The sequence below is a fragment of the Coffea arabica genome, chromosome 8c (assembly GCF_036785885.1).
Source record: "Coffea arabica cultivar ET-39 chromosome 8c, Coffea Arabica ET-39 HiFi, whole genome shotgun sequence".
Classification (NCBI taxonomy): domain Eukaryota; kingdom Viridiplantae; phylum Streptophyta; class Magnoliopsida; order Gentianales; family Rubiaceae; genus Coffea; species Coffea arabica.
The window spans coordinates 40,447,122-40,567,660 of record NC_092325.1 but is presented as its reverse complement, the minus strand read 5'-3'; the positions used below and the strand labels follow the sequence as shown (position 1 = coordinate 40,567,660).

Below are 120,539 nucleotides of genomic sequence, written 5' to 3'. Positions count from 1 at the left end.
CTGTAGCGATTTGATGTATGTGAAGGAAAAAGATAATAGGGAAATGTGATTACAGAAAACGACGTAATTTTTTGACGAAAAACAGCAATCCAAACAAAGTCTAGAGGTCGCCTATTGCAGCAATCTCCGAGTATCAAGGGCCTCACAAATTTGAGGTCAAACCAATTTGTCACAATAAATAAGTGGCATGATATAAATGAAATGAATCTAGACACAATGTAAATAAATAGGTTGTAATGTAATATATATATATATATATATATATATATATATATATAATGACTATTCTACCTCAACTAATTTGAGCTCAAACATGTGATCCAATCTCTGAAGAGCACTTGGCCTTTTCTCCTAATTCGAGATGATTGATGCATCACACGTTATGTATAATTCGAGATTCAGCACATTAGTAGCGAAACTTGAATGCATAAAAGTGACGTAATCTTATTAATTAAGTCAATTTGTGTTGGCATAGTGCTCTTTCTCTGCCCAACAATTTATTTGCCCTAGTAGGATAAACATAAACTCTCAAGGCCCTATTAACATGCTATAAAAGGTTCAAGGCATTCGTACCAAAATAAAAAAGGGTACAAAGCACGCCTTCATGAGCCATTGTGTACTACATTCCTACATCATAGGAAGACGTGACTTATAAAGCAGTCTTAGATCCACGTTTTGAAATGCTCCTAAGTTAGAACAACGGGTTTTCTTGAATCCTAAACATCGCGTAAACGTAACACGCCAAAATCAATGCAAATTCCTAATTTCTCAGCTTTATTAAAACTTTCTCTGCGTATCAAACTGCTGAAGCAAATTCATGGCTCAATTCTAGTGAATGGTCTTGATCATCTTGAACCCATATTAATTCGGCAAATAATCGTTTCTTCAGGCAGTTTTCATCAAACCCATGTTACCCAATACGTTAAAACAATCCTAAATCATACCCAACATCGAGATGTTTCCCCATTGGGTTATGCTATTAGGTTTCTATGTCAGCATGGCCAGTTCCAGGACGCTGTCATTTTCTACGTGCAGCTTCAGAGGTCTGGGGTGTTTCCCAACACATATGCTTTATCATCTATACCAAAGGCCTATGGTAAAATCAATTGTAAAAATGGGGGGATTTCAGTTCATTGTCAAGTTCATAAGTATGGCTTTGCCAGTATTGTTTATGTACAAACAGCCCTTTTGGATTTTTACTCGAAAATGGGTGATATTAAGACAGCCCATAAGGTGTTTGACGAAATGAGTGATAGAAATATTGTTTCATGGAATGCTATAATATCTGGTTATGTGAAATTCGGAGAGTTAGAAATGGCTCAATCTGTGTTTGATAGAATGCCTGAGAGAGATATAGTATCGTGGAATGCAATTTTGTTGGGATATGCCAAGGCAGGGAAAATGGATCAGGCGTATGTTTTGTTTAAAGAGATGCCAGAGAGGGGCGCTTCATCTTGGAATGTGATGATTCGTGGGTACATAGATCGCGGGAACATAGAATTAGCACGTGGGTTCTTTGACGCAATGCCGAAAAGAAACAGCATTTCATATATCACTATGATATCTGCATATTCAAAATGTGGGGATGTTGAGTCTGCTGAAAAGATCTTTTATGAGGAGGAAAAGAAAGACCAGCTGTTGTATAATGCCATGGTAGCTTGTTATGCACAGAATGGCCGACCGAAAGAGGCTCTTCATCTATTTGATGAGATGCTTCAACCAATTCTGAATATTCAGCCTGATAAAATGACGTTGGCTAGTGCTATATCTGCTTGTTCTCAACTGGGAGATTCAAATATGGGGAGTCGAATTGAGTCATACATGGGTGAATTTGGAATCAGAATGGACAATTATCTCTCCACGGCCTTAATTGACATGCATGCAAAATGCGGAAGTATTGACAAAGCTATTGAGTTATTTCACAGGTTAGAAAAGAAGGACATAGTTGCTTACAGCGCAATAATTTTGGGTTGTGGAATTAATGGTAGGGGACAAGATGCGATTAAGTTATTTGAGGAGATGATAGGTTCTAACATCTCTCCTAACTCAGCTACAATCACGGGAATATTGTCTGCATACAATCATGCTGGTTTGGTCGAAGAAGGCTACGATTGCTTTGAGTTGATGCAGAAATATGGAATTATACCATGTGTTGACCATTATGCTATCATGGTTGATCTTTTAGGTAAGGCAGGTCGGCTGGAAGAAGCATATGAGTTGATAAAGAAAATGCCAATGCAGCCTCATTCCGGGGTTTGGGGAGCATTGCTTCTAGCATGTAGCGTGCACAACAATGTTGAACTTGGTGAGATTGCAGCTGCTAAGTGTTTCAAGTTGGAGCCTAATAGCACTGGATATTGTTCTCTTCTTTCTAAAATTTATGTGTCTTCTGGGAAGTGGGATGAAGCCAAGCGATTGAGAGAAGCCATTGAGGAAAGAGGTTTCAATAAGGTTCCTGGCTGTAGTTGGATCAAACCAGCTGAAGCCTAGGGGTCGGGAAGTTCTTAGTTAAGCCTGAATTTAATTTCTTGCAACTACTGAATCAACTTGCTGCAATTTGGCCCCCTGGCGACAGAGCTCAAATGTTGCATGACCTGTGTGGTTGCTGCTGCCCATGCCCTTGGGGAAATTCCTGGTGAACAAATATTTTGCTGATCTTATGGTTCTTCTGGCAATTGGTATGCATTTTCTAAGCTGATTTTATGGAGGTGCTCTCGATGAACTTATGTCTTGCTTCATGTAACAATTAACAACATATTGGCGCGGACAATATTGGCAAAAAAAAAAAAGATAATAAATAAATAAAACAAAATAAAAGTGAATGACCCCTTCATCTTATCTTGAACAATGGGCACAGACGCACAGTGCCATTGCCAGTGGCCAAAACCCTTCAGTAGCAGCTGAAACAACCTGTATCAGTTGAGTAATTTTGACTGATCTACAATCATTGCTGCAAGTCATCATATTGAAGATGCATTTGGTTGTTTGAAGTGGTGGGTTTAACTATTTAGACTGTTCCCAGAGATGGTCCATAGAGTTGCTGGATTCACTTTAACTTTTTTGTTTTGCAGTTGGAGGGTCATCGAACCTGAAGCTACTTAAGAATATAAAGATTTTCACCAGAGAAGCTGCAGCATCAAGTCTCATTATTGGCCCTTAAGCTTTGTGGTTTGATCAATACTTAGCTGATTAACAAGTGTGACTCTTTTAATCAGCACGAACCAGGAGAAATCAGATGCACTGAAGTTTCTATTCATGCATCATGTCTTGGAATATCAGGCGTTGACGATAAAAGTGAAAAATAGCAAATAACCTTGAGGCGTCCTTGGTTTTCCTGGAGAAATGACTTAGAAGTTAGGTCTTTGAGCCAAAGGAGATACCCTCTCCATGTATTCAACAAGTTTTGCTGTATTTAGACTATGGATCTCTGTAATCCAAGTAACCATTTCTATTTTGTCTTAGAAAACATATTGTAGTCTGCCGTAGAACGGAGATTGTAACAGAAGAAATTGTAGGCTCTTAAAGATGTGATAAAAATAAATTACGGGCAAGAACAGAGCAAGCAACACCGGCAAACGAGTTGACTTAGTTTGGCATTCATCTGCAGACCAAATACTACTATCAAACTGGCATGCCCAAGCCCATTTATCAGTGAGCTGCAGAGAAGTGAAAAGCTGCAGTAGAAGAGAACTTTACATGAGAAGAAAAGCTGCAGTTTTTACACGTCTTACATCACATGTATCTGACTGGAAAACAAAAATGTACATCAATGTTGCCGATGCAACTGGACAACCAATGGTGATGAATACAAAAAAGCATACGTATGGTATTCATGCTCTAGCATCGACCTGTACATCTGAAGGGGGTCGCCCCGCATAAGGGTTCGCCGTTCATGCAAATCATTAGAGGCTAGTTTCCATATCAAAGCACAAAGAATGAATTTGCATGGCGTGACCCAATCATGTCACCATTCTTCCATTGCATTCCCTATAACTGAACATCGTAGAAGAGGCAATACGGTCTATATCTCAGTAACCAAAGTACTTTGGTGCTAGAAAGAATAGAGGCTGCAACGTGCTTGGAGCAAATTTTCGAGCAAAAAGATAACAAATTGAAGTAGGCTGGTCGTTATATGGGCAGGTATGATTTTCAAGAATTCCCCTAATGAATGGTTCTGTAATATCTGCACTTCCAAAAGTAGCAGGATGAGCCCCTCCACGTGACCAGTCCACCCAAGTGATGCTTCTGTTTGCCAATTGGTTAGGAGCTTGAATTGTCAGCATGGTTGGGAAATAATGCTCATCCACATAGCATGGTGATCTACAAAACTCAGCAAACTTTGGGTAGAATTTTGTATCTGCAACTATGATAAGAGCAAGCTTTCTGTTGATTTGAAACCACTGTGCTCCTTTACGCCACTGGCTAATCTGAACCTCTGGTGCCATGTTCTCATTATAACGACCTCTACCAAATGGACCAGGATCATCAAATGCCCCAACAAAGCTATATTTTGACTTTGTTATGTAATGGTAGATGATACTGAAATTGTAGAGTGGAATGCAAGACTCGGATAGCAGAACAAACCACTCGTTGTTGAGATCAAGCAATGCATTAGCAAGAAGTCTTCTCTCAGCATCACAAATACTCATCCTCCCCCATTCTGCAACCTGAGCAGGACAGAAATATGACAGACTCAGCACCTCAGTGGAAAATAGAAAAAGGCTCATCCATATTCGTGCTGTACAAAGCTCATTTTGCCAAAACAAATCTATGACAAGGAGCTCAATCACAAGAAATGCCAATTAAACGCTAAGATAAATTAAGGCTGCATATTGCTAGAATAAATTAATCAAGAACCACAAGTTTAATATGCAATATTTCTTTTTTGTGCAAGACCAACCTATTATAGCCCAACTTTTAGCTGAATAAAACATGTAAATCAACACTTCTTAGAAAATTCTGGTAGCATTTGAAAGAAAATGTTTGAAGTTGAAAAGTAAATACAAAACCATACATATTGGTTGATATTGCCTATAGTCTACAGCTGTCACTAATAACCTGATACCATTTTGCTTCAGAAATCAAATGAATAAATGAAAACCAACCAGGAAAGTGACTAAAATCCCTTTCAAAGACTAATAAATGCACAGCATATTAAACTCTCAAAGTAAAAGCACAAGATAAAGTAACTCTATGCCTCCAATTTTCTAGAGCTGAGGGTTTACTATCTGCATTTTTATTTTACTAAATCACGATATTTCATGGAGGCTTTCACTAGGATTTATTTTTAATATACTTGACCTAAAAATAATCATATGTGCAAATAAAAATGAAAGAAATTAAAACGCCTGATTCATGTGCTACTTAATGATTAAAATAGCATCACATGCAACTAAGCAAGTACAACTCAAGTTTGAAAATCAACTAAGTACACAGAACTTGGAAGTACAAATAGAAAGCACCTCTGCAAATTGAAAAAACAATCTCAAAGACTCATTGAGTCAAACCAGACTCATGTTTCAAGCATCATCATTATACATGAAATAGCAATTTAGTTAGCAAACTTGAACATCAAGCTATATATAAAGTTAAACAACAAAAACAACTGTTAAAACAAAAAAAAAAATCTCTAAGCTCAGCTCATTGAAAAAGTAGCTTTTAAGCTGCAATATATGGCCTTCTCCTGACTCCCAGCACAGGGCCCTATACATATAATCTCTTTCAGCTTCAATTATTTCATTCTGGTAATCAAACTCAATGCACTAAGACAAAAGAGTAACTGAATGATAACCAGGAAGCAAACTCATACGAATAAAGTTTGTTAAAAGAGAGGAACCATCAGAATGTGAACAGCCACTTTATAGCTTAAAAATTTCCAATATGCAGAAAAGCTTATATATTTCCCAGAAAATTAGTGAAGTGCTAACTAGACATTCTAATAAACAAGATGATGACATCATCCTCTGCAAGCTCGAAGAACTTCCCTAGTGAGATCAGTCCCGTCTCTTTCAATTAGTGCTCACAATCACTGTTGACGAGCTAGACTCTTAAGATCCCAAAAGCAAAACCATTTCAAATGTATCCTTAACAAAATTAACAAGACTAACACAAGCAGATCCAATAAGCTTCCTGTTGATAACTTCAACGAAAACCTTCTTTTTACCACCAATAATTGAACTTAAAACTGTTTATGCAAGATCTTGCTCACACTACTTGAATAACAAAGTTAAACTTGCATATCTTCCTTAAAATAACAACATACAGAAAACTATGTTTCAATATGCAGATCGGACCCTCTATTTGACATAGCGAGCAATAAATATAAAGATGTCACTTGTCTACATCCTATCCATGCTTTCTGTTAGCGCAAACGCTTTCTGTCTCGTCCAGCACTCAAGGTTCCAGCCTTTGCACTTAGACACTGTAGTTGTTCACATGCATGTAAAGAATAATACTCAGTCAAGGTTATAATCATACAGAATAGCTGGCTTCCACATTTGCTTTTTGAGTACTGCATGGAAATATGCTTCATCTGCGCATGAGTATAAAGTTACAAAAGCCAAAAACTTCCTAGAAAAGGAAGCTTACAATGTTCAAAGGGGATATTTTCTTAGTTCCAATGAACTTGCTACACTATATGATGGGATTTACAAAGAGCAGCCAGCTGCACCTTCATGTACGTGCTATACAGACAGCTAAACACCTTTATAGGAGTTACATTCAATAATGCCATAGGGCAACAGAGACAACATGCTTGGCAGAGACAACATGCTTGGCTGGTTAAACTAGACATTGTATTTGTATTAATGGTTCTTTTACTAGTTGACAGGAATGGTTTCATAAAGCAAAAGCACAAAAGCCAAGGGGAAGGGATAATTCCAGAATCTTAAAAGCTTCCTTGCATAACATCAAATTTCATATCTTGCCTTGCCAGGCCTTCCAAGAAATAAACACAAATGACAACCACTCGATAAAATACTCAAGTCAGTGCATTTAAGAGGTTATAGAAAAATTGAAGCAAAATACAAAGCACAGGGTTTGCAAGACAATCAAATTGCGCAGTTTCAAATTTAAGCTACTTAAAATGCCCAAGGGACATATACTTGGAGAAATTGAGATCGACATGTCATGTTGTATAAACACATAACTTTAGGGTTCTGCACGAACCATACATTTGGTGAAGGCAAATATTGAACTATCCAAGCATTCAAACTAATGGAAGTGAAAAGTAAACTATCAAATCCATCCATCACTGAATTGTAAAATGAGGACAACAACTTTTCAATGTTGAATTTAACATCTTAAGATAAGTAAAAGCTATTGTACACAACAAACAGTTTCAGAACTCTGACCATGACCTACAGGTAAGAAGATTTCAAAGCATTGCTAAAGGACTAAATATTATTCACATGGAAGGAAAAAAGAAAGAACTACATTGTTTAATTTCCAGCAAGGAGAAAAGAATGCACAATTTATGCCCAAGCTATCTGCATATGAAGGATGAAAGCTACGATAAGTTTGGACTAAATTACTCTCCAAAAACTTGAGCTGTTTTGGGCACCAAAGACCATCAATCATATGTATAAAAAACAACTTATAAAGATTCTTAACTACGTATAGCAACTACCTGGAAATGATTCAATGGTGACAACTGACAAAAGCATACCTGACTTGGAACTTGCCTCCCGTAAAAAACAGATGTGGGTGGGAAATCTGCTTGATATGATGGCAACGAGTGAATATATATCGAATACAACCCAGAATGTCCCTTAAAAAACCTCTCCCAAAGAGGAGCTAAAGGCAATGGCCCCTTAGTCAAAAACATGAAAGCAATCTTCGGAACCCTATTGAACGGATACTTCTTGATTTGAGGCACCAATGATGCCCTCCAAAACAACTCTTCATCACTCATTGAGTGAAGCAATTTTGAGGGAGGCTTTATCCAACGTTCTAAACTAATTGGTTCCTTCTCAAAACAAGGTTGAAAACTGGGCTTTGCTGCAGCAAGCACATTATCAGCGCCATAATGCCTAATCATATAAACACTAACCACAGAAAAGATAAAGCACAACCCCAAAAACACCACAAGTAACTGAAGCATTCTATGAGGTAAAGCCCTATTTTGACCTGTCCTATTTACAACTGCAAAATCTTTACCATTCTCCATTGATACAACTGTTGATTGCATCTTGACACAAGTATAACAAAATTCACCTAATAGTTTCCTAAGATATCGAATCAAAAATCCACATACAACCGTTATCTCCCTTCAAACATCTGAAACCTTCAATTAAAAAATTACTCCTTTTGTCACACGGCCTAGAATCAGAGACTCGGATTGCATCCCATATGACATATAATCAACTAATTTTAAACTTCGCCTTCCTGTGATCGCTTAAGTTACCGTAATCCTAAATACAACCAAGACTGAAGCTTTTGGGTAGTTTGAATACAGGAGTAGAAAAAAGGGGAAAAGGCAGATAGCAGAGCAAAGCACCGTAAACCAACCAAAAGAACATTCAAGAAACTGACAAAAATGAAAAATTTCACCAATTGGAGAGAATTCACCAAGTGGGCAGGAGGTTAAAATGAAAAAAACAAATTTATTTGATACAGTATCACATGGTTTCGTGAACATAATGGATATTCCATGAGTAATTACGAGATTAAAAGTACTGCTCTGTAGCTGTCTTACTGTAGCAGTTAGCCAAAAAAATGGGCCAGACGCATACCATATGGGGAAAAAGGAGGAGGACGATAAAATTTGTTGTTTGGGGAATGCTTTAATTTGTTGTCACGGGCTTTAATGCTCCAGATATTGGTGATGGGAGAGTTAGGACTTAAGATAAGCAAAGGACACTGAGAAAAGTGGCCAAGGAAAGTAAATATGTTTGGCAAGGAACAATGGCTACACTTGGAATGCCTAGGACCTAAGGTGGTGGGGATGACAGGGAGATGGAATAAGAATGGCATGATCAAAATCCAAGAAAGAAGGGAAGAGATCTAGAAAGAATGGGGAATGTGAAACTTTTGATTTTAAAAGAATGTCTTTGGTTTCTAAACACATGTCTAGGACAGACAGCTTTGGGAGGTTTATTGGTTAGGTGAAAGACTGAAACGCTTAACAACCTATGTTATGTTATGGGCAGTTTCATTTTGAATTTAGCAAAATAAAGCAAAATAAAATGCAATAAAGAAACCTATGTTATGGGCAGTTTCATTTTATACCTGTTATTGTTCTCTTCCATTAGTTTTTATTTTTTAGTTTGTACCATTTTTGCTTTGTTGGGGGAATCCGGGAATACAAGTAAAAAGTAAGTAGGTTGATTTTTTTTTTTTAAACTGATGCAGACAATTCAACTTGGTTTTTTTTTTCTGATAGTCAAGAGAAATTTAAATAAATAAGATACAGAGAAAGGGTAAAAAATGCTCCCAGAAACATTGTTGCAAATAGAAAGAAAGATCAAAAAATAGAAAAAATATAAATTGAATATGGTATTGGACATAGGAGAAGTTTATTATACACTAGTGTGAATACCCGTGCTACGCACGGTGCTTACATTATTAAAAAAAAATTACAATCTATGGAAGAATTTAAAAATAATAAAATATTATTTTACTATAAAATAATATTATAAAATATTATTTTTTAATTAATGAATGGTAATATGTGTATTTAATAGTAAGATTTGAGAAAATCTATCCTTAATTTGGTAATGTTTCTGATAGTAGTTGATAATATTTTATGTTTGAGACATTATTTAGTGGGTGAACTCGATGTGAAATGTGAAGCATGATTTCGACCATATGAGTTTTGAGTCACTATATTTTTTATGATATGTAATTAAACATTTAGAATAGTAAAATATATTTTTTATTATGTTAATTATTGCCTCAAACAAATTGTCAATTTTGGTAGTAAAAATGACAATATATTTATGTTAACCTTTGATATTAGATAAGATTGTAGTGATCCTATTCATTAGGATTGACCACTGCATATGCAATAATAGCTTTTAGTACTATTTGTTAACATGTAACATATTAACAAAGCCATTGGGGAGCTTGCGGTGGCATTTATTAAAGTGCTTATAAACAATTGGTACTATTTCCACATTCTTATAAACAATGAAAACAACAATAATATTATAATATTCGAAATGTTATTAATACTTAGAAGTACAATAATAATCCCAATAATATTCCCAAATTTTAAAGAATACATAAGACCTAAATTTCTAACTTGATTCTTACAAACAATGAAAACAACAATAATAATATAATATTGAGAATATTATTAATAATTGAAATAACAATGGAAACACCAATATTTAAAGAATAAGTACTGTAACGTCTAACTTGATTCTTATAAACAATGGAAACAGCAATAATATTATAATATTGAAAATATTATTAATAATTGCAATTATAATGAAAATGGCAATATATAAAGAATAGATAATACCGGCTTGATTCTTATAAACAATGAAAACAATAATAATATTATAATATTAGAAATATTATTAATAATTGTAAGTATAATGAAAATACCAATATTTAAAGAATAAATAGTGGCGAAACTTCTAACTTGATTCTTATAAACAATGGAACCCATCTAATTCTGGATTGTGCCCATGCATAGCACAATCAAGATGTGACATGAATTTTAATTTTTTTTAGAACCTCATTCCTAGGATCCATCGACTACAACACACACACAAGCTGTTGAGACAATTTTGCGACTAAATATATAACTAAGGTTCTAGTATGTTGGGGGATTCATTTTATTTGACGCTTAAGAAATATAGGATTTTTTCCAGAGTTCGAAATTTTTAATATATATATATATATGTAAGATTTTATCCGGAGAGAGTTTGGGCACGACATGATTTTATCCCGATTTGAATAGCCCAAGGACATGTAATGCAGTAAGACACAAAATCTGCCAAAAAAAAAAACCCAAAACACAAAAAACAAACCTACCCGCTAGTAGTAATCTCTTAATGTCAACCTTCTAAACATCTTATTTCAAAGTAATGAAGAAACTCCACAGATCACAACTCATAATTAATAGTAGTATTATTTTTCGTGATCAAAATTGATGGTACTACAATATGTTACCATATTAAGAGTTTGGGGTAAAGACTACATAAGTCACATCATGAGCACAACTCATGATATGATCAGGTTTTCAATATTAAAAGAATATCAATATTAAAAGAATAAATAGTACCGAAACTTCTAATTTGATTGGCGCGGCGTTTGAGTCGATGTAGTCGAGATTTTATCCATCGTAGTTGATGTGAGATTTCTCTTTCGTCGGCGCAAAATTGTTGGAACTGTTCCAATTCTTGTGCGGGACCGTGGTGGCGTCCTTTTCGTTTCATTAGCAAATGTTTCCTCCGTTGCAATCTTGCGAGTTTGAAATTCAGGTGTTGATGACATGCCTGTAAACGGCCATGTTCTATTGTGAAGCTAATTAGAGAGGTTCGAGAAGGAAGTTGATTGAAAGGGTTTTAATTGAAATGGAAATGTGGGTGTGGAGTGAAATTGTAAGAGTAATTCCCAAAAGTAGTAATTCCCAAAAGTAGTACCAAGTATATTCCGTGGCAGTTGGGAAGAGATCAAGTGCAATCCTCAATTCCGTTGGATCAGGGGCCAAGTACCAACTATATTGTAAGTGGGAAGAGTTTTAATGTAAGTGGAAGTTATTTTTTTGTTTGAGGGAACGTGGGAGTGTTAGAGTTTTAATGTAAGTGGAAGTTACATTTTTGTGTTAGAGTTTTAATGTAAGTGGAAGTTACATTTTTGTTTGAGAGAACGTGGGAATTTTAGTTGGAATTAACTTCTTATTTGAGGGAAACGTGGGGATGTAATGGGCCCATGATATTTTTTACGAAATAAGATAAATGTAAAATGCTAGGAAAATAGAGTTGAGAGTGGGAAGGGTTGTGGAGGCTTGTTCCTGAAAATCCCTTCTCAAATTTATATAGATATAGATTATATAGATGGATGGCTCGCAGAAACAGACTATCTTTTTTTTTCTTTTGAAAAAAGAAGCAGACTATCTAATGGTAGACATCACGCATTAAAGCAAATGTACCAGCACTCTATTTGTAGGGGCCAATTTCATTCTTTTTGGAAAACAAAAATAAAGAAGGAAATATTTCATAGACTGATTGTGCTCTATTTCATGTCCAATTTTTATCGAGTTTCTTTAGCACATTATTTATAGGAAAAGTAGAAAGAAAACAAGGAAAATTTTGAGGATCATCTTGACTATGTTTTGTTTTTGAAGTAGTCTCGACAATTCATACAATTTCTTCCCTTTTTTCTTTTGTTCGTTGATTTGTTTTGTTAAATGACCCTTAACCAGGCAAACAGAAGCCGGCACTAGCAATTAATTTGTTTTGTTCTCTCATCCAAAACGACAAGGATATGACTCTTAATAATGTCAAAAAAATCGATAAAAAGAACAAAATTTGAATCCGAGTTCTCTCATTCTAATACGCTATGTTATACGAATTTTAATACTAATGATACAACTCATACATGTTATACAAGTTTTAAAATTAATAATACAACTTATACGTACTAATTATGCAAGATTAGGTCTAACTTTAACCCCTCAGTAAACAAAAACGAAAAATAGATACAGGCATTAGCAAAATTTGTGATCTAGGCTTGGAATTTTTTGTATCCTCGCGTACTGTTATCACCATCTGAATAAGACATCTCGTTTGTGATTATAAATGAAGCCATCCAATAAAAATGAAAAAAGAAAATGGAGAAGAATGGGATTGCTACATGCCATGTGCTAGTTGCTAAGTGGGTGCCCACCACTATTAGTATAGCTAAACCAACCGTGATTCTAAGAGATGAGATCACGTGTGACAGAATGACCATCCTCTACCCTCCCACGCTTCCGACAGAATGCATGTTAACTAGAAAAACAAAGGCAGGGAATCCAGAATCTGGATGAAGAATTATTAGAAATGCACCTCAAAATTGGAAATGCATTTGCATATATCCCACGTCAAATGCACCTGAATTACAACCCTCTCACCAAACCCCAGGCCTACGTGAACAAGACAAATTACCATAATTTCTTTAAGCCCACCCCGCACTGACCAATTTCCAAGTCTTATGTTTAAGCAGCACCCACTTATGATAATAAGATTCTACCGGCAGGTGAAGACTAGCACCAACTGGTGCGTGGCACAAACCGGTAGAGATGCCATAGTATTAGCATTGCAACCGAAATATGGCCAGTCAATGATGCACATCCTCCCTTCCTGTTTAGCCACTTCTCTGTCCCAAAAGGATGCCAGATGATAATAATTCAAACCGATGGCTGAACAAGGTGTATAAAAAAACTCAATGAACTTCTCATCAAATTTCAGCATCCATCCATGATCAGAACGACACATTATAGGAAAAAGCAATGTCGGAAGTGAAGAAATACTGGAAATATGTTCCATGAGAAGTTTTCTTTAAGTCTGTCAACACTCTTAACAGTGGCAACCAACATAGTCCAGTAGCATATCTCGAACATAGCGTACATTACTATGCAGCTCATTCCAAACATCACAAGCTGCAGTTGATATTCTTCCATTTTGAACAGAAATTGCAAGAAACTGTTAGTCTGTACCACTTATATTTACGCTGCTGGATGCACAAATGGGCACTACTTAAGAACATCGAAACTGGCACGGAGGTTGGAAATCATGACTGGACACTCTCCCTTCTCATCATACTCAACAAATTCCCCTCCAGATAAATCAACACCATCAAATTTTGTTCCTTCAATCTACACCAAGGAAAAGAACAAAAAGACTTTAAATTCATGAATTCTGAAGCTGAGATGACAAGAAATAACATGAGACAGCTTTCAAACTTTTTTTGACAATTCCATTAATTTGGGCATGCAATTGCTGACATTGAAAAAGAGAACACAAATTCCAAAACATCAGGATTTCACAGCCAAATACTATTTCATAATGGATACACATCCAATGTCATAAGCCCACATCACGAAATAAGTTAGCAACTTGATAAATGTAATAACATTTAGATGCATTCAATGCCTTATTTCACATAAACCACTCAAAAAAGAGATGGGAAATTACAAGCACAACCCACAAGAACTATTATTCTCCAAAATAGAGGAATATAATATAAACCTCCTTCCCCCTTTCATAATCTCCCCAATCCCAAAACTTTGGCCCTAATCTACCATTTTAAGTTCAAATCAATCTCATGCAGGCAAGTGATATGAGCAAATCTGTTGATCAAACAATTTTAGGAGGGGGAAAGAATAACCAGAACAACAGAAGCTTTCCATACAGAATGAATTTGTATCAAGTACCCCATAACAATATCGACCAACCAAAATTCCTTTCTTGTTAATAAACAATTATGTATGTCTGCAAAAGTAACATACAGTTACTTATCTTGGATGTATATTGAAATGAAAGCAAATTGAAAAACTCAATGTAAAAATTGTGGTTTGGAATTCAGAAGTCAATCTATAGCTATGCCAGAAGAGAACATATCAGAAGTTTCCCATCCCAAAAATATGCATTAACCATGGGCAAACACTAAAGCTGCTGAAGAAGGTTTCAGCTGCAAAGGCGCCAACATTTAACAGAGACAAATTTTTTAAAAAAAAAAAAAAAAAAAAATGCATGTCCCTGTTCAATATAGTTTCAAAAAATTGAGCTGAATACTGGTCCAGCTCTTATAGTTCAGAAATTCACTTCCTAAAAGCAACTCCTGACCTTCCACTTTCCATTCTCAGATGGCGAATGAACCTTCTAAGAGACCGAGATTTCAGCAATTTAACATTACCTAATCAAGTCAACGACATCACAAATGTACCGGTACAGATATAAGAAACAACATTCAAGAGTGAATTTGTCATCTATGATGACAGCATCAAACAATCTAGGCATTGAAGTCATTATTCAAGATATAATGCAAAAAACGTGTAACCTCGAGATGTTTTCTTTTTTGTTTTCTCTTGCTCTTGTTCTCAGGTAGACGTATTCCAAGTGCAGTCAGACTGTGATAAAATATACTTCTCACATCTTTAACAGCTAATGAAACGGCACTACAATAGATGACCTAAAACATAGTAGACTTTGCCAGGAAGCTTACATGATATGACTTGCAACTTGGAAGAAGGAAATTCAGTAGTGTAAAATGCAGAGAAGAGTGACCCAAAGTAGAGGTAAAAGAAATACTTAGTTGTTAAAATGTTCTAGTAAGAAATGGATCAACAGCAGCTAAAATTACACAACGTTACAACCTCATATCACTCAAGCTACAAAGAATGCAAAAACTGTAGAAGCATTTACTTACAGATTCAACCTGCCATCCACTACCAAAAGAAAAGTCCAGAGGCTCAACACCCCTGCAGTCAAACACCATCAGGGGAGTAAAATGGCCAAATTGACTTTGTATCTGCGTCAGTGGACGCCCTCGGCCAGTGATCATGGTCACAGTTCCTTCCCTTGAACAGAACTTGCACTGGAAGCATGAAAGAAGAACACATTAATGGAGTACAGATTTGACAATCCAATACAACAGAAACTATTCAGCTATACAAATTAATTTACAAGAGCAGTAAGATCAAAGATCCAACACATCCATGCATCAAGAAGTAAACAGCACTCCAACTTTAATTGGCACCTTAAAACTAGCATTAGCTGGTGCATAGCCCAAAGGGGAAAAGAAACTTTCTATAAAACTTCGTTTCAGTCAAAATTCTAGATTTTTCACAATAAGTATTTTTTAACCACAAGATCTTCATAGCAAGAAATCATATCATTGTCTTTTTTTTTTTTTTTGGGAATCTGAACATTCAAGAATTGAGAACAGATCAGATCAGGAGCAGATCACCTTCTTAACAAGATTAGTACTGCCCTTGCCATGAGGAACTACATCAGTCAGGCAAAGACAAACCTCTTTTGGGGTCACTTCACCACAGTTCCCACATTTCAGCTGAAAATCAAAAACAAAAAGGAATTGAAAAGCATGTATTTGGAACATATATTGTATAAAAATTTGAGTAGGTCAACACTTCAAACTAGACATTAACAGACAACAACAATAACAAAAAGGAGGAAGAAGAGGAACATTATAACACTTGAAAAGGTAAGAGATCAAGAAAATATATTGGTATCCATTAGCATAACAATTACATCAGAAAGCAGATTAAAGGCTGAAAGTTACTAGTTAAAATTCACAATGAGCATGTTCTGTTGAACAGTCAAAACAGTAAGATTTTGGACACCAATTCCTCCATAGCACAACAATGCAGAGCAGAATAAACTAAAGGGAGGGGCAGTGAGGATGATACATTATAACCCCATGATGTCCAAGATGTTGCACAATCTTTTGCTAAGAGCCAACAACCTCAAGAGAATGTAGTGTAGAAAAGGATATGAATCATCTTTCCTCATGGAATAATTCACATTGAAAGATTCAAGAAAATAGGATTTTCTGGAAAAAAATCACTAGAGATTGATGTAAGTTCAATAACTCCAGATGAGGCCTAATCACCAAATCTTTTGAGGAATCAGCATCAACACATCTCATGGTGCATACATAAAGGAGTACAAAGTTTTCCAAGGACCAAAGCATGATAAACATAATCAACAAGTTTTACAAAATCACGCAGATGGGATCAATGTAAAAGAATAGTTCACTAACTATAGCTATATGCCAAATCACACTACTCTCTATAAAACCATATTGTAGCAGACCCGCATTTTATCAGACAAAGAGTTGAAAATCAAAAATTGACAGAAACATTAAATAAGAAGAAGAAAAAATGAAAAAAAAAAAACGGAAAAGGACTGACATAACGAGGCTCTGGTGTCATTCAATTGCTTGCGTGGTGGTTGTGCACACAACACGAACATATATCCACAGAGGCATGGAGATTCAGAATGAAATGATCATAACGCAGATTTAAGCCAAAATGAAAAGGTAGTTACAGACAAGTACCAGTTACGCAAAATAAACCAAAGGCAGCAATAATTTACCTATTATCCAACATATCCGTAATTCAACATAGCGTAAATCCTAATTGAATTAATGATACTACTTCGTCACCCAAATTAACAAGGACGAAACAATAAGCTCAAATTACACAATCGAAAAAGAAAAAATGAACTAAAACGCATTCAGCTGTATGCATTAGTTATAGAAACTTCTAGAATTAAACAGAGAGCAAAATCTACGATACTATTAAAAGAAATCTAGAGATTTACACAAGAAGAGAGGGAGAGAAAGAGAGAGAGAGAATAAAGTAGTCGCATTCAGCTCGCTTAGTAATCGCGGATAAAAAAACACAGAAACTTGCAGGAGAACGATATAAATAATGAAATGACGGCAATAAATTGCTGAGAAAAAAAGGAGGAGAAAAGAACAAGAAAAACACGAATAAATTCATCGAAAGAAGCTAAAAATGAAAATTAAAACCCTAGATTATAGGCGAAAACGAAAAACGTGGAGAGAAATGGTTGAAGACCTTCAAGTAGTAGTTGAAGCTAGGGTCGTCACAGCCGCCTTGAGGCTGAAGATCAGTGAGGTTCTCCAGCTCCGCGGTGATCATCAGCGAGTAGTTCACCATTCTCTCTCCCTCTATGCGCCTAGAATCCAAGCTTCTCTTCAATCTCTTCTTCCTCTTTCGTTTGCTCCTCTATTGTTCAGCGATTTGTTTGCTGTGCATTTCTGTTATCGTGTATTATACACGCAGGGGTTATATATGTAGGGGTTAAAGGAATACTGGCCTAATCCAAGCACCGTGATTAATTGGTACTTAAACTCGTTTTTAACTGTGATTAACTGATACTTAAACGAGTTTTTATTGAATTAGGGACATCAACATTTCTGAGTATTCACTAGCGCTTAAGATGAGCTCTATTAGCTTGAACTCTTGAAGTATTGTACTAGTATAAATTTTAGATTTTAGGTTTCCATGTTGAGTTGGAAATATTTTAAACCAATTGAATATACTCTTTATGATTTGATTCAATCAATTAACAAATCATTCTTGAGAGTTTAGTTTTGAGCCAATTTCTCGTTCACCTTGTTTGTCATTTTTGGCTCCATTTATAGATAGGGTTAGAAGATGAATCAAACTATTCAAAATTCGAATTAAGTTTAACTCCATAAGTCAAATTTAATTGGTTAATTAATCAAATCAAACATGAGCAACATTTTGTGTTCGTTGAACTTTTTTTTTTATTAGCAGGAGGTTTTGAATTCAAGATTTCTAATTTACAAATCTTTCTATCTTTACCATCCAATCCAACAATCTCTTCCTATTTTCCCTTGCCCCTCAGCTTTTAAATTGGACTTAAACTTTTTCCATTAGCATAAAATTGAAGTTTATAAGTAAAAATTCAACCTACTCGAATCTGACTCGGGTTCAATTCGATAAAAAGCTCGTTTGGGGCCAAAATCGAACTTATTTGAAAAAAAAAAAAAAATTTACAGCCTTCGGTCCTATCTTTGACAATATCTTCCATTTTTTTTATTTTAATTTTTTACTTTGGTCCAATAAATCTGATCTTTTATTAACTCCATTTTAGACATTTCCGGGTTAAAGTCTTCTTGTTCCATTTTTATTGTTCCCCCTCAAGGATAATCCTTTGGTCATTGTGACTTCAATTGGATAAGATCCACAAGCAAGAACTTGTACCAGTTTGTGTTTGTTTATCATAATAGAAAGTTGACAAGACTTATAAATGGCCCATATTTTTCTCAATTTACCATTGTACTGGCTACCTAAACGTCCTGCACCTCCTCCCTAATCTTCTATTATCAGTTAATTGAGCTAATAAATTGGGCCCTGCTTTCTGTTGCCTGATACTGAGGCCTGGCCTCCTGGATTAGTGCAAAACAGCTTAAAACCCAAAGATGGCTGTAATCTCTAAGATGCACTGTATTCACCTTCAAATCCAAGTTCGTGTACGAATTACAAATCTATTAAACAGGATTCAATGACCCAAATTGAGGATTTAATAGAATTCCCAATCCTCTCAATCCATGTTCATCTACTAATACACTGGTCTCAATTTGTCATCAAGCTATTCAGTTTGTTCTCAAGATCTCCTTCATTAATTGTCACTCCAAACAACATTTTGAGCAGATATAACCCACCCAACTCAGCAGTCATGACCCCTTCAACCACTTTCCGGGCCAGAATTAATGATACCAAAGCAGAGGGAATGTATTAAATGTCAATGTTGCTTTGTGAAATTTTCTCCACCAAGGCAGATTATGCATCACGAAATCCAATTCTGAGGAGTCAAATTAATTGCCATGATTCTTGAGAGGGCAGGCCATTAAGGATGGTGATTAAGAACTATAAATAAGTGGGATCTTGTAATTTTAACTCTACAGTAAGAACATTTGTATTCTTAATTCTTACCGATTATGACTGCTAGAATTCAATCATTTCTCAGGAGTCAGGACTCATCAAGCCTCGGCCAGGGTCCTATAAATTATTGAGACTGAGCCAACTTCCTTCTGAAAATCTGGAGCTCTTCCCTTTTGCCCTTTCTTCCAATAATCATGGAGATCAAACTGATGACCATTTTGTTAATAGAAGTGACTGTAGCAATAATAAGCCATGAAGCTTTGGCAAATGGCCTCCTTTCCAGGCCGAACTCCCAGGAAGCTGCAAGCAGTAATAATCACCGCAACACCAATGCAGTTAAAAGCATTCGGGTAAATTCTTCATGTCCTCTTCTGATTCACCATTTTGGCCCTGTCATTTGACTATTTATGCGAAAAAGTTCAGTACTTGTCTGAGAAAAGGCTTCATCAATTCAATTCTAAACTACATGCTAATGCCAATCAATATTATAACGCATTCTTTTACTCTGGGAATCCCGGAAAAAGTAAAACGCCCAAGCTCCATTGTCTAGGAATGAATAAATGAATGCCTGCTACCCCAAGGTGCAACTCAAATAAATTTCTGCCATGGATTGCATTTACACTTGTCTTCACTTTTTCTTCTGTTATTTTCCAGAGTGAAGATGGTGATATTATTGATTGCATCGACATCCATAAGCAGCCAGCTTTTAACCATCCTGCTCTAAAAAATCACAAGATCCAGGTTTGTGCTCTTAATTTCTTTGGTTCAAGAAAAAATCCTGATTGGAGAATGAATATCATCCTGCTCTAAAATTTGACAAGATCCAGGTTTGGGTACTCAGTTTATTGGTTCTGAAAATTATATTTATGGTACGATTTTTTTTCATCCAGATGAAGCCAAGTTATGTTCCAACAAAGGACATAACTTCCTATAAAGCAAATACAGCTAAAACACCTAAACAAAGAAAAGGAGAGGTTCCCATTGCTTTGGCAACACAACTGTGGCACAGAAGTGGAAGCTGTCCTGAGGGGACGGTTCCGATTAGGAGAATGCAGAAGAAGAGCCCATATGAAGCAAGGAAGCCTAGCTTCTTCCAGCATAGCAAAAAATTCAACATCAGCACGCCAAGTAAACTTCTCCTGGCGAACCACTCGGTATATATTCGATGATTAATAGCTTGTGGGAAATATAAAGATTAATACTCAAGTGCAAAGATATTTATCAAATTCATATTCTTTCAACTAACTGCTAACTATATTATGGACAAATAGATGCCTCTACTAATATAAACAGCAGTTTTAATCAAGAATTCCCTAATTATTTTACCTTGTGAAAAAGTTGACAGTGTTGCATTCTGAGGGATTTGCATATCTAGGGGCCAAGGGAGATATTTATGTCTGGAATCCTCGAGTTGAATTGGATGATGAGTTCAGTACTTCTCAAGTTGCTCTCAAAAGTGGCTCACACAACAATTTTGAAGCAGTTGAAGCAGGATGGGCGGTCAGTATCGATTAAAACAATCAGCAGTTCCACATTTCGTCAAGATTTTGTGTGATTACCATTCTTTACGTGGGTTGGTTAATTTTCTACAAAAAGAAACAATGAGAAAATTGATTTGAGTTGCTGACCCACACACTTTAGCAGTATGTTGGCATTTCAGGTATTAAATTCATTCTTTTACTTGGTTCACTTTACTTTACTAACAAATAGAAGAAAATATTGCAGGTTAATCCAGGGCTCTATAAGGACAGGCAGACAAGATTTTTTGTCTATTGGACAGTGAGTTTTTTTTTAATTCTTGTTTTTGACAGTGGATTTTTTATCTTGAAATATATTTACCAATACCAATTTCATGTGCATATTTTCCACGGAACAGAATGATTCTTCAAGAGAAACTGGATGCTTTGATCAATTTTGTCCTGGTTTCGTACAAGTCAACAAGGAGATAGCACTTGGTGCTGCACTCCTTCCCAACTCGACCCGTGGTCAACTGGCAGTCCCCATCATTGTCTACATTTTCAAGGTGAAGAAATTGAGCATCTGTTGATTGTTTTCAATACTACACTAGATCCTACTGCAAGATGTACATACATTACCAATGATGCATTTATATACAATATCACAAAATGTCAATCTCTGCTAATGTTTTTTGCCGTGTTCCAGGATCTAAAATCAAACAACTGGTGGATAAATTATGGAGAGAAAACTAATGTAGGATATTGGCCTGCTGAACTCTTTACTTCGTTAAATCATTATGCTGAAACTGTTCAATGGGGTGGTGAAGTATATAGCGCCAATCTTGAGACGCTTGGGACTCGTCCACACACCGCAACACAAATGGGAAGTGGGGAATATGGTTACCCACACTACGACGTGGGAGTAATAAAGAGAATTCGGGTTCTTGAAAATTCCCTGGCGCTGCAGTACCCACAATTCACAGCATCCTTCTCGGATGAGTATGATTGTTATAGTTACCAGCTTTTTAAGGGGCGCCTGGATCCTGAGTTCTATTATGGAGGACCTGGAAGAAATTGGAAGTGCCCTTAGACGCATCAGAAATACATGTCTTCATGAACATGTTGCAGAGTAATTGAATTTATTGTGCAAGAGAACAAATTTTAGTATACCTATATAAACATATTTTAAAAGAAAATCAAATGACCAGTTCTCATGCTAAGGAAAACTGTTGCTGATAACGATTCGAGAAACGATCCACTACTATATTTCAACAATCCTTCAGAACTCGAACTGAAAGTCTCAGCTAGCTAGGCTCACATAAAGCTAGGAAGCAACCCTGCTACCTTTCTGCATCAGCAACTAAAAAATATTTCGAAAACAAATTCTTTTGTTGTGCTCTCTCTTTCGATGAACATGGGGATCAAAGCTCTATCTTTCCTGCTACTGGAAATTTCTCTGGCCATTATGGCTCATGGAGTTCAAGATAGTCATTACCTTTCTAGCCAGAAACCCCTGGAGGTTGCTAGCGATCGTAATCTCAAAGTTAATGGTGTAGTGAAAAGTATTGAGGTATTTCTTCATCCTATTTGTTCTAATTTACCTACTTAAAATCTTGACCCAATCATTTATACAAGTAAAACAAATTTTACCTTGAACCATCTTCATAATCCACATTAATAACACCCATCGATTGTTTCTTCATAATCGTGACCATAGTGAATTACATTTCTTGTATTTGGAAGCCAGGGCATTCCGCCTGCCAAAGATAGAAATTTAGACAACCGAGGCATTCCGCCTGCCTTTTGAATTGACCCCACTTAGGAAGGAAATAAGAACAAATGGTTGTTTCAAAAGATAGGATGACCTTGCCCACTCCCGGCTTTCACTGAACCTATCCTATCAATAGATAGATTCAGGTGCATGTGGAATCCCCGCAGGGGATCATTCTCATCCCCTGCGGCTCTGACCCTCAGAAAAAAGATCAGGCCGAGAAATGTGTTATCGAGTTTACTCAAAAGAAAGCGTGGAGCGAGGCCTTTCTAAGGTGGGGGTGGGACGGTTAGCTTTCAACTCAATTCTGTTGCAGCGGGCTTGCAGAGAGAACAAAAAATGTATGGCATTCAATATCCCTTCCGGCCTTTGAAGTCAAATTCCCAGTGGTTTTTGGTCATATTCCATCGGTGGTAGAGCTGCGAGACCCATGAGGATTTAATGTGAGGGAAAAAGAAATGAAGCCCAAGCTAAAATGTCTAAGAAGAGAAAAATGAATGTCCGGTAGATTTTCCATGCCAAATTGTTTTTTGTTAAATTTGTGGCCATCCCAAAATGAAGTTGAAAGAAAAAATACTGTGGATTATACTGATTTATTCACATACAACGCCACTTTCATCTTTTCTGTTTCAGAGTGAATATGGCGATATAATTGATTGCATCGGCATCTACAAGAAGCCAGCTTTCAATCATCCTGCTCTGAAGAATCACAAGATCCAGGTTTGTCTAGTATATCTTGTTTGTTCTAGGAAGTCTCGATTTATGAAACTTGTGAAGAACTAATTATGCCATTTCTCCTATTCAGATGAAACCTAGCTTTGCACCAACAAAGGCCATAACCCCAGTAGCAAATACAACTAAAACGCCTGAACAAGGAAAAAGAGACATTTCCATGGCTGAGACAACACAACTGTAGCAGAGAAGTGGAAGTTGTCCCAAGGGGACGGTTCCCATTCGGTGGATGCCAATATACAGTGCATATGAAGCCTCGGTTCTTCAATCAGAGTGAGCAGTGCACCAATGACACAGCAATCAAACTTCTTGAGAAGAACTGCCCGGTAACTCAAGTTTTAACTCTAGTAATAGCTAGTGAGAAATGCACCAAGAATGTGTATATGAATAAAATGAATTCGTTTTAACTTCATATAGTATACTACACATAACAATTGATCAGCATCTGTCTAATGATTTATTTTAATTGAATTGTCAAATCAGTTGGCAGTGGTGCATATGCATATCAAGGAGCGTACACATATGAGGATCCATAGAGCTAGAGAAGGTCCAATAACATCCTACTTATATAATTAATTAATGTGATGATCCATTTTAAGTTATTAAATCTGAATGGATGGATAGTGGTAGATTCTTAGAGTAAATTACTAATGACCCTTATAATTTTGTATATCATCACACTTCATTTTTAACTTAAATATTCACATAACCTTCCTTATAATTGTATGTAAATTGAAAAATGGGCGAAAATCACACTTCTTTTTTAATTTGCATGTACACATGACCTTGCTTATGATCTTATGTAAATTGAAAAAATGGGCTAAAAGCACATCAATTTACGGTGATTGATCTAGACAAAGCTATGAATATGCACATGGTAAAATTATAACATCCATAACCCTTTTATGATTTTGCATAATCCACTATAATTTTGTACATATCACATAATCCTCCTATAGTTTTATGCAAAATATTTAGGTTCTCATTCTGTTTAGTAGTTAAGTAAGGATAATATTGGCATTTTAAGTCACCACATTATGTAGGTTACCTTTTGTTAAATATCTACTTTACATAAAATCACAGGGAATTATGTTGATATTTGAAACGTTAGGGGTTCATGTGGTAATGTATGAAATCAGGGGTCATTAGTAATTTACCCTAGATGCTTGTTTTTGTTAAGCAAGGGAATGCAACTTCAATTACTATTGCTATAGAAACTAGAAACTTATTTTATGAACCGTCAACGTAGAATTATGCTATGTGAAATTGTTAATTTACTTTCATCCAACAATCAGTTGCTAGTAAAAGTTCAAATGGAACTATTTATATGGTCACGTTCCAAGTTCATTGGGTAACCGGAAAATCTGTGTGTTCGTAGTTGAATGGAAGCAAGCATGTAGGAGAAAAAGTTTCCAAAACCAAAATACCTAATGTTTCTAAGACATACAATGGAATAACATCCATTGTTGCATGTGTTCAAAAAAAAGAAAAAGAATATCCATTTGTTAAATTGCTTCTAAACTATTGAATTCTTAAAAAGCTCAGGTGCTAAACCTAGCAAAAAAAAAAAAAATTGGATCAATGAATTGGATGCACTACTTAATACTATTTTAAGTTCTTCTCCCCATGCTACCTTTATGAAAATCCCAGAAGTTTATAACCTCGAAAATGACCTTAGAGTTTGGAACACTCTTATAATTTAGGTAAAGACAACGGTTAAAGATGGTAACATAGGTCAGGACAATCAAAAGGAACAATCTTACCTGTTAATGATCTCTTATCTCTCTTTAACTAATGTTGTCTAATCTGTTCATGCATGTTTTTCCCCCGGTTGATAAGTTTCTAATCAACTACAAATCTCAGTCTTGAATTTGTTGTCTAGTAATTTCGACAGAGGATGGTAACTACCAAAGTTCCATCAGACTGCCTTCAAGAACCTGATTTTAAGCAGCTAGTAGCTTGGTACTTTTAACATATTCATCTTGGTTTAACTTTTATTTTGTTTTCTGTCAATAGATATGCATATACACTCTTCTGTAATGCAGGGGGCTTTGGTTACAATACTAGGAATTCAAAAATTTAGTGAAGAATTTATAAGCGTGCTTGAAAGTGAAAATTAAAAGAGAGGAGTATTAGTTACCCTATTCATTTACAGTGCCAAAAGTTGCAAATTGAAATCTTAATTTCCAGCAGGCCTTTTAGCAAGCTGTTATGGAGAATAATGCGCAAAGTAAAATGAAAACCAAATGATCAAGAAGGTAAGTCATGCATTCATCAATGTCATGGCTCCTTTTAAGTACCATGAATCACATTTGTCAACTTCTCGAATAGATCTGAGAAATTTGTGAGAATTCTAATTCAGGTGAAGATAAATATTAAGGAAGAAAATCTTCCTTCATTTTCTGAAAATCTGAAACTCCTTTAGCTTTCTGTTCACTGGCAATGGGGATCAAGTTGATGTCTATCCTAATGCTGCAAGTCACTTTGGTAGCAATAAGCAGAGGGGTCCCAAGGAATGGCTCCAGCTCGAAACAGAATTTTGGTCCCAAGTTTGCAGTGAAAAGCATTCAGGTAAAGCTTCATATGGTCTTGGCTTTTTCTTCTTTACTAAAAAATTTTTAATTAATGAAAAGAAGCGATTTCTTGCAAATGTTTCACAAGAGTTCTACATGATAAAGAATACAGAATTGCTCAATTCAGTACTCTTCATTCATTATTTTCCAGAGTGAAGATGGGGATGTAATTGATTGCATTGGCATTCACAACCAACCTGCTTTTAATCATCCTGCGTTGAGAAATCACAAAATCCAGGTCCGTTATCGCATGTCAAATTAATTAGTCTCGACATTGTGATTCATGAGTCTTCCGAAACTCTTTTTCACACATTAATTCTGATCAATCTAGAGCAATTTCCACTTCCAGATGAGACCAACCTATGATCCAATAATGGTGACAAAAAATGAAAAAGATACCCGGGAAGCATCTGATCATAAAGGAAACAAAGACTTGTATATTACCACTACAGCACAGATATGGCATAAAAGTGGAAGCTGCCCCGAAGGGACAATTCCCATCAGGAGGGTGCTGAGGAAAAACAAAAGCAAAGGAACTACAGTTGATGATCATGCAAGAAAAAAACCGACTATCTCCCCTTACCAGTTTAACGACAACAAAAATATGAACCTTCTACAAGCGAACCACTCGGTATGCTGGCTATTTATCTGATAACAAGGGCATAATGCATACTTATATGAGCTAAATTTGCTGCATGTTGATTAAAATTTAAATGTAAATGGCTTCAGTACTGAATCAAACAATCATTATGCATGAATGACAATCTGATTTTTTGACATCAAAATAGTTGGCAATACTTCACACTGAGGGATATGCATATTTTGGAGCCAAAGGAGATATTAAGGTCTGTTATCCTTCTGTGGAACTGGATGACGAGTACACTACTTCTCAGGTTGCTCTCAAAAGCGGCCCTTACAACCAGTATGAAGCCTTGGAATCAGGATGGGCGGTCAGTATCAACAAACAAAATGTCTTGTCTCCATGCAGCTTTTATCCTTTCAAGATTTTGTCAAATTCCTGTCTTAATTCCATTTCTCAAATCCGAGAGGATTACGTATCTTTGATGAGTTAAAATCTACAATATTGCAGGTGAATCCAAGTGTTTACGGGGACAGACAAACAAGATTTTTTACATATTGGACGGTGGGCTTTCCTACTTTTGTTAAAAAAAAAAAAAAAAAAAAAAAACCTTGGAGTTCCAAAAGTTTAATGGAGAAAGAAAGCAATTGGTTTCCTTTTGTAAAATTTTTTTTGTTGATACATATACTTGATGTGTAACAAGAAAGCTTTCTGCTTTTTGTCATCACTGTGTTAGATTGATGCTTCAGTAGAAACTGGTTGCTTTGATGCTACTTGCCCTGGTTTTGTACAAATTAGCAAGGATATAGCACTTGGTGCTGCAATATATCCCATATCAAAGCCTAATGAACTTCCATATCAAATAACTATCTTCATCTTTAAGGTAAATGTTGGCCCCTTCTTCGTTCTAATTCTACCTTAATTTCCATATTGCTCAGCTTTTAGAATCTTCCAATCACTTCTTTCCTATTTTCTTTCTTTTTTCCCCTTTTCGAGGACCCATTTACTGGCAACTGGTGGGTTAATTATGGAGACAAGGTTTACATAGGATATTGGCCTGGTGAACTCTTTGACAGGTTATCTTTCAGTGCTGAAACTGTTCAATGGGGCGGCGAAGTTTACAGTGCCAGAGTTGGAACTTCTCCTCACACTGCAACACAAATGGGCAACGGGGAATATGCTGACAGGCATGCAGGAACCATAAGAAGGATGCGCGTTGTTCAGAATTCTCAAGTTATAAAATTCCCAGACTGGGTTAATTCTTATACCGATGAGTATAATTGTTATGATGCACGCTATAGATGGGAATTTTTGCCAGAACCTGAGTTTTATTATGGAGGGCCTGGTAGAAGTTACATGTGCCCTTAGACAGACTAGAGCAAATTCACTGACAGGTTATAAGAATGATTGTTTTCTAGTGAGCAAATATTGGCAATGAAGGTCTTCTGTTTATCAGTTCAGGCATTATCCGGATCCAGCATTATAAGTTTAGCGTCATTTGAGGTGAAATAGATGGAATATTTTGTGACAGAGATTGCAGGAAAAGACTGCATTGATAACTTCTGATGCCATATCTCAACAAGTATATAGGGCACAACGGCTGGATAATTTACACAGTAAAAGTGTATTTTCCCAGATAAGAATTATAATTATTACAAAAGTCCTGGGGCTAAAATGCTTTACGAATTTGATCTCATCTCCATTAAGAAATTGCAAGCTAGGTGTCAAAATGAGTTCTCATCTAATGATGTTGAGTAGTCTTGCCTGATTTCGTTCAGTTTTCTTGATATCCTATCCTGAATACTGGAGAATTAGGATTTTTCTATTAACTATAATCTGGATTCATTAGTCTTTATGCACAATTCCACAGACCTAGTTGATGAACTATTTTGAGGTGAATCTTGCGTAACATATGCTTAAATTCCATGTTGAAACCTTATTTTAAGTATTTAGATTCTAGCGGAGAGGCTTAAGTATACTGGCCGAAATAAAAAGGGTAAATTACATTAAACTCCCCTCTAGTTTTTGTAAAAGTCAAAGACCTCCCCTCTTAATTTTATAATAATACGAACCTCCCTTCTTCTTCTTTTTTCCGAACATTATAATTGTAAAAATTGATGACACCTAATTGTTTTTATAGTTATAAATGTTGGCCATCCATCATCTTTATCCTTTGTCACTCGATGAAGTGCTTGTATTTTCATAAGCAAATTCAGAATTCCATTTTTTTTTTTTGGGTTTTGACTTTGCCATAAATAAGTAAATGTCTTGGTTCCATTATATAATATTGATATATATATATATATATATATGAGTTTGTATTTTCCAAGTATTAAGATACTTGATGATGTACAATTTAAGACACCCCTATTTTATTGTACTTACAAAAATAAAGATATGTACATATCTCTTTATTTTGATAGGTCAATATAAAAAAAAAATCTAGAAGAAAATTACAAATATATGAGGTCTTATAATTTCCTTTTTTTCCCCCTTATTTGTATAGAGCATAAAATGCTGCTAGGAAAGCACTAATTCTTTTACATCCACCAGTATACATAACCAACCTTGAAGTGTTGGAATTGGAACTTGGATTTAGACAGCAACAGCTTTTTATCTCTCTCTCCAAGTTAACATATTCAGCTGAGCATATGATTACTAATTCTCCAGAAAAATAGTGGTTTATTTCGTGTAAAGTGCTCTATATTTCAGCTGCTGGTTTAACCAGTAACATGTTCCTATATATGCCAGTAAACTATCTACATTTACCAACAATCTAGCAACAGAATTGAAAGTACATTTCCTACATTGAGACTGAATATTAAAACTTAATATTGAGTGAATGAATAAGTTTTAGCACTTCAATATAATCTCAAAGTCTGATAAAGCAGACAACGGTTAATGATAGTAATTGAGATACAGACAACTAAAACAACAATCCTACCTGTTAATAATCAGTGTGGCCCCATATCTGAAATAATAGCAAAATCTGCTCTTTCTCCGTTTAATGTTGTCTTATCTCTTCATGCCTGTTTTTTCCCAGGGCGATATCAACGATAAATCTCAGTCTTGATTTTGTAGTCTGGTATTTTAGACAAAGGAAAGTAAATGCCAAAGTTTCATCAGACTGCCCTCAAGAACCTGATTTCTGTTGGGAAAATACCCGGTTTCCCCAACAAGTGGTATCAGAGTCGAAGGTTCGTCCTTTGGCTTGTTTGTAATTTGTTATATTGAATACTATCATTTGAGTCTGTAATGGCATCTGACAATTCCACGTCAAGAATTATATCTGGGGCATCGGCTTTCTCGTCCACATGGTCGAGGATTCCAATGTCAAATTTGAAGGTGGCGGTGGACACATTTGACGGTACTGGCCATTTCGGCATGTGGCAAGGCGAAGTCATGGACTCCATTTTCCAACAGGGTCTTGACATTGCCATTGAAGAAAAGAAACCAGATGACATAGAAGAGAAGGAGTGGAGTACCATAAATCGGTTGACATGCGGAACTATTCGATCATGTTTGTCCAAAGAGCAAAAATATGCTTTCAAGAATGAGACTTCTGCATGGAAATTGTGGAAGGCATTGGAGGGGAAATTTCTGAAGAAGAGTGGTCAGAATAAACTCCTAATGAAGAAAAGATTGTTCCGTTTCGATTACCAACCAGGTACTACTATGAATGAACACATCACTATGTTTAATCAATTAGTAGCAGACCTGTTTAATTTAGATGTAAATTTTGAAGATGAAGATTTGGCTTTGATGTTGTTATCATCCCTTCCTGATGAATTTGAACATTTGGAAACTACGTTACTTCATGGGAAGGAAAATGTGTCTTTAGATGCTGTATGTTCTGCTTTGTATAGTCGTGAATTGAGAAAGTAGGATAAAATGAAAAAGAAAGTAGCTACAGCAGATGAAGCGTTAGTGGCAAGAGGTCGCCAACAAAGCCAATCAAAGGGGAGAAGAGGAAGGTCCAAATCGAAAAGCAGAGTTGCCAAAGATGAGTGTGCTTTCTGTCGTGAGAAAGGGCATTGGAAGAAAGACTGTCCAAAGTTGAAGAAAAAAGGGAAAGCTCCGCAAGACGTAAATATTGCAGAATGCAAAAGTGATGCGGAATCAGATTTCTCTTTGGTTGTATCACCTTTAACATCCCATCCAGATGAATGGATTCTGGATTCAGCTTGTACCTACCATATGTCTCCCATGCGGGAGTGGTTCTTTGAATTTGAAGAACTTGATGGTGGAGTTGTGTACATGAGAAATGACAATCCATGTAAAACAATTGGGATAGGTACAACGTTTGTACTATTCAGTTGATGGCAAGCGATTGTAAAACATGATGGCAAGCGATTGACGAGATGTTGAGCGTATGTCACAGCCTCAGCCCAAAACTTTCTGCCTAACCCAGCATTAGACAGCATGCAACGTACTTTCTCCACTAGTGTCTTGTTCATACGTACTGACACCCCATTCTGCTGCGGTGTTTTTCTAACTGTGAAGTGTCGAACTATGCCACATTCTTGGCATATCTTCTGGAAGGGGTCACTCTTGTATTCTCCACCGTTGTCTGTTCGGAGAATCTTGATCTTTCTTCCCGTCTGGTATTCAACTTGAGCTTTCCATTTAAGGAAAATCTCTAGCACCTCATCCTTGCTCTTCATAGTAAACACCCAAACTCTTCTGGAAAAATCATCAATAAAAGTGACAAAGTAATACCTGCCACCAAGGGATGGAGTCTTGGCAGGTCCCCACATATCTGAGTGCACATAATCCAAAATACCTTTGGTATTATGGATACCAGTGCCAAATTTCACTTTTCTTTGTTTTCCCAGAACACAATGCTCACAAAATTCTAATTTGCAAACTTTCGTACCTTTCAATAATCCTTGTTTGGCAAGATTTTGCAAGGATTTTTCACCAGCATGTCCCAATCGCATGTGCCACAACTTTGTTGCCTCTGCATCTTTCTTGCTACTGGAAGATGTTGCTGCTACTACCGTCCCAACAACTGTACTACCTTGGTAGTAATACAGATTATTCTTCCTCACACCTTTCAACATCATAAGTGCTCCCGAAGTTACTTTAAGAATTCCATCTCGCATCTTCACTTCCAGGCCTTTTGACTCCAAGAGTCCCAAGGAGATGAGATTTCTCTTCAAATTCGGTACGTACCGAACATCCTTCAGGATTCTGGTGGATCCATCATGATTACGCAGCTTGATTGATCCTATCCCAATTGTTTTACATGGATTGTCATTTCTCATGTACACAACTCCACCATCAAGTTCTTCAAATTCAAAGAACCACTCCCGCATGGGAGACATATGGTAGGTACAAGCTGAATCCAGAATCCATTCATCTGGATGGGATGTTAAAGGTGATACAGCCAAAGAGAAATCTGATTCCGCATCACTTTTGCATTCTGCAATATTTACGTCTTGCGGAGCTTTCCCTTTTTTCTTCAACTTTGGACAGTCTTTCTTCCAATGCCCTTTCTCACGACAGAAAGCACACTCATCTTTGGCAACTCTGCTTTTCGATTTGGACCTTCCTTTTCTCCCCTTTGATTGGCTTTGTTGGCGACCTCTTGCCACTAACGCTTCATCTGCTGTAGCTACTTTCTTTTTCATTTTATCCTACTTTCTCAATTCACGACTATACAAAGCAGAACATACAGCATCTAAAGACACATTTTCCTTCCCATGAAGTAACGTAGTTTCCAAATGTTCAAATTCATCAGGAAGGGATGATAACAACATCAAAGCCAAATCTTCATCTTCAAAATTTACATCTAAATTAAACAGGTCTGCTACTAATTGATTAAACATAGTGATGCGTTCATTCATAGTAGTACCTGGTTGGTAATCGAAACGGAACAATCTTTTCTTCATTAGGAGTTTATTCTGACCACTCTTCTTCAAAAATTTCCCCTCCAATGCCTTCCACAATTTCCATGCAGAAGTCTCATTCTTGAAAGCATATTTTTGCTCTTTGGACAAACATGATTTAATAGTTCCGCATGTCAACCGATTTATGGTACTCCATTCCTTCTCTTCTATGTCATCTGGTTTCTTTTCTTCAATGTCAATGTCAAGACCCTGTTGGAAAAGGGAGTCCATGACTTCGCCTTGCCACATGCCGAAATGGCCAGTACCGTCAAATGTGTCCACCGCCACCTTCAAACTTGACATTGGAATCCTCGACCATGTGGACGAGGAAACCGATGCCCCAGATATAATTCTTGACGTGGAATTGTCAGATGCCATTACAGACTCAAATGATAGTATTCAATATAACAAATTACAAACAAGCCAAAGGACGAACCTTCGGCTCTGATACCACTTGTTGGGGAAACCGGGTATTTTTCCACTTAAAATTACAACTACTGATTAAACCGATTCAGTAATTCCCAGGAAAGATCGTCAAAACAATTTCCTTAGACAGAATTACCATTCCAAGTAAATTCCCAGGAAAGGCTGGAGGGGTCACTAGCGGTCCCACTTAAAACCCAGTCTCCTAGACAGAACTTACGTGCACGGTGTATTATCACAACTATACCCGTGTATACATAAATAATACGTACACACGAATAAGAAAATACACCCAAGAGAATCGTATAATACACTATAAATAAACCCGGCAAATATAGACAAATATATTGAATACTATATTACAATAGAAAAGAAACTAATAAATGTGGAACAAATAAAAGAGATAAGGAAAGAACGCACCCGAGAAATTGATAACGGAGTTCGGCCAATTTTTGCCTACTCTCCGAGCACCACTCAAGCAGCCTGCTTTTATAATTTAGGAGAGAAGAAAGAATACAAAGAATTACAAAATCCTTATGGGTAATTCTTTGTTGTTCTTGGTACATTTCAATTGGAAAGACTTGAGAGCTATTTATAGCTCTCAAGCTAAGTTTCTTCCAATAACCCAACCGATGTGGGATTAAATTGTGCCAAAGAGAAGTCAACAATGTTGGCTTCCAAAATTCAAGAATTGAGGCTGCCAACATTTGTTGAAATTCAACAATTTCAGCAGCCAAGGTTTTCAATAGTCCTATTAATTAAGGGTACCAAGAATTAAACTTGACATCTCAATTGCCAGTTGGCCTTTTTGCAAGCTATTATGGAGAACATGTGAAAATGTAAATGAAATCCAAATGATCGAGAAGGTAAGTCATGTATTCGTGAATGTAAGAAATCCTATTAAATGCCATGAACCACATTTGTCTGCTTCTCCAATAGATTTGATGAATTTCTTAGTTAGAATTCTGATTCAGGTCAAGACAGAATCAAGGAGACAGTACTCTACCTTCAATTCCCGAAAATCCAAGTTCCTTTCTCTTTCGGTTCACAGTAGTAATGGGGATCAAATGGATGTTTGTCCTAATGCTGCAAATCACTTTGGCCGTAATAGGCAGGGGAGTTTTAGAGAAGAGCTCCAGCTCAAAGCAGAACTTTGGTCCTGAGTTTGCAGTAAAATGCATTCAGGCAAGGCTCCATATTCCACAGTCATTTTCATTCAAAATTTTTTCTTTTCCTAGTTAAGGCTTTAATTTCAGGACAGAAGCGATTCTTTGCAGTAGTTCCAGAAAATTCCTAATTGATAAAAATTGAAACTCAACCAAAATCAGTCTTTATTATTTTTCAGAGTGAAGATGGGGATGTAATCGACTGCATTGACATCTACAAGCAACCTGCTTTCAAGCATCCAGCCCTGAGAAATCACAAAATCCAGGTCTCTTTTTCTTGTGTGAGATAACTCGACAATGAGATTTTCTTACAAACCTATTTACACATAACATTGATTAATCCAGTGCATTTTCCACTTCCAGATGACACCAGCTTATGATCCAACAATGGTGACAAAAAATGAAAATGAAACTTTGGAACCATTTAGAAATGGAAGAGAAAAAGACTTACACGTTGATGCCACGCCACAGCTCTGGCAGAGAAGTGGAAACTGTCCTGAAGGGACTATTCCCATCAGGAGGATGCCAAATAATAGCGAAAGCAAAGAAACTTCAGTTGATGATCATCTAAGAAAGAAACCAAGAATCATCCCTGATCCGTTCATGGAGAGCAAGAATACATACCTTCTAGAAATAAATCGCTCAGTATGGACGCCATGAATCTGATAAATGAGTTAACAGTATCTATTTATGTCTTCAATTTGTTGCCTAAGGCATAAATGACTTGCTAATTGACAAAACCATGAATGGCAATCTAACTTTGTGACATCAATGTAGTTGGCAATATTGCACGCCGAGGGATTTGCATATTATGGAGGCAAAGGAGATATTAAGGTCTGGAATCCTTCTGTTGAACTAGATGATGAGTACACTACTTCTCAGGTTGCTCTCAAAAGTGGCCCTCGAAAGCAGTATGAAGCCATTGAATCAGGGTGGGCGGTCAGTTTATGCTTCTATCATCTTTTCCAGATTTTGTGAAGTTCTTCTTTTGTGTATGGTTTAATTTGAGAATATAATGTGTCTCAATCAAGTAAACATAATGTTGCAGGTGAATCCAAGTGTCTACGGGGACAGACAAACTAGACTCTTTACATATTGGACGGCAAGTTATTGTACTTTTGATTCACCAACTATAGGATGAGAACTGTAGAGCATTAACCATATCCGCCCTGTTATGTCACGTTGCTAATCAGATCATAGTTGCTATACTACGAGCACTTCTAATCTAAGATGGGATAATTGGCTTAAGTTTTGTAGAACTTTTTCTCCATAGATCGGTGATTTCTATCAGCTGAAGTCTCTATTTCTAATCGTCTGCTAGGTTGATGGTTCTGTCAAAACTGGTTGCTTTGACGCTACTTGCCCTGGTATTGTACAAGTCAGCAAGGATATAGCACTTGGTGCTGCTATATATCCCATATCAAATCCTACTGGACTTCCATCTCAGATAACTATTTTTATCTTTAAGGTGAAAATCTGACCCTCTTTTCATCTACTTTTATCTTAATTTTCACAAAGCTTAGTTTTCATGATCTTCTTGTCTTTTCTTCTCTTAATTCAGGATCCAAATACCGGCAACTGGTGGGTAAATTATGGAGAGAAAGTCAATATAGGATATTGGCCTAAGGAACTCTTTAATTTCTTATCTTACCATGCTGTAACTGTTCAATGGGGTGGTGAAGTTTACAGCACCAGAGTTGGAACTCATCCTCATACTGCAACGCAAATGGGCAGCGGACAATACTCCGACTGGGTATCCGGCAACTCGGGCTACATAAAGAGGATGCGTGTTATTGAAAGTTTTGGAGCTCTAAGATTCCCTGATTGGGTCAATTCTTATGCTGATGAGTTCGATTGTTATGACACATTTTATATCAGTGAATCTATGGCAGATCCTGAGTTTTATTATGGAGGGCCTGGTAGAAATTACCGGTGCCCTTAAACATTTTAGAAGTTTTCATTGAAGGTTTGTAAAAAATGAAGCTTCTTTTAGTCATTGTACCTCAACCAGAACTCAAGGCAATGAAGTTGTTGAATTTAATCATTTCAGGCAAAAGTCGGATCTGCATCATTAAGCACATCCTGGAAGTATGTCATACAATTTTTTTGCCTTCAGATACAAACTCTTGAACAATTAATCGCTGCCAAAATCCATTCTTTTTCATGGGATTTTGGTTTAGCAGGTCTGGAATTTCATAGCTCTTAATCAGCAGGACACCAAAATATGTCTACATGCCAGTCGTTCGAATATTTAAAGAAAAGAGAGTGATTTTCTCTGTATTCTTGATTCTGTTGAACAGAAAAGAACCCAGCTTTTTTCCAGGCAGAGAAAAAAAAAAGAAGGTACTAATGTGGAGCATCAGAAAGCAATTGCGCTAAAATGCTACATGGTGTGATGAATTAAACAAAACAGGGGAAATGCAGAAATTTTATTCCCAATGTGCAACAAACCGATATAAAAGGCAAAAGTAGCTAAGCATTGACAAATAACAACCCTTTTCAGTTCCAGACCTGCCCAACCAGCATCTCAGGGATCTTGAATCTGAGGTATAAAGGTATGAAGTTTCAGCAACCATAGTGACTGCTAGAATTTTACAAAAGGCATAGTGCATTTACACACTGTTTTACGTAAAAGAGAGAAGAAGTTCAGGAATGATATCCAACACAAGTTTCTGAAGAAGGGCTGCTTTTGGTACTGATCTGCTGCTCTTCAATCTTCAAAGCTGAAATTTGTTAACAACAACAAATCTGGCACAAGAAGAGGACTATTATTAAGAAATTTGATATATATTGCAGTAAGAGAGTACAGTAATAGCATTTGATGCCATCTACCAACAAATGACTAGGACTTGACCACCAGAGTGAACTTTAGGAAATCCGGTCTCATTGACTAGCACAGCAAAAAAAATCTCTTTTCCCAGTTAATAAGTACAAGAATCTGAGAAAAGTAAGCACAATGCTTTTCAAATTTGTATCTCATCCAAGAGATTCCAGACTCTGTCTTTTTGACTTCTCAAGTAGGAATTCCTATATATCCTAGTCTGAGGAAATGGGCACCAGGAGAGAAAAAAAAATGGGACTTTACAAATTCCACTGTTACCTGGAGTCAGTAGTCATCAAGCACAAACCTATATTCAAGCCTTCAAGGATCAAAAGTAAAGGACTTAATTTCGGGATCATAACTGTATCAAGTTAATGCACCCACCTCTATCTCTGCACAATTATTAACTTACCAATCTTCATATTCTTTGAACTAGTAGCTGTTCTACAATATCATGCAATGGCCATATAGACCTGGAGCTCAAACTAATGTCTATAATCAGAAATAGAGCATCAACTTTTTCATTGCATCCTACCCTTACCTTCTTCTCCGTCAAAAACTATGCGCTGCTAAATTAGTAACTGATTTATTACTCCATAGTCCATATACTATGATCAATCTTCTGTTAAATGTCAAGTTTCTTTTATGCCATATTTGTGTAGTACTCGAAAGCTAATAAAGAAAATAAACCAACGCATCGATGCCATCAAGATCCAAGTCTCTGTTTTAAACTCTCAAGGAACCGGAGAAAAAGGATTGGCTTGAGAAATCATTCAGAAATTTACTCATAAATTCGTGATGTTTTTTGACTAACCATTCACAAAAGTCCAAACAATCAAAATATAATTAGTTTGTTATTTTCAGTGAGTTACTTTATGAATCTCGTAATAGTCATCTATGATAACATGCATGATTTCAAGAAGCAATAGAACTAACATTTCTTGGATGTTATAGTTCCAACAAGCTATATTGTCTGATTTTCTATCAAAACTTTTAAATTGGTACCTGAATTTTGATCAATCAAAAATGTCCATGCTAATTTGCATAAAAAATAAGTCTCCATCATCTCCTGGGTCTCCCAGATTGAAGAATTCAGTATCAGATAGAACCAGATGATGTGAATAATCTGCTTGATCAAGCTCTTGGTGTAAAGGCTCCACACCAATAAAATTCACTACAGAAAGCTCATCTCCCACTTCTATGTTGTGCATATAATCACCCTCCGAGTGTTCTGGGTAGACCCCATTAAGATCGTCATCACTGTTTTTTGTAACCTCTGCTAGTTGGCTTTCATCCTTCTGTTGATCAAGCTGTAGAGATTCTTCACGGTTTCGTTCGCTTAGACAATGACAGATAGTGAGTTGATTAATGCTAGGCTGCAGAACATTTTCTTGAAATTCTTGTTCAGGTTGCCGATCATCTTGAGGCTGTCCAAGTTCTTGCCTCAGACCACCTGCTGCGGCTGGTTTTTCACATTGTGCAGCTTCAGGAGGATTTTGTGGTGATGTAGTTTCATTTCCAGCAACATATAAAAGTGCCAGACAATTGATGCCAAGCTGCAGAACAGTTTCTTGAAATTCTTGTTCAGGTTGCCGATCATCTTGATGCTGTCCAAGTTCTTGCCTCAGACCTTCTGCTGCTTCACATTCATGGTGATATTCTTGTGTACTATGAGCCTCTTGTGCAGCTTCAGGAGGATTTTGTGGTGATTTAGTTTCATTTCCAGCAACATATGAAAGTCCCAGACAATTGATGCCACGCTGCAGAACAGTTTCTTGAAATTCTTGTTCAAGAGTGGAGAAGCCAGACTCACCAAAGAAGATAGCAAGATTAAAATCTTCAAATAAAAAATCCTTAACCTCCTCCATTTTCAACTGCACCAAAAACTTCAAGACTACTGAAGTTATGATTTTGTTGATCTTGCTTTCTTGAATTTCTTGCGGTTTATTCACAGTTGATCAATATCTACAGCTATTGTGCTTGTGTTTGGATGATAATGGGCGCAATGAACATTAGCTTGATGAGGTTCTAGTGATTGCATGTAATCCCTGATACTATCATCCTTATAGGCTTTGGCATGTATACTTTTGCAAATGAAGTGAATGGTAAATTGAATCAAGCAGTTAAATTTCGACTTTGGCTTCTGAATGTACCATTTAATTTCGTTAGTTTGATAAATAAGGCAAAAATAAATATTCCATGATAAAATTGTGGTGTGGTAAATTCCCAAACCTTTTTTTTTTTTTTTGAAAAAAAAATGTTGTCTGCGAACATGACTAATTCTTTTTTAATTTTGGACTAATTCTGATAAATAAGAAAGACAAGAATGAATGCCCAAGATTAACATTGTGGCATAGTAAATTATCATATCAAAACACAATAGAACAATAATCATCTGTGACCAAGATAAATGTCTTTAATTTCTCGTTCACCATGATTGGTTCAATTTTTAACTGGATAGTATACCCACTACAAAACAAATTCTCTATAAATACTACTACCCAGAATCCTATTAGGACTGAAACTCAATGCAGATATCAATAAAACACAAGAAAATTTTGATTGCTTGATCAACTCTACAGAAAACAGCCAACATATTCAACTCAAGATAAAAACCGCCAGAATTTCCGCAGTCCTGATCTCTTTTGATCTAATTGTTAGCCCAGCAAGCTAAAACATGGAGAACCCCGTTCCATCATCAATCAAACTTCAGAAACTTTCAAAAGTTGCTGGACATGCAATAATATCTCCGGAAAACCCTCTTGAAGCTGCACAAGAGAACCATACTACCAAACAATATCATCATGCACTTGACCAACCGGCTGCAGCAGATACTCTAAAGCAAGAATATGGAGATCATCATCAAGATGAACGAAAACCTTTGAAGCCTGTTAGCCATGATCTTCCCTGTTATTTACTTATTCAGAGGGAACAAGAATATCAGGAATCAGTCATTGGAGTTACAAGTGAATTACAGCCCGAACCACAGAAAGATGATGGCCAAACAGACCTTGTGATTAAAATCAGTGAAGAAGACCTTCATAGTCCAGCAGCATCATTGACCGGTGGTTTTATGTATATTGACAATGACGTAGAAGACCCTTTTGTGGTGAACTCCATTGGTGTGGAACCATTGCACCAAAATCTTGAAGATTTAAATCATCATCACGTTAACGTTAACGGGGTTCAATCCGATACTGCATTCTACAACTTGGGAAAACCAGGAGATGATGCAGACTTATTACTGTTGTTTGGCCGCTTATCCTTGTCGTGATTCAGGTATCAAGTTGGATTATTAATTATTAACAGCATTTCAAGTGCTTTTATGATTTATCTATCTTCTCGTTTGAAAATAAAGCTTCAAGAAATGCCAGAGTCATTCTTTCCTGGAATCTAAATAGTGCAAGCATGAACTTAATCCTTGAAAAGAACGAAACTTTTGTTGATCATATGAAATTTTGTAAGATTGAGCAAAAAAACAGCATGACTTCCTGTTAAAATTGCTGGAAAATGGATACTCATCTGGGTAAATAAAGTCAAGATAGTACTCCTCTGTTGTCTTGATCCCTTTAAAAAATGAAGGCTTAAATCTGGATATCTTCACTGTGTTGGCTTACATCTCTCAATTAGTTAGTAAAAGATTACTTAAAGTTGTCATGTAAGAACATGTAAGATTTAACAGAAATTTAAAACAGAGTGTACAATAGATAAATAAGTAAGAATAAAACATAAAAAGAAGTTCCTTAGCAGGGGACATTTATTCAGTTATCGTGGATATGGAGAAGACTGCAGAGGGCTCTATTACGCATTCTTCTATGGAATACTACTTATCTGGAAAAGATGAGATGCATAAGGAAGATATCTTTTCTGTGCAAGTGAGAAAAATTATTGAAAGTTCTTCTCAGCCCCTCTATATTTGGATAAGTAATAGTTGATTTAATCATCAAAAGAAGTTTTGAGTCCTTTCCCTCAGTATCTGTCAGTTTCTTAAGCATGAAATGTTCTTTCTTTTGCCAGATTTGGTTTTACCAACAAATTTCTGCTTGATTTGAAGATTGAAGACGAGGAGATCAGTGCCAACACATGGTCCTTCGGGAGACAAATTCAGGACATGATTTCACAACTTCGATTCTGCCTTACGTGAAAAAAATTCCTGCAAATGCACCAGCATTTTGCACAAGTTTTAGCAGCAACAATGATTTCTGATTTTTGCTATCTTTCATTTTACTTTTTCTTCAAACTCTCTTGCCTTTACCTTTACCTCACTCTTTCCCGAAATTTGTAGTTGGTGCCTTCTTTGATTTCTGTTACTGGTAAGGAGCTGACTTCTTTCCATTTATTCTTGTTATGGATTAACTTGGTGCTTATTTTGATCTGGGCGGTATGTTATGATGCCATGTAATTAATAAGCCCAGAAAGGCAAAAACGAAATTTCTTGTAAGCAATTGCAGCTGAACAAAACTAAAGGCAACAAAGACGGTCATCCATCTTCTCAGTTCAGTGAACTAAGATGGAAAACATGAAACATTAGGACCGATTGAATCATTAAGACATTGAACTCCAGCAACTTTTAAGCAAAATATATCAGACATGTTAACCCCGTCTGACATTATCATGCTCCACTTTGAATCGAGAAAAGACTTATCAAAACAAATCAGCCTTCCAAAAATATGAACAAGAGGAAAAGAAATTCAGAACTTGAATAGTGCCTCTATCAGAATTATTCTATGATTTCTGGTCCAAGCTGAGAAACCTGTGAAAAGAAAAAATGGTGAGAAATTAGGAAGGGCAGCTCACAGATCTGTCTAATAACTAAAGAACAAGAAATAATAAGAGCACAAATCTAGCCATGGTTTAATGTCAACAAAAAGTTCATCACTCACACCCACTATGGAGACTGGCTTCCAGACGAATTAAATCACTGTAGCATGACACTGCCCCTGAGGATGGAAACTGTATGGTAAGCACAAAGGTAATGACATAAAGTAACACAAAATAGTAAACAGAATTCCCATACTTACATTTATAACTATCAATGCTATTATGGTGGACTCTCACATATAGTTTGACGCGCAATGGAATCCTGGAAGCCAGGCCAGCCCTGATCTTATACTTCTCTGCCAAATGAGAAACAGCATGGTGATAGAATAAACGGTCCATTGGTGCATTTGAGGGTGTAGAGTCCCTGCCCAATGGCCAAGCACTTTCTCGTGTACCTGTTGGAACTTAAAGGAATTAAGCATGTTATGAAGAAGGAAAACTAGAAACAAGAAAGGTGATGGATCTGGATGAGGGATATCTTTACCTTCTCCTGATAGTGAAGGACTGTTTGCTCGGACAGCAAGTGGGATAACTGGGGGATGATCTCTGGGCAGATAGTAAGGTACAAGTAATCCTTCACATTTATCTTCATGAGCATAATTCTTCAAAATTTGGTGGAACTTCTTGAGTTCTCTTGTTCTGAAGTTGTATGAAAAGATATTCTTTTTCACCCTGAGAAGCACAAAATCAGCCTTTTGACCGAATGCTAAAACTCTTCCATCAAAAAGAGATCCGGGCAATTGTCCAACAATCCAATAGTTATGAATCCAGAAACGGCTTTGATAATCCTTAAGTATCCAAATTGAGAAACAAGAATCCCCCGTCACTCGAGTGTATACCAGCCGGCCTTCACATTCCCCTAGGAACCTACAAGTGCAGACACACGATCGAGGGCCTGCAGCATTATTCTCAGCATTATTCTCTGGACTTCTCTTGGTGCAATTGCACAACCCAAGGTCATCCAGATGCATTGAATCGCCTGGAACTTTGACAAACGACAGGTCAAAGCACTCGTTCTCTATGTTATATGCGATCACCCCAGAAGGCTGCAACAGCCAATGCAGATTCCCATTGAGGTAAACTGAAGGCCCCAACAATGCATATTTCTTGTGGACATCATTGAGCAATGGATCAACTTCTTCGTGAAATTTCCTCTTCCAATAGGGGCTGAGAGAGTTGAATTTCCACACCATCAATGTCCTGCCCTCCCCTTCAGGGGCAACGACATCTGTTACTTGAACAATGGTGTAATAGGGACTTGGACGAGCATTGGGTTCAAAAGCAAAACCATAGACTAAGAACCTTTTCTGCTCCAATCTTTGAGACAACTCTTGAACGCAACCGGAGGTGGATGTTTGCCAGTTACAGAATCTCCATTGATAGGATTCTTGACAATGAAGACGGAGTCCCTCGCGCGATCAAGAAAGCATGATGTATAAAGCAGGAGCAAGCCATTGGATGAGCTCAAGACTGCCAAGGAGCTCGAACTCTGGCTTGAGATTGCACGATAATTGGTCTTGTTGGCAAGGAAGTAGGAAGCATAATATGGTGGGGGTGCTTGTTGGGAAGAAGAACAAGGAACAGAGAAGAATTCAACAAGATCATAGCCTTTATTGTGATAAAATCCCACAAGGGAGTGATCAGCACCATTATTACTGTTCTTATTGCTAGAGGTCTTCTCGTCCATGTCCATCATGTCCATGATATCATCCCCTGTCTTCTGATCAATTTCAGAATTTGTTTCCTGTGCAACCAAGAACGTACATCCGAGTAATCTCCTGAAGTATATTATATAATAGCAATGTCAGTTCAAGTCAAAATCGACCACCTTATACTATTCCTGTTGGAATGGCATATCCGTTCGGGGTTTGGACTACAACAATATGTGTGAGGATAATTTGGTCATTGTACTACAGCGGGGAAGTTGAAAAGTTTAAGGAGCCGACTGATTGGATCGAATGATGAAGGGAAAAAGTGAGAACAATGCATTCTTGAAGGGGTTATTTTATAACTGACACTAGACAAATGTCAAGGTCCCTTGTACGTAGTTTTTTTCTCCTTATAAGACTATAAGTAAACCACAATAGTGGAAATAATACTATCAACAAACAATTAATCTATAAACGATAAAAATTATTAGGAAAAATGACTAATTTCGTCTCTAAACTTTTTTTCGATGCCGATTTAATTCTTAACTTTTATTTCTGACCAATTTGATATTTGAACGTAGTTTGTAGTTCCAATCAAGAACCTTCACAGTTGCACAACTATTTAAAACCAATCTAAGGGTGTGTTTGATAAAATTGAAATTTAAAATCTGAAATATGAAGTCTAAAACCATTAATTTATTGAATTGTTAAGTATTAAATCAAATATATTTGAGTATATATCACATTCAGTAATTAATTTTTGGAAGCAAGTTTTGTCTAAAAAATTCAGTGTCACGTAATTAATTCAGATGTTCAATTTTTAGTTATCAAAAGCGTTTGGACATATTAAGATCTGAATCTATTAAATTTAAGTGCTAAATTGAATTATTAAACAGGGTTTGACTCTTAATTGACCAACTAAACCGAGGTATTATGGGAATTTCACTCAACCTGATAAAACTTTTTTAAATTTTAATCTTGTGAATTTTTTACACGATTTACTTGATTTATTACAGCCCTATGAATGATGTTCCCAAAATACCCCTTTTAGTTGGTCAATTAGGATTCAGATTGATTTTAAATGGTGGTGCTGATCAGAAGTCCTTAATTGAATTCGCAAAATAAATTCACATATCAAATTGGTTAGGAATAAAATTTAGAAACTAAATCAATACTAGTGAAAAAGTTTAGGAACGAAATTGGTCATTTTCCCAAATTATTACTATTACAACTCGATAACATTACAATTAAACTCAGAAAAAAGTAGGGAGAAAACTAACTATAGTGAGACTTGAACACACTTTACATCTAATCAGTAAAAGAAAATGTTAAACTTTAAGAAGTGATGTAATGTTTTTAGTTACAAAGTAGGAAAATGTCTCTGAAAATACTTTTCTAGTTAAGAAAATATTAAAAAAAAAAAAAACACTCTCGATGTTGCTTGCATTTCTATTTGAAGTGTCACAGAAAAACGTAGTGCTTAGAATGCGAAAAAAATTATAATGCCGAACACAAGAATTTTGATCTTGATTGGTTATAATATTGTGGTGGCTCCTTTATTATCTTGAACCACTTAGTATTTTGCAAGAAGGAGAATTGATGTGAACAATGCAATTGCCTTCTCCAGTAGCTATCTTGAAAAGTACCGCAATCAACTTTAACAAATAGTTTGTACTGATTTTGGGCAACTTCTTCTTTTCTCTCTTAACAACATAGTTGGAATTAGGGCTACATGTCAGGCACAGGGACTTAATTGTAATTGGATAGAAAGTTTGGAGGGCATTAGTGTAATTTCTCATATGGAGCCAAATTTGTTAAAAGTTAGTTATAACTGATTTTACTGAAAGAATAGTTAGCCGCACGGAAATTCTTGCCAATAAGATTCTGTCTGATCATTGAAGCTGTATAAATCTAGGCAATGTAATAGATTTGGGCACAAGAAGATTAATCACATTTATTTCCCCATAGATTCTCTGTCACTCTCTTCTAATTTCTCTCTCTTCCTTCTCCCTCTCTTTCCCTCCCATTTCTCTTCTTCTACATTCGAACCTTTCCACGCCTGCTGGTCTCAATCCTTCTACTATCACATTGCCAAGGGCCTGACAAATTGGTATCAGAGCTGACCGATCCTTGGCCAGCTACTGAAATCCAAATGGCAGAAAGCACTCGATTCAAGGTTTTGGAGGATCATCTCAAGAAGCAAGAATTGAAGCTGCAGGAAGTCATGGAGGACGTCAGAAATATACTGCAGCATGTAAAAGAAGAGATGACAAGTAGAGATCAACGTATAGATTCGATTGTGATTGGAATGAAACAGAAATTCGAAGCACTCAGTTCGATGATGAAGACGTTGTTGATGAAGGAGAAGAGTACAGGTGATGAGGCTAAGATGGGGAGAGATCGAACACCATTGCTGCCAACACCACCTAGTCACCAGAGGTTGGATTTAGGAGCAGGAACTGAGGCGAAGGACTGTGACTTCTTAGGTAAGATCTCTGGCCATTCCCTTCCTAAACTTGAATTGCACCAGTTCGGGGGAGAGAATCCACGTGAGTGGATCAGGAAATGCAACAAATACTCCATGTTGCATAGCATCCAGGAGGACCATAAGCTACTGGTGGTAGAAATATTTTTGGAAGAGAAGGCTGATATGTGATTTCAAGGGGTCAAATTGGAGAAACCACGTCTAACATGGAGAGAATTTGAGAAATTGCTTTGCCAGAGGTTCAAGGGGACCTGTTGTAAGGACATTGTAGAGGAATTCAACAAATTATAGCAAACCAACACAGTCGAGGCCTATCAGGAGAAGTTTGAGGAATTGAAGACATTGATGTTGATTCAAAATCCCAGCCTGAGTGAAGAATATTTCATTTCCAGCTTTACGAGTGGCCTCAAGGAGGAAATTAAGCCTATGGTACGAATGCTCAGGCCAAACACCCTTTCAGGAGTCATAAAGATAGTTCATTTGCAGGAACAGGCTATTAAGCTGCAAGGAAGGACAGTAAAGGAAGGTAACAAAGTGGTGGCTGAACCAAGGTTTGGAATGTATAGACATCCTACAGCTATGAACAAGGGAGTCAACACCTACAAATTGCCTTAAAACAACACACCAAAACCCGAAACTAAGAAGCCTAAGTTTAAGAGGCTATCCCTCCAGGAAGTGCAGTATAAGAGGAATAATGGCTTGTGTTTTAAATGTGGGGAAAAGTTCGGGGTTGGACACCAGTGTAGAATGAAACACTTAAACTTCATGTTATACGAAGAGGAGGAGGATACAAAATTCCAAGATGCAGTGGGGGAGCAGGATGAATTAACTGGCAATCCAGGGGAATCAGTAGAGGTATCCCTCAATGCACTCTTAGATTCCCTCAGGAGGAACACAATCCTGTTGCAAGGACAACTAGCAGGGGAAAATGTAAAAATTCTGGTGGACACAGGGAGTGATAGTTATATCCATCACAGACTTGTGTCTGCACTAAGAATTCCATTTGAGCATGTGAAGCCATTCATAGTCACCATGGGTGATGGGAGTTTGGTGATCAGTAGAGCTCAATGTTCACAAGTCCTTTGGAATGTTCAGAATTACAAGTTCAGTTTTGACCTCAGAATTATGGAATTAAGGGACTGGGATCTCATTATAGGAGTGGACTGGATATGTAACTATAGCCCTATCACTTTTGATTTCCACCAACTTAAAATACCCGTGTTCCACCAAGAGGAGGTTGTCACCTTACATGGAGCAGTGAATGATGCGACAATGGAGCTGGTTAGGAGGAAGGAGCTCAGAGGCTTCTTGCAAGCCAAAAGGAGGTGTTGTGCTACTTCAACACAGCTTGGCAAGGTGACTACAGAGGCAGTACCAGAGACAATTGCAGCACTGTTGGATCAATTTCCAGAGGTCTTCCAAGAGCCTACTCAACTACCACCAAATAGGAGCCTGGATCATCAGAAGCACAGGCGTTCAAAATGAAACCATACAGATACCCTCACTCACAGAAAACAAAAATAGAGAGGCAAATAGCTGAAATGCTGAGTTCTGAAATCATTAAGCAGAGCAACAGCCCTTATGCCGCCCCAGTATTGCTAGTCAAGAAGAAGGATAATACTTGGCGTTTCTGTGTAGACTATAGACACCTAAATGACCTGACCATCAAGGACAGATACCCTATACCTAACATTGAGGAACTCCTAGATGAATTGCATGGAGCCAGATTTTTTTCAAAAATTGATCTGAGGTCTGGATACCATCAGATCAAGGTGAAATTAGAGGACACACACAAGACTGCTTTTCAGACTCACCAAGGCCATTATGAGTTCTTGGTAATGCCATTCGAATTAACGAATGCCCCTGCAATATTCAAAGCCTTGATGAACCAGGTGTTTGAGCCTTTTCTGAGGAAGTTTGTTTTGGTGTTCTTTGATGACATACTGATCTACAGCACTAGTTTTGAACTCCATCATCAACACTTACAGCAGGTGCTGGAAGTGCTCCAAAATCACCAACTGCATGCCAAGTTTTCTAAGTGTTCTTTTGCTCAGTAGGAGGTGGAATATCTAGGACATGTAGTTTCCAACAAGGGGGTACGGATGGACATGAATAATGTGGAATGCATCCTGTCCTGGCCATCTCCTAAGACTGTGAAAGAGCTTAGAGACTTCTTGGGGCTTACAGGGTATTACAGACGTTTCATTAAAGGGTATGGAGCAATTAATAAACCACTGACCAATTTACTTAAGAAAGATGCCTATAATTGGAATGTAAAGGCACATGAGGGCTTTGATCTGCTCAAAACAGCCATCAGTAGTGCACTAGTGCTGAGACTTCCTAACTTTAACATTCCTTTTGTAGTGAAAACCGATGCCTGTGGACAAGGTATGGGGGCTGTACTTTTGCAGGAAGGACATCCTATAGCATTTGTCAGTAAAGCATTCTCCCTCAAGAACATGGGATTGTCTGTGTATGAGAAGGAATTAATGGTCTTGGTCTTTGCAGTCACTAAGTGGAAGCATTACTTGATTGGCAACCACTTCATTATCCAGACAGATTACAAGTCACTGAAATTTTTATTAAAGCAAAGATTAACCACTACAGCACAATACAAATGGCTAACCAAGATGTTGGGATTGGATTATGAAATCCAGTATAAAAAAGGTTCGGAGAACACAGTTGCTGATGTGTTGTCTAGGAGAGCTGCTCCTGAGCAACAATATCTCCTGGCATTAACCACAGTTCAACCTGTATGAATGCAAGAATTACAGGACAGTTACTTTGGGGATCAACATAGCCAGGACCTATTGAGTCAACTGATACTTGACCCTGAACCACAGGATTTTGACTTCAGGCTCAACCAAGGGGTACTCAGGTATAAAGGGAGACTGTACGTGGGGAAAAGTCAGGAGATTAGACAGAAGATCATCAAAACCATGCATGAGTTTCCTATTGGGGGCCATTCTGGCCAAAGGACTTGTGCTCAGAGGGTGCAAAGCTTGTTCTATTGGCCAGGCATGGAGACAGATATTATTCAGTTTGTGCAAGGATGTGAGGTTTGTCACAGGAACAAAACCTCTCCCTATACCAACTCAAGCTTGGTCTCACATCACCATGGATTTCATAGAGAAACTACCTTGTTCTAGGGGGTTTGATACAATTCTGGTGATCATAGACAGATTCACTAAATTTGGTCATTTTGTGGCTCTCTCACACCTATTTTTAGCAGCACAGGTAGCTCAGCTCTTCTTGGACCACATCTACAGGTTGCATGGTATGCCTGAATCTATCATAACAGACAGAAACAGAATTTTTACTAGCAAGTTCTGGCAAGAATTGTTCAGGTTGGCTAGAACTAAGCTGCATTATAGTTCTTCCTACCACCCTAAAACTGATGGCTAGAGTGAGAGGCTTAACAAATGCTTAGAGACTTATCTCTGATGCATGATAGGTGAGGCTCCAACTCCGTGGAGTCAGTGGTTAAGCTTAGCAGAACTATGGTACAACACCTCTTATCATACTAGCCTAGGAGCTACTTCCTTCGAGACTCTCTATAGCTATAAACCACTGTCCTTACCTATAGGACCTTAACAGGACACTGTGACACCAGCAGCCAGCACTATGCTACAAACCAGAGCTCAAATGCTGCAAAGAATCAAGGAGCATCTGTACCAAGTACAGAATAGGATGAAGGTATTTGCTGATAAACACAGGACAGAGAGACAATTTGAAGTGGGGGATTGGGTTTTCCTTAAGTTGCAGTCATACCGCCAACAATCTATAGCAATCAGAAAGTGTTTGAAATTGGCTGCCAAATTTTATGGGCTTTTTCAAATCATAGGGAAGGTTGGTGATGTGGCTTACAAACTCCAGCTGCCTGCAGGAGCCAAGATTCACCCAGTATTTTATGTTTCACTCCTTAAGCCAAAACTGGGGCCACATCAACCTACTAATCCTATACTTCCAGAGCTTGGCCACCAAGATCAGTGCCTTTTGCAGCCGGCTGCCATTTTACAAAGAAGGGTCATCCTGCGTAATACTGCTCCTGTCATACAATACCTTATCAAGTGGCATCAATTGGGCGAAAAGGAGGCATCGTGGGAGGAATAATCATTTATTAATAGCCAATTTCTGGACTTCCAGCCTTGAGGACAACGCTGCTTTCAGAGAGGAAGTATTGTCAGGCACAGGGACTTAATTGCAATTGGATCGAAAGTTTGGAGGGCATTAGTGTAATTTCTCATATGGAGCCAAATTTGTTAAAAGTTAGTTATAACTGATTTTGCTGAAAGAATAGTTAGCTACACAGAAATTCTTGCCAATAAGATTCTGTCTGATCATTGAAGGTGTATAAATCCAGGCAATGTAATAGATTTGGACACAAGAAGATTAATCACATTTATTTCTCCCCAGATTCTCTGTCTCTCGCTTCCAATTTCTCTCTCTTCCTTCTCCCCCTCTTTCCCTCCCATTTCTCTTCTTCTACATTCAAACCTTTCCACGCCTGCTGGTCTCAATCCTTTTACTATCACATTGACAAGGGCCTGACACTATAAACGAATCGAGTCGAGTCGAACTCGACTTTTACTTAATTTTAGTAAACTCAAACTCGACCTCGAGCTCAACGAGCCGACAATTTAAAACTCGAGATCGATTTGATTCGAGTGAGCTCGAGCTCCAAAAAAATAAAAAATAATAATTATTTTTTAAAAAAAATAAATAAAATAATATTTTTTCTTAATAAATAATAAAATATTAAGAATATATATGTAATTTTACTATTAAAATAAATATATATACTTAAAATAAAAAAAAAACATATATGTATAGTTAAAATAAAAAAATAAAATATATATATATTCGAGCGAGCTTAATATCTTGAGCTCGAGTTCAAACTCGATTTCAACTCGAGCCAGCTCGAGTTCGAGTCGAGTTTGACTCAATCCGCTCGTGAGCCGCGGTTCGTTTGCAGCCCTAGTTGGAATCCTCGCAATTTTCGCTTTAAGTCGGTCAATATAGCAAAAAATCATGGTTAAGTACTTCTATTCTTCATTACTCTTCCTCATGTCCATTGTTATTTTGGATTGAAAAAGTTACCACCTTTATCATTACTAATTTAGGATCAGTGCTTCTATATAAAGAAGATTGTATTGAATTGTTAAGTATTAAATCAAATATATTTGAGTGTATATCACATTCAATAATAAGTAAATAACTTATCACTTATTTTTTAGAACAAATTTTGTTTAAAAAATTCAGTGCCACTTAATTAATTTAAATATTCAATTTTTAGTTATCAAACGCATTTGGTATATTAAGATCTAAATCTATTAAATTTAAGTACTAAATTGAATTATCAAACAAGGTTTGACTCTTAATTGACCAACTAAATTGGGGGTATTATGGGAATATCACTCACGACACTGTAATAAAATAAGTAATCGTGTAAAAAATACCTGATAAAACTTTTTAAAGTTTACTATTGTGAATATTTTACACGATTTATTTGATTTATTACAGCTCCGTGAATGATGTTCTCAAAATATCCCTGTTTAGTTGGTCAATTAGGAATCAGATTGATTTTAAATGGTGGTGCTGATCAAAAGTCCTTAATTGAAATCGCAAAATAAATTCACATATCAAACTGGTTGGGAGTAAAAGTTAGAAACTAAATCAATACTAGTGAAAAAGTTTAGGAATGAAATTGGTCATTTTTCCAAATTATTATTATTACAACTCAATAACATTACAATAATACTCAGAAAAAAGTAGGGAGAAAACTAACTATAGTGAGACTTGAACACACTTTACATCTAATCAGTAAAAGAAAATGTTAAACTTTAAGAAGTGATGTAATGTTTTTAGTTACAAAGTAGGAAAATGTCTCTGAAAATACTTTTCTAGTTACGAAAATTTTTTTAAAAAAAAAAACTCTTGATGCTGCCTGCATTTCTATTTGAAGTGTCGCAGAAAAATGTAGTACTTAGAATGCGAAAAAAATCATAATGACGAACACAAGAATTTTGGTCTTGATTGGTTATAATATTGTGATGGCTCTTTTATTATCTTGAACCACTTAGTATTTTGCAAGAAGGAGAATTGATTTGAACAATGCAATTGCCTTCTTCAATAGCTATCTTGAAAAGTACACAATCAACTTTAACAAATAGTTTGTACTGATATTGGGCAACTTCTTCTTTCCTCTCTTAACAAAATAGTTGGAATCCTCGCAATTTTCCCTTTAAGTCGGTCAAAATAGCGAGAAATCATGGTTAAGTACTTCTATTCTTCATTACTCTTCCTCATGTCCATTGTTATTTTGGATTGAAAAAGTTACCGCCTTTGTCATTACTGATTTAGGATCAGTGCTTTTATACAAAGAAGATTGTACCCAATCATGCATAATTAGAAAGTCAGTCTGATTTTTTTCTTCGTTTCACTCCCCTTCCATCCTCCCCAAATTGTACTATGGGGAGAATGACAAGTATTGCACACAGGCGCGTGCGACCGTGCCTATTCGCATACACGCCCGTACCTGTCTATGCACTCGCCCGTGCCCATCCGCGCACAAGATTGCACGTGACCGTGCCCAGCTGGCCACGTTCCGCAGCACCATACATAGTAGTCCTGGCAAGAAAGTTTGGACCGTTAGTAGATCCATACCTCAATCCCCCAACTAAGTGCCAAACCTTGGTGGCTTGACCAAAGCATGGTGGTTATGCCACAAGTTGTTATAATTGTATAGTACATGCTAGAAACTTGTGGAACCTTCTAGGCTATTCAAGAGTCTCGTAGATTAGTTTAGGACTTCATGGAAAAGTAGGAACTTGTGTAGAAGTTTCTAGGGTCCAAGTGTACACATCAACTTGTGTAGAAATTTCTAGAGAATGTTTAGGTGTACACTTTGTAGAATATTCTAGAATTGTGTGTTAGCTTCTTGGCCTGCCTATAAAAAGGTCAAGCCCTTTCCATTTATAGTAACCTTAGCAACCTTATACAAGAAGCTTTGTGTAATATAAGTGTAGACACCAAAATTTTGTCAGTTTTAATATTTTCTTGAATTTTTTCTATCTATTGAGTTATTTATTTTCTTGCATTCTAATGTGCAAAATTTTCTTATATTTGCAGGTTTGTTTAGCAAAATAAATAAATAAATAAAAATTTTAGTTTTTGTAAAAAAAAAAAAAGAAAATGATGGCATCACCACTTTTTGACTTAGAAAAGCTCTCAACGGACAAAAAAAGACAGAAGAAGAAAAATTGCATAAGAGGGCTCAGAACTCTCCTCTCGGCCTCGGCAAATTCATTCTCGAAGCTCTCCCTCTCTCAATTTGGGCAGAAGGAAGAAAACAGAGAAGAAAAATCTCCCCTGTTCTATCAGCTATATTCTAATTTTTTTTACTCAATTCATACAACACACTCACACACAACTTCAAACATCAGAAGGGAGCAGCCACCGGTTGACAATTAGAATTCAGAACTTCATCAAATTCTTAGACAAAGGGATTAATTTTCTCATTGAGGTATCTTCCTTCATTTTCATTTCCTTTCCTACTTTTTTTTATATTATAAACATGTTTAGTTATTAATTTGTGTTTTTCTCTTGCTATTTATTATTATTATTATCATTATTATTATTGTCATTTTTTTATTTTTAGGACTGTTTTGATTTAATTTTTATCATATTTGTTGTTGCTTTTATTGACTTCAGTTCATAGTTATGTTGTAAAAATCTCACGGAGTGTTGTGGTATAAATTTTGTGATTTTTGGTAAAGATTTGAGTGTTTTTTTAAATAAAAAATAAAAATAAAAATTGGACTGACTTTTGCTATTTTGGACACCTTCGAATTTTTTTTTGGTACAAAATAATTCCGTAAATGGAATCTACGCGAAAAATGGAGTGAGAAGGTGTATTTTGACAATTTTTGGCGACCGAAAAATTTGTCGGTACGCCGCCAGCAGCTGCCATGGTCGCCAGCTGAAGCTTCTTCAGCTGGCCGAAGAAGAAGAGAAAGAAACGGCTGGGAAGTGAAGGAAGAAGAAAGAAAAGAAAAAAAGGAAAGAAAAGAAAGAAAAAGGATAGGTTAGGCTAATTTTATTTGTTTTGTGGGCTTGTTTCTTATTTTCAGTTAGGCTAGAAGGTCAGACCCATGTTTTATATTGGTTGGATTTGAGTGATAAAAGACGGGCTGGCCTGTGTGTTTTGACTTGGACTTTTGGCTAGTCTTACGTAGTATCTTGGCCAAGCGCCTGTTGGATTAGGAAGACCAGAAATGAATTTGCTCTTTCGTTCCTGTACTTTTATTTTATTGTATTGTGACCCTAAATACTTTAAGTTTCTTTCAATTAGGTCCTTAATTAATTGTAAATAGGTCCCTAGACTTTATTTTCCTTTAATTTGGACCACGAATTTTTGTAGTAATTATAATTTAACCCTAAAACTTTATTAATCTTTGCAATTAGGTCCCTGATAGATTTGATTTCTTAAATAGAAGTTGCTTTTCTTCTTAGATTATTAATTATATTCCATTTGAATGATTCAATTGATTGATTTCATATTTATTTTCATTTTTTATGATTTATTTGTTAATTAAATTGGTGTCTTGATGATTCTGTTAATTTTGGAGTTAAATAAGGCAAATCCCATTCCCCAGTAACTACTACGTCAAGGGAGGTATCTTCTTGTGTCATTTTAAATTCTTCTATATACTCCTATGTGATTTTATGTGTGTAATTGCATGTGTTTTGAATGTTTTTATTTTATTTTATTTTATTTTATTTAGTTATTCATTTTATTTGTTTTTTTAATTTCATATATTTACTTTAATTTAATATTTGATTATGTGAGAGGCATTTAAATGTCAAATTGTAATAGTTAGGTTATTATTTTTTTTCGCCCTTTTAGATTGTAGTTAGGACCCTCAAATGTAATAGTTAAGTCTCCATTTGCTTTTATTTGTTTGTGTACTTGCATGCTTATGTGATTACGTGTTTACTCGCTCTTTTAGGATATTTGCATCTAGATATTATGCTCACGTGTTATGTGCTACGTGCTCTTATATGTTTATTTGTTTTAATTTATGTATTATTTATTTTACTATGTATTATTAATGCATGGCGTCACCACACTAGTCCAACGCTAGTTGTGGCTTCTTCCTCCGTATGCTTGCTAGTCCAAAACTAGTAAGGTTCTTTAGAAATGGATAAGTCCAACACTAGACCCTTATATTGTTCATGTATTAGATTCATTTGTGTGATATTCATTACATTTTCATGCATATTTTTATTCTAGAATCTTTTCTCATTTGCATGATATTTTCTATTATATTATCCTCTATCCCCTACCCTCTACATGTGTTAATCATATCATTTAGAATTGTATTTTATTTAAAAAATTGTGAAATAAGTTAGTTCATTTGCTTGTTCATATTAGGAGAATTATTCTTTGAACATGGATATGGGCGATTATAACTCTTTAATTTAAATACCCCATTAATCTTTGTATAAGAAAATTATATCACGAGTTTTCGCCTCCTGTACCCATTATGTTGCATTCCCTATTCTTTGATCACTTATATCTATGTATATAATTTAATTTTCTTTTCTTTTTCATTAAATTTCATCATTCGCATATTTGTGACCCCTTCAAGAAATTATTTTGGCTTTCGCAATTAATGCGATTGGTATCAATTAAACCCTTGAATGGACATTTTGTCCCTCTCGATATTTTTATTTGCATCCATGTAAGAAACATCCAAATGTGATAAATTTAAGGGTTAGATTAAGAAAATTTTAACTAAACCACGCAACTAGTTTAGACTAGGTTGAAAGGGTGTCTTAGGTTTGAGATAATCGAACATTTGCCTTCCCTTTCTACAACCGTGACTCCCGAACTCATTTTCTCTGTTTTCAAAGATTTGGAGTTGTCGAAAAGGGTTTTATTTTATTTTATTTACAAATATTTTGGGGTGACTTGGTACACCAAAACTCAATACTAAGTGGCGACTCTTATTTTTTCTTAAAAACCCTTTTTAGACTAAATTTTGGACCCAAACTGTCACATTCTTTAAAGTCCCATTTTAGGTCCTTTTTCACTTATTTTTAAATAAAATCACATTTTTTATAAACATCATCTTATTTTCCCATCGCGAAAAAATGGGGCGCGACAATAAGTTTTCCTTTGCCATACATACTTCTATCTTTGCCTACTACTATTGCGCTTCCGTATTATCTTCGTGCATTTTGTGTTAAGGCTGAACTAGCCAACTGTTCATAACTTAAGTCTTGAACATATGCTAATGTCGCATGGGATATTGGTTTGTAGGAAAACAAACAACTTGTGACAAGTGGTACATAATCAAGTTACATACATATATATACATATATATACATATATATATGTATATATGTATGTATGTCTCTTTCATTTCAGATTTCTTATTCTTGACATTGCATTTTCAAGAAATGCATTAGCACCTAAAAACTCTAACACATCCCATCAAGAAGTGTATTAACACCTAAAGATTTGAACAGCATTTTAACAAGTGTAACGTTCTTGTAACTCCTGAAGATCATTGGTAATACAGCAAAATAGAAATGGAGAATCAAGAAGATCATCGAAAGGGCGTTGTTAACAACATTCTAGGTTAGAACCCAAGTATAAAAGATGCCCTTGATCCACCAAATCAGCCTCATCAACCCTACATCACCCCAACAAGAAGATAATGAACAACCTGATAAAGTAGGGATAGATAGCTTTATTGATGACTCTCTGCTTGATAGCCCAACGTCAGAGGTTCTTTCTGGTTATAATATCAACCTGCAAATGAATCTGCGAATGAAACTGCACCCCAACAAGAAGAAAAATTGAATTTGAAGCAGATTGGGATGGCTTTGCTGACAACATTTTGTTTGAGAACCCTACTTTGGCGGATGTTAGTGGTCGAGTAAATCAACCTAATCAACCTGCAACACCCTAACAAGATGATAATCAAGTACCACAAGCAGTATCAAATGGCTTTACTAATGAGTTTCTACTTGCCAACCCAACTTTGGAGGTCCCTGTTGGTTTACAAGATCACCCAGAAGAACCTGCACCAGAACAAGAAGAATCCCATGAAGTCCAAGGAGTATGGGACGGCTTTGTTTATTGTTTGGAAATCCAACTTTGGAAGATGTCTTTGGCCCAGTAGACCAACCTAATCAATTTGCACTGCTACAACAGGACAACATTAATCAAGAAACAGAATGAGGATTGAACGGCTTTACTGCTACATTTCTACTTGACAGCTTCAGAGGTCCCCCTTGGTCTACAAAATCACCCTGAAGAACCTGCAACCCAAGAAGAAGAACATAATGAAGTTGAGGTAGTCTCGGATGGCTTTGTTAACGGCATCTGGTTTGAGGATCCAAGTTTGGAGAATGTTACTGGTCCAATAGTTCAACCTAATCACCCTGCAATACAATACAATATTATGATGTATTTCTATACTAAAAATTTAAATATGTACAATGATTGGACTGAACTGTAGAAAACACAATTGTACTCGGTCCGTGTCCTAAAACACTAACCAATATAATGGACTAAACGGATATGGGGCAGGAACGATCAACAGAGAAACCATCCGGACCAGTTTTGTGCATTTTGCATAAGATGTAACTCACTTTGCACAACGTGTAACTATGAAACAAAATTTTGTGGGTCCCACACATAGTGTGAAAATTATATATAAGATGAAATCTGGACTTTACATTTTTTTTAACCAAATCTTAGTCGTCAACCTTTGCGTGATGGTTGCTTCCTTGCCCCAAATCCAGACTAAACCATAACAAAGCAAGTGATGAACTTGGACCAGCAAAGTGGTACGCACCTACACAAAAGGTCCTGGCCAAGTATTGATTTTATTTCATGGCCTATATGTATTATATGCTTTCCTTGATAAAAGATAAGTACAACAAAGAAATTGTGGATCCAATAGTAACATTCAATATTTGATGAAGTAACACTAGTCGTTAAAGTTACATGTATGTTACTGTATTCTTCAGAATAAAGGGAGTGTAACTTCATAAGACCAAAACTCATGCTTAGAGAGAAAAAAGTGTATGCCACTAGGGTGGTTCTTCGACCCAATTACATATCAAGTAACATTAACAGCTGTGCTTCTATATCCCAAGATAAACCGAAAGTACTTGTATTACTATTGACTTCCTAATCCAAAATCTTTTCTTCAATGGATCTTGACTTACTAAGAGTCTACAAGAAAAAAACTAAATGGTAACTATTACTATTTCCACCTAACCATACTTGAATTATTACATTTTACATTAAAAAAGATTCTACAATTAGTACATTTTACTTATGGATTAATTTTATATACAATGTCAGTGTACATACTATCACAGTTAAATAGATGACACACGTATAAAATATAAAAGGGAAAAATCCATTTTTCATCCTCAAACTTTGTGACTAAGACACATTTGCTCCCCAAACTTTTTGACAAGACACATTGAGTACATGTATTAACTATTTTTTCTCACATTTAGTCAAAAAACGGGAAAATTTTCAATTTGGACGGTGAAACCCACGTGGCTATTAACTTATGCATCGGGAATCAATGCAAGTCAGACTAAAGTCCACACATTCTCTCTCTAATGCAAGTCGACACAAAATGTTGACTAAAAGTACACTCTCTGTCCTAAGAGTAGAGCTCCTTTTCTTCTCCAAGTTTATCCCGCTCCCTTTCTTTTTCAAGTTTCCCCCTTTCCCACTTTCCCATTCCGTCCTGAGAGTGGAGCTTTCGGAACCCAAGTGGAGCTTTCCAGTTCGATGATTGAAGACCACCAAACGTGGAGAACATGTCTGTTCGGAAGAAAGAACTCAACGATCGTACACCCCCAAATTACGGTAAAATTTCTAGGCTATTTAGATAAAGAATTAAATGTAAAAGTTTTTAACTTTTGTGAGTATAATATGTAGATGTGGTCCCTGATGTTTGCATTGTGGGTATATTCTGGTTACTTTGGGTTATGTTGGGTTGAAGATTAATTATTTTTAATCTGATTGTCGGAGCTGACAAAGGCATGTGGTCCTTATTTCTGATTATGATATTAAGATGGGCCTATAAAATGTAGTCTTTATCTGTGATTATGACATTTATGCATTATTGAGTGCTTCGTTGTTAATGTTAATGTATACCCTGTTGAGTATTGTATGATTGATATGTGCATTTTTTTATCAGAGCAATGCAGTATGCTTATAACTCTAAGGTGTCACCATGGAGGGTTAATTTCCTACACTCCTCATCCACGTTATGAGGGTGGAGATGCATGTGTCATTGACTATGTTGAAAGCATAGGTTTAAGTGTCTTTGAAGTAGATAGATTGACTGAAAGTGCTGGTTTGTACGGACACAAAGTGTATTATGGTTAGGAAAACAGTAATTTTATAAGGATAGAAACAAGTAGGCAATTGCATGGATATATTAAGAGAAATAGTGGTTTAAATAGGGAAATTATTTTGTATGTTGAGATCTCATTCCATGAAATCTTTGTTCAACAGTTAGGCTATGATCCTTATCAACTTGGTGAGAATGAAGGGGCTGATGGTAATGACAATTTGAATACACCTAATGCTGATCGTAGATGGGGAGAGAGTGAGAATGAGGCTAATAGGAACAATAATAATGATTCTAATTCAGGGAATGAATTCTTTTTCTCAGCAGTGGACTCTGATTATAACATGACTGATAGTGATGATAATGAGTTGCATGACAATATAGACAAAAATGCTGAATGGTTAAGTGTAGAGCACCATGAGAATTTTCCAAAAAATAAGCCAATTGAAATTGAAAGGGATGACAATTTTGTGATGCTAGAGGACAATGATGTTGCCCCATCTTCTGAATCTGATTTTGAAACTGTGAATGAACATGATGATGATGAAACCAGCAGTGAATGTAGAGTCTTTAACCCTAAAGATATTGACAATCCAAAATTAAAATTAAAAATGATGTTTAGTATATAAAGAAGTGCAAGTTGGCAATCACAAATTATAGTGTAAGACAGGGCAGACCATGTAAATTTGTGAAGCAGGATAAAATAAGATTGAAGGCTAAGTGTAGAAGTGAAGGGTGTGACTGGCTTATTTATGCTGCAAAATTGAGTAGGGAAGGTAGTGTGCAAATCAAGACATTTGAGAACACCCACAAATGTGGTTTCACCTATGACAATCCACTTGTAAATTCTGGATGGGTTGGCAGAAAGTATACGGAGGAGTTTAGGACTAATCCTAAGGTAAATATGGAGCACTTTAGAAAGACTGTAATGAAGGATAATAAGTGCTCTTTCTCCAAAAAACAAACATACAGGGCCAGGAGAAAGGCTATGAAGATTATTCATGGCAGTGAAACTGACCAATATAGTAAGCTAGGAGCATACATTCATAAATTTCAGAAATCTAACCCTGGAATCTCCATTATATTGAAAATTGTGGATGAATCTACAAGTACAGCAACACAGTAACAAAGGTTCCAAAGGTTGTACATGTGTTTTAATAGAGTGAAGCAAGGTTTCTTAGTTGGATGTAGGCCTTTGATTGGAGTAGATGGTACATTCTTGAAAAGGTCAATTGGGGGAGTTCTATTGATAGCTGTTGGATTAGATGCTAATAATAGCATTTATCCACTTGCATATGCTGTAACAGGGGGAGAAAATAAGGACTCTTGGGCATGGTTCTTCAAATTACTCAAAGAAGACTTGAAAATTGAAAGGGATTATGAGTGGACTATCATGAGTGACAAGCAAAAAAGCCTGATTCAGGCATGTGACAATGTTTTTCCAAATGCAGCTCATAGATTTTGTGTGAAACACATGCATGGCAACTTTTCATCTGCTGGATTCAAAGGAGAAGCTCTGAGAAAAGCCTTATGCGTTGCTGCAAAGGCAACTAGTCCAGCAGAATTTGCCAGCAAAATGGAAGAAATAGCAGCAATTGACAAACATGCAGCCAAGTGGTTTGATGATAAACCTCCATCTCAATGGAGCAGAGCCTACTTTAGTACTTATCCAAAGTGTGATATCTTGTTGAATAATGTGTGCGAGTGTTTCAATAGCAAAATATTAGATGCAAGGGAGAAATCAATCATTGAAATGCTGGAATTGTTAAGATTGTATATGATGCAAAGAATGCAGCAAAATAGGGACTTGGCAGTGAATAAGTGGAAAGACTATATGCACTGTCCTAGGATTGTTGAGAGAATAGAAAAAAGGATGGAAAAGGCCACTCAGAGTTTTCCTTTCAAATCCAATGATGATTTGTATGAGGTTTCCTGTCCATATGGTGATCATTATGTAGTAAACATCAAAGACCATACATGTTCATGTAGGAGATGGGAGCTGACAGGAATTCTTTGTCCCCATGCTATTTCTGCACTATGGATAGCAAAAAAAGATCCAATGTTGTATGTATCCAGTTGGTATACAGTGGAAAAATACTTGTTATGCTATGAAGGCTGTGTGTGTCCAATGAGTAGGGAAAGAAATTGGAAGAACACTGGTCTTAAAGGTCCAAAACCACCTTTGTATGGTAAACTAGCTAGAAGACCAAAGAAACAAAGGAGGCGAAGTATGGATGAAGTAGAACAAGCAAAGGAAAAACAGAAAAAGAAAATGAGCAAAGTTAGTGCAGTGATAAGATGCAAATATTGTCTGCAAAGAGGTCACAATATGAGATCTTGCAAGCTTAGAAAGGATGAACATACTGAAGCTGTCCATACAGGCTCCCAAGTTCCTCAGAATACCACTGCAAATGTTGAAGACATCTCTGTAGACTGCAATGATACTGAAGCTGAAACTGAAGAGCTAGTTACATGTACTCCCTCAAATTTTTGACAAGAATTCAGTTGATAAGGCAGCTCCAGTGCCTGTAAGTATTGTATGGTCTCACTTTTTCTTAATTTCAAACTTTCTTTAACTTACTGTACGTTATAATGTTGTTGCTTTTGCAGAAAAGAAAGAAACAGAAAAAGGGGATGCAGCTAGACCAACAGAAATAGTTGTTGATGTTGGTGTCAAAGAGCCTGTCCTATCTTCACTTAATTTGTATGAAGTGTTTGGTTTAAAAAGGTCTCAAGTGAAGTACAGCCAACCATTACACCCAAGAAATGACAAGGATAAAGTGTCTCTCAGGATTAGGACTAGACATATGGACGTGGCTGCTACCAAACAAAGTGTTGCTGCTTCGTCTAGGCTGAAGGGAAAAAAGAAATTGCCATAGTCTTATTATGCGGCTACCAAACAAAGTGTGCTGATGCTTTTTTATGTAATAGTCTTAGTCTTTGTCTTAGTCTTTTGCTAATGTTTTTGAACAAGATGCTTTCATTATGGTGCTGATCACCTTTTTGAGAAAATTTATGTTCCTTGAACAAGTTCTCCATTTTGGTATTATTTTAAGTTCTTACTTAATGGAAGTGATGCCAATTTGTCTCAACTTGATAATGTTCATTTACACTCCATTATATCTTCATTCATAGAGCTGAACTTCCTAGGGGATTAGAGGATGATCTCTAAATGATAAGTTCTGAGGTCTGCAGTTTTTTTTTTTACAATGAGCTCTTCACAGGGTAATTTTACATCTTTTTGTTTATTGATCTCATGTAGCTCTCCTTATGGTAGTTCTTGTGATCACTATATTTATTGTTTCTAAAGGTTAATGTTTGTGGACTGATATCCCTCAAAAATTAAGTTTCAAGTTGATTATGAGCCAAAGTTTTGGAATGAACAAGTAAAAAAAAAAAAGAAAACAAAATCTCATTCTTTTCCTACACCATTAAGTAGAAAAAGCACTGAGGAGATAACACAATCTTCATATCACACAATCTCGTATATGAAGATGCACAACAACCATTTCACGCAATTAATAATAGGAAAAGCATGAAATAAAGAATATATACTAAACATATGGGATTGCAGATTTTATTACAACTTCAGTCAAAGTTCTGCCCCATGAAAGCATGCTATTTCTACGTTTACAAAGCATGCCCCATGAAACATATGATAGTGCAGATTTTAGGAAAAGCATGCCCCATGAAAGCATTTTATTTCTACATTTACAAATTCAGTCAAAGTTCTGCCCCATGAAAGGAACGAACCACAGTCATCACCCCCAGATTCGGTAACTCATTCCAAGCTTAGTACCAATTTTCCTTCTCTTGCATGCCCCCTATTTTTCCCAGCAACAGAGATCATAAGTAGCATGGCCAATATCAAGATAATACAAATCATAATTTTTTCCCTTCTTCGGCCTTTTTCAATTGTTTCCTCCATCTTATTTATCCTTCTCAGCAAACCTGGTATTATGCTCCTTCCTCTTGCACAGATTGGTTCATCAAGTCATTCAAAATATTTGCACCTTTCTGACCTCTGCAAATACAGCATATTGTTACAGTAAGGGCATTTCTACACTTTCAACAGAGCAAAGAAACACACGCACACAGGATAAGGACATTTCTAGACTTTACTTACAAAAAATTAGACTACGCTTACCGGCCATCTTGGACAACCGTAGAATCTTCTTCCAGGATTATCATCCCGCCAAGAAGTTGTCAATTTGGGTTTTAATCCACACCACACACACGGGTACTGCTACTTGACGAAATCGACGATTCTGAGCTTCGTGACCTTATTTTGCTGACAAGTACGAATTGAAGATGAAAAGGAGTTGCTTGATATGGTGGATCACTCCATTAATTCTATTGGATTAGAAAAGTTTCGTTGAATCACTCCCCTACCTCTGCTAATCTCACGCAACTTTTCACTCCACTAGCTCGGTAGGAAAGGGATAAACTTGGAGAAGAAAAGGAGCTCCACTCTTAGGATAGAGAGTGTACTTTTAGTCAACATTTTGTGTCGACTTGCATTAGAGAGAGAATGTGTGGACTTTAGTCTAACTTGCATTGATTTCCGATGCATAAGTTAACGGCCACGTGGGTTTCACCGTCCAAATTGAAAATTTTCCCGTTTTTTGACTAAATGTGGCAAAAAATAGTTAATACATGTACTCAATGTGTCTTGTCAAAAAGTTTGGGAACCAAATGTGTCTTAGTCACAAAGTTTGAGGATAAAAAATGGATTTTTTCCAATATAAAATTCAAATTCAAATTTTACTCACGTATCATCCATCCAATCATGATAGTGCATACGTTGACAGTGTATATAAGGTTTACTCTTTACCTATATATCAATACATAAATAATGTAAAAGAGAAAAAACATGTATATTGCTATCATACTTCTCCATGAATGTTTCTAATGGGCACTCAGTAACACACACTTAAAATTTACTTAACCTATAATTAGGTATGTCAATGGGTAGGATTTGGTTTGGATCTCTTTAATCCAGATCCACGCCAATTTAATTTATTCAGATTCAGACCCAAATTCAAATCCTTTTGTATCTGAAAAAGTAAGTTCATGCTCAGACCCTTATGGATTTGGGTATCCAATGGACATCCATGGGTATTTTCTGAACATACTAAAGTAAAAATATATTGAAAATATATACTAAAGTAAAAATCGGTATCCAATGACTTTTATTTCATTCATTATTTTAGTGCTGAATTGCGAGACATCTACTAACATTAAGGTTTAAATAAGAAAAAAAGGTACAAAATTACATTTTTTTAATAAAACTAAATATTTATATATGTTATGGTTGTTTGCTTTTTTAAAAACTAATCTTAGTTATCATTGTAATTGGTACAAACTTTTTCAAGAAAAGGAGAAAAGGTAAAGGCAAACAAATAAAATATTAGATATGGATGAAGTTGAATATTTGAAAATATATAGAAGTAGTCAATAATAATTCTTTCTTTGAGTTCACAATATTGCATTCAACTTGCTGAATATTAATTTTATTATTTGAAAACAAAAATTGGATGGTATTTATATTACTAAGAATCGATGGCAAATAAATAATAGAATAAGAAGATTTATGAACACTTACTCATTTTTTCTTTGATTCAATCCAATCATCAGAAGTCACTAATGTTTCAACCCCATCTAGAAACAATTTAGCACGAGTCTCATCAATCGCCCAACCACGAACACTAAATGTAGATTCTGATGCCATAAAATCTTATTGTATTATATCCAATAGCCATAAAATATAAGATTATTTTAAAATTTTACTAATATATATTATTTAATTAAATATATATGTGTTTGGGTAAGGTTTTGTATGGATCTGAATTTAGATATGGATTTTAAAAAATTAGACTCTACACATACTCACGACTCTCTCATAGGGTCTGGGTTTGGGTAGAGTCTGAATTTGAGAAATTAAATCTAAACATAACCCAAATATATTGGGTCTAGTTAGATTTGGGTAAAACCCGACCCATTGACATGTCTACTTATAATGTACATATACATACTCACAATTATTGTCCTCCCTTATATTTATATACTTTCCCTAATTAAACTTAACTACCCTTCGATCGTTGTATTTATTTATTTTCCTTAATTGATCTTATATTTTTAGAAAAAATATAATGCATGAAATATAGTTTAATAAGTGGCAAATGAACATTTGTTAGAGCCCTTTCTTCAATTAGATAACTTAACTACCCTTCGATCGTTGTATTTATTTATTTTCCTTAATTGATCTAATAGTTTTAGAAAAAATATAATGCATGAAATATAGGACCTGTTTGGAACCTGAGTTTTTTAGGAGTTTGTCTAAAATTTTACCGTAGTGCACTGTAGAAGTTTTTGAAAAAATTTTGTAAAAGTTTTTGTAAGGTGAATTTTTTTTCCTTTTTTTTTTCTTTCTTTCTCTTTCTTTTTCTTTTTTTTTTCTTTCTTTCTTTTTTTCTTTCTCTTTCTTTTTCTTTTCTTTCCTCTCTTTCTTCTTCTTCTTCTTCCTTCACGCTCCCACCACCCCTCCCCTTCCTCTTCTCCTCTCCTCTACATTTTCCCCGCCAGCCCCCTTCCCCCTCCCCCTCCACTCTGCACGCCACCCCCTCCCACCGCCAGCCCTTCCCCCTCTGCCCCTTCCCCCTCCCCTCTGCACGCCACCCCCTCCCTCGCCTGCCCTTCCCTTTCCCCCGCTGCTGCGCCACCCCTCCCTTTCCCCTTTTCCTCTCCTCTGCATTTTCCCCGCCAGCCCCCTTCCCCCTCCCCCTCCACTCTGCATGCCACCCCCTCCCCCCTCCAGCCCTTCCCCCTCCCCTCTGCACGCCACCCCCTCTGCCCCGCCACCCCCCTCCCGTTTCCCCTTCCCCTGTTCCTCTTCCCGTTTCCCGTTTCCCCTTCCCCCTCCCCTCTGCACGCCACCCCCTCTGCCCCGCCACCCCCCTCCCGTTTCCCCTTCCCCTGTTCCTCTTCCCGTTTCCCGTTTCCCGTTTCCCGCCAGCCCCCTTCCCTATTCCCCTGTTCCCCCGTCACCGAGGAAAGTAACTGCTGCTGCTGCATAGGTTGGGGGAATTTGGCCAGGGAGGGGAGGGAAGGAGAGAGGGAGGGAGAAAGGAAGGGAAAAAATTTTGGGAACGCCGGCGCCGGAAACGGCAGCGGAGGTGGTGGCCGGCGATGAAGGTACGGTGGATGGGGTGGGGGAAAAAGAAGAAGAAAGATAGAAGTTTTTTGAGTATTAGATATTTGAAGTGTGTAGGTTAAAAAATTTGATAAGTTTTTTTGAGTTCCTGTAACTAAAGTTATTAAAAAACTTGTAGCTAAAAAACTTGGGCAAAAAACTCACTTCCAAACAGGCCCATAGTTTAATAAGTGGCAAATGAACATTTGTTAGAGCCCTTTCTTCAATTAGATATGCTTCTATCTTCCAAGTAAATTTAAAAAAAAAATACTCGAATCACTAGTACTTATTAGTTAATCCAAAATCTCTTCTTCCATGAATCTTGATTTACTACGAGACAAAAACTAAATCATAACTATTACCGTTGCCAAGTTAATCATATTCGAAGTAGTACAAACCACTAACTCATGGGCTAGCAGGTAAGGGAAGGGAATTAAGGCCCTTCCCCGCTACTTGGTCAGGGGATCGATCCCTTGGCCAAGCAATTGGGCTGGCAGGGAATTGGGGAGAGGGAGAAGGATTAAAAAAAAAAAATACTCGCATAGATATGCTTCTATCCATATAGCTTAACGAATGCGCTAACACTTGTTAGGAGATTGTTAGAGTCTTTTCTCCAATTAGATATGCTTCTATCTACCAAGTAAATTTAAACCAAAAAAAAATACTCGAGTCACTAGTACTTAATACAAAATCTCTTCGTCCATGAATTTTGATTTACTACAAGACAAAAACTAAATTGTAACTATTACTGTTGCCAAGCTAATCATAATTGAATTAGGACAAATCACTAGCTTTTGGGCTCGTGGCGAGGAGAGCAATTGGCGTGAGAGGAAATTGCGAAAGGGGCGGGGAATAAAGAAAAAAAATACTTGAATTAGTAAATCTTACATGAAAGGTGATCTTCCTAAATTGTGGCGAGGAGAGCAATTGGGGTGAGAGGGAAATGCGAAAGGGGCGGGGGATAAAGAAAAAAATTCTTGAATTAGTAAATCTTACATGAACGGTGATCTTCCTAAATGGTTTCCTAAAATATGCATTCATCTGTTGAACTGTATGTACAATTTTCTCCCGGTAATTAGCTCTAAAAACCTTCCACTAAAGCTTCCTGGTTACTTTTGCGAGTACTTTTAAAATATTTCCTCCTTCAAAAAGTGACTATATTACTTGTAATACAATCTTATTACGTGTCATAATGGGGCCTAAAAGCCCCTGACAATTCTTAAAAAAAAAAAAAGATCAATGGTCAGTGTGCATTTTATTTTTTTTTAAGGACAATGTGCATTAAAATACAAAGAAATCCAACCAATGTCCAGCCATTAATATATACTGATGCTCTATCTATATATCTTTAGGAGCTTCTAGGCCCTTTGCTAGTTGTTCTATCCGAAGATTGGGTCCACATAAGCATTGCACTTTTTTGGCACCCCCATTCACTTTTTCCCATCTCAATCCCAAGTGCCCAACTATAGCCTAACAGCAGAGGCGATACCTGTTTGTATTAGACCCCTTGATCTTTTTCATTCGTTTTTTTTCCCCTCCTTTTATTTCAGGAATCCCTAAAAATCAATCCCCTTTTTTTCCATTTCTCGAATCTCTTTCCTTCTCACCTTTAATTTTTTTTTTCTCAGTTGATTCCTTAAAGAGTATTCTTCTTCCACAATTGAAAGTTTAGCTCAGGTTCTTTATGGCTTTCTGCGTTCGTCAGAAATGGCTTGATTTTTAGGAAAGATTCAATTTTGGAGTCTGTGGTTGGGGAACTGTGGTATTTTACATGTGGGTTTTGCTTTATATTATTTAATTTTTGGGCGTGAAGGAAGATTTTCTCAGGTGGGTTTGTTCTGGGCTTTCTGACGAGTAGTTGGATGATCAAGTTAAAGTACCGATTTTGATGCCTTAGCCACTTAATTGGAGAATTTTTTGCAGGTGGGTTTTGGTTCTTGAGCTCAATTTGTGGAGGAATTTTTTGCTGAAACGGTGATTTGTTATATCTGGGATTGAGACTTTTGTGCTCTTTCTGGACGTTTTTTTTCCATTGGATTCAAGCTAATTTGAAGGAGAGAGAGAGAGTGGTGGATGGTGGACGTAGAAAGTAAAGATGAAAAGAGGGAAAGATGATGAAAGGGCTATGGGGCCTATGTTTCCAAGGCTTCATGTTAATGATACAGAGAAGGGGGGGCCAAGAGCTCCTCCAAGGAACAAGATGGCCTTATATGAACAGCTCAGTATTCCGTCCCAGAGATTTAAACATGGGGTGGTGCCTATTAACTCCAACAGCAGTGCCAATGGGATCCCTCCTGTTTCTTCAAGCCAGGTAAGATGCAGCTGAAGTTTGCTAATGCCCCTGTTCATTTTGTCGTGGAACTTGTTCCCTTCTTTTGGTTGACGTTGAATTTGGCAATAGCTACATTAATTGACAAAGGAGCCATCGTTTACAGTTTATTCTCTTGTTTTGGTTTGTTTCATTTGTAGTTCCTTTGATAGTAAGTCTTGAAGATCAACCAAAATAAGTAATTAAATGAAGCTTAGCTTATGGTCGAATTGATGGGAAGAGGAGAAGATGGCGTTGGGGGAAAGTAAGGATGGAGACACCTTGTTATCTTGTTCGATTCTAATGTAAGGAACCCAAAAAAAAAAAAACTGTAAAGAAAGTATCCACTTAAAAATTATGGTCTTTAGATCATTAAATTTATTGAGCCCAAAATCTAAATTCGTCCTCTCAATTGGAAAGTAGAGAGTTCAACTTTAGGTAATTAAGCTAACCTTTTAGTTTCTGTCGATGCCACCCAACGGTATGTGACTTTTTTTTATTTGATTTTGATGGTGATTTTTGAACATGTTTTGTTTGGATCATAAAAATTCTAGATCTAAAGCTTCACAAAACAGACCATATTCTTTTAAGGGGTTCATTCAAATAATGTTTTTGGGTAACTATGATGGCCAAACATACTTCCCCAGAGATGAATTAGCATAGGGATGCGAAGGATGCAGGATAGTTTTCAGGACAAAGAATCAGATCTATGGTTACCCTATTAATGCTTTACGATTGGAGTCTAAAGAAAACTTCACTCAACTAGGCAAGAGCATTAGTCTTAGAAAGGTTAATCAAAATGGAAGATTTGTTTCCAGTGTTCATTAAGCTGCTTTTATAGCTGCAGAAAGAACCCTTTAGAAGTATATATATATTGCATATAAAGAGATAGAGATTTCACTTATGAAAAAAGAGATGAAAGTTTTGCTGATGAAAATAGTTTCATCCATAAGCTTGCCCACCCTGAGGAGCTGATGTATAGATGTTTATTTCTGAAGGTTATTTGTGCTAAGTATGCTGGACTGGGTTCTTCCGATCATTAATTTGTTTCCCTAGATAACCTGTCCAGATAAAGGGACTTGGTATTGACCTCCTGCATGGCGCTGGTGGCAGGGATTTTGCGTTTTGTTGGGACAATCCAACTACATATTATGATTTTCCTGGCTAAACTAAGTAATTTTTCTCTTCTTAGGTCTGATAAGATAGCAGTTAATGATAAAACTCTTTTACACAAAACCTGTAAAATTACAACTTATGATGCATTTGAGATACTTGGTAAACTCTTTCACTTCATATATTATACCTAAGTTTTTTTTTTTTTGGGGCACTCAGCAGGAATCGCTAAATTTTTTAAGTTATTCAACTTGCTATATAGACACATGTTGAAGGGAAAGAAAGATGTCCACAAGTCTTCCAAATGACACTAACCTGTAATGGAATTGCTTGCCTTTTAGGGTAACGGACAGCAAAGGGGTGCATTTTGCTCACATCAGCTGCCTCTTCCAGGACAAGCCACTGAGAAGTCAGCTAGCAATTACTTTGATTCAAGTGCTCCATTGATGCCAGTCGAGCAGAAAAAGAAGCTAGAGGAAGATGATTTTCGGGTTCCCATCTTCATGCAGTCCAACATGGGCCAAGACCGTGGTAAAACTTATAGTAACATGGATAGAGGAAACTCCTCCAGTCCTGCTTATACTGAGCATTCTACGAAAAATGTGCCTGTCACTGACAATGAGCCAAGGCAGACCGTAGATATTGGGCCCAGTGTAGGGCAAGAAAGCAGAAGTCAAAATGAGGAGAACATAAGAGAATCTATGGGTGGTGGGGAGCAGTCAATTAGATCTGTCTCCATCTCATCATCCTTAAATAAGGCTGAAGTTGGTTTGAGGCAAGCCGAGACATACTTGCGTCCAGAGTCCAGAAATAACAGTGTGGACAAGTGCAGTAGGTTTTCAAATGCTGACCATAATTTATTGCCAGATCATAGGGCCGAGACACATTCCAAAAGCAGGATACCTGGTAATAATGTCTTCGATGAGCCTACAATGGGCATAAGCAATCCAAATTCTTCAGCGTCTAGGTTTGATTTTCAAGCAGAAGAGGGGAGAATTTTTGACGATACAGAGTCTTGTGAAGACAAGACTTGTCGGTCATTGCCAACAGGAATTGCAGATAGGGATGACGATGCCTCTGAGACATCTATGGTGGACTCCATATCCGGGTTGGAAATATCCCCTGATGATGTTGTAGGAATAATAGGCCAGAAGCACTTTTGGAAAGCTCGTAGAGCTATTGTCAAGTAAGTTATATTACTCTGGACCTGCATGATATTTTGTGACTTCTGAGATCCTTAAATTTTTGTTCCTCTTTAATGATTTGGATCCTGGAATTCTTGGATGCTTTTCATGTATTGGGATTTTATCATTATATTTTTAGAACTTGCTACTTGTGTAACTTTATGGAGACAAAGCAAAGTTAATTTTAGGAGTGAACATTTTATGGCATTTGGGCAGATATGTTGTTAGTAATATTACTGCTTGGTGGAGGTTAGATTTCATGCTATGAGTTTGGGCTTCTCTCAAGATTTTGTTCGTGTAGCACACCATATAAGCATATGAGGTGGGGACCATATCTTGGCTCAACTGCCCTTTTTAGATTTGGCCTTATCGGTAAGGAACATTGTCCATTTTTGTGCAAGGTGAGCTGAGTTGCTGGATGGTTCTTAAATTAGTGAGTTTCACTTTTTCAATTGGGACATTTCTGTGTCACTTTTTGAAGTTTTGATATGCGTGGCTTTCAAGCCAATGAGATTTGCTAAGGTCAATGGTGCTGTCTGTGGTGGTTTGGACTTCCTTTTAAATTAATAGCTGGGGGGACTTGCTTTTTAGAGATGTTATTAGTCATCTTAGAACTGCCTTGAAATTTGTGATATCATAAGAGACAGAATTTAAATTGTCACTATTGCTGTCTTAGATTAATAATTAACAATTTCGGCAAGTTCTCTCATACCAAAAACGTTGGCGTCAATAGAAGTATGTTGTGTTAACGATCGCCTGTTTTTAGCTTGATGATGATTACCTTGTGTTGATGGGTAGAACATATGTTTCAACCATTTCAAGAAACCATCATATTCATGCATTCCATTTTTGGTCCATTGTGCGCAACAATTAATGGATGCCTTCTTGGTTTCTATATGTATTGGCCTGTTCCTAAATTTATTCCAAAATTTGGTTGGTTCTATCATCACATTTATGACCCGTCATGGTTTTATTAGTTCTGTAATAATTTACCCACAAAATTTTCATAAACTTAATCCATTTACTCATTGTGACAATGCCCTTCTTATCATTGTAGTCAGCAGAGAGTATTTGCAGTTCAAGTGTTCGAATTGCATAGATTGATAAAGGTACAGTTACGGAGTTTCCAACTTCCATCTTAATCTCTGGTGCTTGTTTAATGTGTTACATTGATTCAATTCTTCAATAACCATGGAGCTTGATTTGACTTTTGTAATAGGTTCAAAGAATGATTGCTGGATCACCGCATCTTTTGCTCGAGGACAGTGCATACTTGGGCAAACCAATTAAAGGCTCTGCTCCTAAGAAACTCCCAATAGATTACATTGTTAAAGCAATCCCAAATGTTTCCAAGCAGAAAAATGATTCTGAGAAGCCAAATCATAAGATTGAGTGCTCAGCTGAAAATACAGTTGGCAAGGCATCTCTTTCTTCTGTGCAGAATGGTAGTCACCTGCCAAGCCATAGACCATTCTCAGCAAATTCCCCCGCAACAGGTGACTATAGCTCGGGTTCTTGGTGTTTCCAACAACCCCAGGGACATCAGTGGTTGATACCCGTGATGTCTCCTTCGGAAGGACTTGTTTACAAGCCTTACCCCGGGCCAGGATATATGGCCCCTGCTTGCGGGGGTTGTGGGCCCCCAGGGTCAAGCCCAATGATGGGTAACTTCTTAAATCCAGCATATGGAATTCCAGCTTCTCATCACTATCAGGCGATGGGTGGTGTTCCTCCATTTGCTGCCCCCGCTGGGCCCCAGGGATATTTCCCTCCATATGGTATGGCAGTTCTGAATCAGGGTATCACAGGTTCAGCTGGTGAGCAAATGAATCACCTTGCTGTGCCTGGTCCCTATGGTCAATCACCACGATTGGGGCCCAATTACGACATTCAACGTCAGAACTCAGGTAATGTGCCAAACCAGAAAAGTGGAGCAATTCCAGATGCTGTGCCGCAGTTACATGCATCCAGAGAGAGTGAATTACAAATTAGTACCGCGAGTAGTCCAAGTGAGAGAGTGCAGGGAAGTGGGAGAGGGAATGCTGCAGAAAGAGGCGATGTTCTTCCCCTTTTCCCCACGACTCCAGTTGTTGAGGCCCCTTCCGGTCATGTTCAGCAGCCTCAAGAGGTTTCTTCCTCGGCTCGAGTGATCAAAGTCGTTCCCCATAATGGCAGATTGGCAACTGAATCTGTTGCTCGCATATTCCAGTCCATACAGGAAGAGAGGAAACAATATGATTCAGCTTAGCTGTACTTTACCACTGTTCAGGAGTTCTTTGGTTACTTTGTAGTAATACTTTTTGCATGTAATGTTTGTTAACTGATTTTCTTTTTCTTTTTTTTTATATTTTCTTTCTTTTGGAGTACAGGTGCTCCTGTAGATATATACGAGTGTTGTATCTGAAGGCTGCATCAGATCAATATTGATTTATTGTGCGCTGTAGCAGTTGTTTTCTTTTACTCTTTGTAGGCTTTCCTAAATGTATAAATATTTTCACATGTCTAATCCCTTTTCTCTTTTGTGTCAGTTCGTCTAGATTTTTGTTCATTTTCTTTTTACCCCCTGTTTTCTTGGCCTTCTAGATGATGGAACACTTATTTGTGATTGTGAGCCATGACCCTCAGATGTGAGCTGTAGTTGGTGAGCATCCTCTTCATAAAGCTGCTATGGCACTAAGCTAGCAGGTGAAGCAATTTGAAGCATCAAAGCATCCTACGCATTCCAGCTCGATTACCTTGCTTTAACAAGTTTTGGTTTTCCCGGTGCGTGGGATGTCAAACTTTGCTTCCGATCACTTGTTTGTTATAATACGTGTGGTTTCTTCAAAATTATGCGGCTGCGTCGTCGGATATGATAGTGACTCAGTTCTCGTCTATTCTTTGGGTCTTTTTTTTAGATTAAATTAGAGTTTGAGTAAGAATGGTGAAGATAAGAATGACGAGTGATCAAAAAAAAAAAAAAGATGTCACCATGTTCAATAATTAATACCATGTGCCAAGCGCCAACATGACAACCCTGAACCTTGGAGCCACAAAAAACATGGGAAAGCAAGCAAGGCGAGGAGTGACGTGGGATACTTTGCAACCAAAAAGAGGGAAAAAAAAAAAAAAGTGACTTAAGATAGTAGGCCTTCGTTGGATTGGTTGACTTTACACAAGCTAGAAACAAAGACTTCTTCTGGCTTGCTCCCTTTTGATTAAGGAAAGTCAAATTATGGCTTCCACATATATATATATATATATATATATAGATTCTCGTGATGTTCTAGAATTGCTTCTCCCCATTGGTTATTTCTTCTTCAAAGCACCAAAAAATATGTGGCTAATTGACATATGCTATTGAGCCCGTTTTAATTACTACATTCTTAAGAATTTCTGATAATTTTTTTAAAAAAATTAACAACTCACCATATTTTGAAATGTAATGTATGCGAGATTAAGAAAAAAAATGTTGAAAAAAATATTTTTAAAAAAATCTAAAAACTTTTTCTTGAAAATAAACAGTTAAAAAAAATTATTTGTCAGACTTATGGAACCCATATCATACATATTTACCCACCTTTTATTCTTTTTACCATCATTTAATAAATGCTTTACAGGAACAATAATATGACATAATGCAATAGTTTAGGGGAGCAACGGGGTATATTTACCATTTACAGTCCTCCCCAATAATTTACAGTCTGTTTCGCTATAAAATATAAAATACAGTAGTGTCTACGATTTTAAAACGCAGAGAATATATATAATACGAGTAAATAAGACGAAGTGACGATCAGAGAGCAAAATTTCAGGCTTCGAGTTGTCCTATGATTGCATGGCCTCCCCTCATGAAATCCATGTTGCCCTCCCTCATGATCCCGGTAATTTCAATCCACCTTTCATTTCTCTCGCTGTCCCATTTGATATCTGAGTGTGTTGCTTTCATTTGATTGGGATTTTACATATATGGTACAATAATAGTGTTCGACCTTTTCTGATGCTTTTTCTTTTTTTTTTTGCTGTGAATTGTGGAAATTATCCTGTATGATGTGATAAAGCGAATTGATATAGGAATTCTTGAAATTCTGAAGAAAAAAAAAAGAAGCTTATTTATTTCCTTACGCAAAATGGACTCTGCATTTTTTGGACGTGAATCTCTAACTTTTTGCTAGCAAGGTTTACTTGTTTCCAGTTGTTGGCATGGTTGTGTTGGCCTTTGGGTTTTTTCTGTCTTTCTCGTCTATCGACCACCTAAAATCTCTCTAATGGACTATGTGTAGCTAGAATGGAATAACACGTGTTTGTTGGAAATTTGAGCTAATTCAACCATCTTGTGAACCCTGATTTGATGGCGTTTTTGCTCAACTTTGTAGGAGGCAAATCCTTAGAAAGTGATGGTCACTTTTCAGTGCCTATTCATGTCGTAACCCAAGTATCTCAACTTCCTATCGAGTTTCTGGAGCCTTCTCCTGAGAGACAGCTGGTTATTGGTTTTGACTGTGAGGGTGTTGATCTTTGTCGCCATGGGACTCTTTGTATAATGCAGGTACTTAGATGTCAATCATTTCAGAATAATTTTGGATCCTGATTTGCAATGTGTTTTTTCTTTTTTCCCCCATCAGGTTTCTCTTTTAAAACTGTTTTTCCAAGGAGAAAATTTTGGTTTGTGTATGCTGAGAAATGTATTTAAAGAAGATTTGATCATTATTAAGGCTTTTGAAATCTGCTTTATGTATTTGAGCTTAATTTTCCTTTTTGATATTATCACCCAAAAACTTGACACCTTGGCTTGTTCAAATTATGAACTATTATTTGTTGCACTCTTGTTGACGGAATATTTTTTTGGTTTGAGTGGAAAGATTTTTCCAAGAAAGTATTTTAAAGCTACAGTATTTAGACAACTTCGCAAAAAGGTAGTTCAAAAAATGTCAGAAATGTTTGGTTATGCATCAGACATACAGTGTTAAAGTAAATCAGTTGTCTGTGACATTGTCAGTGATAAATTAACTGAATCTCATATTCACAAGTTCATTTCCATTGCAAAAATTGGAGAATATGGGACACGTATACTGTGTGATTATGATTTCTCTTTGTACTGCTTTTCTTTTTGTTTGTTCAAAATTTTCAAAATAATGGTTTATCTCTTCTACAAAGTGTTTAACCATTCTTCTCGGGGGTCATTTAACTTCGCTGTTTACTTAACGAGGTTGATTTCTTTTTCTTTTTTTTTCCTTGCAATAGGTTCACCTTCATTTGTTGTCGCTAAAGGTTCTTCTCTAAGTGCGCATATGGAAGACAGTCTGGTTTATAACAGATGGCCCTTCTATCATTCATGCAGTTTATTCTTTTATCGCTGTGATAGTGTCTGTTATAGTGAAGGACTTAACTGTGGGGCCACGTCCCCCCCCCCCCAAAAAAAACAAAAAAAAAGTTCTAGAAATTCATGTTTTATTCCCTTTTGAGAATTTTGAAAATTTCCTCTATATACATTTAGCTATTTGCCCCTGCCAACAGTTTGCAAAAATTTTTATTTTCACTCAAAGTTTACATGTGTATGCATTTCGCCCCTTCAAATTAAATCTCCTGGTTCCAGTCACTGGTTATGCTGTTGTGTCAGTGATATAAATTTCATAAGTACTGCTTGATCTATGGTCTGTTTTGGAAGTATACATTTATGTTTTTTAGTCAAGCTTCATCAAGGATAGTATGCTGCACAGTTATTTAATCGATGAGTGAAAAATGTTCTCTATCAATGAAGGAATTTATCTTTTGCAGCTTGCCTTTCCAAGTGCAATATATTTGGTTGATGCAATTGAGGGAGGAGAGGCTCTTGTGAAAGCCTGTAAGCCTGCACTTGAGTCTAATTACATCACTAAAGTTATTCACGATTGCAAACGAGATAGCGAGGTCTCTTAATGATTTCTTTTCTTTCTGGAACTCCATATGCTTTACTTGGCATGCACTATTTTATGGTCTCTTGAATCTTAATTTTCAGGCATTGTACTTTCAGTTTGGCATCAAGTTGCACAATGTTGTGGATACTCAGGTACATATCCTTCTAGAATTTGTGTAGGCCTTTTTTTTGTCCAATTCCTTTAACCATATTTACCACTTAACTGGAGAAGGAGACTTTCCTTAATTTAGTACTTATCTCCTGTGCTATTTATCCTTAGTGAGATAATCTGAAAAAGGATTCATTGGACTAGAATTTTTTTTATATAGTTTTCCTGGCAACTAGTACATCCTTTATCAGTTGAATCTATCTCTGCAAGTTAATGGAAAATGGAAGGGAAGGTTTTGATAAATGTTTTCCAGATAGTGAAGCAGGGAATGTGTAGGGCAAGCAACGCAAGAATTTGAGTCATTGCTGATGGTGTAGGTTTTTGGAATTTATAGCTTTACTTCTTAAAGTGTTTCTGATCCTAGGATTCTGGTGGCTTGGTTCTACATATGCTAGGATGGAGAAATAGTCAACAGTTCTACTTGTATGAGATGCTGCTTTCAGTGGTATCTGCACATCTGTTTGCATGTACTGTATGCGTGTGAGAGTATTGTGATTTGAAAGTGGGATTCAGCAGTTCATGCCTCGTGAAGTTTGTTAAAGGTTTCAAGTCTTTTTTTCCCTGCCTTTTGTCTTTGGAGCAGGTGATTTTAGCTCTACTTTTGTAGTATACCCTTTATATTTGGGATTACCAGGCAAAGACCTAATGTCCAGCACAAAATGGAAATAGGCAAGCATAGTACTTCTCTTCTGTAGTTAATATTTAATAAAAAAACTTATCATTGCATTCTATTTTAATAGCAGATTGCTTACTCTTTGATCAAGGAGCAAGAAGGACAGATACGGGCACCTGATGATTACATATCCTTTGTTAGCCTCCTTGCAGACCCATGTTATTGTGGTACTTTGGCTATCTCTGTTTATATGCTTTGGTTTGTATTGTTTGTGTACAAATTCCTTCTATTTATGGAATGTTCTTACGCCATATTGTTAAAAGCCTCTTGTGATTCATTTTCTTTAGAAACTTGCAGTGTCCAGCTATGCTGTTGTATGTATTTTTCTTCTTTTTCAGTCTTTTAAGGCTGTATAAACATGTCAATTTGTTTCTACTTTTTACTTGGTTCCTTGGGGTGAGCCAATTGACTGGGAAGCTACTAATTAGATAATGCGTGTGCATGCTTTTCCAGGAAGTATGTATGCCACTGATTCATGTCCAGATGCCCCACCAAGTTCATTTCATGTTGTATGCTAATAAAATTGGGATCCGGGACCTCAAATGATTTTGAAGTTGTAAAATCATGAAATTATCAAATATGCTGCAGAAGCAGTTGTGTATTTTGGTAATGTTCTAATGGGTTAAGGCTTTTTTTTTATGAAGTACTTGTGAGACCTCTGGTGGATATGCACTTTCACTATAGATTTGCTGGAACTAGCACAAGTACGAGCTTCTGTATTTGACATTATACCCTATTTTCATTTAGGGATATCGTATGCTGAGAAGGAAGAAGTCCGAGTCCTTCTGAGGCAGGTTGGTTTTCGTTGTGCTTGTGCTTGAACTGTTTGTAGAATAATATTACTCCCTTTAAGGTGTGCCTTGAATGATATTGCAGAGCTTAATATCTAGGGTAGCCGAGTTGAACTTAGTTATCACAAAACCATCCACTCATTGCACTTTGTTGTTCTGTACATTGAACTTTTGTCACCTCAGAAACCTTTGTTAGTATGGTGATATAGTTTGGAAAGTCTCTGTCCTATTTTCTTCTTTGGCTTAATTTATTTGTGTGCTTGGTAGGGTGTGGGGAAGGACAGGAAAGGCTGTTGTAATGGAGTCACTTATCATGTGGGAATCACTGTATTTTGAAATTAAACATTTCATTGACATGTTGTTCTAAGAAAGGGTAGGTTATTTTAGTAATTAGCTGGATATTACTACCTTGAATCTAATTTGAACCTTGGTTAGTATGCTATCTCATGTTAGAGCAGAGTAGGTATTCAATCCACAATTTGCAAATGTCTTGTATGGTTCATCAAAGTTGCTACTGCAGGGAGAAAATTTAGCTTGCTATTTTCAAATAATCTGAACGGCTAGATGTAATTGCTCTTTTCGAATGTGTTAATGAAGTCTCTGGTTTCCTTGGACCGTATTTCCATGGTTTGCACCCGTAAACTTGTTACAGTCTTGACCCTGCTTGTGTTGATCATGTCCGTTTACCCTTTCAGGACCCTAACTTCTGGACTTATAGGCCACTATCTGAAATGATGGTTCGTGCAGCTGCAGATGATGTCCGTTTTCTTCTGTTTATCTATTATAAGATGCTGGAGAAACTGAGTGAGCAATCTTTGTGGTATCTTGCTGTCCGTGGTGCACTGTATTGTCGATGTTTCTGCGTTAATGATAATCAGTATGCAGATTGGCCATCTCTTCCTCCAGTTCCAGGTTTTTCCTTTTATCTTGTCCCAAATGAAGACAGTTATATCTATTATGCTGGGTACACATGCATGAGTACGTAGACAGACATTCTTATGGTTGTTGATTGAAGTTTTAGAAATGAAGTATCTATGATGAGTATCCATTTATGCTTCTAGAGAACTGTTAGCTATAAATGAGCATAAAATTCTTGATGTAACCCATTTGATACAGCAGTCATCATGCTGATGTCCTAAACAGGTTGGCATCTGACCTTGTAGTAACTCCATGATTGTAGATCAGATGCTTGGTGACCCAAATGCCCCGGAGGAAGAAATACTGTCAGTTCTTGATGTTCCCCCTGGGAAAATGGGACGCATCATTGGAAAAAGAGGAGCTACTATCTTGTCGATAAAGGAGTCATGCAAGTATGTGTCCTTTTCACCGTGTTATCTTTTTGTCTGATTGCTAAAAGTCATCTTTTCCTTTAGTTCTATTTGATTGAAGCGCTAGATGTGACAAAATTAATGCTTTAGTAATACTCCAATACACTTTGTTCTATGCAATTTGAATGTAATGAACCATCTCACTTTATCATTTGAGTAACTAAGCAAGAGGGATTGAAAAGAGCATATAGGGAAAGACAGATCATAAGGGGAAATATTCTGTTTGCTGGATACTTAGGCATGTAGTTTGGTTCTAATTGAGCATCATGCATTTGGGATGATTTCCAACTGTATCTACATTCACATGATTGTATGTACATGCATCTTTTAACTTTGTATCGGACTCAGTGTACATGCATGCTTTATTATTTTTTCTTCCCTTCTTGATTTATGGCATACTTTACATTGGCTACATCCAATTGCAGTGCTGAAATATTCATGGGAGGCGCAAAGGGACCACCTGACAAGGTTTGTCTCCCTATTTCATTTGCGGATTGTTTTCTAGAATCGACTTCCTTGCACAAACATTCTTAATATGACACCTTTAGCAGGTTATTCTCTATGAGGGAGAAAAATGTTAAAAAGAAAAAAAGGGGCCGTTCCTTGGATGTTTCAAAATGCATCTGGATTTATATTGTAGTGAATAATTCATGTTTGTCTGTTGTTGGCATTAAAGATCACCTTTCAACAAGATTATTGTTTGTAACCATTGTTTGCGCCCTGAATCGTCAGATTTGATTACATCAGTTTGGTCCACTACACAATGTTGAAGAATGCGGAGGCTCATGAAAAATTTTCCTACCCCCATTTGGCAAATACCACATACAATTCTGGCTCCCGGGCCTCTCTAATGGAGTGGTATCACCTTTCATTTATTTAACCAATTTAAGGAATGAAAATGGATTGAAGAATGTTATGTGGCTTTGAACTCTAATCACACAATGAACTTTATATAGGTAAACACACAAGTAAGGTCGAAGTCATTTCTGTATCTAAGACACTGTGTCGACTCTGCAACAGAGGAAATGTTTGGGATGGATAGCTGGATTAGGGATTCTCATGTAAGAGAAGGAAAAGTAGTTGTCACATTGAACTGTGAGATTAATACTTGTTAAATGGAGAAAACATCTTGCATTGAATTAAGGGTCCCAAACATGAACGGATGAAGAAGAAAGACGATTTGTTTTTTGATTCACTCATTGATATGTTGTGGCTTGAATGCAGGTTTTCATCATTGGACCCATAAAGCAGGTGAGGAAAGCTGAAGCGATGTTGAGAGGAAGAATGCTGGACATTTTCTAAAACTTTGATACGCTTGGATGCTTTAAACTTTGTCTTTACAACTTAGTACAATCCCTTGCAAAATGAATCTGGCATGATCTCTACCTTCCATGCTTCTACTTCCCATCTTACATATTAATAATCCTATACTGTCAGTACTTTTTTTAATCTTTCTGTTCCTGAAAGTAAGAAAGTTGTTCAGTGATGCTTGATCAGATGCCTGTGAAACAAGGAAAACCCTACTTTACTACGATGATACGTGACACACTTTTGACTGCTGGCCCTGTAAAGGGGTAATAATAAAAAGATGCAATGAGCTGTTCAAAACAGTAAAAAAGCAAACCCAATTATCTACTTTAGTAGGTGCCATCTGATAGGATTGCCATGAAGGTGTGTCACGGCAATGAGAGACAGAAAAGCGATTTTGGGCAAAAGCCTAGAAGTAGAACCTCTTAGTCAGTATGGTGAGCTTGCGTTCCCCGGTAAAAGCAAACCGGTGAGCTTGTGTCGAGTGCATCATGGTGGACTCTATCGTGCGTGCTGTCTTTTAAACACCAGTAAATGCCAGGTAACTTTGTTTATCCTCCTTGATCGCTCCTCTGATATTGTAAACCTCCAGGCATGCTCGAAATTTGCAGCCAGGAGAAAATGTTGAGGTCTTGCATCCAATCTCGATTATTTACCGAGGAGTTTCACAGAGTCACTAGAAACCATGATTGAAGGGGAAAAGAGGGGGTAAATAGTTGTTATTCAGTATTCATCAAAACTGCATTGATTGCAAGCAAAAAGGATCAAAGGGATTCCTCGATTAAACTGGTAGTCAAGGCCTCAGAATGTTCCATACAACTCTACAGACAATGACGGAAGACACTTGAACAGAACCATAATCCGCAGAAGATGAATACCGTACGTTCATATACTGGCGCTAAAAATTGTATAATATAATAGCACCATCAAATTCATACTTCTGTTTTTAAAAAAAAAAAAAAAAAATTCACAAAAGAATAAGCTCATGTTGGATCTTTTTGCAAATCAGAAAACGGAAATCACTTTTTGAACCCGCCAAATTGATATTGTTGGCTGCTCAAGCTGGAGAAAAAATCGTCTCCTTCAGATGATGCCGAAGGGAAACCAGATTTACCAAGGCCTGATCCCGTACCCATGGCTCTTCCCATGTAGAACGAAGGGGGAGGACCCTTCTCCTTTTCTTCTGATCCATCAGTTAAACCAACAATCCCAACGTCTGCTAGGTTGACCTTCTTGGCTGCAATTATGTCAAATGCAGAACTTCATAAGATGCAAAGGCAGGCCAAAATTACCATAAAACACAACCCCTTCTCAACCAAAGTCCCCCTATTTTATTTCATTTTCCTCCAAAATTACATCATTCAGTCGCGTCATATTGAACAAGCAAGAGAGGAGGTTTTAAGTATCACTGTCCCTGTAACGAGAAACCATAAAACTAGATGGACACTCAAACCTCAACTAGACTCTGGAAAATACTGTCTGCATTTTTAACAAAAAGAGCTATGGACCTTAGCTACCAATCATCTCAACCATACAAGTTCAGCAATATGGATCCTCCTTTTCAGTTCTTACCTTTCTAATTTTATAAACATCTGTCTTAGTGTTATGTTACATGGACTTGAGCTTAGAAATAGGTGCAGGTCGGTCTCCAGATGCTAAGGTCGTTATTATTTAAATACATAAAGGAACACTGCAAAAGTTCATATACAGGTACTTAGGCTGTGGTGCATAGCATATTTTTATTAGACTTCTAAACTCACATTTTATGGAAATTTTATACTGAAAATCTCAACTGGCTTTTCAGCACAAATAATAACAACAATAATAATAAGAGGAAAAATCACTTGGTTTTTGGTTCCAAAACTGGTTAAAAATTTATGAGGAAACACACAACAAACTTTGCAAATATATTAAAATGTCAACGATTAATTCTTAGTGTTAAATTATGAAATATTCACACTTCAATCAGCACAATCCCAGAGCCCCACTTTAAAGTCAAAGATCTGACACACTTCCCATAGTAGCAGTCATGTCGTATCATGTTAACATGGGTTGGTCAAATGCAGAATCTGATTAAGTTGATCTTACCTTTTCGAAGGGGGCGTTCTGATATTTGTTTGTGAAAATACCAAAACCATCATAATGATTTTATCACCATTTATTTTCTGCAAACGCCCAGCATATAGTCTTTTCCTATTTTCACTAGCTTTACACATTTAATTTCGAATCTTACAGAGGACACAGTTGCATGCTTATGTTATCAAGCTAATTTATAAGGGAACATTACTCAGTTTGCACTTTCAACTCAGTACTGCAAATACTGTTTATGCATACAACTAGAAACATTTTTGCATGTATATGCTACCACAGCATTTTCATCATGGCTTTTAATTCACCCAAAAAAAAAACTCATTAAGGTTAGTTAGAAGAAATACTAGTACACAATATTCAGAACTTACGTGCAGCTATATTGAGATCAATTATACCACGACTCAGAGAATCTGCCCATATTCCAGATTTAACTTGAAATCCATCCTTCTTCGGTGGTGGCTTGCTATCGACAGAAGATCCATTCAAGTTGCTTTGACTGCCAGGCTTATCTAAAGGAGTACCATTTAAGCTGCTAGGGCTGCTATCATTAGCAGGATTTTGGGCAAATGCACCGAAAGGATCAGAAGCATCAAAATTGTTCAGAGGAACTGCAGCAAATGGGTCAACTGCACTGCTGGTCATCTGGTTTGTGGACTTTGCATCAGATTGAGTGACTGTGACTGGATCTGGTGCAGCAAAAAAATCAACAGTTGAAGAAACCGCAGATGAAGGAGCAGGCTGGGAGGCAAATAGATCAACACTTTTCTGCATAAATGACAAAGATACAGTTCATATCCATGTCATAATTAATCTCTTGGAAAGAAAGGATGACATCAGAACTTCAGTGAACCTGAACTTTTAAGTATAAGATGGCAGACTCTCTCTATGTTTCTTAGGAATAAAATTGGAAAAAATCACATGGGGTAATTTACTTAGCATCAAACAAAACTGAGAAAAAGAAAATCTCATTCCCAAATTTCTTACAGACTCGGGTGGTAGGTGTTAACATTTCACTGATACTATATTGCTGGTATCACAAACTCCTTTTGCCCAGGTTCCAGGTAGGTGAAATACCTGACCACCAGAACTAGCAATCGCTTCCGTAGGGGATGTTGCAGAAACAAAGGTAGCATCAGCAAATAAATCAACATCTGACTGATCGGCTTTTGTGGTAGACTTCTCTGTGGAAGCTGGGGTTGGAGCATCCATAAAGTCACCTAATAGGTCTTGCCCAAATAGATCCACTTGGTGAGAAGTGCCAGTAGAAGGCTCTGTTTAACAGGCATTAAAAAACGATGAACCTGAGAGATCTTTTCAATGGTGCATGACAAATCTCCATATGAAATGATGCTATAAGTATGCATCTTATCAATAGTTGTTAGAAAAGTCTCAATTAATCACACTCGACCACTTTCCAAAATGTTTCACGGAGTAAAAAACATTCTCAATGAGAAATAAATGGTCTGTTAATCTCACAAAAAAATACTAAAAAGAGCTTGACATTGACATTTTCCTTTGCAGTTATATCACTTACTCAATGAACTTTTAAAATGTTAGTACATAAAAGTTGAGCTCACAAAAGGAAAGCTGTTGTTCAAATTGGGGAGAGCATTAATGTTCATATTCTTTTAACACATGGCATCTATTTCACATTAAAACATCAAACTGCTTCTTTGCAAAAATAAGTGACTAGAAACGGAACCAGCCATAACAGGCTGTAAATACGACACTTCTTATCATGAGAAGGGCCATATAAACATAGAGCGTCCAGGATGATTAAGTAAAAATGAAACTATAGCTTATCTATTTAAAATTCATTGTGGATCTTTACACTGAATGGCCCAAAGGATATATAATTGGTTGTGGATGTCTTGATGCTGAAAGTATGAGGTTGTTATCCAAGGAGTAGTAGCTAAAATGGAGTGAAGCAGCATTACCGGATAGGAGGGTTGTTTGTGCAGGAAAAGGACTCGCATACCTTCACTCAAAGGACTAAATTCAGCACGCAATTAATCAAAGGCCTATAGTATTTTGGATAGCCACGAAGGTTCAGAAAGAGAAGGGAAGGGAAGAAAAAGGTTCCAGAAGAAGGGAGCAGAAACAAAGTCAGATCGTCCCTTATCTGCTGCAAGATATAGTCAATTAGATATAGAGATAACTATTTTCTATTCCTTTACCATGTAATTGTACCTGTAATTACCATTCTATTTCCAGAGTACAGGATCTACTCTATTGACCACAAAATTTGTGAATTCTATTGACAAGAAACTTTTTGACAAACTAAGATATAGACGACTCATAAAATCACTAAGAGCACAAACTACCACAACAATATACAAGCCCCCACTAAGCACCCAGAAGTCTTTTAACAGGCAACACTCAAAATCAGACAAACTTCACTCTTTCAATGTCCAATCAGGAGCTGCTAATAATTAAATGAAGCACTGTCCCTTTTGTTTATTAACAAAACATCAACTTACTTCCATTCTTTTGGACAATTCGACCACGCACATACCATGACATACAAGTTACCCTTCATTTAGACACCTTACTAGTGAAATTTTTGAGACCCACCATTTAGAATTTTGTAATAAATGATTCGCGACTTTGGACAGCTCGTGGTTCTTTCAAACACAAGGACAAATGCAGGCAATCACACAGGAAATTGTGAATACTAAGAATTCAGCAAAGAAGCTCTAGCCACAAGCATAATTGTTGCTAATTGAAGCTTAGATGAAGTCAGTTACTTATCTTTGGCCAGCAATAAAGCAGAATGATTTTGGTGACAACCAACTAAAGGGAGAGAAGTTATTCCAGTTTAACTTATATTTTTTTTAAAAATAGCCACTGGTAGAAATCAAAATAACCACAAGTGAAAGAACATTTGCAATAAGAGCAATCACAACTTAACCATGAAATACATTTAATATCTTCTTCCATGACATCAACTTAATTTGTTTGTCATTTCTCCCTTCTATTGGTTATTACATGCATATGTGCATAAACATCTACCATACACACATAACTTACAAAAGATTACACACACGAATGATGTGCCCATTCTACTAATAATAAAATAAATAATCAACACAAAATGGCATCATATATATGAGAGCCAACTTTACATGAGAAATGAATAAAGTGCCATCAAGAGGAAAGTATTCAGGGCGACATATGTGAACATCCAATCAACCAATGCATTTGTGAGAGAATGGTATTTCAGAGACAGGTCAAGAAAATAGGGGTTACAAATCCACTGCCCCATACTTACTAGCACTAGAAGTCCCTCGAGGATCAAAATCATCAAATTCATCATCATCATTGTTCGTCAAATGACTAGAACCTTGGGGCATTGAAGCATATTTGTCATGCTCATCTGTGTTCTTTGTTGTCCTTAACACATCAGCTGACTTTGTTTCTTGACCCTTGCTGCTAAAAATTATCAAATTCAGCAATCACCCAGTAAGAAAGAGATAAGAGCAAAATAATCTGCAACTAGCCATATCTTGAACACAGATGAGAAAGAAACACCATGGCAAACTCTTAGTCATCAGAGAACAGGGGATGACACAGAAAAAGTGAGAATTCAATCAAGGACCTTTCCTCAGGTACTTTCTCATCAAGCAATATCTGCTAAATACTGTATGCTCAGTACAAATAAGAGAAAATTTATTAAGACAACTGCAACCAAATCAAGGCTTGTTGACCATTAATCAAGTTGAACTGGAATATCATATACTAGGCTCAACTCTAACTCACCAAGCTTCCCTTGATTTCAAGTTGAAACAGATATCATGCTCAGAAAATATGGGAGTCCAGCTCAAAATCCTTTTAGATGATTAGCCAAGTTCAATCTAAACACCGCATACTTGGTTAGCCTCTGACTTATTGCAGCCCTAAATGTGCCACAAATATGACCAAGGAATTCTAGGCATATAACCCACTCAACTAAAAATACTCCTCAAACTTTCTACTGCATTTAAAAGAGTAGTCCATACGAATGCATAATTTTAAGCAGCAAAAGGGTAAAAGAGATAACAGGAAACCTGCCATGACGAGAAGAACCCTTTCTTGAGGTTTTCCCCTGACTGCTTTCAGAATCTCGACGTGGTTTGACAGAAGTGCTTTGCTCAAACTTATCTTCATCATACCTATCTCTATCCTTGTAACTATCCCTAAATGAATCACCATTTTTTGTACTGCCAATACCACCATAGCGATCACCACTTTGAAAGCTGCCGCTACTAAATGATGCAGAGCCTGATTTGTACGTAATTCCAGTTGATGAAAGGCCAAAGTACCTAACAAAGTCATAACATAATCCTACATACTCAAATCTGGTACAAAAGCTAAGTATAGGAACATCAAAGCTACAAAAGATGACCAAATACATACTTATCACGGTTGACAGCAGCTTTATTTCTGACCTCTTGAATCTTGTCTTTGTCATTCAAAAGAGTCACAATAGTTTCTGCCTTCTTTCTCACATTAATTCCCACATCCTTCCCACTTGGCTCCACATACTCGAAACTTGCAAGAGACTTATACATAAAAAAGGAAAGCAGCAAAAAATAATAAGGGAAAATGGATAATGGAAGACTATCAGTCATGATGCAGTAGGAACGTGTTGAGAAACCAACTTGTGCTCAAGCAAGAGGAAGTGTAAGTTTGGCACAATACAAGGAATATACTTACTGAAATTTGGAAAGTATGTTCTACTATGTCATCAACTGCACGTTCAGATCCATGTGCCACTAAATACTCTATAACAGCCAATGCCTGGAACAAAAGAGCTTCAGAATCCTCTTTTACATTTTTCTTTTTTTTTTTCCCTCTTTTCTTATCTTCTTCTCTAGCCAATCATTTTGTCCACTATGATGCTAAAAGGAAAAATTACCAACCACTGAGCAATAAAATCTTGGCAATAGACATCTAAAGGCTACCTTGTAAACGAAACGCCAATTCTTGCCAGTTTCAGCCAATCTTGTCCATATAACATTCATAACCATCTGACACTCGGAGCTGGGTGATAGTTCAACACAAAATCCACAATTAGACAACAAGCTACCCTATAGAACCGATGACGTGAAATAGAATTTTAAAAAAAAAAAAACAAAGATTATCAGTGCAATGAGTGACATGAAAGTTATCAAGTACAATTTTTTTGTCGCCTGTGCAATCTCAGCCAATGCAGTACCATGAGGACCCCAAGGTTCATCATCAGTCGCATCCAACACCTGCATAATTTTGAGATGTCACAGCCGTAGGCATACACAACAAATCAAGCAGCCATATAAACAGTTGGACATATAGAAGTTTCTACAACACCTTTGTCCATGCTGCCTACAACAGAACAACAATCGTGGAACTAAAAAATGTTTCAGGTTTTGCTAGTTGTACAAGTCATTCATTTTACAAGGAACACAATAGTAGTTCCATGAAGAGATATGGAAAAACATTCTTCAGCCCCATTAGGGAGATTTGTTTCATGGGAAACAATAGAGGCAGATGCATGCCTACACGCATTAAGAAATGCAAACCTGAATGAGAAAATAGATCTCAGCTACTTAACTCCTGAAACTATTAAACTCTTCTGTCATTCCACCGGACAACAAACAATAAATTCAAAATTAATCCAAGCCCCGACAACAAAATTCCGTTCCTCACCCCTTCATTCAACCAACTGTTGCCCTTACACTCCCCTTCCACTACTTCAACACTATAGATGACATGTACAACCAAGTATCATTCATAAAATGAGCCGGTGATGTGGTTCAAAAATTGGAATTATCACAACTTCAATGAATAAGCTACAGTGTCTCCAAATATTTCTCTTCATTTCTTTCAAAAACTTCATCTAAACCTTTTCAAGTCAATATCACCATAACTGGTAGACTAGAACGCCAATTCAGTTCAAACATCAGTGGCATTAGTCACTTAAGGCAGCTATGATTTACCCATAAACTCAAGAAACAAACTAATTGATTTACCCACAAAGTCAAGAAACATACCAAAACGAAAAGAAAATTCATAAAAGTTACCACTTTCCACGATATACTCCGTAAAATTGAATCCACTTGTACCAACCATAGCAAAGCATAAGTCAAGCAGTTCAGCAATTAAAATTCAATTAAGCATCTGCATGCCGCTCACTTCATATACATTATCAGAAAGCACATCCGCCAAAAATTCAATCAAGACCGGAGATACTAAAATTGGAGAAGACATCAAACCGAAGTCATCTTCAATATGCATACCTTCTGCTCGATTTCAGGAACTTTCAAAACTTTCAAATTAACCTCCCTCTTTCTGCAAATTAGTCGATTAAACAAGAGTTAAAATGCGTATACAAAGAAGGATAATAAAAAAAAATACAGGAACAATATTACTTACAAAAATCAATACATAAATCATGAAAAATAACAAGAATTGAGCTTACATTTCGCGGACGGTTTGGTCAATGACCTTCATGAAATCCATGGCTTAGATCTGCGAAAATTGAAGAAAGAAAAATCTGATCAAAGTGAGAATAGATCTAAGCTGAATTTGATGATTGAATTGAAATTGACATATATAGGTAATTATTATTACGATGAATAAAAGCACCTTTGAGTCTGTAAAACGAATGCCAGAAAAACAATTCGGTTTTATATAAAGTAATATTTTTAAAGTAATAATTAGCTATGTATTGTTAGATTTAAATTTCTCCGAGAATGTAACCCGGGGACGATGAGATAGAGACTCTGGAGAGAGATAATAATCGTTTTGTAATGTTTCTTGTGGGGTGCCTTTCTTTTTTTCTATTTTTTTTTTCTTTGAGCAAATAAAAGGAGAGGTCAGAGGTAAAAGAAAAAGACCATTTTTCTTAATTTAAACAAACCAAAGGCAGGAAAAAGAGATTACTCAGATAATGTAGACAAAAACCAGTCCAATGGTCCCGTGTTAGACGAATGTACCTTGTGCATTGACATGTATACCTCCTGATTTTAATGAAATCAACTCCGTTTGGATTGCAATTTTTAAATAAAAAAAATGATACGTTTTTCATGAACACATTTTTAATCACTTTTTTATCTTACATATATCAAATCGTTACAGTAATTTTTTTACAAAAAATCCAAAAAAATACAATCCAAACAAGCCCTTTCTACTTAATTTGCGTGCCTATAAAGTGTGATTTTCCCACTAATTATAATTATCAATAGTGCACGATTTAGGAGTCTTCATGACTATTTCCCCCAAAAAAAAAAAAAAAAGTATCTTCATGACTAAACCGAAATTAAAAATCAGACCCCAAGCTCATGTTAGCGGAAAATTTTGTCACTTGCTTGTTCACATTTAATTCCTTTTTGGAAAAACTACATCATATTTGCGTTTTTGTAACCTATGTAAATCTCATATTAAATCGACAAAAAAGGAATCTTGAAAATTTCACGTGAACTTTAGGGACTATTATTGAGCAAAATGAAAGAATTAGAAATCCCAAATGTTTTTGGTAGGCTAAATTATTTTTTAAAATTCAAAATTTCACCAATTATTGTGCGAGACAAATCCTTTTTCAATTTAGTTTTTTAAGCACATTAAATCCATATTTAATGGACTAAAGCTGCAGAGCTATTAACCTTCAGCATGTAAAATGGCATTCATAAAGTCCCCACTGGCGAATAAATGGGCCTGGTTAAGAATCAAAGTCCACCATCGAACATGCAATCCAAAAAACTGGCGCAGAAATCTTGGAACTAACTAAAGGGCGATCCAGTGTTTCTGAGGTTCTTTGGACGGCCTAACTAAAAGGCCCCATAGGCCCATGCAGTTCAATTGAGGGAATTGACAAAGGGAGACCCACTAATCTGGTAGCCCAATCCGGTAGCCCCTCGTAACGACAAGCACAGTTTACAGCAATATAGAAGTATAGAGCTACAAGTGAGTGATCAATGTAGCAGTTGGCCATCAAAGAGAGATTTAAAATTCTATTTAGGTGTAGGTTAAGGGATCAAATCTTCTTTCTTACATTCTAAAATTCAAGTTTTTTGAAAATGTTGTCAGCAGGTGCATAGGCACTTGTTTGGATCGATGATGGTTGTGTCAGGCAAAAAAAAAAAAAAAAAAGATCAATCTCTAGTTTTTTTTTTTGGTAGAAAATAGTTTGAGTGGGTTTGAATTCGCTTACTATCATGGATTAGGGAGGCGTTCCTGATCTGTGGTACTAACCTGGAATTGAATCCCACCCAAATTGTTTTCTATCCCTAAAAAAAAAAAAACAAAATCAATCTCTAATTTGACACATCAAAAAAACATTTTACTAGTAGAGATTTCAATTAAAATAATTATTAAGTACATGTTTGGATGTATACTTGGACAAATGCTTATTGTGTTGAATAATGTATGATTTTAAGTTTTTAGAATATATTTATCTTTTTACTCGGATGATAAAATGATCAAAATGCAGGTTTTTATTTGTAAAATACAAAAGTTATTCTAAAAACACCAATTTTGAACCCTTTTTTTTTTTCGGAGACAACAACAGTTGTATAACCTATTCTATTCTACACTAAGGGGGAGGGGCGGACCTAAGGAGGCCTAGGGATAACTCGGAGAGGACTGAACCACCACTGGACCAAACGAGTGCACAACACAGCCGCCTAGATTTTTTTGAAGCAAACTACTTAAATGTGGCATTTCGATGGGAGGCAAGGTACCCCACCAATTTTGAACTTCACTAAAAGTGTTTTTCACACTACTTTCTCCTAAATTTAAGGAATTGTGTCCACCAAACACCTCATAACATCCTTTTATCACCCAAAAAAAAAAAGCTTTTTTAGCCTAGGCACCGCATTCTCTCAAACAGACTTCTCTAAATGTTTCCTCTATGGCATTTTCAACTACTCCAGTTGATTGAATATACGTTCCCAAGGATGATCTGCCACGGCTTCGGGCAGTTATCCTTCCGTTTTCGACCTGGGATTTGGTAATTGGCAATGAATGAGTCAGTAAAGGATTCCATCAGCGGGTGAGGTAACGAGTAGAAATACACGTTTATGCGGAAAGATTTTCTCCGTCACCTAACAAAAAACAAATATACTCCTTTGACTATGCATCTGCACTTGAAAGACAGAAATGTTACCGCCAGTTCGATTTTGTTTTCTTAGGGCACGTTTTGACAAAATTGAAATCTGAACCCATTAAATCAGTGAATTGTTAAGTACTGAATTTGATATATTTGAGCATATATTATATTAAGTGACAAGTGAATAGATTATCACTTGTTTCTGGAGCAAATTTTCAGTAGAAAATTCATTGTCACTTAATGAATTTAGATGTTCTAATTTTAGTTATCAAAAGCGTTTGAATATATTAGAACATGAACACATTAAATTTAAGTAATGAATTGACTAATCAGACGGGGCCTTAGTCTAGACGTGATTGATGGTTACCAAAGTTTGAAGGCCTTTTTCTCTTCTAATAAATCCCACTCCACAAGCACAAAGAATTATATGTATAGCATGAGATGGTATAGACAGGGTCGTCCAACTCCAAAGATACCAAGTAGAATAGTCCACATTCTACTCCAGTTACACCTGCAAAATTTTCTTTTTTGACTGAACAAATGCTAATTTACACCAAGCATTGGTTTTGGAAGCACACGGACTACATATTTTTTTAAGGCAAACCAATGGATGGACTCAACGTTGGAGAGAACCAAAACGATGCATGGGACAAACTTTTGTTAGGTTTGGAAAATGAAATTTATTGGTCATGTGCCAAAGCAGTCAAAGCAATAATATGGCCATGCACCAATTCTTAATCTGTCAAGTTTTTTTTTTTTTGTTTTTTTTGGTGATGAAAAGGAGTTTCTTAGACGTACGTCCCAATCCAAAGTGTATTTTATATCACTCTTCACTCTGTTTTTTTTTTTTTGGGGGGGGGAAGAAGCTTTTTGGACTTGCCCAAGTTTTGCCTCATATGAGTTGGAGTCTATAACCGGCGAGCTCATCTTGCAATTTTTTATATTAATGTTTTCCAATCCATTTCAATTTTATATGTAGTGGGGTTCTTTTATTTTGCTCGAATATATTGGCATCTTGATTTTTTCTTTTCAGTATTCAACCTTTGGATTTTTCTTTTTCCTTGTTCTTTTTCATAAAAAAAAAAAAAAAAAAAACAAGCACAAAGATGGAAACTCTATGAATGTGGACTAATTTGTTTCTTAATTTGGTTAAATAAATGATTTTTCTTTATAAAAAAAAACAGAGAGAGAGAGAGAGTTTATAAGTAGAAATTCGCAAGAAATATGCTGGTTAACTTCATGTTGCTCAGGATTACAACAGGGGAGTGACGCAAATGAGTTCTTGCAAAGCATACTTATAATGATTCATGCATGCATAACTCAAAAGAAACGAACCTATGTTAGAAGTTATTAGAACTCTCTAAATTTTGGTATCCCCTTGAAGAAGGACAATAACCTTGGTGAATATACTTCAATTCTGAGGAAAACTATTATGTACACAAGGACAATTACCTTGGTGAACATACCTCAATTCTGAGGAAAAATATTATGTACATGAGTCTGGATCTCCATTTTTACGAGCATCTCTCAAATTCTCACTATTCATATGTGGTAGAAAAAGAATTCTAGAACTCCGTAACAAAGAATTACAAGGCCAATATGCACCAAGTAGATTCTATTTTTTTTTTTCTTTTTTAAACAATCAGCAACACCTATACTATCCTACATTAAAAGATAATGGTCCACCACAATTACTTTGCTAAGGAGTTAGAAGGAAGGCCCATATAGATCTTTCTTCTTTTTTTAAAAAAAAAAATTGCAAGAACAAGATTTTTGAACCTTTGAGCACCTATGGTCTAAAACCAACTACTCCTAAAGTAATTGGCCACCAAAAGAACTTTAAAACCCTATTTGGGTGTAGAGAAAATTTCACCAGCGGATGCCTACGCATCCGTTTGAGCCTGAAGTGGTTCAGTGAACTCTCCTTTGACCTCTTTAGGTTCCCCTCCTTAGCATAGAGTAGGAGCAGGCGCAAAATAGAATCTATCGTGTAAAAAAAAAAAAAAAAAGGAAGAGTACCTATGGTCTAAAGGGACTTTAAATCCCTACCGGTGGTTATGTCCCTGTAGATTCTATGTGTATGTTTTTCTACCTTAATGAATATTTCATTGGATTTCTCATGAGAGACCTGACAATTCCGTCCACTCATGCATTACATAATGTGCGTGAGCTTTTGAGCGTATCTACGAGGGGAGAGATGCCATGATGTCAATACTGAGAGATGAGTTTTTGTTGGTTATGGAAGGTTAGGAATAAGCCATTGCTCCATGCACTTCTCGTGAACTTGACTATCAACAAGTAGACAGGCATGATGTCGTCATCTAAGACACAAAAATCCACACTAGTCAAATTAAAGCACATGTTTAAGACTTTTAAGTCTTTAGGTCCCCTCTCCGACAAGTTCTGTGAAAAGCTATAGCATATAGTTTAGAAAACCGACACCAACCCGCGTCCAGAAAAGATGCAGTCCATGCAGGCCATTTTAAAAAAACAGACATTTCCAGTTTTTCTTTTAATTTTTGCTCATGGCGAGTATGTTTCTGCAGTCTTAGCTTTCAACTAAAACCAAAATAATTGATTTAACTACACCGACAAATTGGAGCACACCCTGTATTGCTAAAAATATCAAAGGGTATCCCTTTGAATTTCAGTGTAGATTAGTGCTAGAATTGACTGACAGACTACTACCTGCAGTAGTAGTACTATACACTTAAAACTAAATTTAGTGCTGCTAATATATCAGCAACATCATAAAATGAGAGCTAATTAATAATAAGTTGGCACTAGAAATAAGGATCATGAAGGGCTTCAAGAACTGTTTCTTGAGGCCAAATTCCACTCAGAATCTCATAGGAGTATGCTGCAGTGCCGGTCATCTCCATTGGAAGTCCCCGATCAATTGCTCCATAATCATCCAACCATGGCATGCTGTTGTTGATTGTATTCGTAATTGTGCCAAAGGACGTTGATTCAGAAATGATTGAATCTTCTTGGGCTTGTGATGATGAACTCATGTACTCTATGGTCTTTGAGCTTGATGAGCAGACTTTTGACCCTTCAGTACCGACGCTAATGTCAGTATAATCTTCAGTACTCAAATTTGATAGATGGGCAGAAAAATTGGGATGAAATGCTCCAGCTTGAGTCTCCAAAGAATATGGGGTAGTTGTACTGGTTGTTGAGGTAAAAGAAGCAGGCCTGCTAGAATTATCGTTGGTAGTATTGCTTGCAGGTTTCCTGAATGATGCTGCCATTTGCTTCTTCTTCAACTTGGAATTCCAGTGATTTTTAACATCATTGTCTGTTCTTCCACGGAGTTGAGAAGCAATGATAGACCATCTGCGATTCAATACAATATTGGACGTCACAAAAAAGGAAGGATAGTTACTACTTGCTACGTTACAAAGAATGAGTCGCAAAAAGCAACTTGCCTGCTTCCCATTTTACTGTAGAGAGTGCAAATTAAGTTGTCTTCCTCAGGAGTGAAAGGACCGTGTTTTATGTCTGGTCTTAGGTAATTAAGCCATCTCAAGCGGCAACTTTTGCCACAACGCTTGAGGCCTGCAGGCATGATCACAATCAAGAAATTGACAATGTATCAGCATAGATAACAGCACTGAAACATGAGTAAGGTGGGGCTAACACAATAAGGGCATACTGTAAGAAATGAGAAAAACAACAATTATTTTTTTTAGAAAAAAGCCCTGAAAGTTGACATGATTTTGCTACAGAGGATTGAATCTGGTCAGGTGTCAGAAAGATGGCCTAGGAACAACAACAAAACTTTCAGAAAAATGGCCTAGGAACAATTAAAAAATACAGGCATGCATCAACCTCGAATAATGTGTGGTCATGTCATGCAAACTGATAGATGAATTTTTACTGCTAATAAATCCCGAGAAGCAGAAGAAAAAGTAAAGGAGAGAGGGAAAACCAGCTTTCTGAGGCAAGGTGATCCAATTGCCACCAGTGCCATAGTCAAGGAGGTGTTTCTTGAGAATTTGATCTTCTTCCGGAGACCATGGTCCCCTTTTCACCTTGGTCTTGTCACAGCAAGGAGTTCTTCCCATGCTTGCCTGAATGAATACAGGGTTCTCTACACAGGATAGAGAAAAGGGAAGATCGAGTATTGGTAGTAGAGGAGATTATTTTGAGAAAAGAGTTGAAATATATAGGGGAGGACTCGAGTAAAGGGCTAAGGAAGAAAGATAATTCAGACACCCAAAGAGCCAAATCAGAACATTATAGGTACGGCTTAAGAAAACTATAGGCATGATCCACCGCTACCCAATTAGAACAATTAGGATGCATTGTGTATTTTAAGGTTTGTACCTTGATTTGACTTTGAATTATTTGGGTTACTCTAATTAAATCATTTTGATCGTCCTTGAAACATTTAAGAATGCCAAGGTGGGAAAATGGCCTAATTGATCATCCTGTGCGCGCGTGTGCGTGTATATAATCTCAATTAAGTTTATTATTGAATGTCTATTGCCAATTCGCAAAGCAAATGTTTGGATGGCAAATTATTTACACAAATTTATTTGTTTGTGTCATAAATATATTTTTAACCACTTTTTATTTTACATACATCATATCGAAGACGACTACAGTATTCTTTTAAAAAAAATTATTTCAAATAATCTTCTACTACAGCGTTCGCCAAAACAACAATAAAAAAGGATGAGAGAGAGAACAAAACAACAATAAGAAAGGATAAGAGAGAGAGAGAGAGAGAGAAGTTGCACACCTTGGAGTTGAGTGATAAAGAATCTAATGATATCATTCCTAAAGAGTTAATTAATTTTGACATGGATGGCCTTCTTGTTAATATCTTCTTTCATGTTTCTCTTCACTATAGTGGTCCACTTGATCCAAGAATTAAGTTAGACATAATTGAGCTTCACGTCAGTGAAAATTTAGTGTGTATGAAAGAAATTGAAAAAGAAAAGACACTATTAATCAATTTATGAAAGTTTAAAACATAAATTATTTTCTAAAACCTGAAAAACACAGTGGTTTTTACAGATTCACGAAAGAATACTGCATTAAAAAAATTTTCACACGCTTTTAAAATACGATAGTAGGAGTTCAATTTTCATACGTCTCCTATTTCTTCTTCCCTCATCTTTCCTTTTCTACCACTTTTAAAAGGAACTTTATAGGTTTCCAAAAATTTAAAAAAAAAAAAAAGAAAAAGGAAATGTACCACTTCTTAGTATTTCCTTCCTCTTAGAGAATAGAAGGAAAAAGAAAAGAAAAATCGTACTCTGTTTTTTTTTTTTTTGGGAGAAAAAGAAAATCGGACTTCAAGTCATCCATTGATTAGAGCAGATATAAAATTTGCTCAAGGCTCGTGGAACAAATTTGACTCTATTGGCGTTTTACCGGCCCAGGCTAGGCCGCAATCGACATGGGTCCGGAGGCCAGTATGCGTAGAGTCTGGGCCTGAGGACAATCTCCAGTTTACTGACCTGATTGTCTGGCCATTTTTCTTTATTTGCCACTCAAGTCCAAAGAACACTTAATGGAGAGCATTTAATGCTAATTGAGGCCCAGCTGATGACTTCCGATCGTAATATAGGGAAAAAATACTCCCATCTTTTATACACGGAAAAGAAAATAAAGAGATACAAATAGAGAAAGGAAAGAAGAAAACAAAAATCAGCAAAGTTCTATGTGCTGGTAAATCAAAAAATTCCTCAAATGCTAACTTAGTCGATACAATAAGATATGAGTAAATCTTGCATATATTGACAATGTATATACTATTATCGTCAAATTCAAATTGTGCACAGTTGTCATTCATTCAACGCTGATAGCGCATGCATTGTCATAATAAACAAAATTAATTCATAAGATATTTATGCATATTAAATTTAGTCGATAGAATAAGATATGAGTAAATCTTATATACATTGATAATATATATATTATCACCATTGGATTTATGATATGTGTGCAAAAATTGAATTTTAAATTTAAATTTTGCACAGTTATCATTCGTCCAACGTCCAACGCTGATGGTATATGTACTATCATAATAAACAAGATTAATTCACAAGATATTTATGCATATTAAATTTAACTGCCCAATGAAAGATCCAAACTTATGACCTTGCAAAACAAGTAAACCATTTCACATCAAACAAAAATGACATGGATAAGAATGAGAATTTAAAAAGAGTACTATCTAAATAGGAAAAATTTGACGTTATAACATACAAATCAAGTAATAAATAAAAGCCAGCATCAAGCTAACATTGGAATTTCCTTCAATGCCTCAACCAAAAAGAAAGGAAAAAAAAAAAAAGGGGGGATTGGCATAATTGCAAGGAATTGGAGAGGTGAAAAAGAACTAATTTGGGGCTCACTGATACGGCACGCGTGGGGGGAGAACTGAGATGAAGACATGGCAGAAGCAATCAGGGCCTGGTTTGATAAAGACTAGAGAGTAAGGTTACGACGGAGAGGAGATAAAAGCAGACCGCAAATCAGACAGAAACGAAAGCATGCACTATTAAGTATTCTGTTTGTATTTTGCTCATAATCTTCTCTTTTTTTTTTTTTTTTGTATCTAACAGACTAGATAATTTTTGAGGGAAAATTTTTTCTCTTTTTTTTAACAAAAAAAAAAAACCAACTAAAACAGCTAAAACTCTTGTGTAGATAAATTCCAAATGGATTGAAAGGTGGGAACGTGAAAATCATGAATCTAGTGTGTATGGGCCACTAAAAATTGGCTTTGCAATGAAGACACTGGTCCAAAATGCGATACAATGTTCATGGACAGGATTCTTTAAGACGGGGACACGACGTTGTTGTGACATATCTTTTCATTGCTATTATTTTTGAAAGTTTTTGACAAAAATTAGAATGAAAAAGATACTCTGAAAAATCAGTCGTATCACTTTTATTTTTCTTGGTATATGGAATTGAATGGACTAGTCAGCAAGAATCGAAATAGTAGCAATAATTAGCATTAGATTACATAGCACTCATACGGGCACTGAATTTTGACGTAAGACGGTTCGATAATCAAACTTCACTGGCGACTTTACTGAATCCGGTGAATGAGCAAGAGAATTGAGTTTAACTCAGTCGCAGAGCCAAGGAAAAAAATATTTTCCAATGGGAACGAAATTAAAACAAAGTTTTGTGTAATAGCAATATATGCATAGTAAGTAGCATGAAGTGGTAACATACATTGTGAATAGAACTCCATAGAGCACAAGTTTTTTGTGTGTGTGGAGAAAATCATCAGTAAACTATAACTCCTTGGACCATTATTGAGGTTGTACATATGGGTATGTTCGACTCAAGTCGAACTCGAATTGACAGCACACTGCTCGAGTTAAAATAATTGAACTTGGGTTCATCAAATTTTTAAATGTGAAATTCGAGTTTGACTTCAATTTATCTTATTCGAATTGGAGGTTAATTGAGCCTAATTAAGCTCATCTAATATAAATTAATATTTTAAACAAGAGATATAATTGACATTTTACATTAATAACTACACAAACATACATAATGGACGTTCCATTAAACTCGTCAAGCCAGTGAGCATAGAAGTTTAATACTATAACTCAATTTGTGGACACGCTGTCAAATTCGATCGATGTCGAACTCGAGTCGAGTAGTTGATCGAAATACTCGTAAGTTTGAACCAAATAAATTGGTCAACTTGCAACTCTAGTTATACATTTAGTCTCTCTACATACCTTCAATTTTGTTGACGGTTCCTGAAGCGACAACCCTAATTGCACATTTAGTCATCATTAAAGTAATGTATTATATCTATTACTTGACTTTTTCTATTAAAAATGTATTAACCATCACTCATGGTCATAATCTCTATATTAAGGTTTTTGAACTTGCAACTCTAGTTGTACATTTAGTCATCTCTGTAGAAAAAAATTAAACCAAACATTATTTTATAGTGTAGTCATGTGTCATTAATTAATTAGTTAATGGAGTTGGAGTTGTATGGGATTATTCCCTTTATTACTAGTATTAGGAGTCAGTAGTAGTGTACTAGTTAAAATGCCATTAGGGCTTATAATGACGAAGCTTCGTGTCATTTTCTTTTCATATGAAACCAAAAAGGCCGCTGCCTCGTTTGATGAATAGTTGAAGAAATTCCTTTGCCTCTATATTATTTTTTTTTTCTTCTTATGGGTTTATGTATGTTTATTTGTTTAGGTTCATTAGAATAGTACCAGAACGACGGTAGATTAAAATGTGGCAAACCTAACTCCAATATTGGTTGTTCTGTCTAAAAGCCCAAAATAAAAGTGGAATTCAATTTTTGATAGAAACAAATGATAATTCATCTCAAGGCATGTAAATTACATCAATATATTGAATCTGCACTTGTTCAAGATGCTAGTGAGAATGATAAGGAGAAAGATAGTTTGGCTTTATCACAAATTCATCAGGCAAATAATATGTCAATTTTTGAAAAAATGGTTACGGCTAATACGACAAAGGAGGATTGGGATATATTGGAGAAAACATATAAAGGGATCGACATGGTCCAACAAAATAATTTGAATTTGTGATGATAGAAAAATCTGAATCTATTGAGTCATTTTTTTCGTTTGTCAGATATTAAAACGAGATGAAATTCAATCAGTATGATCTTACTGACTGAACATTTATTGAGAAAGTTCTTAATGCCCAACCCATGAAATTTAATCATGTAATAGCTGTGATCCAGGAAACGAAAGACTTAAAAGATTTAAGTATTGAAAATTTGCATGGGTCATTAATTCTGCATGAACAAAGAATTAATAGAAAATTGGAAGATACCGCGGAGAAAGATATAGTTGAAAAAGTGTTGCAGTCGCAGTTGAATTTGAGAGGTAATAATAATGTCAGTGAGTAAGGTGACTTCAGTCAGAAAAATGTATGTGGTTACAACAATAGAGGTAGTCATGGCAATAATAATAGAGACAGAGAAGGTATATCAAATACTGGACATGGTAGTGATAATAATTTTATTTTTAGAGGTGGTTCTGATAGGGGCAGGTGATAATTTCGGCAGAGAAAATAATTTTAATCAGAATAAATTTTAAAATAATTTTGGACAGAGAATTCAATGTTATAATTATAGAGAATTGGGCTATAGACAATTTGAATATAAATTTGGAGAAAATATAGATAGAAATTTTCAGACTAATATTACTGACAAGCAGGTGCAAGATAATAAAAAAAAATTTAAAGCTTTTATTATTAGCATGTAATGCTGTTGATATGGTTGATAAAAATAAATGGTACTTGAATATATGTTGCAGTAACCATATGTCAGGCAAAAAAATTTATTTGTTGAACTTGATGAATTTGTCCGTAGTGAAATTAAATTTGAGAATAACACTGTTTTATCAGTGTTTGGCAAGAAAAAGATTTCTATTAGTTTGAAAAATGGGTCTATTAATTTTATTTATGATGTTTTCTATGTTCTTGAGTTGCATCATAATTTGTTGAGTATGGGTTCGTTGTCTGAAAAAAAATATGATACTTATATCAGAAATGGTACTTGTACCATTTTTTTATAAAAATATTAGAATGATTGCTAGCATACCAATGACTTCAAATAGTTTATTTTCACTAAATTTGAGTACTGTCAATTTTTTCTATTTGAATACAATGATAGATGATAGTAATTGGTCGTGACATATGCGATTTGGTCATTTAAATTTTGACAATTTGAGATTTTTGGTCGGTAGAAGAATGGTTGGTGGGTTGCATAATATTAAAAATTATGGTAAAGCCTGTGATATGTGTGTTTTAAAAAAAACAACACAATGATGCTTTTTAGACTGAAAAATCATAGAGGATCAAAATACCATTAGAAATTATTCATTCAGACTTGTGCCGTATGGAGGTTCCTACTAATGGTGTTTGCAGGTATTTTATTATCTTTATTGATGATTTTTGTAGAAAAGTTTTGGTGTATGTTTTGAAAAAAAAAATCTGATGTCGGTGACACCTTTAAAATTTTTAAGACTTTTGTTAAGAGGTAAAATGGTTGTCAAATTAAAATTTTGAGAACAGATAGGAGTCAGGAATATTTGGTGTGTGGTGATTTTCTTGAAAAAAAATAAGATGCAGCATCAGTTGAGTACCAAGTATGCTTCCCAACAAAATAGAATGATAAAAAGAAAGAATACACCAGTTATTGATATGGTGAGGTATATGTTGAAATTGAAAAATATGCCAATATTTTGAGCAATGGCAATTTCTTGTACAATTTATCTGTTAAATAGGTGTTCTATTAGAAGTGTTCTTTGAAAAACTTTTAAAGAAGTTTGGAGTGATAGAAAATCATTTGTTGGTCATTTCAGAATTTTTGGGTATATTGTTTACTCTCATATTCTTGATCAATTAAAAAAAACTTAATAAGAAGAGGGAGAAATATGTATTTATTGATTATAATGAAATCTATAAGAACTTGTAAATTTCTAAATTTCTAGGCCCTATTTTATTTATTTGCACGACTTCTCCGCATTTTCTTTAGTAGGAAAATTTTCTAGATAATTTTTATGGATACATATAGTTTTTAAATGATTTTTCTAGTATCGGTTAGTTTTTGAGAAATTAAGAGCGTATACCGGACGTGGGACCCGCTAACGCGGAAAGTTCGGAAAAATTCGGCCAGTTAGGTTAAATTTTGGATACCGGATTTATTTTAGCAGGTGTTAAGAGATAACTAGAGGTTACTAAATAAATTAGTGTGAGATGAACAAAGGATAACCATGTATTAATTGAAATGACAAGTGTCACTTGGTGACTAGTTCTTGAACTTTGACCACACTATTCACTACTTTACCAATTTAAGCAAAAATTAACCAAAAATCATCCTTATTTGTAGTTTCATGGCCGGCCCTCTCTAAGGGAAAAAGAAAAGAAAACTCTCCACTTTCTTAGCTCCAATCTTGTTCAATCTTCAATTTCAACCGTTTAATCTTGAATTTTCTCCATAAAAACCCCTAGTTGAGTGGTAGTGAAGTTGTTGGTGAAGTGGTTTGAGAAACAGGGGTGTTTAGTTGCTTCCTTTCTTGCATTTCAACGTGAGTAGCTAGGGAATGCTTTCTTTGGGTTTGATAATGTCAAATTAATGACTTATGTTGGTTAAATGTGTGATTTGGTGAAAGATTTCTTGACTTTGGTAGAGATTGGTGAAATTTTTATTTTATTCCATGAATTTTTCTGTTTTATATATGTAATATGGTGTGGCCATGGATGATGGTTGGGAATGGTTTAGAATGAAGCCTTAGGGCGTAAACTGTGGCTATTTGCGGAAAATTTCCGCTTTGAAAGGAAATTTCGGAAATTAGGGTTTCAATTAAACCCATTCTGTCCGGTACTATTTTTCCCAGTTAGAAGCCGAATTAGCCTTGGGTTAAAACATGAAAGTTGTAGGAAATGATATTTTATAGTTGCCTGTAAAATTTCAGGCCAATCAGAGCAACGTAGCATGTGATAAGACTGAAATACCCCTGCTGCCCTGTTTCTGTCCGAACCTGGTGATCAGCTTTAGTAATTGGTTAATTTGATTGGAAATACTACTGATTTGGTTGTTGATGTTTTCTTAAGAAATATATCCTGGTATATTAGCTTTCGGATGGCTTTGGAATCACTTGAATTGGACTTTGGTAGCCTGAATTATGGTTATTTAACCAGAATGCGGTTCGTTAACCTGTTTATACGGTTCTGGTTTGGTACATTGAACTTTTGACTTAGTTGCACTACAAACTGGACTGAGTGGCCTTCTTCAACATTGTAGCCCTTTCTGTTAGATTTGAAACAGTGTATATTGTACATCCATCCGATAATCGTAGTGTCGGTTGTGTCCAATACGCTTAATGACATCAAAACTGTTTTTAGGTCTTAGAGTTTAACTTTCATTTCCGGACTTTCCCTAACTTACTTTAGTACTTATACGTTCTAATGGAGTCTTAGTTTTGGTAGTATGTGGAATTGGTTTATGACTTGTAATCGAGTCTTATTGTGCTTGTTTGAACATTTTAGGGCGTGACGGTGATTCAAGACGCTCTTTGGGCGGAAGTGTATGAAATTTCACTTGCTTGCTTGGTGAGTGTACTACTCACTTGCTTGTTACTATGTAGTTTTGTTACATTTGAACTTGATATCTTGAATGTTTATTTGCACTATTGAAACTGATTAAAGTGAAGGTGTACTTGATCGACCTCACCCCTTTTGTATTATATATGACTGTCTACTGTGGTACTTGAATGGTACATGAAATACTGGATTTGGTGTCTTTTGGACGAGTATCCAACGGCCATTACTGTCACTACTGAGCTCAACCCCATTGGTAGTCGATTGAATCGAGTCAGCGAGAGTTTGGTCGTGAAAATTGACGAGCCATGAGAACTGTTATATGGAATCTTATAGTATGAGACTCCTAATTCCGGTATACTCGAGTATTACCAAATTTATACTGTATGGAGTTCGGGCCCGGTAGGGGTATGTTGGGTGGAAGAAATGGAAGTAAAGTGGAGCCTATGGTTGGTTACTTGTAAACATTGACGGAGGATCAATGAAATCCGATCAAGAATACAAGCGAGGAAAGGGGCTCTTGAGAGCCGTCCATATCCTTTTACCAATTCTATTGATGTGTGCTCTTGGCTTACTTCCTACTAGATGAATTGGAATGACATGCTATATGCTTATATGATCTTCGTTGCTTGAGTGGTATATGTCACTGGGCGTAAGCTCACTCTATTCCTTTTGTTTTCCTTACAGGAATTTGAATACTTTTGGAAAGGCTATAAATGTTGGTTGCCGAGTTGAGCTTATGTGAATGTATTTTTGAATAGCTCATTTTGGGCAAAATGCTAAGTGCATTTTGATCCAACCAATTCGTTGAGTTGTAATTTGCAAACCGTACATGTATAAACTTGTTGGATAGCTTGTATATGCTATTTTGGCTTGTAAATGCTTAATTTCAAGGTGTATATATTTGATTGATGTTTGGGTGGATTGCGGACAGATTCGGATTTCAAACGGCGAAAGGAAAAATTTTGGGGGGAAAGAACCGGGTCGAATCCGACTAGAAATTGGCCGGATTGGCGGCCGGATTGCCCTGAAATTTTTGGAAATCCGACTTTGCTCTCTGGCCAGTATCCGGCCAGATTCTGACGTGTTAGGCACTATTCATGTTCGGCTCCGATTTTCATTTTTTTTTGACTTAATCAAGCGTGCTTATATATTCCGAATCATTTTAAACTGCATTAAACTGTCTCATTAGTCCTGGCGAGAGTTGGGCAGGCAGTCCGCTAACTCCTTTGGTTCGCCTTAGGGGAAGGTGGGGCTGTCACAAAATCTTTCGGACTTACAGATTGTATAATTTTGTGACAAAAAAGTGATAGTGAATAAAAATGTGACTTTTGACGAAAGAGATATTTGAGACTGATATACTGGAGATTCTAAAACAACAAATGTGACTTTAAATTACTAGCAAGAGGATCCTAATGATGATGTTCAGCCATTATCGGTTGCTTAGGGTATACAAACTGTGTTAACTGGATGTACATAGCGTTAGTGACAGATATTAGCTCATCTACAGGATTATATTATTATACCAGATAATGTTCCTTCTGACGAAAATATTATTAATTTTACTTTATATATAGATTGTGACCCAATTGTGTATAAGAAGGCAACCAATGATGATCGTTAGGTAAAAATAATGGAGGAAAACATTCATACAGTAGAGAAGAATGACACCTAATAGGTTATTTCTCTTCCAACTGGTAAAAAAAAAAATCATTGGAGTGAAATTGGTATACCAGACAAAATTTAAATTTAGTGAAGTAATTGATAGATACAAGGCGAGATTAGTTGTGAAGGGATACAAGCAGAATCTCGAGATTGACTATTTTGAAGTATTTGCACCCGTTGTCAGGTTTGACACAGTCCTTATGATAATTTTTTTAACTGTCTAAAATAACTGGAGAATTTATTAAATGGATGTCAAGTCAACTTTTTTGAATGAAATTTTTAATGAAAATTTGTATATAGAATACTCAGCAAAATTTGTGAAAAGAGGTCAGGAAAATAAGGTGTATAAATTGAAGAGAGTCTTATATGGATTGAAACAAACCCCAAGAGTATGGTATACAAAAATTGATTCTTATTTTTTGACTCGTGATTTTTAGAAGTGTCCAAATGAGCACACTTTATATATTAATTTTTTTTCGTGGTGATATTCTTATTATGTGTTTGTACGTAGATGATTTAATTTTTACAAGAAATAATTTATAGATAATTGTAGAGTTTAGGGAGTTTATGATTAAGCAATTTGATATAACATATATGAGACTCATTTCATATTTTCTAAAAATTGAAATATTTCAGTCTGATCGTGAAATTTTTATATCTCAAAAGAAATATGCAGGTAATATTTTAAAGAAGTTCAAAATGAATACAGTGAAACCGATTATGACACTAGTTGAAGAAAATGATCCAGTTGAATTGTTTGGCTACACAACTAGTTATTGGACAGGTGATGCGGTAGAGAGAAAGAGCACTTCATAGTACACATTTTTTATTGATTCTGACATATTTTCCTGGAGTTCAAAAAAAGCAGCAGGACATTGTATTGTGTACAGTGAAGACGGAGTATATTGCAGTAGCTAACAGCGCTACTCAAGTTTTGTGATTGCGTCACAACACAAATCTGTTGATCTTACGAAATTTATTGTGACAGTAAATCAGCGATTGAGTTATCTAGGAATCCAATATTCCGTGGGCATAGCAAGTATATTGACATTAAATATCAATTCATACGTAAGTTGGTTCGAGAGAGAAAAATTAAAATTAATTATTGCAGAACTAAAAAGCAAGTGATTGATATTTTCATCGAAGTATTGTAAACGGAGATTTTTGTGAAGTTGAAGAATATGTTGGGTATATTCAAATTTGAAGAGCCTGATTTAAGAGAGATATTGTAAAAAAACAAAAAATTAAACCAAACATTATTTTATTGGGGTAGCCATGTATTGGTTAGTGGAGTTGGAGTTGTATGGGATTTATTCCCTTTATTACTAGTACCAAGAGGTAGTAGTAGTGTCTTGTATTAGTTAAAAAGTCAATAGGGCTTATATATTGCTAAAGCTTTGTGTCGTTTTCTTTTCATATAAAACTAAAAAAGCCGCAGCCTCGTTCGATGAATAGTGAAAGAAATTCCCTTGTCTCAGTGTCATTTGTCTTGATTCTTCCTGTGAATTTATGCGTGTTTGTTTATTTGGTTCCATCAATCTCTGCATCGAAATCTTATCGAATGTCCCCAAAGCGACAGCCTAGTTGTACATTTAGCCATCATTAAAGGAATGGATCATTTATACCTATTACTGGACTTTTCCTATCAAAAATTTATTAACAATCACTCATGGACATAATTTCTAATATTAATGCAAATTTTCTTTGGTCAGTGGAGGCACTAACCAAAGTAGATCCGCCCCCAGTTTAACTTTCATATTTTATTTCAATTAATCGAGGGTCGCCCAATGTTTCGCCCTAAACAAATGCTACTACTATTAAACGCTTTAACTACGAGAGGACAATCAAATGACAAAACCATTTGCCCTAACAAACACACTACTGATTACTTTGATGACATTTTCAATGGATAAATTGTACCAAATCTGTCAGTTGAAACCATGAGAATGATTCGTGATTCGATAGCTTTTCTGACAAAACAGTGTCTGGTTTGGTACCAACTCAATCCGCTAAAGCTTAGTTACAAACTGAACCCTGCACTCTCAACCTGGTTATGTGGATAAGATCACGAAGCATTCTCAAAAAAGTCATGAAATGCAAATAAAGACTTTTGTTTGTCAACAGCAAAATGTACCACATGCAATATTTTTGTGTCTCAAAATTTGTACTTTAAGATATGGCACCGTGAATTGGTGCGGGAGGTCAAGGGTTCGAATCTTGCCTCTCACAAAATTTGTCACAAAATTTATTGATCAGTTTCGATGGAATTTTTACTCACATCGAGTCCCCTCCCCCTCTTTCCTAAAATAAACTAGTTTAGGTTATAGAAATTCTATCGTATCGACAAAAAAAAAAAAAAGAATTGGCGGCCACTGTTTTCTTTTTATAACTAGTCCCCTCAAATTTCTATCTACAACCATTGCAATGTTGAAAATATGTACCTGGATGGTCCTCCATGAGAATTTCCTTTCGTTTAGTATAAACTACTATTTCTTACTTTACCACTAGTAAATTTGAAATAAACCATTGACAAAACGATAAAGTGGGGAAAAGATTTGGATGGGATGGGACTAGTGGGCTATGTAATTGACACTCCATGTCCAAATAAATGTCTAGAGTGAATCAGAAACATGCATCAAAGAATATTTCAAAGGCGGTGAGATTGACATTTTAAAGTAGAAGCAGCGTTAGCGTTGTAAACGAAGCTTACCTCTCAACGAATGATTCGGTCTCAAAGAGGCTATTGATAACCACCAAGGCTTTAAAGTCTCGATTGGAGCAGGAGATTATTAAGGATTCAATCTTCACCTTTTACTATATATCTGCGGCTACTCTCGCTGGAATTCCTTTTGATTAGATTCTCCTTTCTTCTAGATTAGATTAAAATAAATTATATAAATATTATCGTTATAATAAAAAAATAAAAAACGAATGATTCGATTTTGATTCTTTAACAAATTAATTTTAGTTCAATTTTTGATAAATTTAAACTTGAATTCGAATTATTATTATTATGATTTGATTGAAGAATCGAATCAAGTGCGAGTTTGCAAATACCTGATTCATCACGGCCCAAATAATTAGTTCAATTTTTTATACATCTTAATAAATATTAACTTTTACTTTATGTAAAATACTATAATATTTTATTATATAAGAGTTATATGCTAGCACTAATTAAAAAAATATTAAAAAAATTCGAGCTTTCGAGCTCGAACTTTTTCTTTTTTCAAAAGAAAAATGATAACAGCTTTTCGAGCTCGAACTTATAAAATATAATATCAAACTGAACTAGAGTTTAAATTTTAAACTAATATAGAATTTTGAATCAAAAAAAAAAAATTGAAATGGAGCATGAGAGGTGAAAAGTTGGATTAGATGTATGAGAGTGTGCATGAACACGTGACTGACTAAATTTGAGAGTTGAGAGGATATGGATGAAGATCCCCAGGCATTGCATCCACTGTTGAAGCTCGTCAAATCAACGGGCATGTCTCTGTCTGAATGTCTATGTCCATCTTCTCATCCCATCTCCAACTAAGCAGTTCGGAAGGCCCCTTGACTGCAACCCCACGTCTTAAAAAGTTGGGAGCAATGGCAGACAGGAATTTACTGGCTAAGGACTTTGAGCTCCAAGACAAAAACATTCTACTACTGACCAAAAAGTAAAACAAATTATATGATGATTAACAATTTCGGGCCAAGCTTACATATTTTCTGCAAAAACATCTATATAACTACTGTATTAACTAACAAAAGACACACAAAATACGGTGGACTCTCTACTTAATTGTATGATGATGTTTCCCGATTTTGGACCTCATTTTGCCTTGACATAAAGTAAAGACAACGCAAAGTTTTTGTGATTCATGTCTTTACTCCCACCACCGCAACAAGGGCTGGGGTGGTTGGGGGTCTTCAAGAAGTCTGTCGTGTTTTCAGACAACTCCTACGTTAGAGATGATGGTGGCTTTAAGTATTGTTGTTAGCTCCGTATGAATAGATGTTACGGCTCGGTATGGAGTATATGTTTTAAAAAAGCGTATCTTTAAAAATTTTACTGTAACGATATATATGAAAAATTTTTACTGTAAATGATATTTTTGAAAATGCTTTTTTTAAAACTTTACTTTATCAATGTTTATAGAAAAAACTTTTACTATAAATAGATAGATTTTTTAAAATGTTTTTAGGGTATTTTTTAAATATATTTTTAGAATTTAAAATTTAATAAAATTTTTTTAAAAAACTACACCACTATCCACCCTCCCCTCCTCTATGCCTAATACCACCTCCACATCTCTTCTCCCTCATCCTACTCCTCCCTCTTTTGCTTCCCCCTATCCTCTCTCTTCCCCTCTTCTTTCTTACCTCCTCCTTTCCCTTCCTCTTTCCTCTTCTTTATCCCTCACACCCTACTATCTCTGTGCCCAACCAAATTTGATCGCTATCAATGTGACCAAAAATGGGAGAGGAAGGAATAGTGGGGAATGGGGGAACGAGAAGATAAGGGTGGAGAGAGATGAAGAGACAGAGAGAAAAAAAAAAATTGTGACGGCTAGTAGTAGTGATTATCCGTGGTGGTGGCCAATGATGGCTAATGGCTGGTGGTGGTATGTGAAAGAAAAGAGAGGATGAGGATTTATTTTATTTTAGTATATTTGAAATTATTTTTGGATTTATTTTTGAAGTTAATGTAGACTCCAAACCTAAAAAAAAAAAAAAAATACTTGAGAAACACTGGAATTCAAACAGAGTCGTTATTTTTTTTTTCCTTTTTAATTTTGATGGTTAGTTATGCTTAATAGATGATGGAGCTAATTGAGAGTGTGTTTAGATTACAAGTTTTACAGTAAAATTTTTTTGCGTAATTGATCATTTGATGGCATATTCAATACGATAGAATGCTACTGTAGGAGCTTAATTATGTTTTTTGTTTTTATAAGTAAAAAATTTGGAATTCAAGATTTTCTATACAATTCATTCATTCGTATCATCCAATCCAATCCTTCCCTCGCGCCGCCTTAATTAAGTGAGTTTTGCTAGAAATGAGTGTAATAACTGTCACCTGTAGCACAATCTTAGCCCACATTTCCTGTCAATTTATGGCAGTGCAAAACTTCCTCTTTAGCAATTACGTTTGACCAAAAACCACCTAATTTCAGCCATATAATAGTAATAAGTAGTGAACCAGAGTTCAGTTTTGTGACGGCTCCATAAAATAAAAGAAGATCGAAATCCACTATTTTCTGGGGTGGGGAAGCACAGGATTCCGGGACATCCCACTGTTACATTAGTGCATCATAGGACACAAGCAAATCACTTGCGGCTTTTGAGGAAATATGGCTGGATAGATTGATATGCTGCTGCTTTCCCCCTTTTGCCTTTGCGTAGTTCAACGAGAACTACTGAAAACTCAACCAGGTACACTTTGGACCATCCCATGATAGTTTCTTTTGTCGGCCTGTTTCACAGTATTTAAATCCACCCTTGTCCCCTCCATAATGACCAATCTACCCTCCAATCCCCAGGGCCCACCTTATCTACGTCCTTATCTACTTGACCATCAATAATAAAATATACTGTCCTCTCGATCCTGTAAAATTAACAGTGGATCCTCTTTTATACGATGTATTAATAATTACGAGAAATATACATAAAAATAAAGATAAATTTGTATTGAAAAACATGAATTAATTTTTTTAAAGTGATAATTAATTTAAAAAAAACAGTGATAAATATGATAAATTTTATGTGACCGAAAAGTACCATATTAGGCAGTAGCGCAATCCTATTACACAGGGAAGGAGGGAGGAGGGGAGGAGAGTCTAAAAAAATTGTGTAAGAGATTATCAGATATACAGACTTGACTAGATCAAATGGATGACCAGACACTTTTTTTGAATTTTTTTCGCCGCAAGCGTGATCCGAACCTCTGATCTATAGTCCCAGCAACGCATTTGAATATTACAGAAAATACATGAACCTGTGAGCTTGAAGACACCAGAATTTTAGAGAAGAAGAGATTAGAGTCGCAGATATTTGTCGTGGGACCCACAAATATCAGCAAGTGGCGCCTTGTCAAACCGGTCCCTGTCGCTTCATTGAAGGCTTCTCCCAAGAGTAAAGAAATATTAGAGATTTTGTTGTTATTAACCAGATATTATATTGTCCAAACTGAGGATTTAATTAATTAATGATTATCCAAAAGCAGCACTCCACTTCTTTCACCTAACGCTGATCCAAGTTGGCAAGTATCCAAGTGGGCAAGTATTAGGCGTCCGTTTGTCTGCAGTAAATGAGTAAATTAATACTCGCTCTATTATTATGTTTCACTCAGCTTTTCTTTTCTTTTCTTTCTTTTTTTAGAAAAATTTAGGCCATGTTTGGATTGCTTGTTTTCGTCGGAAAATATTATCATTTTCCGTGATCACATTTTCCTATCACCTTTTTCCCTCACATATATCAAATCGTTACAGTAATTTTTCCATAAAAAATGACGGAAAATGCAATCCAAACACAACCTTAGTCAGAGAGAGATAGAATTTAATAAGCAGGGAGGAGAGGGATTCAAATCCAAATCAGCGGTGAAACTAATAAATTAAACTAAGAAAAGTTAAATATAAAGAGAGTAGAGTAGAGACAAGAAAATAGTAAATCAAAGGTTTAAAAGGTTACAAATGAGATTTATTTGTCCCTCTGTTTATAAGTGATACAGGATCAAAAGTACATTTACTAACATTAATATAGATGCATGAATTCAATAATTTCATAATCAACTACTAATAAACTATAAGAACATACATGATTGTACCATGAATCTTCTTGTAGGGATTGAATGTTTCAATGCATCCCTTGGAGCAATTAATGTACATCCATACTTATCATTTCATTAACTTTACAACAAAATCATTTAATTATTGGATTTCAACAACCTTAGTCACTACGTAATATTTTCTCATTGGGTTTTTTTTTTTTTTTAGCAAAAAGTCTAATTTGCGGTGTTATGTAATTTTCACATGATGCTTCTCGAAAATTCTTTTTTTTTTCCCCTCAATTTCTTGTATTTTGGGTAAGCAATGTAGCAGAGATGAATTTCACCAACAGAAAAAAAAAATTAAAAATGGGCTTAACTACATCAATTAGTTAAAAAATTCCGTGAACCATCTGCAAATATACATATATACACACGTAGAGATTATGGACATTAAGTACGGACCAAAAAAAAACAAAAAGGTCACAGTTTTGCTTAAAGATAAGGACGTTGTTTTATTAGTCCGAGCGTCCACGCCACAAATCTAATCCTAAGGAGATAAGTCTTCTCTTGCTTTCTGCGACTTAATTGGTTCTCCCCTTTTTCTTGTGTACTCAATAAACTGGTCCTGTTTGTCACAGATGGAATGCAGTCATTATTATTATCAGCTGCACTAAGCTCGTGAAGAAGACAAGAAGATTTTGTACCACACCTATCTCCTCCTCCTCCTCCTCTAGCGACTTAGACCCCAGCCAACCACTGGGCCAATGGCTCAGTCGACATCAGAGAGGGGCTTAAGTCCCTCCTTGAACTGTAAAGTAAGGGTTTAAATTTTATCTGTAACGAAAAAAATTTAAGAATTGTGTCAAAACACTTTCTTAATTTAGTTGGATCTGTATACTTACTAATCTCCTATCACAGTCTTTTTAGACTCCCCTCTTCCTAAATTAGGATAGAGTAGGTTATATAAATGTATCGTTACTGAAAAAAAAAAAAAAAAAAAAACTTAGACCCCAGCCCATCCTTTTTTTTTTTATATATAATACAGCAGTAGGTCCCGAAAATCTTTTCCTACCATCCTATGCCGCTATCCCTATGCTCGTTTTCTTTTGCACTCGTTTTTTAAATGATTAAATCCCAATGAGTTTGTTTGGATAGAGAGAATTTGGAAAAAAAAATTTTGTCTCACAAATCCCAATCACCTTTTTATCTTCCCAACCACCTTTTTATCTCACACACATCACATCACAAAAAATGCTACAGTAAATATCTCAAATAAATCATCCAAATTCTCTCTATCCAAACAAACTCAATCTTTGATTAAATAGTACCAAAACTTCAACCTGGGGTCGCTCTAATTATTCTTCCATGGGGACAAGACGAGATCTTATCTCCATTGACGGTAGTGAACCTTTCCACACTACAGAATTTCCGGAAGAACCAACTACAGTTTGTTGGCTCTGTTTGTACTTTCGACTAGGACCGTCAATGCAACCAGCCCCATCTCCTCCCCATTCGGTCCAATAAAAGTTCGGTGAATAATAATTCCCGTTGAATTGAGTTGAGTTTGGAGCTAAATATTATATTTAAATTAAATATGAGTCGAGTTTGAATCTTAATAGTTTAAAAATGTATTGACAATTGATCATCATATTTTATTATTTATTTTTCACGTACATTGAACTAATTGGATATATTATTGTTAAAAAATTCTTGATTTATATGCTTTTTAATTAACTCTTACTAATTCGTGTATAGTTTTAATGTCGTGATCTTGTGGATGTCAAATTAGCTTTAGAACTTGATAGTTATAGTAATTATATTAAGAAAATTAATGAGCAATAGGGGAATTTGAACTAAAACCAAATTAAACTCATAACCTAAATATTTTATAAGTCAAGTTTGAGTTTATATTTACCAATCCGAAACTTATAAGCCAAAATCAGAAAGTCGTACTAACTACATGAGTAGAACTTCAGATGGCCCGATTGACAAAATATATACTGTAATGATTTAATATAGATGTGTTAAAAAAGCGATTTAGAAATATGTTCATGAAAAACTTAAAAATTTTTTAAAGAAAAATGGTAATCTAAACAATGCTTTAATTCACATCTTCAATGACTCTTTTCTATGATTAATGCTAATAAAAATGGAATTGAATTTCATGCACCGTATAAAATCTAAATGCATAACACATACTAACATCTGCCTTTTCCCTTTTTTTCAATTGCACGTATGATATGACATGCATCACTAATTCTCGTGTCAAAGGAATGGTTACATTGAAAGTACTAAAAAAATTATCTCTAAAAGGGTATTAGATGCACTTGGAGATCAGATTCTTTAGAAAAATCTTTCTTTCTTTCTTTTTTTTCAACTGAGAAGATTTACACCCAAAAATTCTACTTGCAATCCTCCCTTCCATTTTACCATCAAATTCAACCCTCTCCACTTTTTTTAAAACAAATTTTATTTTTGAACCACATTTTGACCTCAATGACAGTACATTACAAAAAGATTACAACAAATAATAATAATTTTTTTCCATCGTGCATTTTTAGTCATTAATAAAGCGTTTTACTAATTAATTATCGATTGAACTTTAATGCACTGGCTTTGCCTTTTAATCAATATCCTTAAATCCAACCCCTCTCTTACTTGAAGAAATAATCAGAATAAATCTTTGACAATTAAGAACCTGCCAAATATAAGAGCCACCAAAATACCAGGTAGGTGACATTTTCTAAGAGAGATTAACCTTGAAATTCGAAAGGCAATACAGAGTCAAACATATGGTTAAGAACATGAATATGAAATATACATCGGCAGCCCTAAAATCGTACTAAAATCGAATATACAAAATATACAAACTACATTTTTTTTTTCTCCAAAATTTAATCTCCCACAAAATGGCGATTTAAACACTTAAATCCATCCCTCCTCCATTCATCAAAAATTTAAAGCTTTATTTACACAACTTTCAACTTGCATCCACGTACTCACAAGGCCGCCGACCCGATTAACCCCCGGCATCTGACACATCAAAAAAGAATTCAATCAAAACACGACCCGCCGGATCATTTCACGAGTTCGGAAATCCACCCGAAATCAGGAACCGGGGTGGCCGACTCGAGGGAGTTCTCCTTGCTCAGTTTTGCATAGATCTTTGCGCGAAGGTCCCGGCCGGATTCAACCCGCTCCATCGCCGGCTCCTCTTGGCATGCCTTGTCCCACAGATCAAACGCACCGAGTCCGGACCGAGTTCGGGCCGGGGTCGGAGTAGCGGGCAGGCTCGTGAACCCGGGCCTTAAAGTGGAGGGGCTCCGAGGCGAACAAAACCCACCACCCACTTGAATCCCCCATGGAGGAGACCCAGCAGTCATCCTCGTGTTACCAATCTGCAGGTTACGCATTGACTGAGCGAGTCCACTCACTGAGTTCAAACTCACCGCTCCGCTAGGCGACATGGGAGGGGACTCGGAAGCCGGGGAAGAAGGCGGGGAGGACAGAACTGAAGTGGGAGACGACCCAAACGCGCCATTTTTCGCGCTCAGGGGCGAGACACCAGAATCATAAGCATGTCGACCCGGCGAGTTGCATCCGAGCCGACTAGGAGATCCGTCATAGCACTCGGTCTGAGGAAGGACGCGCAGCTGATCAGGAGTATGAGCAAAGAAACAGACCCTCCGGCGACACTGGGTCCCATCTTTACAGGGCTGCGTACGATAGCGAGCAGGGTGGAGCCAGCACTCGAATACGCCGTGAGCGAACTCGCAGGAGTCGCCCTTCTTACACGCGCCTTTCCTGAAGTCCGGACAAGCGCTACCGGAATAATGATACTTGCGTGGGTCCCTCCGGCGAGCCTTCTCGCCCGGATGAGCATACGGACACTCAGTCCAGTCATGTGACCTGGCACGTGCGCACCTGCGAACCTTAAACTCGAACATGCGGAACTGATCGCATGAGAACGCGTCCACAGGTATATCCAAGTCATCGGTATCCGAGACGACGTCGTCGGAGCCTGTGTTCGACGGCAGATATCGCTGTAGCGCCGTCAAGTTATCCAAGGCAAGTTCGAAACTGCTAGCATTACTGCCGTTAAGGGAAATGGAATATGGTGAGTGAATATTAGCCGTGCGATGGTCATCTAAGAAATCCCAGGGAGGTACTTGGACGGTTGGATTTGAACGGGGAGAATGATCTCCGATCATCATCCTGATGGAACTATGTTGGAAGTTCTCTCTCTCTCTGTGGGTTTACGCTTGATGGGGTTGAGGGCAGGGTTTGAATATAAACTACTTTGTTAACTGTGGTTAAAATGTGGACTTAACCACGGTTGGGTTAAAATATCTGTTGGCTTCCGCCTCCACTATCTACTGTTTGCCGGTTAAATTAAAGCACAAAACTAACTTCACGTAGCAGTCACTACAATTTTGTCACAGCCCGGACTTTCTGCTAGGAAGTGGATTCACGTGGGTCCTACTAGACAAGGACACGTTTGGACAATGTTTGAGGCTTCTCTAATGTGAGGAGCTAGAGCCCAGACCCAGAGGCTGGAGGAGTGTCTAATGCTTTTGAACGACTCAAATAGCCCACCATAACATCCGAGGATAAATCTAACCTGAAAGAGTATAATTACTTAGGAGAGGCTGCATAATCTTTTCTCGTATAGGAAAATATGTAACTTTGATTCTCTATGTTTTTTTTTTCCTTTGGCTACACTATATTATAACAGTAGCGTTACTTGTTTTTCCCTTTCTTTGAGCAATATAACTTAGTTATATCGTCCGATCAGATGGATTGGGGACTGGCCAATTTGTTCATAGAACAAATTTAGTTATGTGACTAAATTGTTTAAGAAAATAGACTTTATACCAATAGATATTTGTGTAATTACCTAACTGGTAGTTTAAACTAAATTTATACACAAAAAGACATGGATGTATAAGTAGTGCGGTGCTCCTGGGTAATTCTGACGGTTTCCATAGTCTCCTCTTTAAAAGTAGATCTCAGGTTTAACTCTCGTGAGTTATCCTGTTGTGATTCTTCGGGCAGGACTCTCACAGCTTGGAAGGAGTAGTCTGGTCCATTCAGGTGATTCTGGCCAAATCAGAATACCTTACAGTAAAAAATATATATATATTAGTAGTGTGGTTTCGGGCATTGAAAATAAAATATAACTCATAACAGTTTATCTTATAGGATTACTCGATTCATAGGGTTTGTTTGGATAAGAGTTTATTTATCAAAATATATTTGCTTACATCATCATTACAATTTCCAACACACCTTTTTATCTTCTCAATTACCTTTTTATCTCACATACATCACATCACAAAAAATGCTACAGTAAAAATATCTCTAATAATTCACAATCCAAACAAACCAATAGTTTCTTACCGGACTGTGAGACATTTAATATAGTCAACATAATTTGGATTATTCAAATATATTGGCAAAATGACAACTATAAACATTCGGCTCTATGTTCTACATCGCACCTAGTAAAAATTTAAAAGTGAATTGATTTGTTCGGTCACATAATTCAATTTTACTATAGATTTGTTTTCTATAACTCTTTAAAAGGTCGAGATGGAAAGAAAAAACTTGAGTTGGTGTAAAATATTTCAATTGTAATTTTTTGTGGAGGTTTTAATAATGCCACAATAAGAATAAACCCAAAAAAGAAACAAAAAGAAAAGAAAACTTGTCCACAAGCTCTCTCTCTCCAAACACATACCTGTAACCAGGTTTTCCAAGATGGGTCCAACCGCCGTGGCATCACGACCGTGGACTGAATCCAGGAGTAGGTTGCAGGTGCCAAGCAATGGGACTTCGGGATGTGCCGCAACTACCCCTATCATATGGCTATGGGTGAATTTAGCATATCATTCCACGGATAGGACTTGATGATGTGCCGGAACTACCTCTCCAGGTGAATTTAGCAGACAAAAATGGGTTATTTGCAGTTAGCACCTCTCAACTGTGTTGGGATCGGAACACCGATTTGGACCGTTGGTCATGATAGGGGTGGGAGGTCCAGAATTCAGACTTTATCTCCCGTCAAAAAAAAATTATCATTATGCGTGACTAATCACTTCCAATTGATTCTTCCATGATGCTTCCTGTTGATTGGGTTTTCATTTCCCTAAAATATATTATCATCGTGACAAAAAAAAAACTACATTGGGATCGGACTTTAGATCCTAATATTTAGCTTTCACCCTAAATAAAGATCTGGTTTTTCTTTTTTTTTTTTGTTTGACAAAAAAAAGGGAAGAAAATAGTGTTAATATGAGTTGCAATTGAGATCTCTCGGTGGGGAATTGAAATCCAAAAAATGGAGCAGAGAAACAAACAGTTTGTTTGGATTGTGAATTATTAGAGATATTTTTACTGTAGCACTTTTTATGATGTGATGTATGTGAGATAAAAAGGTAATTGAGAAAATAAAAAGATGTGTTAGAAATTGTAATGATGATGTAAGCAAATATATTTTGGCAAATAAACCGCAATCCAAACAAACAGAAATTCGGATTTGCTTTATAGGAAGATTTTCATACTTAGACTACTAGTGGTACTATTACGACATAAAGGTTAAGATTAATCTTATATATAGTGTCAATATATATATACTATCACCATTAAATATATGACACATATGTAAAATTTAAATTTTACTCGTGTATCATGTATCCAATGATGATAGTGTATATATTGACAATGTATATAAAAATTACTCTAAAGGTTAAGGGGTTATTGCGGTGGCGGTGCTATTGTCACGGGAATAGGACACTAGATTTTTTTTGATTGATTTTCTTTTTTGTCTCATGACCTCGAACAAGTTATTGTGTTGGTTAGCTGATAAATTTGAATAAATTTTGATGGTAGTAAAAATTAAGAGGTTATGGCGGCGTTAATGGTGTTGGTAGTGTTGCCGCGTTAATGGGTTATTTATCTTTTTCTCGATAATTGTTTGGTATCAATATGTCAGTTTGATGTTGTATTATTAGTTGGATTAAGATATTATAGTTTGATGTTGTATTATTAGTTGGATTAAGATATTATGGTAGTGGTGGGTACGTGTGGTAATAGTGATTGTTTTAGACAATGTACTTTTTAATTTTCTTTATTTGTTATCTGCATTGTTTGTTGAGTTTTTAATATTAATTTGTGGTATTGAAGAGGCTATGGTAGTGGCGGTGTGGAACAAGTTATGATGATGGTAGTCCCACTATTTAAGGTGTGAGATATGAATATTGCCACGCTTGGCAAATAAATTTTTGATCAAGTTTATCTATTATAAATTTTTTAATAATTTTTAACTGTGATAATTTATAAAAAAATTTAAAAATTTTAAATTATACATTTTAAAATATTCAAAAATTTACATATTTCAAAAAAAAATTTATAACTTTTACAGTAAATTATAATAAATTTTTAGATAAATACAAAAAAAATTCACTTGCTAAATTGAGCCATGGAGCGTTACATATATATATATATAGGTTTGATGAGTTGGTAGACATTAAACTAAAGGAGTTTTGTTTAAATGGATATTTATAGATTTTGAGGGATATTTTTGGAAGTTTAGTACAAATGTGAGGGTAGACCAGTCACGGCATTCTTTTCTTTATCAGCTTTAGCTTGACTTATAAATTGTTTAAAAAAAACACACACACAAAGTTGGAGGTAGTTAATTGCAAAAATTAAAAGTTTAGAATGTAAAGATCTTTATATAATTGAGGGGTGTAAACTGTAATTAA

At 36.2% G+C, this 120,539-nt stretch overlaps 13 protein-coding genes and 1 long non-coding RNA gene across 25 annotated transcripts; 7 read left to right on the top strand and 7 right to left on the bottom strand.

The window, feature by feature from the left end:
- The first annotated feature begins 541 nt into the window (after positions 1-541).
- On the top strand, positions 542-3,473 carry LOC113707178 (pentatricopeptide repeat-containing protein At4g22760-like). 2 transcript variants are annotated; one of them, XM_027229374.2, is made up of 2 exons: positions 542-2,678; positions 3,072-3,473. In XM_027229374.2, exon 1 carries the CDS (start codon positions 751-753, stop codon positions 2,488-2,490), a length of 1,740 nt encoding a protein of 579 aa, XP_027085175.1. In that variant the 5' UTR covers positions 542-750; the 3' UTR covers positions 2,491-2,678; positions 3,072-3,473. The 2 variants fall into 2 exon arrangements, with proteins under 2 accessions (XP_027085175.1, XP_027085173.1); XM_027229372.2 differs by having other exon boundaries at positions 542-2,993.
- A 91-nt stretch (positions 3,474-3,564) lies between these two features.
- On the bottom strand, positions 3,565-9,100 carry LOC113707179 (glycosyltransferase BC10). Its single transcript, XM_027229376.2, has 2 exons — positions 7,667-9,100; positions 3,565-4,667 (listed from the first exon to the last, which is right to left on the bottom strand). Exons 1-2 carry the CDS (start codon positions 8,186-8,188, stop codon positions 4,029-4,031), a joined length of 1,161 nt encoding a protein of 386 aa, XP_027085177.1. The 5' UTR covers positions 8,189-9,100; the 3' UTR covers positions 3,565-4,028.
- Positions 9,101-13,368: 4,268 nt separating this feature from the next.
- LOC113705572 (uncharacterized) lies at positions 13,369-17,949 on the bottom strand. The gene is made up of 4 exons (XM_027227475.2): positions 17,540-17,949; positions 15,904-16,005; positions 15,364-15,531; positions 13,369-13,810 (listed from the first exon to the last, which is right to left on the bottom strand). The coding sequence occupies exons 1-4, from the start codon at positions 17,639-17,641 to the stop codon at positions 13,688-13,690; spliced, it is 495 nt and encodes a 164-aa protein (XP_027083276.1). The 5' UTR covers positions 17,642-17,949; the 3' UTR covers positions 13,369-13,687.
- A 1,631-nt stretch (positions 17,950-19,580) lies between these two features.
- LOC113706144 (protein neprosin) lies at positions 19,581-21,957 on the top strand. The gene is made up of 7 exons (XM_027228036.2): positions 19,581-19,746; positions 20,051-20,137; positions 20,287-20,550; positions 20,735-20,896; positions 21,122-21,175; positions 21,273-21,419; positions 21,560-21,957. Exons 1-7 carry the CDS (start codon positions 19,591-19,593, stop codon positions 21,941-21,943), a joined length of 1,254 nt encoding a protein of 417 aa, XP_027083837.1. The 5' UTR covers positions 19,581-19,590; the 3' UTR covers positions 21,944-21,957.
- Positions 21,958-22,716: 759 nt separating this feature from the next.
- LOC113706143 (protein neprosin) lies at positions 22,717-28,037 on the top strand. 5 transcript variants are annotated; one of them, XM_072062506.1, is made up of 12 exons: positions 22,717-23,128; positions 23,258-23,344; positions 23,430-23,682; positions 23,840-23,903; positions 25,550-25,614; positions 25,782-25,927; positions 26,081-26,167; positions 26,279-26,560; positions 26,718-26,900; positions 27,020-27,073; positions 27,246-27,392; positions 27,506-28,037. In XM_072062506.1, exons 6-12 carry the CDS (start codon positions 25,799-25,801, stop codon positions 27,875-27,877), a joined length of 1,254 nt encoding a protein of 417 aa, XP_071918607.1. In that variant the 5' UTR covers positions 22,717-23,128; positions 23,258-23,344; positions 23,430-23,682; positions 23,840-23,903; positions 25,550-25,614; positions 25,782-25,798; the 3' UTR covers positions 27,878-28,037. The 5 variants fall into 5 exon arrangements, with proteins under 5 accessions (XP_071918607.1, XP_071918606.1, XP_071918608.1 ...); XM_072062505.1 differs by having other exon boundaries at positions 25,719-25,927; XM_027228035.2 differs by having other exon boundaries at positions 22,718-23,128; positions 25,719-25,927; positions 26,718-26,879.
- Positions 28,038-33,837: 5,800 nt separating this feature from the next.
- LOC113705460 (protein neprosin-like) lies at positions 33,838-36,026 on the top strand. The gene is made up of 7 exons (XM_027227312.2): positions 33,838-34,008; positions 34,169-34,255; positions 34,353-34,634; positions 34,767-34,928; positions 35,038-35,091; positions 35,311-35,457; positions 35,551-36,026. Exons 1-7 carry the CDS (start codon positions 33,880-33,882, stop codon positions 35,929-35,931), a joined length of 1,242 nt encoding a protein of 413 aa, XP_027083113.1. The 5' UTR covers positions 33,838-33,879; the 3' UTR covers positions 35,932-36,026.
- Positions 36,027-41,231: 5,205 nt separating this feature from the next.
- Positions 41,232-43,394, bottom strand: LOC140013284 (uncharacterized). Its single transcript, XM_072062509.1, has 4 exons — positions 42,116-43,394; positions 41,832-42,026; positions 41,694-41,750; positions 41,232-41,563 (listed from the first exon to the last, which is right to left on the bottom strand). The coding sequence occupies exons 1-4, from the start codon at positions 42,822-42,824 to the stop codon at positions 41,502-41,504; spliced, it is 1,023 nt and encodes a 340-aa protein (XP_071918610.1). The 5' UTR covers positions 42,825-43,394; the 3' UTR covers positions 41,232-41,501.
- A 9,363-nt stretch (positions 43,395-52,757) lies between these two features.
- LOC113706142 (uncharacterized) lies at positions 52,758-62,115 on the top strand. Of its 4 annotated transcripts, none has more exons than XM_072062504.1 (3): positions 52,758-52,778; positions 52,897-61,693; positions 61,776-62,115. In XM_072062504.1, exon 2 carries the CDS (start codon positions 60,313-60,315, stop codon positions 61,657-61,659), a length of 1,347 nt encoding a protein of 448 aa, XP_071918605.1. In that variant the 5' UTR covers positions 52,758-52,778; positions 52,897-60,312; the 3' UTR covers positions 61,660-61,693; positions 61,776-62,115. The 4 variants fall into 4 exon arrangements, with proteins under 4 accessions (XP_071918605.1, XP_071918604.1, XP_071918603.1 ...); XM_072062503.1 differs by having other exon boundaries at positions 52,758-52,789; XM_072062502.1 differs by having other exon boundaries at positions 52,758-52,806.
- Positions 62,116-62,706: 591 nt separating this feature from the next.
- Positions 62,707-63,626, bottom strand: LOC140013285 (uncharacterized). Its single transcript, XR_011820359.1, has 2 exons — positions 63,313-63,626; positions 62,707-63,189 (listed from the first exon to the last, which is right to left on the bottom strand). It is a non-coding gene; the product is annotated as an uncharacterized lncRNA (long non-coding RNA).
- Positions 63,627-67,721: 4,095 nt separating this feature from the next.
- LOC113707213 (protein EARLY FLOWERING 3) lies at positions 67,722-73,489 on the top strand. Its single transcript, XM_027229424.2, has 5 exons — positions 67,722-68,184; positions 68,281-68,668; positions 70,120-70,964; positions 72,020-72,071; positions 72,182-73,489. The coding sequence occupies exons 2-5, from the start codon at positions 68,453-68,455 to the stop codon at positions 73,208-73,210; spliced, it is 2,142 nt and encodes a 713-aa protein (XP_027085225.1). The 5' UTR covers positions 67,722-68,184; positions 68,281-68,452; the 3' UTR covers positions 73,211-73,489.
- A 1,178-nt stretch (positions 73,490-74,667) lies between these two features.
- LOC113707317 (uncharacterized) lies at positions 74,668-81,294 on the top strand. 2 transcript variants are annotated; one of them, XM_027229591.2, is made up of 10 exons: positions 74,668-74,825; positions 75,318-75,490; positions 76,720-76,851; positions 76,940-76,990; positions 77,750-77,846; positions 78,427-78,473; positions 79,166-79,382; positions 79,651-79,780; positions 80,224-80,266; positions 81,023-81,294. In XM_027229591.2, the coding sequence occupies exons 1-10, from the start codon at positions 74,780-74,782 to the stop codon at positions 81,098-81,100; spliced, it is 1,014 nt and encodes a 337-aa protein (XP_027085392.1). In that variant the 5' UTR covers positions 74,668-74,779; the 3' UTR covers positions 81,101-81,294. The 2 variants fall into 2 exon arrangements, with proteins under 2 accessions (XP_027085392.1, XP_027085391.1); XM_027229590.2 differs by having other exon boundaries at positions 77,747-77,846.
- A 573-nt stretch (positions 81,295-81,867) lies between these two features.
- On the bottom strand, positions 81,868-90,031 carry LOC113707316 (clathrin interactor EPSIN 1-like). 3 transcript variants are annotated; one of them, XM_027229588.2, is made up of 12 exons: positions 89,789-90,031; positions 89,637-89,686; positions 89,455-89,506; positions 88,355-88,434; positions 88,141-88,219; positions 87,893-87,976; positions 87,593-87,738; positions 87,244-87,498; positions 86,469-86,629; positions 84,272-84,468; positions 83,566-83,962; positions 81,868-82,343 (listed from the first exon to the last, which is right to left on the bottom strand). In XM_027229588.2, exons 2-12 carry the CDS (start codon positions 89,675-89,677, stop codon positions 82,126-82,128), a joined length of 1,710 nt encoding a protein of 569 aa, XP_027085389.1. In that variant the 5' UTR covers positions 89,678-89,686; positions 89,789-90,031; the 3' UTR covers positions 81,868-82,125. The 3 variants fall into 3 exon arrangements, with proteins under 3 accessions (XP_027085389.1, XP_027085388.1, XP_027085390.1); XM_027229587.2 differs by having other exon boundaries at positions 89,804-90,031; XM_027229589.2 differs by having other exon boundaries at positions 86,469-86,626; positions 89,804-90,030.
- Positions 90,032-94,817: 4,786 nt separating this feature from the next.
- On the bottom strand, positions 94,818-96,541 carry LOC113705219 (uncharacterized). Its single transcript, XM_027227004.2, has 3 exons — positions 96,199-96,541; positions 95,696-95,825; positions 94,818-95,603 (listed from the first exon to the last, which is right to left on the bottom strand). The coding sequence occupies exons 1-3, from the start codon at positions 96,332-96,334 to the stop codon at positions 95,048-95,050; spliced, it is 822 nt and encodes a 273-aa protein (XP_027082805.1). The 5' UTR covers positions 96,335-96,541; the 3' UTR covers positions 94,818-95,047.
- Positions 96,542-115,538: 18,997 nt separating this feature from the next.
- Positions 115,539-117,520, bottom strand: LOC140004036 (zinc finger CCCH domain-containing protein 23-like). The gene has a single exon (XM_072063332.1). The coding sequence runs from the start codon at positions 116,985-116,987 to the stop codon at positions 115,851-115,853; it is 1,137 nt and encodes a 378-aa protein (XP_071919433.1). The 5' UTR covers positions 116,988-117,520; the 3' UTR covers positions 115,539-115,850.
- Between the last annotated feature and the right edge of the window lie 3,019 nt (positions 117,521-120,539).

Coding starts and splice junctions, on each gene's coding strand:
- LOC113707178 (XM_027229374.2), top strand. CDS start 751: ATGCAAATTCCTAATTTCTCAGCTTTATTAAAACTTTCTCTGCGTATC.
- LOC113707179 (XM_027229376.2), bottom strand. CDS start 8,188: ATGCAATCAACAGTTGTATCAATGGAGAATGGTAAAGATTTTGCAGTT. Junction 4,668..7,666: donor GGAGGCAAGTTCCAAGTCAG/GTATGCTTTTGT, acceptor TGTCCTGCTCAG/GTTGCAGAATGGGGGAGGAT.
- LOC113705572 (XM_027227475.2), bottom strand. CDS start 17,641: ATGGTGAACTACTCGCTGATGATCACCGCGGAGCTGGAGAACCTCACT. Junction 15,532..15,903: donor GTACTAATCTTGTTAAGAAG/GTGATCTGCTCC, acceptor TCATGCTTCCAG/TGCAAGTTCTGTTCAAGGGA. Junction 13,811..15,363: donor GTGGATGGCAGGTTGAATCT/GTAAGTAAATGC, acceptor TCCTTGGTGTAG/ATTGAAGGAACAAAATTTGA.
- LOC113706144 (XM_027228036.2), top strand. CDS start 19,591: ATGGAGATCAAACTGATGACCATTTTGTTAATAGAAGTGACTGTAGCA. Junction 19,747..20,050: donor ATGCAGTTAAAAGCATTCGG/GTAAATTCTTCA, acceptor GTTATTTTCCAG/AGTGAAGATGGTGATATTAT. Junction 21,420..21,559: donor TCATTGTCTACATTTTCAAG/GTGAAGAAATTG, acceptor GCCGTGTTCCAG/GATCTAAAATCAAACAACTG.
- LOC113706143 (XM_072062507.1), top strand. CDS start 25,799: ATGGGGATCAAGTTGATGTCTATCCTAATGCTGCAAGTCACTTTGGTA. Junction 25,928..26,080: donor TTGCAGTGAAAAGCATTCAG/GTAAAGCTTCAT, acceptor ATTATTTTCCAG/AGTGAAGATGGGGATGTAAT. Junction 26,561..26,717: donor TTCTACAAGCGAACCACTCG/GTATGCTGGCTA, acceptor ACATCAAAATAG/TTGGCAATACTTCACACTGA.
- LOC113705460 (XM_027227312.2), top strand. CDS start 33,880: ATGGGGATCAAATGGATGTTTGTCCTAATGCTGCAAATCACTTTGGCC. Junction 34,256..34,352: donor TGAGAAATCACAAAATCCAG/GTCTCTTTTTCT, acceptor TTCCACTTCCAG/ATGACACCAGCTTATGATCC. Junction 35,092..35,310: donor GACTCTTTACATATTGGACG/GCAAGTTATTGT, acceptor ATCGTCTGCTAG/GTTGATGGTTCTGTCAAAAC.
- LOC140013284 (XM_072062509.1), bottom strand. CDS start 42,824: ATGGTGTGGAAATTCAACTCTCTCAGCCCCTATTGGAAGAGGAAATTT. Junction 42,027..42,115: donor TCCTTCACTATCAGGAGAAG/GTAAAGATATCC, acceptor AAGTTCCAACAG/GTACACGAGAAAGTGCTTGG. Junction 41,564..41,693: donor AGCCAGTCTCCATAGTGGGT/GTGAGTGATGAA, acceptor TTCTTTTCACAG/GTTTCTCAGCTTGGACCAGA.
- LOC113706142 (XM_072062504.1), top strand. CDS start 60,313: ATGTGTTTTAATAGAGTGAAGCAAGGTTTCTTAGTTGGATGTAGGCCT.
- LOC113707213 (XM_027229424.2), top strand. CDS start 68,453: ATGAAAAGAGGGAAAGATGATGAAAGGGCTATGGGGCCTATGTTTCCA. Junction 70,965..72,019: donor GCTCGTAGAGCTATTGTCAA/GTAAGTTATATT, acceptor TTATCATTGTAG/TCAGCAGAGAGTATTTGCAG. Junction 72,072..72,181: donor AATTGCATAGATTGATAAAG/GTACAGTTACGG, acceptor CTTTTGTAATAG/GTTCAAAGAATGATTGCTGG.
- LOC113707317 (XM_027229590.2), top strand. CDS start 74,780: ATGGCCTCCCCTCATGAAATCCATGTTGCCCTCCCTCATGATCCCG. Junction 74,826..75,317: donor TGCCCTCCCTCATGATCCCG/GTAATTTCAATC, acceptor TCAACTTTGTAG/GAGGCAAATCCTTAGAAAGT. Junction 76,852..76,939: donor ATTGCAAACGAGATAGCGAG/GTCTCTTAATGA, acceptor CTTAATTTTCAG/GCATTGTACTTTCAGTTTGG.
- LOC113707316 (XM_027229588.2), bottom strand. CDS start 89,677: ATGGATTTCATGAAGGTCATTGACCAAACCGTCCGCGAAAT. Junction 87,499..87,592: donor GCTGCTGTCAACCGTGATAA/GTATGTATTTGG, acceptor TGACTTTGTTAG/GTACTTTGGCCTTTCATCAA. Junction 83,963..84,271: donor TTGCTAGTTCTGGTGGTCAG/GTATTTCACCTA, acceptor TCATTTATGCAG/AAAAGTGTTGATCTATTTGC.
- LOC113705219 (XM_027227004.2), bottom strand. CDS start 96,334: ATGGGAAGAACTCCTTGCTGTGACAAGACCAAGGTGAAAAGGGGACCA. Junction 95,826..96,198: donor CACCTTGCCTCAGAAAGCTG/GTTTTCCCTCTC, acceptor TCATGCCTGCAG/GCCTCAAGCGTTGTGGCAAA. Junction 95,604..95,695: donor TACAGTAAAATGGGAAGCAG/GCAAGTTGCTTT, acceptor ATTGAATCGCAG/ATGGTCTATCATTGCTTCTC.
- LOC140004036 (XM_072063332.1), bottom strand. CDS start 116,987: ATGATGATCGGAGATCATTCTCCCCGTTCAAATCCAACCGTCCAAGTA.